This window comes from Battus philenor, unplaced genomic scaffold (assembly GCF_028537555.1).
Source record: "Battus philenor isolate CCGP_79_NKW_IND1 unplaced genomic scaffold, ilBatPhil1.0.hap1 SCAF_21, whole genome shotgun sequence".
Lineage (NCBI taxonomy): Eukaryota > Metazoa > Arthropoda > Insecta > Lepidoptera > Papilionidae > Battus > Battus philenor.
In genome coordinates this window covers 11329337-11458413 of record NW_027181684.1, presented here as the reverse complement: position 1 = coordinate 11458413, position 129077 = coordinate 11329337, and the positions used below count along the sequence as shown (strand labels likewise).

Below are 129077 nucleotides of genomic sequence, written 5' to 3'. Positions count from 1 at the left end.
CTCTTACCTCCCGCGATATTGAGTTGTTCGCCGATTAAATTATAATTTAATTGAATTATATATAGGCTTTATAAGGATATTCGTTATATGTAAGACCTTTTAAAGGATGAATGTGCTTTTACACTCAATACCGATCACCCTGTATATTCATGTAATCACTCTAAAATAAAAAACACATGTAATCATTCTAAAATAGCAAATATAGATTGTACACAATAATTAATTTTAATATGGACTAGCCTGAATTTGATTTATTTTACTTCTAATTAGAGCAAATGTTTTTTATACACCTATCCAAAACTTTCCTGTCTTTAACCAACTATATATGTGGATTTGAAATGAAAGTAAATTTCACATAGTAACAATATTTTAATGATATTAAAATCGCTCAATTCCCTGGTTAACAAATTCGAGCGTCTGACTTTCTCGGGACTTTAATTCATTCATCAATTGAATTTTGTAGGGATGCAATTTAGGTCTTTATGCAAAATGCGGTCTTAAATAATCTATGCGCATTTTAAGTACTTGTGCGCAATGAGAAACTTTCTGGAGACAACATAGGTACACATATATAATTGTATTTTGACGTATTTTATTTACTGCAATCACGGCTTGGTCCTTTAGTTAAATATATTATCTTTTACTGGATAATTGGGTGATGTATCAAGCAATCTCATTAAACCAATCGTATATGTGTGTTGAACTTGCTTTGTTGACTTGTTCACTTGGTTGATATGTATGTATACATCAAAAATTGTTAAATTTCATTTCAAAAGATCGGTTAGTTAGTTTCTAGTCGGCTCTTTCAGATCAACATTCCGAGTCGGTGATGGTTTACTGATGGACTAATATCTTTATAATGTTAAAAATAAATGACGTTTCAAGAGTGCCTGTAAATGCGGACTTGAACAAAGATATTTTAAATTTAAATAAGTATTGATATACTCTTTTAGCTTTATATGAAAGAATCTGCCTCTATTTTACAATAAAACAAACAGAAAGCACTATGGTAAGAAAACAATGTTAATAACATCTAACAATAAGCATAGTCAGTTCAGGTCTCTGATCACAAAGTTTTTGAAGATGCCTAGTAAATGATAATTTGAATTATGTCTGTAGCCTGATTGAATCTATTATTTATGTTATGACTTTATTTTTATTTTTCTATTTCTATTCTATTATTATTGATGTATGTCTATGACTTTGATGTTATTATTTGATCAATTGTTTGTTAATTTCTTTCGTTTAACCAAGATTCAACTAAGTACAGGTCGGTAGACGCTGCATGGGTATGCCTCCCACTAGATGGATTGACGACATAGTTAAGATCGAGGGAAGTCGTTTGATGCAGGCAGAGCAGGAACAATCATCGAGGCGATCTTTGGGGAAAGCCTTGCAGTGGGCGTCCATCGAATGAAAAGAAACAGAAGAACATTCGAGAAAAATTAATAAAAATCTTTGTTACAGTCATATATGGTTGTAATGACTTTTAGCAAAAAAGTAAGTCAATCTTCTGTCAATACATTATTAAAATTAACGATAACCGTAATACAACGCTTCTGTTGGTATAATGATTCATAAAATGGACAATAAAGATTTCAATTGCGAGTTATTTATAAACTATAATGCGATGTAAAGATAATATAATGACTTTTTTTTCAACGTAATCAGGATAACAGATGTACGGCGGTCGCTCAGCATCGGGCGGAGCTTTGCACCTGCATCCTCTCAACGCTTCCTTTCCAATCCTTAACAGTTACTCGAAAGTGTCACACAAACCGGCACCAAAAAGGTTCACATTTCGTTTCAACGAAGCTCAGTTTGTTATTTATTATGTTTTACATATAAATATATCACCAATTTTACGCAAGTTAAAATTTGAGCGCGTCTCGACTAATTCTTTTTGTGAATATAACTGCATGCCTGTTATATTTTCAAAAATGGAATAAAAATTTGAATTCCACACTTTTCTCTAACAAACCATAGAACAATATTCATCATACAATCAAACACATATTCCCATGTCATACATTTGACGTCAACCAAAACAAAAAATGGTTCAAGTTTTTTTTTTGGTGTTGTTTAATCAAATTGTTACTAGAGTCTTGCAGTGTGCAAAATAGAAAATTTATTTTTGTATGTAGCCATTGTTTTTAAGACATTAAAATAATTGTTAATTATTACTAGTAATTTTTATAAACTACTTATGTATATATCATATATATATTTTTATTCCCAAGATATGAAGTTAAATAATATTTTAATTTTAGCTTAGTTTAAGTAAAAGCAATGTAAACATTATTAAGTATTCAATTTTATGCTTGATTAGGAGTTCAAAAATTATTTAGCTAATATATGTTTAATTAGTTCAGAAAAATTCCAATTCACATCACAGTAAATACTTTTATTTCAATTTTAATACTCTTATCCATGGTTATCGAATGAGTGACCGAGCTCCCGACTCAATAATCAAAACGCTGTTTCAACCCCACCACTCCCAATCATTTTACTGGAAGTTGTCATAGAAGTGTGACGGGGTCTAGTAGTGTTGCCATTTAAGAAAAATAAAACTACCTTTTATGAAATTATTACACGTATATTCCATTCGAACCATTAAAAACCACTTTTTTCATTATTTTCGGAGATTATGTATGTAATGTAATGTGAATTGGTAATTATTGTTTACTATTTGTTACGCTAGTGTGTCATTTATATGTATCAAAATAAGATAGCCCGCAGAATATCTGCAGAGTCCGCGATACGGTCGGCGTGCACGGGATTCAAACAAATAGCGAATATGTGTCAACATCGTTCTGGGCCGCTGCGAGCACAAAACCCTGTTTTACAAACGAATTCCCATCAACTCCCCGGGAGTCGCAGGTGGGAGGAATCGAAAACGTGAAAGTTGACAAACGTAAAATCTGAACAGCATGAATAGAAACTTTTAACCAAGTTTTTTTTTATTTAGAGGAACAGGGCATTTTTACTTTATTAAAAATCTTTTTCACATACTTATTTTCATTTTTCTTTCTTTCTTTATATTGTTATTATTTTCATTCTCATTTATCTATTTTTCGTCACAATATCTTAGATTCTCCTGAATTACGTCGTCTTATCCGCACCACTTTCCTTTTTTTCTCTTATTATTACAGTAAGTTACTTATTTATATCATAGTATATTTTCTTTTTGTTTTGACTTTGGTATTTTCCTCCTTTTTCTTTCTAATTTCTTCAATTTTTATACTTTTACATCACTTAACCAAATTACTGGATAACAGTGTAATCTTCCCTCCCCCCCCCCTTTCCATTCATTTTTTAAGATAGAGGCTTATATTAGTTCACTTATTCTTTTTATTTCCACACTGTTCTTTCGTCCTTCACAATTTCTCGTATTCTGTTGCCTTCTTTAGTATTAGTAGTAGTTATACTAAAGAAGATAGTAAAAAGAGTGAATAAATAAACCTTATTACTAGCTGGAGAATATTTTGTTTATGTTTTTATATTTTTTGGCATAAGTAAAGATGAGAGGGAGATGTGAGCTTAAAAGATTAATATGTTCGTCTTCACGAGTTATATAAACTAATAAGCTAGTATAAATATCTATGGAAGTATATAGAAGTTCTTTGAGTCACCAGGACTAAATTCGTGAACTAATTGTTGAAGCTAATTATTATCAAGCACTCTTTGTAAAACTATATTTGTAAAGAGCAACTGTTGAGTTTCTCGCAGGCTGTACCCAGCAGAACTGGCTTATGAATCGGCGGTAGCTTCCTGTAAGGACAACAATGCCGACATTTTAGGTTCATTGAAGATTCGAAAGTATTTGTAATAGTCTATACGAATAAAGAATATTTGAATTTGATTTTAGAGCACTTATCATTTTTACCATTTTAAATAATAATTATAATTTTTATTTCTTTAACATCTCTAATCCCCAATTAAAGTAAAAGCCACAGCTTAAAAAAATACACTACACTGGATACAACAAGTTTCGTATGGTAAATATTATTTAAAATACACTTTAGACTTACTTTCAACGTTAGACAGTGCTGAAAGTTTTAGGGGCAAAAAAGAAATTATTGAACATATACACTGGAATTGTATAACCTTTTAAAAGTGAAACGTAATTTTGTAAGAAATGTGGCAACAAAACAAAACATGTTTTGATTGTATCGTGTACCAAACAGTTTCATCTCTTTAAGTAATAACTGTGTATTAATATTTAACTATCGTCTATTTATGTACAATTGAAAAAATGGGTCACGGTTTTAGCAATTTGTACTCACTAAACTTAGACTTAGTACAAAAAAGGACAAAGATGTTTACCTAGAAGATTCGTCCTTTTCATTGCAATTGTTTAAAGCCACACGTGAGATCTAGGGCAATGTGGCTACTCTACATTCCGACCTTCTCCGCTCTCCACACGCAAATGTAACAAGAAATATCACAGTCGCACTCTGTGAAACTTCTTCCCGCAGTTAAAATATCTGTTATTACTAGTATGCATGCAATAAGACGTTTCATTTAATTTCCAAGATATTTATCTAAAGTTTTTTTTTTAAAACGAAATATGCTTACTGTCGGAAGTTACCGCAGGATTTTCTAACTAAAAACATCTTTTTTCTACCTCAATTATCTTGCTGCTGAAAATAAGTGGGTTTTTAAACTTATTTTAACTTTTATAATAAATACGAGATACATAGTGTCTGGATGATTAGTTCAAAGAGAACCTTGTTTTTTTTTAGACTTAAGGCACGGTAAACTTTAACCGGTTAAGCATACAAGTGAAAATATATCGGATAAGTAATATATATCAATCAATTGTCGAGTTTGTAAAGAATCTGTCGCAAGTCCGTTCAGTTCCTGGGGTAAGTGTTCCGAATTTCGAAATTGATTTTTCTTATTATATTATCATTACGTTATCTATTATTTCTGAATCCATTGATTTTTTGGACAGGCCATACCATACATTAATTAATAACAAAGAGCTTTACATTTACTTCTTTAAAGCTTTTACACATAAAACTTTATCCAATATATCGATATTTTTGTCAACTATTTTTTTTCGAACATTATTATTAGTTGCGAAAGAACATCGTATACTTTCGATTGTTCTTTACATCCGTTCTTATTCTGATACATTTATAAGTCTTGCTTGTTACTGTACGATTTCCGCAATGATTGTAAAAAGTTTCACCTAAAAACCGACCAACCGGATGCAGTGCACCTGCTCCCTAAAATAGACTCGCGAGAAAAACGTGTGATCGTGTACAAGTATCCTCCAGCGCGACAGATGTGCTACTATCTAGAAGGTGCCTATTAATCGCGACAAAAACTATTTTTTCGCCCACAAACAACTATGCATTGAAATATAAACTTTATTTCTATAAACATACGGTTGTAAGACAGTTGAAATCAGTGGAAATAAAGTTAGCCGTAACATAATATCGAGTTACAGGGTACATCCTGTATGGAAGGATGCTGAGTTTGAACATACTTAGGTGTTCACATTATTGATAAATTATATAGGAACTACGTATACATTATGATATAAAGGGTAACTTGTGCAGGAAAGGGATTTGTACTTTAAGTACATGCGCACTAAATTGTTGTTAAATTATTAGTAAGGATTTCCTTCGCGACCGAAATTCTATTATTATAAAGTACTCTATATATAGGTTGGTTTAGTAATACGATTTATAGTAACCACACGTGTGCGTAATGAGAAGAATGGCATGGGAGGCCAATTTGAAAGAAACTAGAATCATATTGAACTTCCTTATCAGGCATTTGAATTGCGAGGGTTCCAAACGCGCTCAGATCTGAAACGAGCCTTAAAGAAACTCTAACGAGTTTTTTTGTGGTCACTTATACATAAGGGAAGAATTTCCCAAGCTTTATTATCACTTTGAAAATATTTCACACTGTAAAAGAATTTTTTTTCGTGTTTTTGTTTTGTGAAGTTTTTTTCGAATTTATAACAAGGAATTTAAAGACTGCATGATATATTGTATTACTGTACACAGTAATACAATAAATAGTTGACTATATTAGATTGGTGTTAGGCGCTGTTAGCTTTTCTATTTTTATAGCTTCTTTTTTATTTCTTTTATAGCTTCTTAGGATTTGTTAATTAATTGGTCAAAATCTACGACGCAATAAGAGTTTCTAGTTTAATTAAGCATAGAGAAAGATATAACAAGTTTTCTTTTTATTTGTTGCTAATCTTATGTACATAAATATTTTACTAAATTTATTAAGTTAAAAAAATGAAATGCCTTTATTCAACATTGGATGTTTTAAAAGAACTCTCATTGATCATCAACTTTTTTTTTTATTTATTTTATATTTTGGGTCTACTCTACTTCGCGTAGTAGCGTAGAAGAAGCAATAAGAAACGCTATTTATTATATACGAAGACTGGATAGTCGTTTTTATCGTCTATATACACTCATAATATTTGATTCACTAAATTTTCTCTAGATCTCTAGATTGAACGCCGAAGTAATTATTCAATCGATGCCAAGTCTTTGAAATACAAAATTATGCGCATTACTGTTTTAGCGACGTTTTGGAACATGCGTAGATTTTCTCCCATCGCATTCTATTTAATTACGCATACAGACGGGGTCAGGAAAGGGTATTGCAACTGCGTCAATGATTAAACAATAGTTAATACCTACGCAATAGCTTGCGCAGTTAATTCGTAATTTAGTTATCTTGGGGGTAAAAGTACGTACTAAATTATAAACTTGTAGTAATATAAATAATATTAAATATAAATTTTAACCCAATATTAATTAATTACATTACAATTTGATTAATTTAAGTTATTTAACTTAATTAGATTCCGTTCGGGTGAAAACCTAAGGCATGCTATGTTTCTCTCCCCTTAGCTGTACCCAAAAACTTTTGCTCACGCTCACTACAATTTCATGTACCCATTCTTTGGTCGACCTCGCGGTCTGGTACCTTTTGGCCCTGGCCACTTTACTGACCTTAGGGCCCATCTATTGTCCTTCTAACTAACTAATAGTCCCGCACACTTAAATTTAGCCTTCATTGGAAAAGTTAAGGCATCGCATACTTCAATCCTTTTTTGGTTTTCAACGTTTTTTACCTTTTCGTAGAAAGATGAAAGCTTACCTTATTTATCTATGCAATTAATAATTGATCTTTCTATAAGACCTTTACGGATGTTAAAAAGAGAAAAGTGATCACAAAAGAAACACGAATATTGTTGTGAGCTTTTCTTGGATTATTGTGCGTACGAAACTTTAGTAGTTGCATTTAACTTGAAGGATATTTGGTAGCTCAATTTGATTTTAGTTTCTGTTAAATTGGGCTCATCTAGCATTCATTTCTTCTAGTAAACAAGTTATCATTTCAAGTTAAAAATGTTTGTAACTTCGGGACTCACTGTGGTCAGTTGCCTTATGCCTGACAACCTGTGCTAGAAGCAACACGAATCCACCGTATTGATGTTTTCCCAGATGAAAAAGTGCCTACAAACCGGCCTATGAAAACAATTTACAATTAACATATTGCGACGAGAAAGAACCTTACGTCGTTATGTATAAACTAGTGTCGATAAATTAATCTCTGCCGGGTGCTTTGGAGCCGAACCAATGCTGTGTTAACTGATAATGAATTGACCATTAAATAGTGGATAATTAGCTTGAATCAATTTTACGGATCCTCAAAGTTTCATCATCTCCGGCGGAAAGTGAGCTTTATCTACAACTTTAGTGAACAAAGCTCCGATGTATTCACGCGTTACATACCATCAACATTGTAGATAATTCACACAGTACGTGTAATTAACAAACTTTGGTAAGACTGTAGTGTTTTCGTGACGGAAGGCGATTATTGCCACAGTGGATTTCACAGAATACGCGGGATGGGGCCAAAGTGCAAAAGATCTTAACCTAGACCTTGTTTCAAGTAGTAAGGCACGAAGGCTCCTGAGGGAGCCACGGCTTGGGCTACTGTAATTATGTACTGTTGCCAGGGGCGGCTCTAGCTCGTGTAGCGCCCGTGTGCAATGAAACCCTGGCGCCCCCTAGGTCTACTATGATGGTCCAAGATGATGCTCTTAGCTGTCTCAGGGAGCACCGTGGCGCCCGTGTGCATTGCACACCTTGCACTATAGTCCCCTAACTGTTGTAGGTTCTCATTTCCTAATAAACAAACAAATCGTATGTATACTCCTAGTTTGTATCTATAAGCAGTTTAGGCAGCGTTAGTTGGGATCGACACGCCTGTTAGAATAAAGGGCATTACACACTTGCGCATATTTGTCTTTAGAGATATTCTTTAAGGTCCTTATATTAATTTGGAAGTGTACGTTTTCGGACAAACCGTCTTTCGGACAAACACTCTGTGTTTGGCACTAATCGGTGTAACATAACTTGGCGGTGGCGGTTGTGTGATTCGCATTGTTTGCCGCATACGCATTTATCAGCGGGCTGGCGGGCGGTGCACTTTATTGCACGACTACCACTGCATGTGCAGAAGTGGCTAAATATTGGCCCTTTTCTTACTTCGGACAAACCGTAACAAGAACCTTGCGAAGTAAACATATCACTTGAAGAGGGTAGTAACCGCTAAATACTTTTACCTCGAGTATTGCGCATTCGCCAGTCGTGAGTTCGATCACATTGTAAACGCCTTTAACAGTTATTTATAACAAATATAAGTACTGAGCATATAGATCTAAATTTCGCGAATAACTATATCACATTATTGGATCTTTAACCAAGAACATTGTGATGAGAATATATGTGTCATAAAAGAAATTACACTACTTCAGACCTCATGCAAAAAAACTTTCCGTCCACCACGTGTTTATAGAAATATTTCTTGTCTTTTACATTTTTATAATTGGTTGCTATATATACTTCTATTAAGTCACATATCGCAGAGAATAGGTCGTCGCTGGGGTCCTAAGATTTTAGTGTTTTGCGTCGAAATTAAATGAATTAAATAAGAAAGGACCAATATCTAGCCACCTCCGCACATGCAGTGGTTGTCGTGCATTAGTGCTAAACACCGAGTGAGCACTAATCTGTGTAACAACTCCTGAAGATGCCCCGTGGAGGGGTGAAACACGTGTTGAGTGAATTTACGGTGGCGGTTGTGTAGTTGGCATTGTCTGTCGCATGCGCATTTACGAGCGGGCTGGCGGGCGGTGCACTTTCACGGACGTTCAATGGCTGAAATGGTAGCCAGGATGATCACCAGGATAAAGTAAACATACTGAATGTGTCCTTAATTTAATTTTTATATTTAAATGCGACAGACCAACAACTTCTGGCAGTGTCGCAAGGACAGATAGTAAATAATCTAATATATAAAATTCTCGTGTCACGGTGTTCGAACTTGATCTCCTCCGAAACGGCTTGACCGATTTTTACCAAATTTTACATGTGTATTCAGTATGTCTGAGAATCGGCTACTATCTATTTTCCATACCCCTAAGTGATAAGGGTGGTCCACCCCTAAATTTTATTTTTAATTTTTTAGACATTTTTTATGATTTTTATTTTATTATGATACAGCATACAAAAATACATACAAACCTAATTTTTCACCCCTCTACGATCAACCCTTATCTTACATTTGTTAATTAAAAAATTTATATTTTTTTGCAAAATAACGTTTGCGGGATCAGCTAGTAGTTTATATAAATGTGTAGTAGTCCAAATTCTGATAGTGCTTTCGTCTTACTATATCATAATTACGTTATTTATTATTATTGGAATCATTAAATTAAGGCGTTAACACCTGTGCATTCTGTTTGTACTTGCCGGAAGCCGGTTTAAGTTGGTTTTTTTTTATGTAGCCTATATTTTTGCAACCACAAATCATTTTCTGTAGAGAATGTCGGGTATAATTATTAGGATTATTATGTGGTTAGGGTTAATTGTGGTTTGCACTAATTATCTTTGTTTTAATTAAAATTCTTTTCAAAAAAAGGTTTTATGTTTGTGCTATTAATACTTCTCTTTTGTACACCATTGAACGCCTTACTTGTCTGCACTCTTACTGCGGTATTAAAGACATGCTATACCTATTTTTGTAGTAATGGTAACCCAGCAGTAAGGATTGAGACTTAGGGTCGTAGGTTGCGAGTTCGATTCTTACATAATTAACTCTCTGCATTAATTATATAGGGTTGCCACTGCTCACATGGCGATCAAGATCATGTGCTCTTATAGATATTAGGGATCTATGAAAAGCCTATCCCTTGCAATGGGCATCTATGGGCTGACACTTTGACCTATTTTTGTGTAATTGTACGTCTTAATATCGAATTGCATCGTTTAAATATAAATGTCGTAAGGATTAATTCTAATATAATTTTCCTCTATATATTATTATTAGTCTAAACTACCGGATTAATATTAGATATATAGTAAACGGATTGTTTTTTTAAACAATTTTTTTACATGAATTTCTGTCATTATATCTCTTGTTAACTTGCCTGTAAGATACTAATTCACTCAATAGAAGGTGAGATGATTTTCGTATCTTACAAACTTACACATTTGGTCTTTGTAGTAAAATAGAATTCTCGAATCCGGTAAAATAGCACCAAGTAGCGGCTCGAGCCGAGGCTCCTCCGGGAACCCTCGAGCCTTATTACTTGAAAAGAGGCCTTGGTTAGGCGCACTCTGCGCCCTGCCACCTTAAACCCGCAGAATCAACAAATGCCATTTGGACACCAGAATACAATCCAGAAAAAAAATGAAATTCATTTCCTAACCCCAAATTTTTGTAATTATTTTAAGATAATATAACAACACCTGTTAGTTTGTTTTAGTTCTTATACATCCACTGCAAGGTAATGGCGAGATCAATCCTAAAGATATATATGGGTGATATACCATAATCGCCTCATTTGGCAGGCGAGTTGACGATCAGTTTTATATTATGGTACGTAGTACCTGCCCATCCTTTGAAAACTTATTTGTGAGCAGAGTGTGAATTATATAAGATCGTATCTCGGGAATCAAACCCACGCCAGCATTCGCAAATCTCAGTCCTTTACCACTGGGCTAGTGTTCTATATCATATTTTAAATTTTAATTACTCAAAATTATTAGTGCATTCAGTCTTATTGGAAATCTATGGAAAAGCTCCATGTCTAGCAGTTCTCCTTATGTCGAAATTATAGTTAGTGTAACAGTTGTTTTTAATTCGTTATCGAAACTAAGTTGTACTGGTTAGTTTTTTAATTGGAGGCAGCCTAAGATAGCTTCATTATTGGACACGTGTTTAGCCATACGCCGCCCCCACCAAATAAAATGATAAGTCCGAAAATGCTACTTTTTAGGAGAGATGAAAAACTTAATATTGGTTATATTAAAAAATCGATAGACTTACAATTATAATCTTTATATAGTTTGAAAGTTAATTGTAATTATTCTAAGCATACCAAACAAGTCGTTTTGTCTACGTCTTATAAGCTTTTTATTCCTGTCTGTGCCTTACCTTTTTTTATTTATTTAGAGGAAAAAGGGAGCTTGGTTTGATAGCGGCTGTATATATGTTTTTTATTTCTTTATTCAGGTTACAATCATTAATATAACAATTGAATACTCTAATATTCTATGTGTGTATGAAACAATTTGTAATATTTTTGCATTAGCAAAAATATTACAAATTGTTTACACACGTACTAATTATTTATAATTAATTCAACTATTAAGTTGAATTAATTATAAATAATTAGTACGTGAGAATGTAAGTAACTCTAGTATTTTTTTGTAAGACGTCTCATCTTACGTGTAAATATATTAAATTCAGGAGTAGCGTTAGAGAACTCGGATAGCAGAAGTCTGTGGCAGAGCACTGCTATGGACGACCTCGTGTCATTGCTAGTGATAGTAGTGATGTAAAAGTTTTCGTGTGACTTTGTAGCTCGCGTTGAAGGCGGAGTGTGCGGGGACAGGTGAAAGAAATAAAAGAGTACATTCGAAAGTTATAGTTTATATTAGATTTATAATAAGATATGTAGTCTACAAAATTTCACAAATTTTCACAACGTTATTTGAACCTAAAGCGTCTACCCATTTCATTAAGAAAATAAACTTATAAAAATCACTGGATCTACGTACGTCGAGGGCCGATTTTACGCAACCATTATTTTTTAAAATATAATCTAATAGGCAGTTTTCACTCTCGCGCACACCTTAACATGAGTAAGTCGAAAACTAATAACGGTAAAAAAATAAAAAAATATCAATCCATAAAATCGGCCCCCCGCAAACGAAACAACAACGTCGTCGGTACATACACAATCATATCCATTATCGTTATATTTAACTAGAGTTATACAGAATAATGATTCCTATGAAATATAATTATGCATTCTTTAAATTTATTCAATATAATAATAATAATAATAATACTTAATAAGTATCAATAGGTAATGGTTAGTCAATGTCGTGCTACAGACTACTATAGTATAATAATAATGAATGAATCGTATTATTTCTTTATCATTTATTACTTTAATTTTATTACTCGATATCATAACCACTAAACAGCCCGCGGCAGCCTCGGCTAGCGCCCGCGCCCATCGCGCCCTCCGGCCTCTGCCTGCCGGCCCCGAAATTTCCTACTCCCTCCTCGTCATTAGCTACGTCCTCGTCAACTGCGAGCCGTCCAACGTCCACCGGCGGCCCCAGGGCGCCGGCACGGGCGCATCACAAAAAAACATCGTCAACACATAAAATAATAATCAATAATAATAATCATACAGATAAAAATCATTCATAAAAACATTACAATAAAAATCTAAACATTAAAACACACTTAAAACAAACATTATATTAATATTATCGTAATCATAGTGTGTACGTATGTATAATATCATTTAAGCGAATAGTCGTATAATCAAAATAATGTGAGCATGGCGCGGGGAGCGGCGCGGGCGGCACGGCGCGGCGCATGCGGCACGGGCGGCGTGCGGCACGGGCGCGTGCGGCACGGTGCGCGCAGCGCGGCGCGGTACGACGCGGGCGGCACGTCGCGGCGCGCACGGTGCGGCGCGCGTTTTCCTACAGACATTAGCTACTCGCGGATGCGCCCGCGCCGCCCGCCCCGCGCCTGTTATATTATTACGATACCTAAATACTTTACGCTACTACATTAGGTAAGCTTTATAAATTTCGATTTTTTTACGCTATCAATAATAATTATACAACTTTTTTTATTTAAATTTTATGCATTTTTTTCGAAATTCTATCGTAACGTACCTCGACTCTGCGTCGGCTCGACGACCCAATAAAAAACGTTCATAATAAGAAAATATATCGTGAGTAACTCTGCCGACTTACGTCAGGTGCGGCGCGGCGGACGGGCCGTGCCGGCGGGCGCCGACTTTTGGCACCAGGTTTCGATTACGCGACTTATACAATTTAAATTCCGTAACGAGTTAAGTAAAAAAGGAGCGGCGGCCGCTTACGACAGGATGCGGATAGCCTGGTGCGCGGGCGCAGCGCACGCGGGGCACGGCGCCGCCGCCGCCGCAAGCCGTTGCGCGCACTCCAGGCAGAACAGGTTGTGTCCGCACGGCACCAGCGCTGCCGCCACGCCGCGCTCGCCGCATACGCCGCACGCACGCGCCGGTGACGCGGCGGGCGACGGCCGCGGCGGGCCCCACGCCCACACGCCGCCAGACGCCGGTGACTCGAACGACGGCGACTCGCCCAGACCCTCGTCGCGCTCTGTCGATGACCAGATGCCCAGCAGGTCGCCCAGCCGTCCTGAAGAGCCGCCCGACGAGCATGAGCCGGCCGACGAGAAAGCCGCCTCCGGCTCGGGCCGCAGCAGCGACGCCAGCCCCGCAGCGCGGTACAGCTGCGCCAGCGGCTCCGTGTCGGCAGCGCCTGCGCCCGCACCGGCCGCGCCCGCCGTGCCCGCTGCGCCCGTACGCAGTGCGATGTGGGCCTCGATCTCCTTGCGCGCCGCCTCCACGCTCTCGGGCAGTCCTGTCACCTCAAACACAGGTTCGCGCTCGCGCGATGGCGTCACGATGTACGTGTGCGTGGTGTGCTGAATGCGCTTGATGGTTGCGCCCTTGGGCCCGACCACTAGCCCTACGACGCGGTAAGGCACGCGCACCTGCGCAGTCACATGGCCGGGCGCGCCGGCGGGCGGCGGCGGCGCGGCGCCGCATTTGCGCGACGCGCGGATCTGCGAGAAGTGCTCAGCGGCCGACAGGATCTCGCGCTTGGCGCGCGCTACGTCCTCCTTGCGGCCCGTCACCACGAACACGGGCTCCTCGCCGCGCACCGGCGTCTTGATGTACGTGTTGGTCTTGGCGCGCAAGGCCTTGATCTTGCAGCCTGGAATTCAAATTATAAATTCAAATTGATTGTTACTATCTGTTCCAGAATATTCAGCAAAAGGTCATGAATTTCCTAAATTGTCATGGAAGGCGATTGGTCCATACGCCATATAAATGAATCAATAAATAAATTATTATTTAAAGACAAATAAATTATTATACATAATTAAAAATGATTTTAATTTTAGATTTAAAACTAAGATAAGGAAGGCCAAAATTAAGTTCTTGAACTTTATCATATATGCGTACACCCAGTAGAGTCTACCGCTTGTTTGAATGAAATTACTCAGTTTGTGTGTATTGTTGATCCGGCTTACACTGCCGCTCAGGCGCCATTTGTTCCGCGGATTTTAGGCGGCAGGGTTCCTAACCTAAAACCTCTTTTTAAAGGTAAGCTAAGGGCAGCTCCCTGGGGAACCTCGGCTCGGGCCAATGTATGCTGCATATCTACCGGATTAGGAAGATACATGAATATAGACAAACTTACACGCATATTCATTAACTTATTAATTATAATAGTCTTGACTCATCATCATGTCAAGCGATTAATCTAAGGAGGGGGGGGGAGGGATCCCCTAATAATAATTGTCAGTTTAATAATATAAAATTGTATCAAAAGAAGTGAACATATGATAAATCCTTCTAAGTTTGTAATAATTCAGTGCTGTGTCCTTCAGACGTCAACATCTCCCATGATTTTCGACATATTAACTTAGCAGTTATTCCTTTTGCGTCCTCGTGAACAACACGGCGTAAATCAGTTTTTTACAAGTAATCTCTAACTAAAGTTAGGAAGTATCCATATGAAAATATACAAGACATTACACGTGTAAATGCTGACGTAAGCTCAAGGTCTCTTAAATATATTAGGGTCCGTGGCATTGTACGTCGCGTCGAAGGCCAGTAGGCTATGAGTACGTTAGACCGCGCAACTCCGAAATGGGGCCCGCTGAGACGCGCCGGGCGGTCTGCACCGCTGAATGTTTTATTTTCCCGCTAATCCTTTTGTTAACAAAATTATTATATTTCAGTTACACATAGATTATTGTAAGACATAGCGAACATGGAAATGTTTAACGTAATTACCAAATACGAATTTAATCAATGAACAGGTCTACGCCACGTGGCGGTCGCGTCTCCGCATTTGTCTCCCTCTAGTCCGCGGGGTGGTGATAAAGGCGTCCCGCTCGCGCAACCCCAATGCGGCAAAAACGTGGCGGTAGCGTGCACTCTCAGCGGAGTTACGCTCGGGTACTTACGACCCCTCAATCAATATCACGATTGTTTTCTTCAGTGAAAAGGCCTACACAAACAACACGGACTCCGGTGTTGGAATATTTGAAACGAATAAACGCGTATTATTTATTAATATCAAAATACGAGACACGAATTAAGCTAGTGCCTTTATTCTCGAACATTCCTTCCGTACAAAATGTATAAGGACATAGTATAAATAAAAAAGTTGGTGTCGTTATACATGATCCTGTACTTACCACTGTTTGACATAAGATGAATACATGCATAATTGATTATAGCTGTAAAAGCTTTAAAAGGATGAATGTATAGATTCATTTGCCTGCAAAAAGCTGTTAAACTTATTTCCAACCACTCTGTGTAAAGTGATTACTCTGATAAATATTAAATATTTAATTTTTTTAAATCGGAATGCGAGACGCAAAGCAGATAGTTAAAAAAAAATATTTTAATATGTAGTGAGTAATCTGAATTTTTAAGAAATTAACGTACATTATGAAAATATATAAATATAATAAAACTTTTCAACAATACGAATTATAGAATTTTCTATAATTCGTTTTGGTTAAAAAATCCTTATGAAACATACGCAAGTTAGATCCGCTAACATCTATACGCAAATAAATCATGTGAAAAACACATATAACACCGCTGGTAACGAACGAAATAAGCCCGTGCGTAATGGAGGGTGGTTTTCTGAATCACAGGTCGTCGATCCGTATCCGTATAATAGACGTAAAAACACAATGGAAGCCATTCTGAATCGTCGTGCCGAAGAATTAAAGTTCAAATTGGCATGTTGAAAAATAACGCCAATCAATATGCGGCATTGTAAAGTTGAAACATAATAGTTGAATGCTACATGGAAATTCGTAAAGAGAGAGAGGTACCATTATAAACATAACAATATAAAAAGCCTTTGGGAAGCCTTTTTGTTAATAAAGAGGGATATGTTAAAATACGAAATTAATAAATATATACAAATCATTCGTGCGGAATCCGGGCATTTCATGGAGTAAAATATATTTAAAGTATTCGAACTCTGTTATGTATTTTAAACGATAAAATTTATCAACGTGATTCTGATTACGTATTAACGCCATCTGTCGGAGAATTGCAACACTACTGGTATATTTTTATGCCTTTATATTGATTTCATATAGTTGTGCAATAAGACTTGTTGTAACAAGTCAATTTGTAAATTTAATTAATTAATTTCAGCCACTATAGGTGATGTTCACTGTTAAAGCAGCCTGCGTTGAGCGCCTCACGACGACATTAACACATACTGAATTGAAATTGAATATTGAATCAAACAAATACGTGACGGTTTTTGTGTACAGTTAAACGTTAAGGCTGTATAAATATGTCTAACGTACAACAACGCGTCGCTCACAATTTGAACGCTTTATACGTTTCCTTACTTTCCCGTACACAAAAGATAGTGTAGCAACATTTGATTCAGAACAGTCGCAGTGCCCATTCAGTATGGGAAAATTAGGACGACCGGATTGTCCCACAAAGTGCGCCGGGGGCTTAAGCACCGACTCTTGCTGTGTTGGCGCGCTGCCAGCCGCTGCAGGCGCGAACTCGCGCACTATAGCCTGCCTTTAAACGTTCATTACGTGAAACATTCATTTATCTGTATACATTTAACATCGTCAATTTAAATGACATCTGTAAATGCTCTTAATATTTGTATTTATAATAAGACTTTGGTGTACCAATTTTAAAGTCTTATTAAAAATAAAGATAAAGATATAAAATACTGAGCATAAAAAAGAGCGAAAAATTTTGTAATAAAGAAATTTCTTGTACCGATATGCAAGGATGCGTAGAACAAAAAGTTCTAGAAAATAGTATGCCTGCAACACCACAATACATAGGCGGAAAGCATAAAAGCGCCTAACTAGCAACACCTACATCCGCATGAAAACCGCCGCCGTAATCACCGAGCTACGTCGTCTACGCCGCTACGCGGGCAGTGCTCTCTACGCCGTAGCTAACCGGGTCACTGCGCCTCCCTCCTCTTACTGGGTTAGTGCTACGCAGACCTCGAGTACTTTTTATGATTAAAATATTCTTTTTATTCTATAGTTTTTTCCCCAGCATGGTTCCATAATTAGATACCTGGGCAGATTATAAAAAATATAATGAAAAAATATTTAACTTGTGAAATAACTTTTTGTGTACAAGACAATTAAAACTACGCATCTTGTAAAAAAAACAACGCTGGACCTTTTAAATACGTTAAATATTCTTCGCAGTAATCAATTTGCGCAATATAATTAAAGTTACCGGTAAATTCTTAGGTAGAAAAAGAAACGAAAAATATTTCCCACGCATAAGACGTAAATAAAAATTTCGTATAAGAAAAATAGACGCTAGTCACCAGGAAAACAGATCAGACGGGGTAACCAATAGCAACGGGTAGGGTTGGCCCAGGTCGTAGCTCCCGGTTTTCCCGCGCACCCTCGCGAACTCTACGGTCTACGGACAGGAAGAGCCTTGTTTCCTGTTTATATTTTATCTGTACATTAATTAATATATTATCTATTACACTAGCGCATCGTAACAATCTTTGGTGAAAGTCTGTGCTTTGGATAGGGCATCTAAAAGAAGATCATTTAAGGAGGTTATTATTATTCTATCAGGGATAACAGATTAATGTTTGTTATGGACTATTGTTCGACCTGTGTTAACAATATTAAATGATAAGTTTAAAATTTCACCATTGTATTAATGTGATAAATTGACATCATTTTAAAATAACAATATATCGATGAAGCTTTTCGTTTGACGTTAATAGTGACATATTTTTATAATTGTAATATAAATAATGAAGGGAAGAAAATTAATTATTTCATTCTCGCACTATGTTATTTTACCTTTCTTTGACTTTGTCGAACACAGAGTTCGCGAGTTGGGCCTATTTTTGAAAGAGTTCCTCTATGTATCATTGATATACAGCATTTGTCAAAAAGCTTGAAGTTCACAACAACGCATATTGTGGCTTGCATAGCATACTAAAACGCAGACCTGATTTTTCATACTAAGATACCCTAAGGTAGCAAAATTTGTATTTTTTACTTTCATATCTTCCGGTCGAATCGCCCCGCCGCATATGCAGTAAGTAAGTATCAAAAAAACTTTAGCCAACTATAAAACACAATATACAACCAGGAATACATAACCTGTTAACGATTATTCAAAATTAATTATCGAAAGTTGTTCCACTTTAATATTTATGAATATTTTAACAGTATAAGCGTAAGGTAAATCTATATTTAAACCAAACGATGTTTTCGAATTTCATTAATCTATATAAATCGTAACCTAAAATAAACCAAACGTAGAGTCACGTGTTCGCTCGGAAATAGTATCAAAAAGGTAAAAAATCGTAGTCTTAAGTAGAGCGAAATGTCGCATGCGGTAGTAGCGGAGTTTCCTCGTGTGTGCGGCGCGGGGGAATCGGGGGTAAAGGGGGAGAGGCAAAAGGTTGGGGGGATGAAAAGAGGGGGGCGGCGGCGCCGCAGGGGCGCAAACCCCCACGATCGATAGCGGTCAATGACCCAGCGGCGGGCCACGACCGGTGCATTGGCAGGCGTTGCTCGCGAATTTAACCCACATACCGACAACCCACCTCGCTAATTACGCACGGGATTGTACAATACGTTGATTTGTGCGCATCCCGATCCCATTTTATACGAGCAGATTTTTGGTCCCTACAGTTTTTTTTTTAAATATTGAAATAGTACAATATTATGCATAGTAGTACGTATTAAATATACAGGGTAATTGGTCATAGTAGTAAAAGCATTAAAGGGGTGAATGTATAGCTCATTTACAGTCAATGATATTCTCCCTATCCAAAAATCAACAGTTTCAGAAATAATAAATAACGTAATGTTTATGCATTACGTAAGCGTTTTCAAAATTGAGATGACTGCATAAATATAAAAATCAATTATTATTTACTATGTCTAATATCTCTGCAGACTTTTTACTTCTAGAAGTTACTGGCCTTTCACAATCAAATAAAAAAGCAATATTAACACTTACAGAAAATAATTAGTGTAATATCTTAAAACCTTTTTGCTGAAACATTAGCTATAGATACACCCCTTTTAGGCTTCTATATCTATAACCAATCACCCTGTATATAACAGGTGATTGTTATAAGCAAATTATTTTCGTCAATTCTTTCAAAACGTTAATTCTAATGTAAGTTATGTTAAGGGTAAGTTTGGCAAGGGAGGGAAAAGCAACCATATTTAACGTTGGACGGGGGAAACGGGGAAATAGCATCCGGGTTGCCCGGCTTTCCCGGCGTTTTCCGCGGCCATTGCACTCAGCTTACGTAATACCAGGGACCCAGAAGTTTCAAAAGGTAACGACCTATCTCACAATTGTTGTGCTCCTAAAAAGCAACCTTAAATGTAACGAGTTAAGGCTCTTATTTAAAGTAACTATAGATTACAATGTGCGTTATAAATGATTGATTGGAGGTTTTAGCTAGTGCGGGTGTTTAAAAGGGTTGATCGGTTTACGAACAAAAACAAGTAGAATCTTAGATAGGCTTGGGATTGAAATAAATTAACAAACGATAAACATTTATTATGCGTATAAAATACAAACTAATTTAGATTTTACGCCACAGACTTTAGAGTCACTTTTCAATAAATCTAAAATAGAACTTAAAGGGACATTAACACGTGATCGCAAAGAATACTCCAATTAGAGACCTTATGACAATGCCATAAATTTGAAATTCGTTGAAACTTTTAAAACTCGATACTTTATTCGTCAGGCGACTGACACGTGGCAGCTAGAGACACCGGCGTGAGTAGGATGGCGATATTGAGTACTATAAGAGTGATAGGGATAGCGGGTAATTCGTTTCAATTTCTCAAGATAGACATCTGAGCGATGAAAGAGGTTTGTAAGATGGGTCGCGGGTTATTTTGGTGTTTGTCATTTTCAATGTTTCTAATGGAAACCCTCCGATGCGAGAAAGGAGAGGAAGACCCGGAGATCAGGCTAAGGCAGTAGTCAAGAATAACATAGTATTTATAAACTTTTCAATACTAAATTATAAGAAATTAATGATCAATTTCTCATCATCAATTTCGATCGATCAATTTCATCAACGTGTTATTTAAGACAAAATTTAATAAATTCAAGTGACATTCTTGCATTAATCAAAAATAGTAATTAAGTTTATGTTAAGAAATATGAATAATTAAACCAAAATGTAGTTTTAACGTGTGACATTGGGCCTAGGAGACTGCAGACGACTTTAATACAAGTAGTGCCATCTGTGATGCAAAGAGAACAACAAAATTCATGCCATTCGCACATTTATTTTGTTCTTTATTTTATTTATATTAATTTAAGTAAATTAAGATATAAAATTAAATGTGAATAAAATATTTCAATAATTGCGTAATTTAAATAAACCGAATGAATTATTAGAAATATAACAGCAGTTCTAAATTTTGTATATACTTAGTCGAATTCATGTTTAAAATAGTTGACGGAAGTAAACTATTTTTAGATCTGACTCAATAGTAGTGACTAAAATAAATCGATACAAAATACATCCAGAGACCGTCAACGACTTGCTGATTTCACAATTTTACAGGAAGTCGAACCCGGTGCTTTTCGTACTGGACGCGATTGTGGGAACAATTATCACTATCTAGACACAACTTACTAAACTGCCTGATCCTTTCGTCACTCGATATTTACCTGCAATCAATAAAAAATTACGTCAGTTATGATATCTATTTTTATTTCTTAAATATCGTATAATTATATTCTCTAAGACAGATAATGGACCATATATTTTATTAATACTATATACGAGGTTTTATAATTCTTAAACAGGTTTCGACTGGCAATATGTACAAGACTGTACCAGAAATATAACAAAATAAAATACATACAAAGTTCCTTTTTTTATATTTATGCATAAAAATTAGGACGTCGACTTCAAGAAATAAATATTTTTATTTACAGGAATATTAATAATTGTGAAATATTCTAATGTCACTTTTAAATTCATTCATTAGGCACTAATTTGCTGTTGCAAATATCACCAGTTGAGTGAACTTTTTATAGACGATATCTTTGTTATATTGGAGAGAACGAGTTTTATGACAAGGAACACCGATTTTGTTTTTCAAAATACTGTTCAATATTGCTGCTTTCCTACTTTTGTAATAACTGCAAAAGACACCAAACATAAAATAATAATTCTAGTACCTGTGACCAAGTAGTAGTAGCAAAGCGGTAGGTCGGGATAAAGTCTCATATATAATACACATTTTATGTTTTGATTATATAGAATTAATTATATTGTCATAATTATATAGAATTGCCACTGCTCAAAACACATTACTAAAGGATGGGTACTTGTTTTCTTTCATTTGTCTTATGTTTAGCTCATTTGTACATGTTATATCAATTATTCTTTTTTCATTTAAAAAAAAAGGCCTGACAATTGGCGGGAAAGGTCGAACTATAACCAATCATCCTGTGTAAACTTACGTCGTCTCTACCTGTTCTTTTTACTATCAAATACAATTGTAACTCTCTGGAGCATATTAAAAAAAAATAAGAGGACCCAAATATTTTATTTCGTGTTCTCTTTTGGCATAAAAACTATGCAACATCTGTCCAAATTAGATTCGTAGGCGATGTATTAATAATTAATACAACATTAGAATGAAGATGTAGGTAGGTTGAGGCGAGGTCGGTCAAGCGAAAAGCTGTGCACGTATTCAATACTCGCTGCTCTCCGCGGAGACGTCGCGTCGAGTTAGAGCGGACGCGTTTACGAGGGTGCGGCAAAGTGTTGTTTCTTGCGGTGCTTTTCCGAGAAGCCTTTAGTAAGTTTGATTTAGTTCGGTGCATTTATTATATCCTAATACATGGTTAGAATACATCCAGATAAAAATAACATTATTTTTTTAATAACTTTTTTGTTCAGAATTAAGAGGACTCTCTGGTTAATTCTAAAGATTCTCCCTAAAATGGATGCCAAAGATGACGGGCCATTGGGTATGGTATATTGTTGGTATGTACCCATAAGCCAAATGACAATGTACCAGAGGTCACCAGGAAGCTATAAGTGACAAGGAGGTCACGTCATATTTTCCCTGTCGCGCCGTTTGTTAGATTTGTGACGAACTAAATTCCGGTTTGTATCCGAAAAATTTGCACAGAGAATATATTAAAAAAAATAATATTGAAACACGTACGTTCATTTATGTTAATAAACCTGCCAAAATAAATCGTAAATTAGCACTGTTCATGATATTTCTATACCTTTGTATAATCATCTATAATTTCGTTAATGAGTCTTAATCAATTAAGAAGGTTAATGATTATAATAATCGCGATACTGGTTTTAAATTATTATAGCAACTTAAAAATTTGTTTGTGTATTTCCGTATGTGTTGGATAATTTTTTACGTCAAGACACGTAGTCAATTCATTGATATTTGGAACAGCAAGTAATATACGGCAGTTAAATTTGAATGAATAAATAGGCATACATTATGCTGATACTCGATCAAGGTTAGAGGGTTGGTAGAATTATGTGTCGATACAAAATCAAGGTACAATAGATTTAATATCGAACTATGAGGAGATCTTCAAGCTTTACCAGTTATAAATCTGTATTTACTGGTAATATAGGATCAAATCTGGAGTTCCGTAGACGGGCAAAAATAACCGAAATAATCCAGAGAATTAGCTAACTTAAGTAGCAGTGGCCAGAAAATAGAGCAGATAGCAGCTGGACCTTTTAAGTTCTAGAGTAAAATCCACGGCAAGCCGAATCACAGTTAAATAGAAATCAGTCAAAACACTCCAATTATAGAACAAAAAAAGCGGTATGCATAATATACTGAATATACTGAACCAATAATATGTAAAAACCTGGCATCGTAATATGAAAAACAAAAAAATACATACGGTATTTGAAAAAAAAGGGTGTGTTACGCAGAGTATAAACTTCGCAATGATCAAAAAATACAAGGAAAGACCCCGAATGAATTATTAACATTTCTTAGCCGGGGATCGATTTCGGTATGCGATAAAAGCATTTTTAATGTTACATAAAAGTCGACGTAAACCTTGCGATCTTTTTTTACGAGCGGTCGGTTTAACAAGACGCAAGTGGCGGATTTACAAATGACGTTACTACAACATTGTATCGTAACACTAATTTTTTAATTATTGTTATAACAATAATTTTTAAAGCCTTGTATGTTCCCTTAGTTGGGAGAAGAGTCACCTCTCAAATAGTGGATACGGTTTGTAATCTCACACGCTTAGTACTTATTGTTAAATGTTACCGATTTTTTCGAAAATTTGCTTCTAGAACATGACGGTTTCCTTTCGTTGTGTTTTTTTTATAAATGGCTATTTTTAAATCTACAAATTGTTGAGAGTCGAACCCGCAACCCGATTATTATAAATCATTCTTCAACTCCTCGACTATCATTATTGCTCCGGTACTGTTTTGAGAAAGAAATTTTCGCACTTATCCTTAATTCGAAAATCCTCACACTGCGGTGTCGACTCTAAGCTTTGTCTTACACAACGCCATCTGTTGATATATTTTGACATTAGTTTATCCGTAATTTAATAATGTTTAATTAGGATTAACTGCGAAAAGTAATCAACATGTCCCAGTGTAATAGAGAAATGCTGCGGCTGGGGAGTTTTTTTATTTACTCTATTTTTAGGACATAGAGTAGTTTTTATTTCATTAAGAACCTACTCCAATAAAACTATAAAAAAAAAAACAAATTAGTCGTTAGTTCCTGGAGTTTTACGCTAAGAGACATTTAGCATTTCTTTCTAAGTATAGACGAGAGACTGGACGTCGGTCTCGTCTAGAGAACATCGCATACTCGGCAATATCTACGCAACGAGACCAGTACGATAATGAAGCGCCCGCGAAGCCATAAAGCGAAGCGAGACATTTTGTTACGTGCGATAAACATCTTTATTTTTCGTCACGACCGCCCAAACAAGTTGTTGTTATTGTTACATAAGCATTCGGGACACGTAGATGTCCTAGGCAGGCAGTTATGTCGAGCAGGCACGGCGATAGTGCCCATAGAACCCCATTGAATTATTATTACCAGCATTCCCTTTGATCGGGATCCGACAAATATTTTGCACGAGTTACTGATAGATAATGCAAGCGTATGATTTTCATTTATTTTACAAGGCGGTATTATTCGAGTTATATCTTTTTTTGGTATCTTGGTTATTGGCTAAGAAAAGTTATTGTACAAAGATTCAATGCATATGTTATTTGAATTAATAACATATAGTGCCACTGAACCATTTTTTTTCATCATCTATTTATTATCTAGCAACACATGGCAGTACATCAGGAGAATATCATGGGTATGAAAATTACGCAATATTTTAATTTGTTACGTACATAACGTACGACAAAATTCGATTTTTTTTTTAAATATATTGTCAGCTTATTATTTGGCATAATTGTTATATCCCTCGGAATGTGTTCGCGGCCAGTTTGTGAACTCCAGGCTGACGTGCAGATGAATCAGATATCCGGCTACACGTTAAGCAAATTTCACGAGAGCCCAATAAATTTGCAAGCATTTCACCGCGCTGCGTAACCTTTGATAAGCCACGCGCGCCCGGAGGGAATACGCGCCGCACTCTGTCAAAATATTTTCAAGTATCGCGAACGTAATGATAATTATATTTACGAGGTGTTCTGTGGGTGAACGCACCGGCGTGGCCCGCTTGGCACGGCGCCAGCTCTCACGGTAAACGCTCCTAATCACCGAGCTCCGCACTGTTAGTATGCTCCTGATAGCTTATAAACGCCTAGTACCTATTAAACAATTCTACAGGAGAGTGTCAAGTTGATGTTTATTTTATTTTACTTCCTTAACACATAAACAACGAAAACTAGCAGTTATGTGATAAAATGTACTACTTATATATAATGTCTATGAGTAAGTAGAGCTTACTTAGAACTTAAATCAATCGTTCAAAAAAGACAATTTTGATAGCGTTCATGAAACCCGTTAAAACTGTAGTTAGTGGAAAATTGTCGTTACATTATGCAATATTAGTGTAGATTTTGAGTTCCGGGCCAGATTTACATAACTGCGATATACGCGTTATCGGTTGATCAACCCGGACTATCTCGCCTGCACTGGCATAGACCTTACAGTGCGCCGACCCGCCACGAGGATGTGCAATAGGCGTTTGTGTCACCACACACTCAAATAAATTAGGTAGAATCTACGTTTTTAATACACACTACGCGGTTAACCGCCGGCGAAATATCAAAGCTATGTAGATATGTTTGGAATGTTAACCTTGTGTGTAAATAAATACCAAAGCTTGTACCGACGTTAAAATTATAAAGCGTAGAAATATAATCTCTATGCAAAGGTGTAACAAAGTTTTTAAACGTTTGCAAAAAAGCTATGCGCGGTGAACAATTGGCCCTAGGTACTAGGCCACCATAAACGCGTTAGATGCTGATAACGCGGAGTCATTGCCGAACATTGCTTGAATCCACGTTTCCGCCTAGACGATCGCGTGAGACGTGAGGTCACCAACTTTGCGAAGCTGTTATGTAACGTCTGCAGCTCATCGCGATTACATATTTATATCGCGGATACGTACGCGCTGAGATATTCGCCCGGCGAGCGGTGCGAGGGTTACGCATCCTATGGCGTTCACAATTAATGAAGCCGGGACGTACATGTGTACGTGCCGGGCTTGCAGACATGCGGCGCCGGGTCTCGTACCTTCACCGATGATTAGCTTTACTGGACTATTACGGGGAACCTAATTTCGCCGCTGTAAAAGTAGTAATTCCTTAAAGTTTGATCATAATCCAAAATGTACTTTAACCAAAGGTAATTGCCCTCTGACCGTTGATGAGTCAGAGAAGCAAAGAATCTAGACTTGAAATATTGGAAATATTCCTATCTTACCCGAACTTTTAAAGCACGTAAATTGAGTGTTTCCTTTATTTTACGATTATCTTTGTCGTTTTCCTACTATTAGTTATTATGAATTCATAATTTCATTATATTTAAATATTAGTTTTCATCAATAATTCATAAATTAATTTTTTTAGGAGGTAAAATGTGTTTGGTGGTTTTTAATTTTTCCCACGTATCTCAAAAAATTTAATGCCCTTGTAAATCAACTGACATTTGTCGAAAACCGTGTTTTCTAGGCGAGAAATGTTATAAGTAGTAAATTCATATACGTCTGTGAACATTGATTTCGATGTTTTCAAAAAAAATGTCCGTAAGTACCCTACACACAAGTACAATCAAGCCAATCTAAAAAATACAGGCAAAATTTTGAGATTCATTTCAAAAAAGAAAAATTATTAAAACCTGTTTTGTTAAAATTGAAATGTCTCTCACACCAGGGATGCATCAAAAGTCAGGAGCTACAGTCAACGTACCGAAAATGATTCTATTTCGGAGATCACCGCACGGTAGGTACTTGGGCGTCTGGGTTCGTGCCTCTCTCGAAAATTGTGTTTTATGAATTGGAAAAAGTCACTGTTCTCGATACAGCGGATTCTCGAGATGGCGGCATTTTGCGGGCGTTCGCATCACGTAACTTTTATTGTTATTGTGTGTAAAATGAATTTAACATTTAGGCGTGTTCGATGTACATTTAATATACACTATTACATATGAATCAATAGACAAGCTGATTTTATATGTACAGTATTTTTTATATTGTATAAAGCAAGTTACAACATGTCGATCTGATAGTAAATAAATACTGTTCAACATTTTAGTAAACATCTATGTGAATACATACACGTCGTCTCAATAAAGTATCTGTTAAGTTAAGACGTTATTTTGAATCTGGCCGACGTAACTCCCGTGGTCGACCTTGGCTCAGCAATGACCGCTCGGTGCCGTCTCGATATTAGTTCGAGCGGAGTAGACGGCTCGCGGCTTGAGTTTTACCAATTTCATACTCCACGGTAGTTATGTTTGCCTTGTATCTTGTAGGTTTATTTAATACAGCCTTCAAAAAAATAATAATTAACAACTGAATATTTTTTTATTTATTATTTTAAAATTCGTTATTTTTTCCTAGCTCTCAACCACAGAAGCTTAAAACTTAGGTAATAATGAAAAACAAGTTTTTATTGTCTGCCCAATTTCGAATTAAAAATATGGATTTATGCGTAGATTGTTTCTAATCTACGCGTACCAAGGTAACATAAGTTTTTGTAGGCGTGATTTACAAATAATCATTTTATTTATAGTGAACGGCTAAGGCGTAACAAAATCGATCCGCAATGGTTCAATCCGCGAGGGCCGCGTTGGGCGGCAAGCACGGTCTACAACGCCGCTTTATAAAACTTAAACAGAATAATGAAATAAGTGTTATGTGTATCGAATGATAAATAAAAACCGATTTGTACGAATATTATTATATCTGTCACATATTTAAACTATCGCTTTATAATTCAAGAAAATTGGTTTAAACTAAACGAAGCTGCGACTTATACTTGTGTACAGTAAAACTTGCTAATATCTGCCAGGCCGACTTCTTAACTTATTTAGCTCGAATTACTCACAACTATTATTATATTATCAAGTTGTCTATTCGACTCCCATCGTCCTTGGTGAGTTGAACATATTTCAAATTATAAATATTTTTAAGAAAAAATAGAAAGTATATTTAAATGTAGACATTGAAAAAAATTAATAGCAATCATTTAAAACACTTAAATGCGTAAGTTATTAAATTCACAAACTTGGACGAATAATTGAGAAATTATTCTGCTCTGTGCCAATTAAAACAATCGACTTGTTTGAGACCTACATTAGGGCTTTGAAATAGTAATTAATAAATCGGTTCTAAGGTAATTTTAATTGAGCTTACACCGATTTACTTAACTTGATATTTCTCACTATTGCTTGCTGACACTTAACCGCATGAAAAAGATGAATAGTAGATTCATCTTTTACTCATTAAGACGTATTTTCTTTCAACATAATATTTTCATTTAAAATATTGTTTGAATTGGTAAATAAATATATTTGATGAGTTATCAAAAAGGCAAACTCAGAGACACTCTACGAGCTATGGGGAGGGTAATGATTATGTACTATACGAGATCGAAACAGTAATGAGAAGAAGACAAACGAATGTAACCGACATGGCTTAGCAATTTGGCAAGTTAAAGGGGCAGTAGGAAGTGGAGATCACAAGCCGGTAAGCGCAGCGAAAGACGTCCAGCCACGAGGTGGACAGACAGATCTAGCTGAGATCGATACTGGGTGCAGACTGCTTTCAACTGGTTCTATTCAAAATCTGGGAGAGCGGCACATATCATACAAGTTAAGACTGTAGCACATAAGACATATAATCTAAGGCATCTAAATGTATAGAAGAACGAATCAGAGATTTTTTTTCAAAATTGGATTAGATATTTCACCATATTAAAGGGTAACTAGCCGACGTCCTGCGGCTGAAATAATGATGATCAAGGTGAAGGAACCGCTAAGATCTCGAACAATTCATGGAATGATTGCCGAAACATAGGTCGACTTTGTTGTATGTTACTGTGCAATGCAGGCTATAATTTTTTATATGAATGGAGATACTGCATTACAAAAGAAAGTTCAAAGTGTGAATACGCAGATATATCTACATATTTTATGACATGAAAATGAATCGTTTTATAGGATTGTCTGCAGAGGATTTTCGAAACAGCCAAGGTCAATGCCAGTCACCTTACGCTGAACTTGAACGAAGCCATTGTGACGATTTCTCTAGAATTTTGCAACATGAACCGTTTTCAAATATCAACTTGTTAATTTAATCTAGCAACACAATTATTTAAATGTATAGTATATACAGGGTGGTTGGTTATATGTGTAGGTGCATTAAAAGAATGAATTTAAAGCTCAAAGTTAATAAGCAAAAAGTTTGAAACCACCTATCCACCTATTTCCATATAACTTTGTACAAAATGATCACTCTGGAATATGTTATATTAACTTATAATTTCTATCGGAATGCAATAGGCCAATAACTTCTGGAGGTACGAAGTCTGCAGAGACATATTATAAACAATAAGTAATTTTAATGTGTAGTATTCCGAATTTTGTTAGCGCTTTTACGTACTATTTATTACGCAACGTTATTTACAATATCTGAAACCATTGATTTTTGGGATGGGGTGTAGTCTACTTCAATTGACAGTAAATCAGTACTAATATACATTCGCTTTTTTAAAGAGACATTATTATTTAAATAGGAAAACGGTCCAAAATATTTGAACTTAAAAACAATATAGTTTATTGGTTTAAGAGCATTCGTCTGGCTAAATTAATACCCTAAGATTCTAATTTGTACTCGACTAAAGTCATTATTTTTTTATAATTTAAATGTTTCAATAATACGTACATACGATTTCATAAATGGCCCTAATATTAGACGGCGTGCTTTTAATGAAAATAGCATTTTTTTTTATTTACCGAATGTAATAAATGTATCGGTTTCTAATTAACTGTGAAAGGGAAACCTAACCGTTGAGTGGTTTGTGACAAAAATATATTTCATGAATGGTCGACGATTTCAAATCGTGTGGGCAATGCGGGCGCGTCATAAATTGTGACAATTTCCGCATCTGTTTACAATAAAAACGAAATTAGATCATGTGAACGTTTTCGATTATATAAATTATCTTGTTACAATATCACTGTTTAATGCCTTCAGGAATATTTTTACGAATAGAACAGCATTAAAGATTAAAACATATCTAAAATTTATAAAAGAAAATTACAAATAATATTAAGCTATTGTTTATGTTTTAAAGTAATAAATTAAAGTAATGCTAAATTATTAATATTTAAATAGCTGAATCGTAAAAGTCTATAATGGAATTTTGAAATGCAATTTATTTACAAATAATACAAACTTTAATTTCAATATTTAAAACGTGTGCAAAGAAATTCAACTATTACAGTGCCTTTACTAGGTCAACAGAGTCTTGAGAAGTAGCAGCTGTGACGTCACGCGAACTTTATCATGCTAAAAATAAAAAGCAAAGCTATTTCGGTCTCGCAACAAACACGCTATTTCGCAAATATTTATCCAACGGGAACAATGTACGGTACGTATTTACAACATCGCCCGTAATAGGGATGGCTTTACATACTAATGGATACTAGCGTAAGAAACGGATTTTCTTTTAATCGCTATAAATATTGTTTAAAAATAGGAACGATATATTAGTTATAAGCTTTTTAATCTGTTGATTCTAAGAAGCATATTTTTAATCTATGAGCTATTTTGATTAGTTAGCAATAGTTAGCCTGAGAAAAGATTCAAAATACATTATCTATAAAACTAAAATAAAAGAATTAAAACAGTTTACAAAAAAACGATTCGAACGTTATAAGTTATTAATTAAATAACTTCTAGATACAATGCGCTATAAGCGCTAAAAGTATGCGCTATATCAGCTACATCGTTATTCCAAATAGCAGTTCCAAACACGTGGCGCTTCACGGCGCACCGGAACCGTTGGCGAACGCCGCCCGACGCTTCGCAACTGTACACTAAAATCGAGAAATAATGATCCTATTTCTACTTTCAGATGTTTGTTCTTAATAGAAGTGCTCTAATTTTTAAGCTGCAGGTCACGCTATGGGCTCCTAGTCCATCGTCTTAATATAACAAATAATATTTTATAGAATGAGGAGGAGGGCTTGCTATTTATTAATAATAAACAATTTGAAACCCTCTTCAACGGTAAATTTGTAAAGATTTATTTATGTATTCGTACTTAAGGGTTTTTTTTTAAAAAAAAACCTCTTTAGTTTAGCGATGAATTAGATTTTAGTTTTATGTTCTTTCATGGAAAATATTTTTCAACAGTACATTGAACGAATAAAAGTTAATCTGTCAGTAAATAAATTTAACCATTGGTAAAAATAGATATAAAAAGCACTTAATGAATATGTTAAATAAACAAACATATATACAAATAAAATTAAATATATAACTAACATATAAAGTATACCACGCAAAAGGGATATTTATTTACATTGCCCATGATCAATGGTGTATTTAAGTCGAGGTCAGTTCAAACAATTTTTTCCTGAAGCTAGTTAACAGGATAATGTTTTAGTGAGCGGGGATATGAAGTATAATATAGCATGCGCTTGCAGCTCAAAGGCGACCGCGATACAGTATTAACAAGAAACTAGACTGACCATTGCACCATACTTTCGACTTAATAAGTCCGTTGAAACGCTATGTTTATTAAGAAATAAGGTTTATAAAGATAGACTTAGATATTACATGTATTATTCGAAAATCAAAAACTTTTCTCGACGACTCCAATAAGTATATATATATATATATATATATATATATATATATATATATATCTATCAGTATACGATATGATATCTTGTATTAAAAATAGTTCATATGAAATGAATATTACTTTATTCTTAAATACATATTTTTACTAATTACCACGCTTAAATAATAGAAAATTCAAAATTTTTTTTCAATAACCTATGCGTAAAAGTTTTAGCTTGACAATATTTTTTTTAATTAATACGATAATGCATTAAAGGATTAAATATAGCTGCTACGATTAACATTAATTATGTGCATGAAATGTTTAATTAAGAACGTCAACTTTCGAAATAAGATATCTAATGTGTCGATTTCTTTTCTATGCGACAGTCAATAAGTTCTAGCAATACCATGTAAAAACGCTTTTCTAACCATATTTACATTACGTCATTTATTACTGCTAAAATCTTAAGTTTTTGAATAGGTTTTCCGTGAATTAATTGACATGATATTGGGCTATACATTCAACCTTTTAAAGATTTTACACCTGTATCCAATCATCCTGTATATTTCTTAGTTATAAAATAAATGTTTCGACCGTGTTTAACTACACTGTGGTTCATACACCCCGCCGGAGCGAAGCGGCCGTCTCACGCCGCGTTTACGAGCTAATCAAGGTGCCCGCGAAACACGAGCTAAGGAGTCTTCATTATCGCCCACGAAGCTCGTTACTTATCAGCCAAACGATATGAACAGGCTCAGATTTAAAATTAAAAGGAAATTTATACAATTACTTGCAAGTTCGCGTTTTAAATACATCATTTGATCCATTAGTTTACTGGTAAAGCATTATTCACTCACACAATAGGCACGGCAAACACTTTGTGTATTATTTATTATATCTAACATTTTAGTTTGAAATATTTACAAAAATGTATAAAATTTTCTGGTGACGAAATGAGATACTGCGAGATAAAATAATAAGTAAATAGTTGTTTTTTAAACCTGATTGAATCAACCCTGGCCTAGGACCTGGTCCTGAATGGAGGCTAAAGATAATAAGCTCCACAAATAACGCATGTGAATATAGATCCCGGCTACCAGTCTAAAGCTAGCTCTGGGTAGAGCTAGAAATAACACAACACGAAATGTCGATGTCCACCGCCGGGCGGACGATCTGTGGGAATGCACACACTGCGTAAACGCATCTAAACCTACGAACCCTAAGTTCGTAGGTCACTCAGTAATATAACGTTAACGATTATTAGGGCAGGATCATAAGCTCACTCGAGGTTATTAGACGATTTAAACTATTATGTTGCGTCTGAATTGGAAGTGTAGATTACCCTTAATATAGTCGTGGCATACCTTTTCATTTAGAAAAATAGACTTGATGACTTTGCCATGGATTCGAACCTGAAATATTCTCTAATTCGACTGAATAAACTTAGTAGTTCCAATTTATTAAAGTTATTTTTTACTTTAATAACCATTTTTATAAATGCTGTATAGAAAATATTTCAAAATATGATGAAACTTTTTAAACCGCGTTGTTTTTTCGTCACGTTCGTTGATCGGTTCCCATCGGAGGTAAAGAGAATAATAAAAAATAGTACGCAGTTAGTCATAACTACAAATTGCATGTACCAGGAAAACATAGGTTAGAACGAATAATATTATGTCATCCAGCCGACGCGCTCGGACGTTCTGTTTACACTGCACGCGCACTGACGTATTCCTTCGTTCTAGATAGCGTGGGCGCGATAAAAACGTTTCATATTGTGTAATAAAACGACAGCTATTTGGGGAGACGCGTAAATGTGCGGCGTACGGGAACTGTTTACAAACAAACCAGTTTTACGAACAATTGTATAGTTTTTGGGTCTGGGGGAGATAAGGAGACGACTTGTGGATAACTGTGTTATAATAGTTAACTTGTAAGTGTAGACACGAATTAATTTTAACTAAAAGCTATTTAAAGCGGTATATGCTATATAGCTTTTAAAATCTATAACAATTTATAGTTTGCGGATATTAAAATAGTACCGACATATGATAACTAAACGACTAAAGAATAGTAAAAAATAACATAGCAATCGAATCAATAACACTTAATTTAAATATGCGACGTTCGTTATTTATTTTTAATCTACACTAACAAACGTCAAAAACATTAATTATCAAATACACAGATTAAATAACTATTAACTATTTAATTAAAGGTATACGTTATTAAATATATTAATGAATTTTATAGATACAATACAGATTGCGAACAGTTGATATAAATAGTTAAGAGCCTATCGCGGCCTAAATTATTCGGTCAAGTATTAAATATAGATTACTTCTGTCTGCAAATGTCTATCATTAAGGCGTCTTACTGCGGGGTAGATAGCTAATTAGTGAGTTGGTTAAGTGTCATTACACAGGCCACAGGGTTGTATGATAATAAAAAGAATATGTGAAACATGTCCAACGGTAATACATACCAAAAATTACATACAGATTTTTGGAAACTTTTTAACCTAAAAATAAATGGTAATAAAATTACTATTATAAATGATAATAAGAGTATCACTTCACATTTTGATAAGTACATTCGCTTATCTACTTATGGATGTATGCTCGGGTTTTTGTTGAGATTGTTTCTGGGAAGACGAAAGGAAGTAAAGAATATATCGCTGCGAATTGGCAAGTCAAATTAGCAGTGGTTAGGTCCTAGCAGAGTGTAGCATGCCCACCCACATGATAGACAGACGACCTCGGTAAAGTCGTCAGAAGACGATGGATCCAACCGGTCATATAGGAAATCTATGCGAGAGGAACATGTCAAGCAATGGACGGTCGTACACCTGAAATTATGATGATGTACGATTTAAAAAAGACAAAACTATTTCGTCTTAAAAAAGTTATGGATGAAAGAAACAGAACTGTGTCCAATAACACATACAGGTATCGATAAGTTTTTCAATCGACAATAAATAATCGATAATAAATAATCGATTGTTATCGTTTCTTTTTTTTTCCACCGCGAGGTGTCAAAACTTTTTGCCGCGGCGTCACCGCGCGGCTGCGGTCGTGTTTCGGCGCTGTTCGCGAACGCTCAATTAATTTTAGATTCGATTTGACAGCGCTAAATTACCTTCGGATAATCGGTCTCGGCTTGATATTCGATACCGCAGGTTAACGACTATTCGGACGGTAGGCGTGGATAGGATGTAAAAGACAGGTAATTATGGTATCTGTGTTAGTGTGCTAGAGCTGACGCAAGCTCTCGTGTCTTTTTATCCGGACAGGGTCGACAGCAAGGGTATAGTTCATATCTCGCTCACACAGATTCATAAATACCAACTTTAACATAAGATTTATCAACAAATTTAACTAGTCTATTTTGGTTCCAATTGACTTGATTACGATATACGTTGATATTTTATTTATTTATTTGACACATCTAGGTAGACAACGGCACAGTCAAGGTCGCGAGACATCGACGCGGGCAGTGCAAGACCGGACATCGTGGCGATCTTTAAGGAAGACTTGCAATTCGTACCATAAAAATTTTACATCATTTTCTACACAAACATTTGACGGACACCATCATCATAATTTTAGCCGTAGAACGTCCACAGTTGGACATAAGCTTCCTCCGTTGATATAGTGTTTGAAGAACGTGCAAGAAATGCTGGTCAACAAGTCCAAGTACAATTGCTAGTGTATATCTTGTACAATTACATATTTTATTTTCTTATTTGTGATAGTTTCTAAAAGGCTTTCTTATGTTTATGTTGCCTTAATTTTACGAGTATTCAATCTAGCTGTTTTATTTTTTCAAATATTTATCATATTTAATTAAATATGCGTGCGTCAGGTACGATGTGAAAAACGTTAATATGTATTTATTTAATATAATAATATCAATTGGTCGTATTTTTACTTATATTTCGTATTTCCGTGGACCACGATACACATATCTTGAGATGATATTATAATAATTCGTTTGCCCACTACGCTGTCCATCGTTGGTCTCAATCAGACAACCATGAACCGGTGCAGGCGAAGCGTCAGTGTACAGCGCCCCGCGAGCTATACCGCAGCGAGGGGTTGATGAACGCGAGTCTATTTCGGATCGGCTAAATGCAGCGACGGCTCACCGACTGACATTTAGTCCGGGTAGGTGCATCCGACACTATCACGGACCTAGCTTCGCTCCAATTGTATCGCTGTCTTTACGTGGTACCAAATGTTAACCCACTTTAGTTAGATACCTATTAAAAAGAATCGAACTGTCACGCGGTCTAAAAGGCAATTCTAATTATAACTTTACAACATGATCTTCAATCCAAAATAACCTAAATATGTAAATTGCCAGTACGCACCTTTTTTATTAGTTTGACAAAGAATTCATAGTAAAAGCAAAATTAACTATCCATTATTAAAGCATGCATTAAATATCAAACATAAAGGTAATTATAACACTGTTAATTAGGTTTGTTTTTAGGAGGCGAGCGCGTTACATCAAAACGAAAGGTAATAGCATCACCATTTGATCCGCGTTAACTTGCATGCGACATGGTGTGAACCTGATAACGTATTGCGCGTACATTGACGAGCGGAGCGATTTTATAATTTACTGTAAGTTTCTAAAATTAAACAACGTATTAAAATATAGGTCGCTTCTAAAATAAGAGAGAGTCCCGGTTACAATGAGGCTTGTGGATCAAATTTAACAATGTTTTAGATCCACCATTGGCCATGGAAAACGGCAGTTAACGTAATAATAAGTCCAATATTTAATGTTGAGATATCATGATTTTTTAAGGACCACTACAAGTATTCAGGACATATTTACCATATCTGCCAAAAAATGAACCAAATTTAGGTCTTCGTGAATATCGAAAGATATTATCTTCTTACTTAGGACATAAAAATATCATGATTATAAAGGTCGATTATATGAAGGTCGATCTTTCCCACTTCAAGGCAATTATGTGCACCATTATCTGATCTGTGCATCGAAAAGCTACGATACCCACATCTCGTTCCATTCAATATATCTAAAAATCTAGTTTATGTTTTACGAAAAGGTTTTTTTGTAGTTAGAAAGTTTCGCGCCCGCATCCGCTTGTCACTAAGCGTCTACCTACCTCTATATTTGAGGAAGAGTAACATACGAGTTCTCGAACAAGAAAGCACAGCGCAGAAGATTCGCTCCGACCTGCTGCATGACTAATTATATTAAGCTGTGAAAAAATTGGTCTACCCGCAGTCAAAGCGCGCATGCGCATGTTTCGCTAGCTTCGCAACAGTTTTTCGGGCACATATAACTGCTCAGCGAGGATTTGTAAGATGAGAAATTTGTTTTAAAAATTTTAAATTACCATCTATATAATTAGATGTAGTAAAAAAAATTGTGTTAAAAAATTGCATTATGATTGACCTTTTTAAAAACATGTGATCTTGTATGAGTCACTTAGTGTTTAGTGATGTATATTATATAAAAGGCTATAAGGAGTACTTTTTAAAGATCATAATTTTTATTCAACTGTCCAAACCGTTTATATTATATTATCAAATAGATAGGCTACCATCACTTGAAAAGTTATATTTGAATAGTTTTAAAAATTGAAAATATTTCACACCGCTACATCCAAACTTACCAACCAGTAACATAGTATAGATATATAGTGATACTAATAAAAGTAACTGAGTAATGAAATCATTAGCAATAAATGCATTAAATAGGAGGCTCTCCGGAATATTCGTATATTCGCTATCATATATATTAGAAGACGGTACGCTATCATCATCATTGCAGCCAATAGACACAAACTATAAGGCATACGTATTCCTCTAAGACGGCCATATTGACCAGTCTTGCACTACCCCCATCTAGCAACTTCCCCACGACCTCGAATAAGCCATCGGTCTACCTAGTGATGAATCTCACGTCTATCAGCCCCTAGTACCAATCGAGAACTTTTCGTCCCAAACGTTAAGCTTAACTAGATTATAAAACGTAAATTCAATAAATAATTATGAGCTACAAAACTTCTACAAAGAGGAAACTTGTAATCGAAAGCTGATAACCTAATCACATTTGTAGCCCCCGCGCCAACTTTCCGGATTAAGTCGATGACTTCAGATGCTAACTCGCTAACACCATTAAACAAGTGTCAAAGCGACTCCACTTCAAAACGAACTCACCTTCAACAAGCTTTAAGTTCAATTTGCTATGGATATAATATAAGGCATATTGGTTGCGGCATTAGGACTGCAAAGTTCGATTATCAGTGGGCCGCGAACGGAACAGGCCATTAAACAAAAATGATACACATCGTGAACGCAAGATGGCGACGTTTTAATTAGGCTCCGCGACCACCTGATACCGACAGAAAAAGGCATCCGAAGCTCCCAGCGGTACGAGTTACAATCAACTTAATGCTCAGACTTTTGTCCGTAGAATGAATACCTGTAGAATGAATATGCTCCTTATTTAGAAGTCCACATATATATAGAGGATGATTACTTATAGGTGTAAAAGTTTAAGGGGGAGGGGAGGGGGAATGTATAGCTCACTTGTCGATTCCTAAATCCACCTATCCAAAAATAATAACTAACAAAATTTCAGAAATAATAAATAACATACTAAAGTTCATATGGTAAGAAGCATTTTCAGAATTGCCAGAAATTATTGGCCGGTCAGAGTAAAACAGATTTTTATTAAGGTAACATATTTCAAGATGATCGCGTTAAATAGGAAGAATGATTAGAAATAGCTGTAAAATCTGTAAGGTTTTTGCTGACATTTGAGCCTTTAAGAGTAGAGTGAATAGGTTTTTTTTGTATGGGCGTGTACCACCTTCGTCTCAACACTTTCCATCAGGTGAGATGGAAGACAATCGCCTATTCCTTTATATAAAGTTAAAAAAAAATCTATACATTCACCCTTTAAACAGCTTTTACACATAACCAATCACCCTGTGTACATCGACATGAAAATAACATTATAATACGTAGCATTAGATTTAATCAGATAATTGGTTAAATAAATTGACGTTATGTTTTTAATAACATAATTGCTAGCTTAGTTATTCCAATAGAAAAAGACTAAATGTATACAAAATATAATAATAAACTTTGTGAAACCGTCGAGTGTAACACAGGTGATTTATTTTTATTTTATAAATATAACCTGTGTTAATTCTAGAAATAAGTCGATCAACTAACGGTGTCTGAGGTGTATCATTATAAAGCATAATTTTGAAATCTTAAAGAGGTAAAAATATTTCTTATAAATAGCATTCGCTTAATACTCTAACCTTTATTTAAAGATGGACAAAAGGAATGTATTAAGAAATATTTCTTTATCTCGTCGATTTAAAATACACTTTAAATATATGTGTATAAGTGTTATTTCGCATTGCAAGCGAATGTGCACAATGCATGTGGACAGATGTACGAAATGAGGTAGGATCGGCCGACGTCTGCTGTTCGCAGAAATAAAACTTAACTTTTATTTTTTCTGTAACGAATGCCTTACGCCGCTGCGTCAATTAGTGCGTCCTTTTCTTTTATCAAATACTGAACTGAAATGTATGTTTTCTAATCGGAGGTTAAATTAATTAAATATTTACCATAAATGATAAACAAATTATTCCGAAGATTTTATTTATGTTGAAATATTTTCTACCTACAAAGAACCTCTGCTTCTTGATCGAGCCTTCCTAAGTAAATTATTACTTTGTGATGAAAATATTACGCAATAAATGTTTTTTTATATAGTCTGTTTGTTATAATAATAATAAATATTATTTATTGCACAATAATAAAATATTATAAATTGTTTATTAATCCAACTACCAGGATACCATAACCACGGAGTACTTTCATTAATTGTAACGGAATGTAAATAATAATTAATATATCTGAATTGAATTTCTTTATGATTTTGAAAAAAATCTTTAAAATGATATAAGTATAAAATAAGTAATATGTTCGTTGATTAATTATTGTTTCTTTAATTTAAGTGTAACGATGGTTCAATGCGACACATCGTTGTGCAGCTTTATTGAGCTTCGATGCTTTCGTTTTTATACGTCCTCGCATTCTATTCAGGTTTGGGCTGTCACTTTTTCTTTCGCTAGCGCCCGCTAGGACCGATCAGCCTTGACCTTCGGCGGCGAGCGCGGCCGTCGACCCCCGAGCCGCTCTTCCGCAAATACTGCGCCGGCCGGAGCTCCGCTCCCCCCTCGCCCCGCGAGGTAGACCACTACCACTAGTGTACCATCTTAAATAACAATTAATTAGTTACATTATAAACCTTATAAAGGCAGGCCTTGTTGACCTTTAATTTAAGTACGTGTTTTGTACATAAAAATGTTAATAAATGTGTTAAACGAAGGTGGATCTCCGTATTTATTGTGTATTTATTATAATAAGATTCGGAAATATTCCGCAAAGTTATACTTAATATATAAGTATAACTTAAAATGTTTGGTTTAGTGTGTCAATTTAATTTTCTCTTCTTCAATACCAAAATGGCGACATTGTAATCTCATATAGTGCTAGGCTCTCAGCACAGTGCAAGGGCTATCTGGGCAGGGCAGATCACCGGGCGGAGGAAATGGCCGCAAATGAGACGGAACAGTGTTTGCCCCGGCACCAAGTCGTGGAGTGTCTCACAAGGGGCGCCTTGCGGCCGTGACGAGGCGCTTCGTTTCCGTCCGGACACACGTACGTCACGAATGTCAAGCGGTTTTTGTAAAGTATACATTAAAGTTTTTTTAAATAAAAGTCTCTACTACAAATTACTTATCCCTATGTACCTATTCCAATCAACTTTTTTATACTAAAAGGTCATTTCAAAAATCATTCCCCCATAATTTTACAAAAAAATGAAAATAATTGTGAATACAATTTTTATCACACATTACATATTTTATTTATATTATTTATATGATTTATTTTAAATAGAATTATTATAATGGTTTACTTGTAATTCGTAACGACCGTGTGTATCGCGTTAGTGAAACATTCGAGCAGTTGAATTATCGTGCGTTAACGGCGCACATATGAATGGTACATCCACACGTGAGTTCATTCAATTTGTTTACGAGGCGACGCGTCGCGACGCCACCGCGTCCATCGCGCGTTTAAATCGCAATTGAATTAACATGCCCATTGTAAAGCAGCGTTAAATTCGCGTTAACTTTTAAATTACGCTCATATAAATATGCGTGTTTCGAAAAATACAATATTTAAAAAGTAATGTTTTGACGTTAACAGAAAAACAGATTTAAAGTGACATATATTTAAAAGTTACACATTTTGATTTTTTTATTAAGTAAATACTTGTCAAAGTAACGACGAGAACAGTACGAGAATAATAATAAAAGCATTTTAAATTTGTCGGATATGTTTAAAACATCGCTTCGGAGTAAAAGATAAAATCTAAGGACGCTCGTGACCAGACACCGGATTGAATTAAATTTTAAGACGTAATAACATACATATACCACTAAAATAATAGTGTGGTGTTATTAAATCATTTCAGCAAACATGCGTTACGGATTAGATTGTTTTTATTGTCAGCATATATAAACAAAATAATTGAAAATATTATTTATAAATTGTATTAGTGACCAATTACCTCATTTCATGGTAACCCTAACAAGGAAATAATGAAATCGTAAAAAAAATTACGAAACCAATTTAACAAGTGATTTAATTTGATCGTCGCACGATAATTACATTTAAATTACACGCAGGTGTTATTAATTCCAATTCAATCAGAATTTTATTTAGTTTTGGTAAAATCCCTCTTAATCCTCAATATACTAGGATAACAAAAACAAAAGTATCAAAATATTCAATTTTCTATTAGATACCAGGTGAACATAACTCGTGTACAGTTTAAATCAACCTGCAAGAACATTCGCGGCTGACTAATCCTAACAGGCGAAACGAACGTGAGAAGCTGTGAACATTGCTCGGCATATTGTGACCACGTGGTCGGAAGACCTTCGAGCAGGCCACCAATTCCCAGGTCGTTTACTCCAGTTACGCAACAGTCGTGCATGCCTGGTATATAATCGACGGAATTTTTATTGACTAATTATTCGCCAAATTTTTTATTCGGTGAACTCAGCGGATATTGCTAAATATTCAAGCTGTGTATCATTCCACTTTAACAATGGCGAACAAAAAATCATTCGATATCTCTACAGACGTTAGATATTGCGTTTCGATAGATCACGGCGAGTCGAGCACATTACGATACAGCTGGCTTTAAATTCAGTTTCGTTCTAAATTCACGGAAGGCAGATTCATATTAATAACACACTTTTGTTCATTAATATATAACCTATTTTACTCAATATTAGTCTTTTATAAGTCTTTAGTAATATACACGCTTTATAAAATTATAATCCAGATATTTTTTTAAATCAAATAATGTTCTGAAAGGCATCAATCCGGGAATGTGTCGGACGCTGGCAACCCTAATTGCCGGGATGGTGAGGCTCGTATCGGAGGCTGCGAGCGTTACATTCCAAAGCCATGAGTGGACCCGGTGTGACCCGCAAGTGTTTCCACGAACACTCTCCCTAGCCTAGACATTGTACTTATTTGTTTTAAAATTGTATGCAAAAACAAATCAATCCAAATTGATTAAGTTGTTCTTATATAACGTCACCTTTAAATCAATCTAATTTATTTATTCATTTACAAGGTCCAATTTGTAACGGTCAATGTTAACATAATGTTTATATAATAAACATAATTATATAAAACTAAATCATACATTTAATTTCAAAATTAATAATATCATCTTTTATGTATTGAGTATATAAAATTTATTTAGAAAAATAAATACTCTCTAAATGTGAACGAGAAGTAAAAATATTTCTTTTTAATTTCATGTACTATTATTTCAATGAGATTTATGTATTTTCCAGAAAAATATCTTTTTTTACTACATTTCATTAGTTCACAATAACATCCATTTATAAGATTTCATAAAAATGCGGACAAAATATCAGCGGATATTATTTGCTCAGTGATAAGAAATTAATCATTTAGAATTTTTAATTAACATTATTAAACTCGCGAGGACAAACCAAACAATTGAGAATGTATAAATAAACTTTACAACACCTTGAAGAGAATTTATGTTACATATTAAAATTTTATTATGCAGTTACTAAATTAATTATAAATTAGCATTATTATCTTTTTCATTTATACAAAATACTGTACCAAGTGATAACTCGGCTATTATTATTATTATATATTTATGACATTAAATATTTTTTCTATCAGAATATGACCGGCTTATGACTTTTGGAAGTACTAAGACAGACAATAATTATTTTTAATATGTAGTAATCCGAATTTTGAAAACATTTTTTCTTACACTGCGGTGTTTATTTTCTGGACCCGTTGATTTTAATCGAGTGTAATATACATTAATTGACAGTAAATGAGCTATACATTCACCCATTTCAATATTTTATACCTATAACATTTATATTATTATTTGTAATATGTTTTATATAGATGTATTCTGTGACAGGTAAATGGTAGTAAAGATGATAGTATGTCGGGTTGTACAATAATGTGTTAATGTTGTATTGGAGCGTCCAACCATTAAGTGTTTGGAGGCGTCCGTCCACGTTAGGTACGCGCGTACGAGCCCGGCGACGGAGTCAACGGCCAGACGGATTAAAGGGCCGATTAACGAACGCGGTTCAATTTATAACCGGAATAATAAGCGCTCGCGGAAGAACCGTCGCGCCGGCACCGAACCCGTGCATCATAACCTAAAATGTCAACAACGTATATCTCCATTTTTAACTTAGTTTTATTAACAAATAATCACGTGCGATTATAAACTCTAACCGCCTAAGAACAAAAACGAATCTACCGTACAAGACCGCTTAACAGTGCCAGACTTTCGGTTTCGCGCAAACGGCTAACATTGATTTACTGCGCGGTAAAAATCACAAAAGATTTCGCGTCCGAAACCAGTCTCACGGATATTAACTTAGTAATTATGTTAACGAGACGGCGACCCACGTGGCCGTGATCAACGCATACTATATATACCATATATAACATACACCGGGACATTTGCGTATCGATAAATGTTATCGATATGTTACATCGATAAGCCAAATATCAAGACCGGAAAACTCGAGTTTCCAGCGAGGTACCAGAGTAGCATGACTGATAAGGAGGTTACACAACGGGCTCGGAAGCCAAGGTCGCGGCAGATGTGGGAAGCACAAGCGGCTCGTTCACGGCTTATCGATGTTTGCCGAGCATAAATAAGCAACACTGGGCTACGGCCCGGCCCGGAGTCTTGGGTGTGAATGCACTCCTCCGTGAGAAGAGTGTGTACTGGGCGATAACTTGTGTAATATTTGAAACGAATTTCCATTTCCTCGTGAACTATTTGTATATCTTTTATAATTTTATTCTAATACAATATCTTTATATATAGAATTTTCGAACAACAATAAAAATATAATACAGTGTCTAATATGCGAACAGTTTAAGACGCATGTCCCGGCAGCTAAATGTCTTTATTAACAAAAGCGCAAGTCGAGCAGTGTCGCGGGATAAACAACGAAACTGAAAGCAGCGATGAAAAACACGAGAGCAGACGACCTATGCGTCAGCGCAATGCACCTCTCCCGTCTCTGTCTGCGCACTTGTCTCCGCCGCCCGTCCCTCTCGCGCGTCCGGCGTCGCTAATAAGGTGTCCCGTTTCCGCGGCGTTTTGTTTAAGGAAGTGCGCATACGCTTACGGGACCGATTTGACGGTTAGCTCGTATCGCATACCAAGTGGATTATGAGACGAGGCTGATGAGAGCCGCACGGAATACTCCTCCAGAAACAATGTTGTGAAGCAGCCGTCTCTGTCGGCCGCGTCCAGGTTCAATACACCAGGCCTTGGACTCGGTCGCGCGGCTGCTAGCCGTGTGTACCTGCGGTGATCTCGCTATTTTTAGCGTCGTAGGAGTTATTGAGACATTTTCGGAAACGTAGTAACGTTCTCGTGCAACAACTTATGGATGGGCCTTTGTCGGCAAACGGTGTGTTCTAGTCGCGGCCCCGACATATACGAGCGCCATAAAAAGACGAATAGTTTTATGATTTGTATACCAGGAAAACATGAAGCGTCGGTGGTCCGGCGCGGAGCGGCCGGCGCGGCGCGGCGCCAATTAGATGTCGGGCGCATCGCGAAAATATAAATATTAGTAGATCCGACAAAGGTTTTTAATCACCGATCTCGGTGCGTCTTGCTCGTTTTGCGGTCCCAAATTACTGGCTGCGAGGTCGATCACCCCGGCACGCCGTGCTTAGGGCGACTATGCCCTCGTGGATCGTGTGAAAAATTACCGCTGATTTTGCTCTTGTTTCGTATTATAAATGGTTTAAGATATATGTAATTTCAACATCCGGCCGAATGCGCTCCGAGGCGGCGCACGCACACAGCGATTAGACCGATTCCATTTTCAAATTCGATCTGGACGATCGGAGATCAACGGGCCTGTAAACCGTCGAAACTAAATATTCAAATTTTTTTACGTAAAAAGTAAGGATATAGAAATCGATTGTTACGGATAAGAATTCACGAGTGTTAACTTAAGTAATAAATCAATTTACTAATATAATTGAATGCGGCAACTATATAATAAAAGATGGCGGTGTAGAGTTTTTCGATTTTAAAAACGAAAGCGAAGTCGCGCGGGCGTCGCATCTCGCCAAGGTTACGTAGTAGGGGCGGCGACCGGCGAGACTTGCGTGACGTCACAGGCGGCGGAAGCGACGCCCGCTTCATAGTTACGGTTACATTTTGAGTTTAGAAGAAAGTGCCGGTGCGCTTGAGCTAGGTCAGTTCGTTGTTACACTATTTGTAACACTTGTAACATTTGTTATTACATTATCACTTTAGTAACTTTAGCTACTAATGTCATTAAGGCATATTTTTGGTAATCTTTTGTTACATTACATTCCTCGATGTAAAAGAAGTGAGTCAATCAAAATGCTGTTTGCATATGGAGCGACTCAAGTGTGAATAGGTTCAATACACCTCAACGGACTTTTACCTGTTATAGGCCAAGTATCGCCTCTGACAAGATTTATATAAGATTGTCTGTCCATTAAAACAGTTTTTATTTTATTTCTTTCGCGGTTTTGTAGTAGGTAAAATACTTAACATGTATTATATTCTAATTTTAACGAGTTCCGTTTTTTGTAAGTAAATGTAAATATAAAATTAGCTATTTATTAATATAATATTATAATTTTTTTCGGATGGCCTCTAATCAAAAGTGGCTGTCCTCGCTCTGCGGAATCCTGATAATACGTAACGAATACGTGGAATAAACTTTTTTATGTTTCAACTTGTTTTGTTAAACAGGATGATGACGAAATAAGTTGAAACAGTATGTGTGAAAGCTTTAAAGGGGTGAATGTTTGGCGGGTTTTTAAGCAATTACACCTATATCCAATCACCCTGTATAAAATGATCAATGATCATTCAGAATTAATTAAAGAATTTAAAAAATCTTGCAATCCGAATTATAAAAACGCTTTCTAAGAATGTTATCCAAACGTTATCTATTATTACTGAAAATGATCCACCCTGTATATTTAAGGAGTAAAAACTGTTAAAATTACTTTTTTTGGATATTTAAACGCCTGTTGGCTTCAAAAACATTTAAAGCCTCTTATTTAGTAACACAAGGAATCCTTCGGGAAACGGGCTCTACCAAAACATAGATGTTTCGTCTCTTGAGGAGGCTTTATACAGGAACCAAAAGTAGTGTAGCCTTCGAGAGGGGACCACAACTTGGACTTTCATTTTAAATACGTTTCGCTATTCTTGAATTAGGATTAAATTACCATTATTGTATTAATACTATGAACAGAATAGAGCGTCCTATCCTATATATATACGTGACGTATATACACGTGAAACAGGATCTGCTAACGATAGTTCTTGCTGTGGAATATTGGCTTTTGGCCACTGAAAGAGTAGGACGTATTACGTCGTTTTAAGACGCTCGATGCAGGCCACTACCTAAATCGATAGGTCTATGCCCAGCGGTGGGTGTCCTTCCTAAACGATGATGATGATAATATAAAATTCTCACCAAACTTCGTTTGTAATTAACGTGTATTACCAAGTGCTCGCCAGTCCGCACCGATATTTACCTGTAAAGGACAAAATAAACATCTTAATATAAATTATTGCAGCAATAAAGTCATTCAAGCGATGCACTTAGCATATAAAAATTTAAATAAAACTTAAAACCGGTGTCGGTGTGCGCTTACAAGCTTGACGATTTAGACTCAAAACGCGACATGATTTGATGTTAATATTTTATATGAAACATGTCGCAGTGAGTATTCTTTTTTTAATTTTCTATAATATTAAAACAACGTAAATATTAGGGGGACCGGAAAGTGAAGTCGTGTGAGTTTAACTTTTAACGGAGAATTTAACGGAGCGTTCTTAAGTTAAATTTACACGACTACATATTTAAAAACTTTTTATTTCTAATTAACAGCATATTCACCTTCGTTATCAACAACCTTTTGCCATCTAGTATACGATTGCGGTAAAAATCAATCGGTCTTTCTGTAAAATATATCGACAGAAACGACATTACTGTACGTTCCCAGTAATACAAACATTTATGAATGACAACCAAATCTGAACACCAGTACACACATTAATGCCAGTGCGTAATATTTTTATTTAATTTGGTGCCGTTATCCCAATTGAATATATAAGAAAAACAGAAAATGAAACATATCTCCAATGTAACGCAAAATTATATCAAAACTAAGATTTTTTTTTTTGTAATCTGATGTGAACCAAGAAATCATAACAATAAAGAGTCAGTTCAAAGTACACTAACGCTTTAAAGAATGATCAGTAAAGAGCCCACTGACGGAGTTTCTATATGATCGCAAATTTTACTTCCATTTCATAAGCCAACATCAAATCGTTCTCTACAATGTTTTCAAAGCTATTTACATCACTGAGGTCGAAAAAAGTGATTAATTCTATATAAAAAAAAAATGTCGAGTACAATCGATCCCTACGCATGCGAAAAATGTAAAAACACCGACAAAGTAAACACAACAACGGAGCTTGCGTCCGGTACATCTCCGCGGCGGACAATCGAATGATTGCAGTTTCGCGTCAACAACTGTCATCGGAAAAATTCGATTCGATTTGTTTAGAAGGCGAGGCGCGGACGACGTTTGAGGCCCAACACACCCGCCAGATTACCGGGACCCGTCTTCCAGCCCAGCTAGGGGCACGCAGAGGGCTGCCAGCGGCTAACAATGGCTCAAGGAGCAATGGTCACATATTTAAATACGTCCCAGCCGTTAGCGTTTCCGATAGGCGCGACCCACGGCGAATACGAAATGACTCACACGCCCCGCCGGCACACAAAAGCTTAGCCGTAGACAGGCTTTAAACTCGTCTAGAATGTTCTATTCCCCGGCCGATCATTCTTTTTCCCCTTTTATAACGAAGCGGTGAATACTTTGAATGGAATCGAATAAACTTGGAGACTCCAAGGCCGCCGGGCTCTTGGCAACAAAGTCGTGAAATGTAATTTTAACATTACATCTGCGCGCAAACGAGTCATTAAACAAGAGCCTATTTGAGAGGGCAGCAAATTAAGTTCAATTGATCATAATTATCAGCTTTTAATATGCCAATAAGTTGTTCGACTGCGCGGTCGACAAGTCGCTCTAAGTAAAAAGTAGGAAGAGTGGGCAGCCTCCAAAACGGGTCTGGAAGCTCCAAGTTAATCGAAACAAATAGACATAGGCACGCGAACTCCATTCGTGCGCTCGGAGGCCTTATTGCTGGGGGGCAAGGTATATTTTCTCTTACACGATATGAAAATAATTGTTGAAAAAGAGTCCAATAAGAGCGAGCCGCAGTGCAGTGCGAGGCGACTCCGCGGGCTTTGTGTTCCGAAGCGCCGTTTTAATGCGCGATAAAGTCTGACGAACTTATCGTCTCCGGGGCTCAGCTCCGCGCACCGGAGACGTTGAAATTAAAAACGCGTAAAGGGCGCGGCGCGGCGGGCCGTGCTCTGTCCACTTCAATTAGATTTCGCGAGCGGCGAACAATAAGAAATAAAATCTGGTCTTTTACGAGCGCCCTGTCAGGAGGCGGTCGGCCGGGGTCGTTAAATCGGAAACGCAACGGGTTCCGCGTTAAAATTCCAAAAGCCGGCGCGGCCGGAGACGTTTAATGGTGAGATTTATCGACACAGAAGTGGGTCGGCTGTGGGTGACGTCACAAAGACGTCGAGACGGAGACGTCGCGACGCCTGCTCGAGATGCAACCGTCCAGCCTCCGCGAATGCAGTGCGAATTTCGATTCGGAAGCGGCGAACAAGAATACCCGCGGAATGCAAAAGGGAATCCGGACCATTCGCCGCGGATTCCCAGACGTCGGCGCCTGGCAAAAAGCGGTCGCGCGGAGCGCTTTAAATTATAAACGGGTCGCTCGCGGCCCAAACGCGGTGACGCTGTACCGTTACAAAACCTAAGTCCTCTAGCGCGGCAAAACCGAAGGGCGGCCGGGTCGAATATCCAGTTCAGCGAGTTCGCTTTCTTGTAGCCCGCGTTTTGCCGAAACCGTCGCCGGGAGCCACGCTCGACCTTCGGAATCATCGAGTGCCGCCAGCGATTCGATCGAGAATAATCGATCTATAGAATTAAAAACACTCGGAGCTGGAACGGAGCGCCCTGGAACCGTAATGACTTTGTTATCGATTGACTTAACCCCGCGGAGCAATAAGTCAACGACTCGCGACACGCATACAAGGGGCCGCAGCACCCCGGCATGTGTCTGCGCGTTACAACAATCCGAGTGATACAAACATAATTATTTCATTACTCGGTCGTCATGTATCCAACTGCGGGTATTTCCTCTGGCGCGCAGGCCGGCGGCACGATACCGGGGAGATTCGTTATTGAATAGTTGACAGCTCTATAAATACAGATCGATGTAAACGCCGGGGCACGAGATAAAGTTATTTATAATTGCATAAATAAGATATAAGGTCGCCGTCGACGTCGGGGTAGGTCCGGGACGTATCGGACTACCGATTCCTAATTAACCGTTACGAACGCTTCAAAATGAAATGATCGATGATGCAGGTCGCGGACTTTGCTCCATTAGTGGTCTAGAACTTTAGAGGTCATAATTGTGTGCAGGTTAGTCGAGACTTTAACGAGATGCTTGGGCGACGGTTAAAAAAGTAAGCTTAATTTTGACCTTTAGATGCTTTGGTTATAAATAAGGAACCTTGATGAGATTTGCCTTGCGCCTCGCGTTGAGGCGCGAAGCATTACTCACGCAGTATCGTCGCTGCAAACTTATTGCGACTGCGACGAATCGCCCCGTTGGGAAATAAATGATTGTCAATTAAGGAATAAATACACGCATCTCTTCGGATGCAAATGCGATTCTTCAATTTATCATGGAATTGTATTTTGTTTATTGATCAATTGCGACCACCCAATAAATTTCGTAATTGATTGGTTCGAAACTACGGGGGAATTAATTTCATGTACAAACCAGTATTGTTAGTTAGTAAACGAGGAAATTGTGAGTTAAAGGGATTTATTTATGCTCATTAAAATATCTTTACATTACAAGTAATTAATGTACCTGTGTGCATTGTGTGCGCGCGCGCATGTGGGTCCAGTTTCATTTTAAGAAAGTATTTCGTTAATACCTACTGGGGCGCCATGGGAGTACAGAAGTTGTGAAATTGCGCGCAACCACAAGACATCCGGCGGACAATGGCGCCTGCGCAAACGTAAGCCCGCCGGATGCACGTAATGTGTTGTTTTATATATACGTCCAGTAGTCAGGTAAAAAGATTGCAACACCACGTGTGATGAATGTCATGGTACTGTAGAAAAAACCATACCGAAGAAATTTTAAAGTTCCCTTTGCATGACACTAGGACATCATAAAGCCAGGGTGAAGTATCAAATCAATACGAGAAGGTATCGAATGAAGCGGTTTATTAGACGAGCCGTCACCGCAATCACGGCATAGAGAAGCCATGGGTGTGTGGGAAGCGCATCATGTGTAACTGGTTTGTCTATCTAATGTCCACAAAAGCGATCTAGTGCTCTTCTATTTTTTGTTACCCTAGTACTGGGGCAATAGCCTCACTATTGATTTATTGCAGATTAAACGTTCGAGTTTCCTGACTTTCCCGTACTTGCCTTTTGTTTTAAAATAACAATAAAATTGTTTGAATGGTACGGAGAGATTGTTCGTTGGTGTATAATATGTATATAGTTTTATGTAACCTTTGTGAACGAAAATAACAGAAAATTGCAAACTGTTATTTGCCAATTTGTTTCTTATGAAAAGACATTACGTATCACGCAGGGCTTATTAAGCTCAAAAAGGCTTTTGTGTATAACCGCGTCGGTCGGAGCTCGTCCGCAACCACGCTTTGCAACCAAATTGCACTCGTAATAAAAGAAATATATGTCAAAACAGCGTCCATTTCTTGCGTCGTAAAAGTACGTTAAACAACCTCTTTGTTTCGCGGGCAATTTAAAAAAAATAAATCTCTTTTATTGAAATTCTAAAGAAACGTTCGACGTTCGAATTACAAATTCGATCACGGAACGTGTTCGGGTCACTTTACCGGCATTTGTGAAACGTACGGGGAGTATCGAAAGGCAACAAGTACGCGGGCGAGACTACAATCCGAACCCGCTGGACCGCCGCGGCGCAGCTCTGCTCATTACCAGCGACCTTCGTCGTCAAATAGTAACTGATAGGTTAATTGCTGTGAACAGATTAGCTTTTGGCAGTTTTTTCTGCGCGCCGACCCAAAGCTCTTTGTTTATGATTCATAATTACAATACGATGGAGAGGCAATCACCAAACCCGTCATTATACTGTACAAATAACTACTTATTTATACATTCTCAAATGAAGCGAGTTAATACGATATCTCTGACGGATAGTCGGGCGTCCGTATTTAGGTATTTATTGATCGATAGGCGAATTAGCGCTGAAATAAAAATGACGGGTCGTTTCGTTATTACAATCGGTTCCCACAGTTTGAAATAAAATTCGGCTAATATTATTTGCGGTAGAGAAAATTAAGATTAATATCGATATTTTTTGCGAGGTCCGCGGAGCTGGCGATTATGATTTCGGATCATTAAGAACCTCCATCAAACGGTTCGCGTGACGCCCGAGTGCAGTGGTGCAGCGTGACGCAATGCGCGGTAAAAACTTGCGAACAACGCTGCGAATGGTAAATTTAAATATGGCTAATTATGGCATTATAGGTAACCTATCCTCGAGCCGTGAGCGGAGCATTCAATTTGTATTTCAAAATTAATAGTCTGTTCATAAATATTAAATAAATTATGAACCTTAATATTAAATAATATTATACAGATAAGTTTATCTTTTGAATATTTTTATACATGAAACATAAATATATATAAAGATAGATAAATATAAATAAAACCAATATGTATCGTACATGTTTAAGATTTACAATTAAATGTAATATACATTTACTCAAAGAAAAGTTTTAGAAGAAATGTTACATAGTATATATACAAGAGTTCTACAACCTTATCTTGATGGATGCCAGGACGAGTTCTGCAATGGTATACGCTTGCCTAAAAAAAACCTACTCAATCTTGAAAACTCCTGAGTTATAATTGGCTGGAAACAACGAGACTGGTCAAGTTGTTCCACTCCTTGCCTGATCCCATTATAAAAGTAGTAGCCAAAGCTTAGTGCGATTGAAAGAGATTTCTGGTGGTTTAACCGATTCCCTAGTAAATCCCACTAAAGTTAAATTAAATAAGTGATCTATTTGAAAGAACACGTTTCCTTAGTCTATCAAAAACTTCATCTTTAAGTTTTTAACTCAATACCTTATAGTTATGTGCAAAAACTATATTTATAAAAAGAGAGAAAAAAAAACTAGGTCCCATAAAGTACATTCTTAGCTAACACAGATACTTAGTCTCGAAGCCGCATTTTTTGGAAAATTTCCTTTATTATAATAATCAAAATAAAAAAAACTGGTTCGACAACTACAGTATAGGAGTTACAACTAATTTACTTCAGAGAACTATCGCCAAATTAAACGTCGCAATGTACAAAATTAAATATATCGAAATATAAAATTAAGACAGACGCCGCCGCGGGGCACGACTAGCGAGAAATATAATAATAGGATAATAACATGTCTGGTCTAAGCGGTACTAAATTCGAAGGGGTTTTTTTTTTCTCTCCGGTGTTGCCATGTCTGTCTCAGAGATTTACTCCCGCCCAGTTAAACTAGTTCAAGGATATGCGGTGCGATCGTGAATGGGCCGCCTTATTTTTGTTTGCGATAGGTCGTGCACGGGTCACTGGGGTCGTCGGGTGTCTACGGGCGCAGGAGTCCTTATGCGCCGAATATTAAATAACGATAATTCAAACTACTAAAAAAAATGTTTTTACTGGAACGAGTACTTACGAGCAGAAGGGATGTTAGAAGCAAATCCTTGTGTTCTTAAAGGACATAAGTTATTTTTTATTATAATTAGCGATCTTGAGTATTATTAGTTCCGGTTAAGAGATTATTTTATAATATCCTCATCATTTAAGCTATTGGTTCATTGCTGAACAGTGGCCTTCCCATCGATTTCCAACAGGACCGGTAGGAAGCTGTCTGCATCCAGCGTCTCCCAAGTCTGGCCTCCGCTTCAGTACCTCGAAGTCTCTGCGGTTATCTGTTCGGCGATTAATGGCCACTTCTAACTTTTATATTTACAATTTAAATTGATAACGATTGTATACGGTGAAAGTATGTTGTTAAATAAACGCATTTCTTGCTCATGTCTGGGATATTTTATTCGCACATAAAATATAACTAGGATATTAAAATATTTTAGAGTTACGTTGGTAATCCTGTTTAAAAATTAAAGACAAAACATAAGAAATAAGGACATTGTGAGGCGACTATAGGATCTGATATTAGCACTGTGCTTACCCTGTATGAGAAGCGGACGTGAACATATGCATGCGTCTAGCCGGAGTCGGTACGGTGACACGACGACCTTTTTTGTCGCCAAACAGAACGACCAATTAGTTTTGCGGACGAAAAAAAAATGGAGTACGATCACTCGTTTGGACATTTATTTAAATAACAACACAACACGGCCAATAAAATAACCTGTTTGCAAAATTAATTATATGCTCATGATAATAACATTGGGGACGAACGGAAAAAGCTCATCTGATTGTTTGGAATAAATATAATTTTTTATTTGTTGAGGTCACCACCGCGGTGCAACGATCTGAATATTGACCTCGCCTACGGAACGACCTAAGCAGGATGTGCAGGTGATAACGCCCTACGATAACACCTAAAGATGACGATTGATCTCGTCAAAACGAATAAGCTTGTTGTGAGAGACGATGGACTTTTAACGTTCCATGATGCCCAATCATATTATAAACAATGGCTTTAGTATAAGTCAAATATATCATAACTCTTTTATCTAGGATTCTATATTTATATCGTAGATTGAGAAAAGAACATTGCACTGAAGATATTTTGGAAAGCTGTATATAGCGTGGTTAGTTAGAAATTTAAAAAGATGTCAAAAATCAACGGTTTTAGTAATAATTAATAAAGTAACGGTTAATATAAACGTAGAGAAGTAAAGAATAAAGACGCTAGTACTGAATGTACAAGGTGATAGGTTATTCTTCAATTACCAATCTAAATGCAATTAACTCGGAGCTTAAAGTTTTCACTAAAATTTCTTTACGAAACTGATTCGTGTAGAATGCACTGCGCCGAGGCGGCAGACAGTCCGCCGGTCGACATTATGCTTGACTGGGCGTATATCAAACGATTAGTCGTTTAATCGTCTACGAGTGGAAATAATTTTTTTTATCGCGCTGACATTTTGGCGGACCTCACGCGAGCCGGCCGACTTCGTCCGACCCAATGTGACTTACAAGTAACATTGTTGAATAAAGGCCACCGGCGCACAGTAAGTCATCCATGTGCATACATTAAGATAATCTGCACGCGAAATATCAAAATATCTGTCAACCGGCGGCGCGGCTTTGATCTATGGCCCGAGCCGCTGACGAGACGGGCCCGGTCAAAAAAACCTCCAATCACGAATGGCCCGCCTTAATTAAATATATCATTAAATTATTATATTTTGATTTATCGCGTACATAAATCGGTGCATCTATTGATTTAATACGCGTTTAACCAAAGATAGATGTTACAATGAAGATATAATTTTAATTTCGCATAAATATAGTCACGGTAAACTTAATTAAAATCTGATCGTTTACGTTTGTTATGAAATTAGAAAAAAAAACAATGTCAACGTACGATAATTGTTTGGGTATTTTTAAATTTATAATAAATTTTATTCTTTAATACGTATTTACATTAGAAGCAGCGGCTAAAGAGTCTCAATTAAATTTTATTACATACAAAACGTCTTTTATAGCCGTCCGCCATAACTTATCGGCGACGAGAAAACGTCGTCTTTAACGTACAAATATATTTTTTTTTCCGAAAAGTCAAAGGCATGACACTATTAGCGTTTCTCGAAATCGATACACATCTAAATTCGGGAGATGTATTATGTGAAATAAATAATTTGTTGGCCAACCGGCGTACATCAAAAGCGCGTCCGTTCGGACCACCAAACTACGTTGACCTCTAAATTAGCATACCGCCCGGTGTTAGAAATTGAAAAACGCGAGTAACGGAAGGTCACCAAGAATCGGCTTAGCGACCGATCGGTCCAATGCCGTGCGTCTAGAATATGGAATCGCGAGCTCCGCCACCCCGCGCCGAGAGATACGCCACCGGCGTTTCATTGTAGCGGACATTCCTCAAATATAGATACATTTTATTTATTGCCTTTGTTCAACACGTTGATGATTAAATCGATCGATATTTCGCTTAATTTGTAATCGTTTTGTTCTTAATATCGATATTATAGGAAGTAACATAGTATATCATTTTAAAGTTCTGACAATATAAAAAACAACCTTTAAGAAAAAAAAATCAATTATTGTTTTTAAATATCTCATTTCTAATACATTTAAAAAAAGAATCTTGTCGGAAAAGATTCTCATATACAAAAATCCATAAAACTAAAGGTGCTTTTAAATAGACTAATTATCGCTTATAAGAAATATTCTTATTGGAAAGCTTTATGCACAAAACGCCTTTACAACTATTTCAAATCCACCAAGTATTGATAATCATTGTCAATTATGTAACGGACTTATTTTCCTATTGGAATTAGACAGGCCAATAACTGATGGCACTGCAAAGTCTGGTGGGACAGATAGTAAGTTAAATTCTAACAAGTATTTTTACAACGCTTTCTTGCTATATCATCATTATTTTCACTCCATTAAAGCTGTTACACCTGTATATTTGTTTTTCACCTTATATAATTAAGATTTTTTGTTTCAAGCTTTTATATCTATAAATGATCACTCTGTATATTTTATACGGATAGTTTAGCTATCGAATCAACATTTAATAAAGTTAAGCGTAACTTAAAATTAACTCGGCTACCATTGAGGCAAGCGGCGGAGGCTGAACGTTAAAAACAATATGACGGAGAACAAAGGCGGGCGAATCGATTCCGAAGAAAAAACGAGATCAACTAAATGTTGGTAATAAAGAGAGAAAAAACCAATTTCCGAGAAGTGTTGACCGCGTTGCCAATTATAATAAAATTGCTGCTCAATACCGCCAGCGGAAAGGTTAGCTTTTTAGCATACTGCGTATGGGAGGTGCGCGAGGAAATTAGGCAGTGCATTTTCTTTGGTACACGATCAAACCAGTTCGTTTGGCACGCGATGGAACAACGAGTTCAAGGTTTAAAGTAATACTCCTATGTTCTGTCAAAACATGATTCTTCTCAGAGAAATAGTATGACCTATCGTATTAATAATCTATCAGTTTAGATTATTGGGCGTTAAATAAATGGTTCCGGTAAGTACCAGTTTTTTCATGTTGTCTTCATCGTTTTGAATCTGTGACAATATTATACATATGTACGATGAACAAGATTTAAACAAGTCGATACATATCATCTTAGTAAGCAAAAATCTTTAAAGCTTATACAAATATTTCATCATCCTGTTCGAAGTGACGCGAAATTTATTTTTCTATTAGAATAACATATAAGGATTCATTTAAATACATACTTTCGTTTAGCTGCTTCAAATATTTGTTGATTTAAAAGATTACAATCGAGGGTAGTTCGAAAAGTAAGAAAAAACAAATGAGCGATAGGAATCGAGTGTCGCGGGAGCGATGTTCCGATGCGCCGAGCTTTCGATGCTAAGGGTTATTATACCGGAATGCCGCCGCGCCGCTCTCGCTTTCAGGGCTTGCGCGTCCTGATATAATCGTTTTATAGTTTATTTAATACGCTCGTTATTACCGAATGGACTTGTATTCGATTTTAAAACAATCGATACCGACCGTGGCCCGATACGGTGTATTAATAAATTCATGCCGATGAAAGCAGACGATTATTCGAAATTCAAAATCTTGAGTGGGAGCATTGAATTTTAATTGTTAGGATAATTTTTTGTAACCTGCAATTGTTCTTCAGAAAAGTTTTCTTTTACAAGCTTTTCCATTCATGAAATATTGGATTACAGATGTAAAGGTGTGAATGTGTAGTGCATTTGTTGGCAAAAAGATTTAAAGCTTTTAGACTTATTTTCAATCACCCCGTATAAAGTGAAAACTGAAAAAAGTGATGTTTAATTTTTCTATTTGAATGCAACTAGCTAAAAACTTTTAACAATACAATCTGCGGGGACAGAAAAAATTATATTTCATTATTATATAGTAAATCCTTAATATTGGAAACGCTTTTTACGATTTTTATCGTCTTACATTAATTCTGAAACCATTGATTTTTGGATAGGATGTACCATACAATACACAGCAAATGCTGTGTACACCTGTAACTAATCATCAATCATAAATCAGGCTGATAGATAGGATGAATAGTAAAGTAGTTCAATAAATTTAATTTAAACAAAATATTTCCTAATAATGTCTTTGCAAATGTAATTACCGGGGTAGCATAACTTATCAGGCAATCGCACCGACGCCTGGCCGTGTGTGGCGGAGTGGTAAAAACCCGGGCAGGTGCAACGGGCAGATGTTGACGCAGTGTGATGGCGTTTCATAAACTCGATACATACATTTCAAACATATCACATTTTATGTTAACCCAGTAACTTAAGGCCCGTGGATAATTGAAATTATGTGTTTAACCGTTACTCAATTTAATTATTCGATCGATTTATTTCTCTACTTACACAAAACCATTTAAGGTGACAATATCGTTATAAACCAAAAAACCTAATTAAAGAGACCATTAAAGAAATGTTTCTTGGATACTAAGACATGCCTGGACAGGAAATAACTTTAATTCAATAAAACTATGTTTTACAACAAAATATTTTAAGTAAACAATAGTTTATTTGGCTTACGGGTTATATAGATAAAAATAGATGAAATCTAGCGATGTTTCTAATGTACCCCACCATTGGGATACGGAACAGTCCGCTGGTGCCTGGTGACGGACCCCCGACCGTTTTGAGTGCAACAGTCTCGAACAATCGAAAACAAAACAAATTGCGTTTCCGGGGCGCCGCTTAACAGATGGCGTCTTTCCGCCAGCTGTTCCGTCTCCCAATCCAGTGAAACCGCGAGCTCAAGTTAAGCCTGTATCTTACTGACGGAGCATTTCGACCTGCGACAGACACTACACGAACATTTTAGTAGTATCACTACTGTCTAGTCTAAATTTTTCATACTAATAAAACGTTGGGTAGAACAAAAATTCCCAGTGCTTTTTTCATGTCACTGTTTTGTCTGGTTTATTAATAATTATTTATTTTATTTTGTCTCGGATAAAAGTAAATAAAACATAGTTATTTCCCAAATTATCTACAAGGAGTACATGATTAATAAAGAAGTATTCCGTCGGATTAACATGGGCACTTGAGAACATGCGAGGACTATTTGTTTTTAATAAATCAGTCTATAAATAAGTGCGTTCGCGTCGGACCGCCTCGCCGAAGGTTAACCTGTAGGCAGGCGGCGACCGGAGATGCCTTTTGTTGGACCTATGCTCAATCTTTAATTACACCGGCCGGTGGCAGGTGGCTTATGAGAGCTTTTCAGCAAAAAAAAAACAAACCCGTATAAAATAATTAACGACGCGTAATAATGTACCAGCATGCGAGGCGAAAATCCTAAAGACTCACGCACCGCTCTCGCAATCTGACACCGACCATTGAACATTTTCACGAGGGAAATATCGGCTTACAGCAATCGCTCGCCACCCACTACGCGCTGGGCTAGCTCCGCGCGACGTATGCGCGCCTGGTACTCGCAAAAACTTTACGAAAAAAAATCGAAAGTTTAAAAAATAGGTACGAACGTGCAGATAAAGTAAAGTAACCCGACGCAATGGCGAGACAGTAAACAATAATATTCTGTTACCGGTTCCAAAGGGTTCACCAACCTCCGCGCAAATGTAAGAATAATGAAGTGACACATAAATCCTCAAGACACGATCGTTTAATTTATCGCTAATAGAATAAGGCTGATAAGCTCACAGGTATGCTTCGGTGCTTCAGGTAGACTCTTTCTCGAGAATTCAGACCCACGGGCTAACAACGGACCCGAGCTTTTGACGCGGCCGACTTTTTTTCGGTGGTCATTTGGGTGCCTACAAGTTACGTTTTTTGACGGTGCGCACCTTTTGTTCCCGGGCGTTAAGGAATTTCACAATTGTAGATAAAAATATTATTGTTGCTTTTGTTTGATTTTTTAACTTGCTAACACTTTTTGACGGCACGATACAATTTTGATGTTTAATAAATCAGTAATGACAGTATCGTAAAATAAGGTCTATAGAAATACTTTTGTTCAAAACAGATACAGCTTACACCTTAATACAGTGATCTTTTCAGTCCATAGACGCCCATCGCAAGGCAAAGGGTCTGGACTGCCCGCATCCAGAGATTGCCCGCCACCTTAACCATGTCATCGATCCAGCATCAGGAGGTCCTAACCACGCCGCGTCTACCGGCTCTTGTTCATCACACGAAAACCTTTCAGCCCCAATAGCCAACTGTCGCACAAGTGATGTGCTTCTTTCAGGGCCACTTGAGACAAGCAATTCTTCGAGCTAAAAACTCCGATCAAGGGCCTCTCCAGCCCCTCTGGGTGACCTTGAGTTTTCTTATAAAGCTCTTGTAAGCGACCAGCGATGAAATACTCGTATTACATTAATTTATTTTTTCTATTGAAATACAACTAGTCGATAACTTCTAGCAGTACAAAGTATGCAGACAGATAGTAAACAATAATAGATTTGTTATATTTAGTAATCCGAATTTGAATTATCTCTTTGGTTGCCTTTTTGGTTAGATTATCAAATTCACACTTTTAAAGCTTTAACACCTATTAACAATGAAAGAGGTAATGATTTTTACCGGTTTTTAGGTGGCGGTAAATCATTTTACCTATACGATGAAAAAATAGTACGGGTTGGTGGGCGACGTCTGGCCGCGCTTGACCGTGCGTTATAAATTTCCGCTTATTGTGATAGAGACGATAACCCCGGCGTCCGCAAACGATTACTTGTACGCAATAAGTCACTAATGTAATGAATCATACGCAGTCCCGCGACGAGATCCCGAACGGCTTCAATCGACCACTTATAATAACTAATTCTATAAAACATAATCAAATTGCTTATTAATTTGAATAAAGAAATATGAAGTAAAATTCTATTATAAAGTACGTTACTTTGTAAAACATTGCAATAATTGATACAAATGAAAAAAAATAAACACAAAACTAAAGATTAGCCGACATATTAATAGAGTTTTTGAATAAATATAAAAAAAATTAATAGTTTCAAAAACGATAAATAACGTATTGATAACATAGTGAAAAAAAGCGTTTTTAAAAATTCGAATGACATATTAAAATTATTTATTATTTACTGTCAAGTTATTTGTTTGTCGCATTCGAACATAAGGAATAAATTATTGTATAATTATATATATTTCAGAGAGACCATTCTATACAAATTGATTGGAAATATGTTTAAAGAGGGATGAATGTATAGCTCATTTGCTATATGATCTATACATCCTTAAAGGCTTTTACTACCTTTTTTCATATCACTATATATAATTTAAAATGCTGGATGTGACAAACTTACCTATGTAGAGTTTCTAATAACGATCCATGTTTAACATATAAATATATATTTTATAATGCATATACGTTGAGAAAATTGAATGAGTATCATTATGTGCTTTTTTAAATTAATAATAAAGTTATGATTAAAAGTTGCTAGGAATAACAATTAGGGTATAATAACAATTAGGGTAGGTAATAGAGGGTATGAACTATGCCATTGCATTTTACTATTCCAAGACAAAAAAATCACGACTGTTCTCGAAGCAATTGAAGACATGCTACTGTTGATTTCTAAGTGCATTGCTTATAATTCGAGTGCCTCTATAAATAGAGTGTTGTTCCCTTTTGCTCACTGCCATAATTTAATTTAATTTTTAATTATTTTATAAGTGGACCAATGATTTAGTCAAGGTCGGAAGTCGTTGTATGCGGGCAGCGTTTGACCGCTCATTGTGGTGATCTTTAAGGCAGCCCTATGCGTTGTAGGCTGCGACTACCGGCACACATGATGATATAAAAACATCATCATATTCTGTTGACTCATCATAAACTTTTAAAATCTTTTTCATAATGATAAATAGATTAAAAATAATTATATATTTATTGGACTTGAATCGTGTTCTTAGATATTGCTCTATAAGTCTGACGATATATTCAAGGTGGGTAGTCGCTAAATGCAAGCAGCGGCTTGTGTACCTTAACAATTTTATGTAAGAAATAAATTTGCAAAGATTTAACTAATTTTTAACTTGATCGGTAAGTGCAGAAATGATAATTTAAATGCATGTAGGTAAGTTTAAAAGTTTATAGAGTTGGTCTAATGTCGAGGTAGAAAAATTACAGTCCCCGTGCGTCAGTCGCCGCGATCGTTGCGAGGCGGCCGACCGTTGCGGCGGCTCTCACGGGCCACAACGGAAAACGCAGCTGCCGCTCGCCCTTTTTAATGAAATTTCATTGAATAACGACGCGAGACGTTTTAAACGGACTAGCACAAGTTTTAGTACGTTAAACTCTGTTGACTAACCTCGCCAGAGGGCTATGGGTACAGGCGGCAAACTTGTATTGTTTCCCGCCAAATTTTTGACAAGACATGTTTTTAATCTTTATTCGTCTATTATATTTAATGTGTATTTAAGATGATATACATTTTGCAGACGTAAAAGCTTAAAAGGGGTGAATGGATAGCTTGTCAGAAAAAAAATTACATCTATTTTACTGAGAAATATGTTACATTAATTAAATTTTTTTTTAGGAATTTGACAGACGAATAATTCCTGTCAGTACGAAGTCTTCAAGTACGAATAGTAAACAATGTCAATCATAATTTTTAAAACGATTTTTCATGCTATATTATATCGTCAAGTTATTTATTATTGATTATTGAATATGGTGTACGTTTAATTGACCCTCGCAAGCATTTACACCTATAACCAATCATCCTGTATAACGAGAGGATTAATAAATAAAAATGTCCGCCTTATACAGTTGACATATAAAATGAATCATTATCGTAATAAGATACGCATGCGCACGATACACAACGAAAAAACATATTTAAACGAAAGCACAATGCGATCGTATAATTTAACACTCGAATATAGGAAGTTATTAAGAACGTAATAATTTAAAATTTGCTTGCTCTATGTTATAGCAGTAATCAACTTTAAAATGTTCACAGCGTTTTTTAAACCACGATAATTTTGTATTTAAATATATTGTTAAAACAGTGAGTAGTTCTTTACGATTCTTACTGTTCTATATATATATATATATATATATATATATATATATATATATATATATATATATATATATATATGTGTGTGTGTGTGTGTGTATGTGTGTGTGTGTGTTAGGGGGACCGGAAAGTAATGTCGCTTTTTTTAAGTTAAATTAACACAACTACCTCTTTAACAATTTTTTATTTCTGATCAACAATATATTAAGCTTCATTATCAACAACATTTTGCGATCTATTATACAAATTTTCAAAACCGGAGCGGTAAAAATCAATCGGTTTTTCTGCGAAATATATCGACAGAAAAGACATTACCTTCCGGTCCCTCTAACATATATATTTATACATCTTTAAACTTCATACAATTATTTTCTCTTCTTCGAGTACCTTCTCGTCCAACGAGGTTTCGCAATGAAATATTATATCTTTTAATTAATACTCGATATAATTACACCGGGTAATCAATGTTAATATAGGTTCAATTTTATTTAATTACTGAACTAATTTTTCTGCATAAGGATGTTTAATTTTGATCGCGTTATGCAAGTTAATGATTAAAAATATAAAACCTTTTTTAAATATTACAGTATTACTTACATGGAAATGTAAAAAATAGTTTTGTTTTATTATCGGAATTATTTAATAAAGTAAAGTAAATTTTAGTATTCCTTCGTTTTACTTTTGTATTTAAAAGATCTTTAATTATAAGTTATTACCTTTTAATATAAATATACTTTTTGTTTGTTAAAACGCAACGAAGAAATGATTGAAGTCGCGCGCAAAGAATGTATTCTATTATGGAATTCAAACATTGATATTTATTAAAGTGCAAAACTGTTTTACATACGTTATTTAAAATAATAAGTTTTACATTTTATTTCTGTTACAACGAAATAGAATGTAACTAATTTTAACACTTATTAGTTATTATTATTGCATCACTAGTAATACTTCACCAAACCATCACTAAAGTCGGATAATACCAACTTTGTATTCTGATGACTAATTGGAAAGCATCTTTAGAGCTTTCATCATAAACACAGTCATTTTGTCTGTCTAAATATTTCTGAATTGTATTTCTTTTAATACGTAAACAAAATATTTAGTTGACCTCCCTTTACGTACCGCCTAAGTAATTGTGTTGATATTACCAACATATTCTTTTTTTTAAATTATCAGTTGAGAATTGACCAGTGCGTCTCTTATAGGCTGCAAGTCCTAAGTCATCTTTAAACATACGCGACATGGTTCTGGGTGCTATTTTCATCTCACGAGATTAAATCTTTTGTTTCGGAGAGGATTTCTTCGAGATCTTTCTTTCTCTCACTACTTTGAACTGCTTTTTCGTACGAACACTACATGGATGATCGGATCTTTTCGTGTTACAAACAGAAGAGGTTTCATTGTACCTGTCAATAGTCTGGTACACAAGCATTCAACTAATACCGAGCGTATGGAGGATATTAGAAATTGTATTTGGCTCCGTACCTACTTTATGTAGTGTACTCACAGCAATTCAGTTTTGTTTATCACCCTAATTCATTTTTATGTCACGAAATGTTTTATTATATTTTTATTACATTCGAGCGAAAGTAAGAAAACAAAATGAACAATCATATAAAAATGACAGATTCCAAATTCAAAACTAACATTTTCTTTATTTTTAATTAAAACAGTATTTAATGGTCCGGCTAAGTATAAGCGACTAATCAAAATGAATCGCAATCTTTTTTCTTTATTGACAACTCCCTGTAGCTATTTGTCAAATAAACGTCTAAAAGAATCAAACGGAACATAATGTTCAATTCATCACATATATGTTATATGTATAAGGTAACATACTTCGAAAGTTACTTTTAATCAGTAGTGCTGTTACAATTGATTGGGCGACACAGGGCGAAGACGGTTGGGCCACTTGGCAGGTGCGACGTGCGACGGTTAGTGGCAGATGTGGGCACGGCCGACGACATGTCTTATTATTTTTACCATTGTATCGAAATAGTTAAGAACCGTTAATACCTTCTCGTACCGTGTAAGCGCACGTTGTATTACCGAAACCGGTTTCAAATGATACGTTCATTTTGGACGCTAATGTGACGAGAACGGTTACCGCGTTCATTTTCGTATTCATTAGCAAATTATCTAAGATGACACATTCGCGTCGAACCAAACGACGACGCGATGTTTACAAGGAAACAGTCCAGTAATTTCTTCAATATATGTTACGTAAACATTTATAAGAATGTTTTATAAGAATCTGGGACGTTTGACAAATGAGCGAATAGATTAATGGAGGTAATTAAAACATTGTCTCGTCGCCGTACAATGACTTGTTTATTTTTGCAATAAATCGAATGTTCTCGATTAAGATCCGAGAGCACCTTTACGGGCTGATTGAAGGTTTGACATTAAGCGGAGAACGCTGGAGTTGTAGACGGCCGGCGTGGCCCGGCAACGTCCACCCGAGGCGACACATGTGGCGCGACTAGAACGGCCGCATTCTTGTGTCGACGACATTTCGCACATCTGCGCGCCCGGGACTTTGACTCCGTCACATCAGCACCACATCCCGTCATTAAACCTTCGCAAGAAAAACGAACTCGACCTCTTTTTATCGCACAATAATGTAGTCCGCAACAAATAAATTAATCTCGCGAATGGAATCGCGCCATCTCAAGCGTTCGCGCTCAGACGTCGTAATGAAAGTGGCCGGGGACAGCGGATGATGAGTAAATCGTAATGGGAGTGAGTCTAATTCGCGGCGCCGGCTGACAGCGCGAGATGGATTGTTGTCAACATTAGTGCGGGAGCGTCGACTCGTCGCCCGCCGCACGCCGCCGCCTACCGTCGCCACTCCAAACTGCACCACAGCGCGACAACGCACAACTCTATTTCACGTCGCCGCAGCCGGCGCATGTGGCTCTACTGCCGGCGTCGCACGACCGCGCGGCCGCGGGCGCTCGTCACCAGACGCCGGCAATCGATTTGCAGCCCAGAAACGAAAGGGCTCAAGGTCCACAATTAAATGGCGGCCACGGTTCACGCCGGATTGCGGCCTTATTTGTGCTGGAGCGGCAATTAGGAAGTCATTCATTAGGATCCCTAAGTTTTGCAGACGTGGGGGTGCCGGCACGCATGACGTCACGCAGCTCCTTTCGCGAGGCGTCTAAACTACGAGAGTATTGTTCGTCGCAGCCGGCTAGCTGCAGTCGTTACAAAACAAAAAGTAGCCGTGTTTAAGAATGCTGCTACACCGTACAATATAAACAGGAGCGAGCGAGCGGACCTTTCCCAGGCGTTGGCGCCACGGCGAGCGACAGAGACGGGTTGATGCACCTTTAAATAACCCACAATTTCGTCGTAGTAGACGCAACCATAGATCTCATTTCCGAGAGCACGATAAGGATGCAAGATGCGGTTAGCGGCGTCCCAGAATGCATCTGTCAAGTCACAAAAAAACGGGGCCCAGGAATTTCGGGACGTCTCCGCGCCGGGACCATATGCTCGTTTATTTTTTCCCGTCCGAGTAGTTTCATTCAAAAATTGTCAACGAATAGAGGAGATTTGTGTAATCTTGTTAAAGTAACAGCAGTTGCCCGCTCAACAACCAATTTAGCGATTATTGAGGGAGGTTTAAATCCACTGTTGACGTTTACGGTCCCCCGACACAAACAGTGCCCCCGTGTGCAACGGCCGCGCGTCTTGTGCGGTTATATCGTAATTTATTGCCGCGATATCTAGACAAAAGTAGCCACAAGTTAAACTCAATTACAGACAATGTTTGCAACACAGAAGTCGTGGGAAAAATGCAATAAGTATGGTGCAGATTCCCTTTTAGCGCTCCATTTCCGCTCGACGCGGAGAGAGCAGGACGGAGGGCGCTCCCCGCGTGTACCAGGCGTGCAGAAGTGTGCAGGAGCCGAAGCCTTGACCCTGACTGCGGTGGCGTCGACCGGAACGCACGCCGAGCCGCACTGCGAATCTCGCCGATTCCCTCTCACCGCCTAGCCGGTGTTGCGATCTTAGTACATTCCACTCGCACGTGTGCCTTACTAGAATTATTTTCTCTTTCGTTCGATGTTTATTTACCAAAGTACCCTCTCTAGTAGTAATAAAATAAATATATTCATTAATTTTACGTCTTACTTTACAAACATGACCAAAAAACATGTACAAAACAACTACTACTCACGATTACCAATTAAACTTCTGCAACGTTTAAGAAAGATTAAGTCGCACGAATTCGAAGCGTCAAAATCGAGAGTTACTTTTTGTTAAAAAAAACGTGTATATCAAGATGATGAGAGGTACGGAGAGAGGGGTTGGCAGTCAATGATGTGGAACCGGTCTTGGCGGTCGTCAGCGGAACCGGCTTTTGACTGACGGGGATGAATTACTCACTGCGACGCTTTGGTAACTTTGTTATGGCCTACTTCGTATTTCAATGAGAGCGCAAGTTGTGATGTCAAATCTATCAACAATATGAAACCATCGAGACAATGGGTCCCCGAATTTGTCTAATTTTATTATATCAATGTAATAATAGGCTTAAGAAATGTAATTATTATTTTTAAATCGCATAGAAACACTCGCGAGAAGCAAATATTTTTAATCTCACACTGCTGCCCGAGTAGATTTTGCGGGTCCGTGGGGGCAGGACACAGGAGGCACTTAGCCTAACTCATTTAAGACAGCGAAGCTCGTGGAAACCTAAGGAACCTCGGCTCGGGCAACATACTAAAATTCTGCCGGATCGAAGGCACGACGCAACAAGGTTGTCAGGCGCCGAATTTACAAGATGCACGACACTGCAGCACGCTACTACAAATCAAAACATGAAAGGCGCCGACAGGAGGTCCGATCGGCATCGAAACAATCGTACATCGATATCAAGCACCGCGACACGAGCCGTCGCCGGCCGGATGTGACGTCACCGCGTGTCCGCGCGTAAACTCGAGAATTTTAAACAACCTCCTTTTGGTATATTGCGTTGTCTCAAACACATGTCATTCCGTACAAACAAAGGTTCGATCTTGCCACGCGCGGCCTCCTTATTACAACTGCGCTAAAGACTATATCGAGGGCGATTTGCTTTTAGCAAAAAGGATGTGCTCACTTTACATTCATGTCATTGAAAGTGCGTAGTTATAAGGTCGTAATTATGTTTTGAGAGGAATTTAAAATGTACGTTGTATTGAAATACGTTCTTTGTCCCTCGAAAGCACCTGCCCCGAGCTTTGGTCGCTCTCGTTTTACTATTTTTTTAAATAATTCTCCGACCTACAATTACATTGTAAGGTACTTGTTCAATTTTAATGCAGTCAATACGGATATAATTTCTTGAGTATCCGCAATTATCCTGCGAAAATAATATTAAAAGAATATAAATAATGATTCCATTGAAACTGTATTTATGAATAAGTCGAGCTTCGATATATTAACTCACAATTTTAAATTTGTAAGCATCAAAATGTCACAACTAAAAATTTGAATAAAATTTAATGCTTCGATAAAAATAAAGATTTCTCATTTTTACTTTACGTAAGTACTGAAAGAAAATAGATTTTTTTTAATATCGCTATGGGCAGAGTTTACGCCGAATGACACTTAACATATGTTACGTCATATACTATTGGCAACGATCTATTTATAATTTAAACGATAAACTATGCTAGTAGTCTTAATGAAGTTATTTCCGGCAGGCAACAGATAAAAATCTTTTAACCCATCTCGCAAAAACCTTCATCTTAAGAGCACAAAGGCAGATAATCTAAAAAAAATCTATACCAACTTCCAAAGGTACACAGAACAAAAGTTAACATAAAAAATTTCCAGAGCAAAAATAAAACGAGTGGACACACAGGGGAACTCGAGAAATTCATATTTGTGATTACGTACAAGCGCAAGGGTCTCCTGTAAAGTGTGTATTGAATTTCTACCATTCTACTGTACCATTGTAAACTGGTTAGGCAGAGAATACAAAAAAGAAGCCCCAAGAAACATCGGGAAGCTTCGGTATGTTTTTTTGCGACTGGCGAAATAGAGATTCCGGACGAAAGAATCGGTCGCTCGATGCGTCGCTTTATTACTTCACCCTCGTTACGGTTCGGAGACTAGAGAATAAGTTTGGTGCGTAAATATAACTGCTGTAGGTAGCTTGTACCGCACAGCTTGAAGGGCGAGTTTGTACATTTTTTTTATTAAGGCCGACACAAATCGCCTCTACAGAAAGCATGAGGAAAATATTAGACAGGAATTTTCTCGGCGATAAAGTGAAATATGGGTCGAATGCATATCTTGTGTATAAAGGAAAAATATCTGGAAGCAATATAAGCCAAGCCGCAGCGAAGTCGCGGATGGCATCTAAATAACACGCGTGTGTTTGCTTGATACGAGAGCAAACACATACATATACAGGGATGACTGTTTATAGGTGTAGAAGCTGTGAATTATCGGCTTATTTCTCAGCAAAAAGTTTTAAAGCCTTTATACCCAATTACAATGTTTTTTTTTTCTATTGAAAGATAGTAAACAATAATATATATTTAATATATTGTAATTATAATTTTAGAAACACTATTACATTATCATTACGTTATATTTTTGTTTGTTTGTTTGTCTTTGGATAGGCGGTACCATCAATTAATTGATTGTAAATGGGCTAGCTATACATTCGCAAGCTTTTACACCAATAACGAAATACATGTACCACTAAGTAGATTAATTTCGCTCGACTCTAATCATATTAGAAAATAGTGTTCAGATTGACCGGCAAGTTCTACTATCGTCTAATTGTAAAAGGTGTGAGACTCACTTAACTGTCAAAGAAAAATAAACTTTATTTAAAGTGAATAGACTATAATTTAAAACTGCGATTACATCTTAAGCCACTGAAATCACTAAAATATTTAATATTAATTTAAAAACGTCTTAACAATGATACATCTCGAAAATTACAAAGTTATAGGCGAGCAAAGCCTCGTGTATGTACTATATAGCTCATTTTTTTCACGAGCAAGTCGATTCTCTGGGAACATTTCAGACAGTGTTGCCCATTACTCGAGACGAAGGTCGCGTTTATCGAAACATCTTGTTATTAAAAATATAATTTGAATATTAACGTTTCCTTGATAATGTAAGTATTCGTAATGTTATACGTTACAGAAAAGAAAATAAACTTTTTATAGGAGTCATTACATATAATTCGATGTAATGCGACTTTGGCCTTTCTCACCGACGTGGTGATAGCAGTTGTAATTGGCCGGACAGCATCTTATTTATGTGTAATTTTGCAACATTTATTGTAAATGTTTGACTGGAACATACAAGCGTTTAAAACTTCGATTTGTGTAATGGATGGGTAATGCTTACAAGGATTTCGAGTTCGTATGTTTATACCCAATGTAGTGTACAACCATGATACGAATTCGTTGGATATATTTTCATATTGATAGTTAATTTTTTGTCAAGAATTAAATAAAATAAAAATTCTTTGACCGATAAAGACTACTTAATAAATAAGATTTATATTCATAAACAGGTAAAAGAGCTCCACTTTTGGACATAGTTTTCCCTCATAGATTTTCTATATTTTTTTATCTTTAACACGGTTCAGGAGATTTTATAGCCTAGTTGAATATTTACGCGAAAGTTTTGTACATTTAAATAAATCTTTAGTCTTTAAATAATACGTCTATCTAATTTTTATTTATTTATGAAGAACAGAGACAGGCCAGCATTGGACTGCCAACATTACAAACGCACTGTACTGGCATCCAGCTACGCGAGGAGTACCAACACGAAATAAATTGAAAAGCCAAACCACAGTTAATTCCCGCCGACGAACGAAAAAACAAAGAGCACGCCGTCGCAGAACTAAAACATTGGAACGAACGCCGATGCACCAACGAAACGACCTAAATATAACGACGTAACCCACATAATACAAAATGCACGCCTTACCACCTTGTCACATTAAGCGTCTGCGAGGTGCGGCAGAGTTCTTTAACCGAAAGCGGCTCGCGGTACTGAGACAAGGTTGCAAGTGCGGGTGGATTTTTTTGCTCAGCCTTTACGAGCTTCGACTGGAAACGCTACGGAATGTACCACGATATAGTCCACTATAATTGTGTATTATTGTTCTTAGCTATGGGAAAGGTTTTCAACGGAATGCACCGCTGTTGTGCGGACTGTTTGAACAACATCTCGAACGTCGCTTCTCATAATACCTACCTGATTAATCCGTCGTTGCTCTTTCGACTACGAAACGACTACACTTTTGACATTTAAAAAAAAACTTTTTGCATTGCTTACATACTTTTCTATTCACGACTAGCTATATGATATACCAAAACAGTTTCTCTTACACGTACAAATTTCAGCTAACAATTTTCAATTAACCCACACTCTCTATATCAATGTGAACGGAAACAAGTGGATGGGTAGTCCTTATAATTACATCTCAATTATGCAATCCTGGTATCTGACAAAATAGAAGATATAGTCTTTAAAGTTTTTATTTTGTTATTTCGATTCGATTAATAATAATGTAATTTAAAAAGAAGTTTACAATAAACTTTTTATGAGAGAGAATAAAACTAAACCCAAACTGAACATAATATTTTAAATTTTACTTTGATGTATGAACTTCGTCGGACATTTTATATAATTCTTTTCATATGATAGTACAATAAATTCGCATCTTTCTGCCTGCGAAGGTGTCCAACAACGTACTTATTACGTTAAGAATGTAAAACGAAGAGCGTAGTTACTCTCATGAGTGGTCTGTGACAGTGTTACTCTGTATATTGACCCCGTACGTCCCGCCCTCTTCAGTACGCTACAACACGTAATGGAGCATGTGTGAAGTGTAAGAACAGATATATATATCATAGACAATTTATGCGAGTTTTTAGTTGTTTACACATTTTATTCTATTTATGAATATTAGCCGAACAACTTTTAAATATGAATCATGAGATAACTACTCGAAAGCATGCAACACTGATGAAAGTATACAAGAGTGTAACAAAAAAAATTATTTAGAAAGCAATATAATTTAACTATTATTATCTACTTATTTACATGCAATGTATTTATTATCTGTTTTAATTAATCGAGTGTGGCGCCATTTTAGATAGATGATTTTACGTTCGTTTATTTGTTTTAAAATAAATATTTTTAATGGAATATTTTGTAGCAAGCTTTTGGATATTTTTTTACGGTGTGTGTACATGGAAATTCGAATTTTTAAAAAATGGAAGTCGCACCCGGCAATGCGTGACGTACAGACAGTTCAATTCAAAGATACCCCAAAATGTATTCACGGCGCCTACTAAACTAATTACCTATTTCGTATATTTTATATGAGACAACCATTCGTAACGGCAACACCGGCTGGCCCTATCTCTAATTGATAGGGTTGCAACTAATAAAAAATATATCTTTATGGGAATTTAACACAAGAAAATTGAACTAGGAAAAGTTACACAAATTCTATTTTCATTCATTTTAAGCATATTATTCTATTTAAAATGGAACCATTGTCACATTTAGAAAAAAAAATCATAAAAACATATGCAAAACAAGGAGACTGTGGGCCACGCGGCAGCCCTGGATTTAAATTAACTATGCGTGGCCTTCATTATTTTGATACTGTTGGTCGTTCTAAGGCGCATTGTTGTGGGGGCTGACGTCAAAACCCGATAAGCGAATTAAAAAATTAATTACCAACAATTACATTAAAACATTCTCTTAGTAATCTAATTCTTAAAAGTACATTCCTGTGATAAAATTATGCTTCGTTAGTAACACACATTTCTGGAGAAAGTAAAAATCTTACTGGCAAATACACTAATAGTAAATTTACTCGTTAGGATATGTGGAGACAATTACACAGTTTAATATGAGTTGAACATAACATCACAGAACGTACTCGTTTTCTTTAACTACACGACATGACAAAAAAAAGTGGATACGAAAAATGAGGTAAAAATATAAAAAAATATCTACCTACATTTTATATACATAAAAACGAATCTAAAAAGATAACACAACATGGAATTAGGGCATCCTCGGAGCGAAACATTACAGATCTTTTCAAACAGTATCCGTCCGTTTTTTTGCAAATCCGATGCACATCTCGAGAAATTAGTTTCAGATAAGCTTCGTTTCGTAGACCGCTTTGTCGGAATTTTTTACGCAACCCTCGCTCGAAAACTAAACATCCCTTGGGATAGCATTTTTTGTCGAATTCTACCTCTTAATTAGATCGAATGCTTTTTTACTTTAGACGATTTGAAACGCTGCGTCTCAAAGCGATTATTTAGATCGAACGTCAAGATTTTCTATAATTTACTAGAATGGTACGGGGTATTTTTTGTGAGATTTATACTGTAACCGTTTACAATTCGAATATGAAACGTAAAGTACGAGCGGTCGCTGGGATCCGACACGTATTTTACAACGAGGGTAAACAAACAAAAAGTAATTGCGGCTCGTAATTAAGGCAGAGTCGCTCCGAGGGTGTCGTGCCGACATAACCTAAGCGAGCCGGCACGGCGACACGTGCGCCCTTATGTAAGGGTGGCGAGGGCGAAACTCGGCCGGCACCGCTTCCTAACCTCAAAGAAGCGGACGCTACAGTACCTTGTCTGCCGACGATCTCGGCGACGTGCTCCGAGGACGGCACCGGCACGCACTCGGTCATGTTCTGCGACTTCTTGGCGCGGTCGTCGGGCGGCGGCGCGAACCCGATGGGGCTGGCCAGCGGGTTCGCGGTCGTCAGCGGCTCGCTCAGACTCAGCATGCTGAGCTCTAGAGCCAGCTGGAAGGCACGCTGGTCCTCCACGAGGCCGCCACCTCCTCCCAGCTCGCCGAAGAGGCTCGAAGGCATTTCCACTTGTGAAGCAATCTTGTCGGCTGCGAGAGGTTACCCTCTCGTGACACTCGTTAAAATATCGGTTGAGACGCGTTCGATCGTTCAAACGCCGCGTTTTGTCATGTACGCACGTGCGGTGTCGTCGCGGCGCGGCGGTGAACTGAGTCGCCGGCCGGCGGGCGCACGCGCCCCGCTCCGCGTGGGGTGGAGGGGGCAGCGGCGCCGGGCGGGGGCGACGCGACTGCAACGAGGCGGGATGCGACGCAGCTTCCGCCCGCCCTCACTCTAACGCGCCGCAGGTACGCACGAGACCAACGACTCCGACGTGCCGCTATACCTACACCAACACCTACCGACAAACCATGCACCACCATCGAGCCTCGTCATGTGCACATTACGCTAGATCAGTACACTAGCCAGCTTTTCTCAGCAGAACAACTGGACCTATTAAAATTTATTGGGGAAGCCTATGTCCAGCTGTGGACAGCAGTTGTGTGGCTGGTAGTACTGCATTCAAATAAGAATCTGGGAATTAAACCGTTTTTAGAAATAGTTGTTTTATATACAAGATATATCAGACTTTTTTTTTAATTTTAAACTTAAAATTAAAGTATAATATTAAGTAAACCTAATCGCAGCATTCAGAAATATATGGAACTTTGATAGTTAACTCATTGTTGATATCATAATATGTAGATGCGTATATTATAATATCTATCTTTGATCTACATAAATGACAATTATTTTTCCGAAATGAAATAAAATGAAATGAAATATTTTTATTTGCGTAAACATGGTTAAAAGCTTGTTACAATTTTATAAACATAAGTATCGCATGTTTAGCCAGTATCGGCATGCAAAAGTAACTATGTATTATACCTGTTTTAAAACCATTCTACTTATAACTATTAACTTATATTAGGTATTCATTCTATTCAATATCATCTAAAAAATCCTTAACAGTATAGTAGCAATTATCTACTAACCATATCTTTAAATTATGTTAAAATAGCCTTTGTGATAGTTTCCTTATATGCAATGGTATTTTATTATATATATATAATAATGGACACATACAGCAGTTTTTCTTATATTGCGATGTTCTACCAGATGGATCCACTAAAGCTGTAATATCTTTTTCTTTCTCAGCCTGGGAATTTTTAATTTGTTTAGATTTAAAATTAAAATAATTCGAAATTAGAATTGAGTTAATTTATGACCTACTTTGTTTTAAAAAAAAGTTCAAAGTTAGGAGATAACACACATTAGTTAAAGAAAAAAAAGTTTTATGCTACTAAAATTTATCTAAAGTTGTAACGGTTTTCAGAATTCGTACAGAAGTTATACTGAACAGGTTCATGCATAGGGCAACGGGTGCGTTGTGGTACTTACGCAGTAAAGTCCTGCATAACATGGAACTATCAACAATCGCCTAGTTCCTTCAACTTCCGTGGAATAAGCATGCCATTTGGGTAGCCGTGATAATCCAGTACACAAAGTGAAATCGTAGAAATAAATTCATTTCAGTATAAATATAATCTTCATATGCCTTCAATTTTATTATTCTGTAATATAAATATTTGATATATGACAATTAATCGGTTTGGTAAGGTTCCCTTGATATATAGTTAAGTATAGAACAGACTAATGATCTATGGGAAAACCTATGTTAAATGGACGTCCTATAGTTGAAATAATAATGTTGGTGGGTGAATTATGGGTGAAATAAATCTCTTTGCATAGTTCTTATAATTTTTATGTAACAGTTAATTTTATGAACGGATTTTTGCGTATTCTTGACTCATTAATCGTGGAAAGGGGAGAATTTTATTTTGAATTGACATTAAACTATTGTAACACTTCGAGAGGTTCAGGTGATTTGAATTAAACATGTCTCACTCGTTCAGAATAGTTTATTTGAATGCCACCAAAAGTTATTAAAAGAAAAATCAATAATTAATCTGATTGATGACGAATGAGGAGGACAAACGATGCGAAATTCTAACGCGTGAGTTTTAAGTTTTCGCTAAAAAAATTTATAATGTCAGATTACATTACATTACACTGTTTATTGTAATTTAACAAGATAACAACTTATCAATATTTGTTGTAAAAGTGCTACCGAAACCGCTGTACCGCTGTACACTTTAGGGAAAACGTAGTGGGGGCTGAGAGCGTTGACAGCAGTCTAATGGAACGGTGCAACCAATACTCCCCCTTGTTTCGCCGCGTGCATACCTACTGCGCTTTCAGTAGCGCTATAGCTTATTGTTTTTCTTATACAGTTATATATTAGTTTGTATATTTAAAGCATATGACATACACGTAACACTTGAGCTTATTATGAAATTAAGAAATATGGTCATATTTGCGCAGAACAAATATGAACCTTATACAAAAATTCTGAAATCTCTCGAGCTTATTGAGTTATTATTCAATAATATTAATATAGCCGGCATAAGCATAATCAAGGATAGGAAGAGGAAGGGATTGTACCAGTGAAATCTTGGTAGCCAGGTGCATGGAGTTCCGTAATCTTCGCAAGGGCGCTGCAGACTTGAAAACCTTAAGACTAATATGTTTAAACTGAGGTCCCCAAATGAATGCATTTTAATTACAGGTACTAAGATAACTATAGTTGAAGGCACGGTACTGCGGTTTCGGTAGCACAATAACGAAGAGTTTTTATTATAAAGTTAATAGGTAATAATTTACGCATTTAGAGCATTTACATTTGACGTGCGTGTAATATAAATTTTGTACTAACTAACAACGACCGCTCATAAGAGTGGTTGGTATAAACCAAAGGGAATTAATTATTCTTGTACTAATCCTGTAGTTTGTACGAAAACCCTTTGATAATCAGTTTAACGGTTCTCGGGATTAGCTAGGACGAACAAACATACAGACGTAGAAGGAGCGGGACAATAATAATGTTCAAAGAAAAATTATTAAATGTATAAAAAGTCCTTGCTTTACCATGGTAAGGGACGAGAGGTCTCTAAAAACAAGAGCCACGAAAAAATTTACGTGTTTTCAAATTCGTATTATTAACGTACATAAGTGACATAAAGTTCAAATACCGTTAAATTGATTCTACAGAATTAACTTAGAGACGAGTTAAAAAATTAATTATATGTAAAATAGTGACAGATATATGCAGTTAAAAAGACCATTATATTAATCCCATAGACAAACACTCCAATTTAAATTACACACATACGTTTAGAAATTTGTTTCTGTACAAAATAAATGTCAAAAAAAATTACTCTCATTTATTTATTTAAATTGTATACACCTATTACTGCATTATTAAAAAAACGGCATTACTTAACAATTTCACTAATAAAAATGTTTTTGTTTCCGTTAGTGGTAATAATCACTATTAGTGAACTAAATTAAAATATATCCCATACGTCCGTATTTAAAGCCGATTTCGCATTCCGCGGTAATAGATACTTCCATTCATATTAGCAGCTTACTCGTGATTAGTACAAACTGATGGTGTCTTGCTTGAGGTACCGAATTTGAAAGCCGAGCACAAATGCGAGCCTTCGAAAAAAGGGACTGTGGCTTGGTCTGGTACTCAAAACGCGCCTAATATTCCGATTCAAGGCTGAGAGGGATTATTATTACTAAAAGCCTGCGCTAGGTGAATATATTTCATCCTGTGATACGTGATTCATTATAAGACAAACGCCCATCTTCTTTCTTTAAAATATAAATTATTTATTTAACATACGATGGACTAAATCTATTTTTGCATCTACCAACTGTTCCTATTATAAATGCGTTGGTCCTGAGAAGAACAAGCTAAAGAAACTCAGCTGAACTATGTATATAAGTAGTATAATAATATATATTTTATAAATATTAGATAGCTTGGAAACGAACACACTAGTCCTGAAGTTTACAGTGCAGTAATGACGGGCCTCATAAGAAAGCTTAAGATGAGAGAGCAATGGAAAGTGATGTGTTCGGAATTTCGCTACGAGATAGGATCAGAAATGACGGAATCTGAAGAAGAATCAAGATAATCGACGTAGCTCGAAGATTTGCTCGTCTCAGTGGCAGTGGAACGTGCACATCGCTCGTGCAATCGATGACCGAAAAGTTCTCGAGTGGCGACCACTAGGCGGTAGCTGCACGCAGTTTGGCTCCAAGCTAGGTGGACTGAGGATATTAAAGGTCGCGGGAAGTAGCTGGATGCTGACAATGCAGGACCAGTCATCGTCACGATCTTTGGGGAAGGCATATGTCTTGCAGTGAGCGTCTATGGATGAAAAGAAGAAGAAGAAACAGTAGAACACATACGTAGACTTTTTTTAAATTAAAGTCCATAGTAAAAAGTTTACTCCCACAAAATATTAACTTTAAAATATGATAACATTTTGATCTAAAGAGATTGACTTATTCATAGAATATTTCTACTAATTAAACACATAAGAGATTGCAACATACAATTTTTAAGAAAGCGTACAGTATACAAGTGAGTAGTCACCTTAAGGGAAAATACTAAACGAGTGCGTACCTCTGAGGGCAATGAATAGGTGTCTAGACTTTTTGTGTGGTCTAGTATTCACGTTTGCAAAGAAAGGACCTTTTCACTCTCGCATTGAAGAGGCCTAAATTATAATGGTCACGATAAATAGAAGCAGGCGCAGGAACCTCACTGTCGGCTGCTGCAGAGTGGGGGTAAATCAAAACGTTTAATGCCGGATGACGGATATGAGTTATAAAACGTCTCATTCATGGCCATATAAGTCATTCATATTCACATGAGCTGAAAAATTAAAAGCAAATATCATTGCTCATAATATTTTAAATCTCTCACTAAAAGTTATGCATCTTATATATAAGTATAAAGATGTAAAAACTTTATAGGCATAGCTCATTTGTCAGCAAATAGTTGTAAAGCTTTTACACCTATTTCCAGTTATCATGCTTCAAGCGATCACTCAGAAATATGTTGCATTAATTTATTTTTTCTATTGAAACATGTCAGGCCAATAACTTCTGATAGTATACACCCTATAGCATGGATGCACAGACCGCGGCCCGCTGGTCGAAGACTGTTGGCCTGCCAACAGCAAAAATAATACTCTCGTACATTCGAAAAATATTAAATTCTATTCCAGAATAAAACCAAAAAATATTAATTACTTATACTTCTGGCGGCCGGCCCGCCATCAGTTCATGATTTGCCCGAGTGGCCCCTAGTCTTAGTAAGTCTGTGTAACCATGCCCTATTGAGACAAGTACTTTCTGTTCCAGATAGAAAATAATAATAAATATTAATATGTACAAATCCTAATTTTGAAAATGCTTTTTCAAACATTATTATCATATAATATATTAATCACAGACGCACCATACATTAACCTACAACAAATAAGTTGGGTATTGACTCCTTTAAAGCTTTTGCACCTATTTTTTGTCACCCTGTATAAAGTGATCACTCTGAAAAAAGTATTTTTTGTAATGGAAATGCGACAGGCCAAAAACTTCTTGTAGTACAAAGTTTGCAGCGTTTCAAACAATAATTAATTTTAAAATGTACTAAATTATTGTTATGAAGTTTATTGTTTTAACACCATTGATTTCTGGTTAGGGTGAACCATATTTTAACTGACAGAAAATGATGAACCACATTTTAACTGAAAATATTTACTCCTTTAAAGATTTTAGCCCATATACAAATAATATTTAGAAATTATCTTCATAGTTTATAGAACATATAAAACAAAAGAAAACAAAGTTTATTCCGTCCCGATATAACGTTTGTTTAGCGGTATAATTCTAGACAAAATTCTAAAAATACATTTCATACGTTTAAATTTCTATTCCAAAGACACAATATTCCAGTAATCTGGTGAAAATTTAAGAATTACGATCGTAGGTTGGGAGTTCGATTCTCGAGGGGCACCCATTTAACATTGCTATTACTTATGACATATAAGGAACTATCGTTAGAAATTCGACATATTAACTAGAAATTTTTGTACTAATCAAAATCATAAATATAAAATCATCTGTTATTTACTAAGCCGTGTAGTGGACTCAGCCTGTACTGTTTGCTTTCTATCTCCTTGCAATATTATAAACTACAATATAAAACTACTTCCTATATAAAAATAGAATACTTACATACTTTTTTGTCAATTTCCTGGTTGCCTTTTTCAGTTCATAGACGCCCACTGCAAGGCATAAGGCTCTCCGAAAGATAATTATAGAGGACTTTACCATAATCGTCAAGCTTCGCAGGATGATTGAAGATTGCAGTGTCGTATTATGGAACGCAGAGGACGCTGCTGCCCATCCTCAGGAAAATTGTCTGTAAGAAGTGCAATCCTATATGATTACTGCACTAAGCGTAAAGATTGTATCACGGGACTTGAACCTACGACCTACGATCGCAAGTCACAGTGCTCCACCGCTGGGCTACTTGTACTGTTTGATTAAATTAACAATCCGCTAATTTAAATTACCCACTTGTGATATTACTTTTATTTTGATATGTATGATATTAGTTTTAAATTAAGATCCTTTAAAACGACATCCATTAAATAAAACTGCAAGGGTTCCAAGCGCGCCCTGATCTAAGAAGAGTCCATAACAAACTTTATAGAATTTTTTTTATTTGTGATAATGTCACTAAAAAAGGTACAGAAATTTATTACCAAACGTTACTCTCACTTAAAAATTCGTTGCACCGCACAGCGGGGTTATAGGTATAAAGTTTTAAAAGGGTGAATGTATAGCTCATTGCTGTCAATTAAGGTAAAGTACACCCCATTGAAAAATCAATGGTTTCAGAAAAATTAAGTAAAATAATGATTATATAGAAATAAAAACCTTTTTACAAATGGAACTACTGCATGACAAAGTCGAAAATGGTTTATTATCTGTCCCTTCAGACTTTGTGTTTCCAGAAGTTATTGTTCTAGCACATTTCAATAGAGCTTCACATTGTTAAGTTTATACAGTTTGATTGGAAAAAGGTATAAAAATGTTAAAGATTTTTGTTGACAAATGAGTTATACAGACATTCTATTAAAAAAATTTAAACTAATATTTAGTATTTGATTGATAAACTTTAAAATTTTTTAATGATTGTAAAAATATCGCGAACCCAACCCAGTTAAAGTTAACATACAACCTTGCGACAAATATTTATGCCAAGGTGTTCACACATCTCCATACCTAGCACACACCACTTGTGCCGAAGCTAAATTTATTCTAATAACAAAAATAATTTCCCTTTGTCTGTCTTCACAAGGTCGCTATGTGACCTAAAAAGCTTTTATAGTATAAGCTGGCATCTTCAGTATGGTCTGAATGTCTACGCGAATTTACGCTCATGTTTAATAAAGGAAAACTATTGTTTCGTTCTCTTTGAAATGATATTAACGTCCTTAAATGTTTATTGCTGGGTTTGCTCTTACAACGACGTAAAGGGTTTAGACTCGTTAACATACAGAATGCTCCGCTTAGTTAAATCTCAATAATTTAATTCATGACTTCTTTCATGGATCGATAGCTTTGATGAGAAAAAAAAAGTGAATTCAAATGCAAATGCTCCTTATCGTGGTTCATGCCAATAAATTTGAACTTATTTTAAGTACTTTTAAGGAAAAAAATAATAATATGTAAGATACATCAAGTAGATGGCAATAGTTGTGAGAATGAGTTGAGAAATGTCTGCTATCTCATTTTTACCTTGTGCGTCAACTTTGATAATCGAAGTAAATAAATAGAAACTTAGGTCAGCAACGTAGCTCAAAGAATTGCTCGTCTAAAATAGCAGTGGACAACGCTCTGCAACCGCATCTGCAACAGTTGGGGCCGAACGATTCTCAAGTATTTAATGGGATCAGGCGTTACCTTGCGGAAGTCCATCCTAAGTAAGAAAAGGACCAATATTTAGCCACTTCCGCACATGCAGTGGTAGTCGTGCAACAAAGTGCATCGCCCGCCAGCCCGCTGATAAATGCGCATGCGGCAAACAATGCGAATTACACAACTGCCACCGTTAATTTACTCAACACGTGTTTCACCCTTCCACGGGGCATCTTCAGTTATGTTACACTGATTAGTGCCAAACACAGAGTGATAATCAAGTAGCAGCCACGAGCCAGTAGACGCGGCGTGGGTATGCCCACACTAGGTAGACTTACATTTGCGTACTAGTTGGACATAGTTAAAGCCTCGGTATATCGCTGGATGCGCGCAAAGCATCAAGGCAATCTTTGGGGAATCTATGCCTTGCAGTAGGCGTCCATCAGCTAAAAAAAAATAAAAAAGGTAAAAATCATATGATATTAGCGATTTGCATAAATACCACACAACATTCGTTCTTTTAAATGAACATTAGTTTTACCGGTTGGATGTCTTGCCACTGTAAATTATATGCACATCTACGCAACTTAAGTTATAACTTACACCACAGAAACGTGGACTTTAACAAACAAAAGTAACCGAACACACAAACCACAGGGAATGCAAATCCAATAGATGAACTTGTTAGGAAGATGCTTCCAATGGGGGACTCTTATGTCCAGAAATGGACGTCCTAAATATTAATGATTTTGTCAATGACACCAGTCAATATATTAGTTTAAGAAAACATTTTTACTTTGATTATAGTGTGCTGGTATTAACTAAAATAGTAACTCGATAAAGTTGATCTAATAAACCTTAGTAAATTAAATGCATCCGTACATTTTGAAACTTTGACTTTAGCAGATCAATGTGAACGTGGCTTTCCTTTTTCGTCGATCAAGGAATAGGGATACGCTATCTCACAAAGACAGGACAAAATTTGTATTGAAAAACTAAAACAGCTCGAAATACGTTGCAGGCCGTGGGTTAACGACCTCTTATTAACATATATACATATTTACATATGTATTTATATATATATATATGTGTGTGTGTATGTGTATATACACATATAATATAAACAACATACAAAAAGGTGATTATATTAAACGGTAAAAATATTGTGGTAAAGTAAGAAAATTTAAAAATAAAGATTATGCATGTACGCTTAATATTAAATATTTATTAATTACGTCGCAGTTGATTTGCTCCCGTCTACCATATGCTCGCACCAGGTGACAGCTTTCACTTGTTTTGCGACATCAAGCACCTCTACTTCGGAGGCGCTGGGCAATTTTAATAATTGTAAAATGCATCACGTATATAATTATTGAGTTGTATGTATGTTTGCTCTAACTATATATAAAAAAATAATATTATTTGTTTTTCTCACCTACTAATTAAATTTCCTATGAAATCCAATGAATTCCCTGTACATGTATATACTCGTATATATATATATATATATATATATATATATATATATATATACATATCTTTGTCTTTTTGAACAATTGATTTAAGTTCTAAGTAGGCTTTACCCATAGTATACATTATATATATATATATATATATATATATATATATATATATATATATACGTGTGTCAGATATTGATAGTAAACAATAGACAATTTTAATATGCGGTTGTTCGAAATTTGATGGAATTGATTTTTACATAGGATGTTACCATACCATATGTTAATAATTAACAGCGAAACACCTGTACATTCACTCCCTTAAATCTTTAACACCTATAACCAATCACCCTGTATAATTATGTTTGGTCTTCTAGGAAGTACTGGAGACGTCATTGGAAACTCACTGGGGGTAGGATCGTATATTACAGAGGATGCCAACCCCCGATAATACTAGATAGAAACGATGCTAGAGTTTCTTCTACTACTTTTTCTCCCAGCGCTAATGCTTTTCGAAATGGTAGTACTGATATTAGCCAGGCCAAGCCGAATTCCCCTCGTGGGGACCCTTGAGCTTCCTCACAATAATTCACGAAAGGGGTCGAGTTCTTGAGTTTCGCTACTTTTAAAAAAGGTTTCAGGTTAGGCGCACTCTACGCCCTGCCACTTCATACCCACAAAATTTGCAAATGCCATTTGGGCAGCAGTGAGAATTCTACTAAGTATAAATGTTTATAAGTACTTTGTGATTTTATTTTATGTTAAAAAAACAATATAACAAAAACAACATAGAACGGTAACGTTACTAGCGGCGTCCGAAATTCAAATCCATGTTCGGATTTTAAATTCGAATGCGCAGGAATTATTAATAACAAAGTTTTCGATTGTAGTGGCCAGCATTATGAAGGGTTCTTAAATGAACCACATACAATATTAAAAATATACAATACCATATGTATGATGCAACATAGTGCGTCAGTTACACTCACAAATAAAGATTAATTTTTACGTATTTAAATTTAAAAAAAATGGTAAAAGTAGTTAGTAGTAGTCTGTGCTCGATAGATTGAAAAACCATACATCCAATCGCCTTACAAACCTGTTAAATTATTAAGTATATCCCCTAGAAGGTTTGACGTACTATAACTGCCTTTTTGTTAAGATTTTTAATTAGATGCAACAATGTGTGAACAGGGCACACTAAGTATTAAATAAAATTAGGCTGAAATGCAAGTTCGCGGACCACTCTGTTTCTGAAGCTGTAACAGCTCTAGTCTTTTAGCATTAACTTCAACATAAAGAGAGAACTAAGAAGAGTTTAACTTATTCAATACTTCGTATTTTTTAATGTTATTTTTGATTTACATAACCACAACTACTTTTTTTATTTATTTATTTTTAATCACCTTTATCAACATATATTTTTAATTCTTATCACGTCCTTTTTCGTTATTATAGAAAGGTTTTGATTCGCTCATGTTATTTAAGTAATAAACTATATTAATGTAATATGTATTTAATCTGTGGCAATAGCTTTTAGTTTGCTAGGTATTAGGTGTAGCTATTTAATAGGGACGCAAGATGCTCCGAGGCTTGATTGGATTTCAGCGTCGTATTACCTTTCATAGCGCACATCCTTTTCAACGGAGTCTGGGCTGTTAAGGGCGTCGTGTACACTTTTGTATTCTCTTATAATGTAGTAGAAAAAATTCAAAAACTTTTTTTTAGCTGTGTAAAAAGGCAGTAACGCGTTATACACAGTACAACAGAGAATGTAAAGGTTTGGGTACATCGAAAGCTTCGTGTTTAATATTTTGAAAAGTTCACAAAATGTAGCATTTATGCCTTTTGAAGATCATTTAAAATTATGAAAAGATTAGGTTATTTATATTCATTTACACTATAATATTAAAGGTTCAATTCAAATTCAAAATATCTTTATTCAAGTAAAACCTTTTGAATCGCAAACTATTTTAAAATAAAGTATTGAACTTCCACCGAACACCGAACACTTCCACGAAATGCTAATCTGCTGAGAAGATCCTGCTAGAAACAAAACAAAAGTTGGTCATAATAAATGAAATTTAATAATATTTTATGTATACATTTTAATATAAACCATGTACCATTAATCATCAAACTAAGGTTCACAAATTTCAATCAAGTAAATAAAAAAAATACTATAATAAATTATTTAAACTAGTATACAGAAAATGGGCAGTGGTAGCGCAGCAAAAGAGGAATGACATTTCCAATCGTATGTCGCGGGTTTGATTTTCGAAGGACATCTTATATAATTCACACAGGGTTGCCACTGTTCAAAAACAATTTTCTAGAGAATGAGCTGCAGCGTCCTCTGCATTCCATAATACCACACTGCGATCGCCGCTTGCCCAGCATGGTGATTATGGTATTTACAGATATGGGCTAAAACGACAAGACACAAAATATTTATTCATTCATATCATCAACAACATTGCATTATATATAATGTTCGTATATGTACATCATAATTATGTTAGAAGAGCTTAATTTAAAACTAGAATCTAAATTAACCACCCTATGTCATAATTGAAATTAAAACACGTGTCTATGTACGAGTGTTCTAAACGTCCCCGTCTGAGAAGAGGCTACAACAGACACAGCGGATTTTTTTGTTTTTTATGATCACTTTTATAAATAATCTTGATGCAAATGTTAAAGCAATTAGTTCAAAAGCTATATAATTACAAAAAAATTATTAGAATAAACTTAAAATTCCTATAAAAATATACGGATATGATTATAGTGTCAAAATTATAACAGAGTTTCGTTAAAGCTTTTTTGTTAAGTCGTCAAGTGCCAAGGCTCTGGAGTCCACGTGTTTCGCTACTTAATAGGTCTTAATCTAGGCGCCCTCTGCGCCCTGCCATCTTAAAACTGCGTAATCTGCAAATGTCATTTGGACAGCAGTGACAGTACGGTCCAAATAAAAAAGTAAAAAAGTAAAATACAAGTAAAAAACTCCGAAATAATCGTTATAATTAAGGTGAACACGAACACAATATCAATCAAACGCAATAAGTAAAGCACAGAGCAAGAACTGTTCACATTGTGGTTAGTAACCTACGCTCCAGTCAGTCGGCTTAAAATCATACCTATTTGTGCTTTATTTAAAATGGATGATCGTCGATGTCGCGCAACTTTAATTTTTGTAAATGTACAACATATGTATTATCTATAACATTTATTTAGTGCTAATATTATAATACAAATACAAATAACTTGTACGCTTGTTAGAGATGATTCTCAGACATGCGATCGTAAGCCATTGTCATTAACCAACAATTAGGAATGATAGTTAAACATTACTCACTTTCTGGTCTCATTATTTTCTCACTTTCTCTCTCTCTCTCTCTTCGCTCTTCCTTAACGTTAAGGGTCGTGATCATTTCGTCAAGAAAGTTTATTCTAATAAATTCTTTGCCATTTGTTTACGTAACTTAGAGAGGATCACGAATTGTAGTATTCTTGAGAATATTTTAATGTTGTATATGTATATATATATGTACATATATATATAACTAACATATATATATAGATGTATGTATAAATATATATATATGTTAGTTATATATATTTTTTTTCCAGGAAATTTCTGCTTTGCAAAACTTACCACATATGTGGATTGAAAAGCCAACCCTGAACTTCTTATTTAGTATCTAAAGTCAAGGGTTTCCACAGTAATCTCAGCTCAGGGTCATCTTTGATACATCAGATAGGGATTCCGCCTTACGTTACCTCACTGGGTCACTAGCTTGGACTGTCACTCATAACATGGTCAGCATTCCTATTAAACGCGACTTGCGGAAACAAAATCTTGGCTCCGTGGTGTTTAAGAGTAACAACTCTGTGACCTCTATCAACGACGTTGCAAAGGTAAAATGGTATGAAAAAATACATTTCAAGGGGTTAAGTTATAAAGGCTATGAATGTAAGCGACTTAGCTCAGCGGATTGGCAATTGGCAAAGGCCGCTGGGGCTTTAAGTTTCTGGAGGGAAGACTATTAACCGGCAAGTGCAGGGCAAGACGCCTGCCCGCCAAGGTAAACAGAGTACCTTGTTGAGCTCAGAAGACGCTAGATATATGCCACTTCCGGTCTTATTGTAAATCTATAAAGGAAGCTCGTGAGCAGTTATCGACTTATGTCTGAAATAAAAATTACAGTTATATCTTACAATTCCGTCCGAATCGAATCGAAAATAAACAGATAATAAAAAATCCCTTTTGTCCTATATTACGCAGACGTAAGAAGATAGATATTATTTCTTTGTTGTTATTGCATCTTCACGTTGTCACGCTTTGTTTACGTTTCTATTGAACAATTGGTATTGGGGAAAAAAATCAAGGTTGCAAGGGTGCCGTGTTCACGTTCGAATAAGTAACTGAATTACCAGCTCTATGTTGTCAAAGGAAAAATATAAGAATGGCCGTGTATGGAAACCGTAGATTTCTCTTTTATTTGGAAGACAAAGTAGAATGAGGGTGACTATGTTTTTATCAGGATACGCTCACTATTCTTATCGGGATTTTTCTTTATTGCCTATTTTAGTGGACGATCATCTTACAAAATATATGCTGGTCATTGACCTCACGTAGACCAAGTGATGCAAACGAAACTTACTATTTCTTATCTACGTTGTATCTGAATTTGTTATACGCACGGTATATTTATTACCGCCATGTACTAATAGCCAGTTCATTCATCACCCAAGATTTTTCTCAATCGTGCACTTTTGTTGGAGTGGTCGCAGTGATGTTCCGGTCGGTCCAGGTGTAGTGCAGAAAGGCTGTAGAAATAAAGTCACTAAAGATACAGCTGTGCCTAAATTATTTCTTTATAACAAAAATCTCATTTTTAAATTTTCTTAACTAACTTTTATTAATTTTCACTTTCACATATATTATATAAGGATTTCCAAAATCTTATTATCTATTTTTTTATAAAAGCCACTGCCTTATGATGGCCTGAAGTTTCAAATGTCAAAAGAGTCCCCAAAACTATATGTATACGCATATACGCAACATACTTTTGTTGTTAAATATAATAAATTGTCATAATGCCTTAAAAGAATAGACTTTTAAAACTTAATAAAAACCTCTCGTAAATTGTCTAAAATACAAAACCTAGTTGTTGTATACTCGTACAGACAACCACAGCATGGAAACAGTGTAAATATTGGTTAGTTAACGGATATAAGACATACATACATACATACAAACATATTAATGATAAAGTACATAACGCTGAAAATGTTATATCATCTTGGGATCACTGTGATGGAATTAAAAAAACTACTAAATTATTATTAATTAAAAATATGTCTTCATCTACTGAGGTCTGTGCGTAGCGTCCTTGAAAAACAGAACATGGTAATGTTAGTCGGACACCATGGTCACCCTACGCTCAAGTCTCAAGTTCAAGCAAGTACGACAATGAGTGCACGCAGGTAGTGATTTTTTTACTTGGGCCCTTTAAGAACATCTGCTTATAAAACGCCGGATAGCAGATGCGAGGCGCTCTATTGTGAGCGACGCGTTTTTTTTTTGTGTACAGTCACACACCTACATAACTATACTTACTAATAAATTGACAACACGGTTGGTAGATACATATATATTAAATATTTAGGCTAGTTATTACAATATAAAATTACAACCAAATATTCTCTATATCGTTTTCTTCAAGCCAATACCTATGTGCACATTTTGGTAAGATTCCAAATTTTCATGAAAAATTATTGCAATGTGCTATACCAGAGGTGCCCAACTCGTGGTACGCGAGCCACATGCGGCACGTAGAACGATTATTTGTGTCTCTCGTTATATGTATCAGAGTTCTCTATTCATTTTTGTTTAATTATATTTTTCGCAGCGACCACTAGCCTATAGCCGCGGTTTAGTTAGGTCCTGTACTAGGGGGATCGACGACAAGGTCGCCGGAAGCTGCCGAATGCGACCATCGCATGTACGGTGATCATATCGCTTTGTGGAAGATCTATGTTTTCAAGTGTGCATCTGTAAGCAAACATGATGATATTAAAAATTATCGTTCAATATATGTTACAAAATGTCTTTTAAATTACTTGCATCAAATATAAAAGACTAAATGCAAATTGAACACCCATATTTTGTGCTATTATTTATATGTTCTCTATAAATATAATTTCTATCAAAGAACTTTGCTACCCCTGTACAATACAGTTAACGCAAAAAAACATATGCATCTGCATTTTTTTTATTAGAAACCGCTGTTAATTTATCATTTATGTATTTACATAATTTCAATTAATAATCAGCATTACTGAGTGGGGGTAAAAATAAAATAAAAACAAAAACTATATAAAAATTGACCACTTAAACTGTGAAATTAAAATAATTTCGTAATGTTATATTAGTTACTAATTTTTACAATATGTTATAAAATACCATTGTATATTATTATTACATGGAGTTTTGTCTAGTATATAAAATAGGTCTACCCTGTGTTACGATACTAGAATAGTATAGGAGAACGTTTGTGTTCCATATTTAAAAGTTGTACTCTTTATATTACATACATTGGTTTAACTCAATTGAAATAAATGCTGCTAAATTGTATGTCCTACTTGTATTTTATTAGTGAGGAGCTATGTACATAAATATATTTTTTTATGTAGTTTATTAACATCGGTATTATAATCTTAAATATCTATGTTACTTATAATTCTATGAAACTAGTCTTTTTTATAAAGAAAGAATACGCATTTGTTAGCAGGTAAACGCCTGAACAAAACATAGACGTAATAAAATTTCTTTGCTATAAATAATAACGGTATAAATTTAACAAGTTTTCATTGGGTATTCCTTCCAAGAAATATTATTATTTAGTCTTGTATTAGATATGGCAAAAAATATTGAACTAATTACTCGTACATATAATAGTGTATTTTAATAGCCAGTATCTACTTCACGTTGTTATGGTCTAATAGATATTTCTTAACGCTTCTCTCTTTATTTTAGATAGGAGATATCAAACACGATTAAGTAAATACTGTCACGCTATTACCTAAGCGAACCTTCTTCTTTTTTCCATTTGCTAAATAATGGCAGTTAGTTTTTCGCATGTATTTTTTCGTAGGAAGATGAAATAGTTCGGCTGAATGGCCCAAAGCACATACAACTTGGTCTTGACTCAACAAGTTTTACCAGTAGCATTACCTTGTATTACTAAACAGACTTTCACCAATCATCATCATCATATCAACCGATAAACATACGCATAGACCTCCACCAAAGATCTCAATGAACATCCAATCCATACACCAATCACTTCCATCAGATCCAAACACTTCCAGCGGCCATAAATAACCACGTCGTCGATCCACCTGGGGGGACGCCACTTGAGAATCTTTCAGCGTCAACGACAGTCGGTTGCACGAGATTACTTTTTTCAAAGCCATAGATGAATTTCAACATGTGAGATCCAAAACTACCTTCAGTCAGCGTCTGATATTTAATTTTCAATTAGTCATTACTACATAATTTTGACACTGTCTCAATTTTATTTTCATCGTAAAATTTTTGTATAACTCGACAGTTATGCGGCCGAGTGTACCGCGTGGTCGCGAACGCCGCGCTCTCGCTCGAGATCGGCCGGATGTGTTGTTTCCTTTACGGGGAATCAATTTTTAAACTATCAAACAGCTTTCCGGCCGTACACTGAGCTGGTTCCGGTTTTTTCACCGAGCTGTTCTATATCGCAACAATACGTCAACGAAGAATGATCACTTTGAAAAGCATTTATTCATTATAAAACGCATGGGCACAGAGGGAAGCTACGGGCTTTATTCTACCAGGTATTTATTCTTGCACGGTATTCATTAAAAAAAATTTAAATTTATGGATTGGTACTTACGAATTAGTACACCTATAAAAACCTAACCTGTTATTGAAACAGCAAAATAAATGAGGTCATATAAGGGCGTGAAAGAAAGATCGGTGGCAGCCACGAACTTACGACACGAGGATGACGAGATATAAGTAAACTTGAAAAGTCGATGTTATAAAACAAAACTTAAGTACGTTTATAACATAGTAGAAGCGACAAAGACGCCCACACATCGCGCTGGGTAAGTAGCTCATTGTTCTTGTAATACAGCTGTCATCTCATGTCCTGTCCGGAGACGTCCGAGCCTGTCCGCCATTTGTCTAGCGAGACAAACTGGCAGAGCACGACACGTGAGTGCCCGCTACTTACAGAATGCACTCACAGTCAAGGGTCGGGTTACTACTCGTGTTTTTTAATGTAGCAGCTACAAAGGTGTCTGTCATTCCTGTCAACTAGGATATCTATTTTTAAGAACGTAGTGTAGAAAAAATTGCGAGATTGTTTACCAAGATTCATATCATATATGTCACCCTTTTATTATTATATTAGATAATACATTTTGACATGTACAGAGTGACTGATATAAAAGCTTTATAGGGATGAAGGTATAGCTTAATTAAATGAATGTATGGTACATTTTATCCAAAAAGGGCTACAGAAATAATAAATAACGTCATAGTAATATACAAAGAAAAAAGCTTTCAAAATTCAAATTATTAAATTGACTTATTTACTCACTCTTACATTTAAATAGAGTTTCTGAATGATCACTTTAAACCGAGTGATTTGAAATAGGTGTAAAAACTTTTTCATCTATTTTTAATAACCAATCAGCTTATGTAATATGAAATTGTTATTTAATTTATTTAAACCTTTTTTTATAAATAACAATATCAAGTTTGTAAATACATTATTAGCGTGTTATTGATTGTCAATTGTAAAAATTAAACAATATTTTAATAATCTTATTGAAGTCAACAATAAATCAAGAATCAAGAGATCCGTAGACAATCGAAAATAACCGACGTAGTTCTGCGGATGCGACTGTAAACCACATAGGCGCAGAACACAAAACTGTGGAGCTTTATGGTTCTGGAAGGCAGATTAAGAGCGGCTTAGGACTTCCACTTATTAAAGTCAGATACCTCGGTTCCGTTCGTTACATTAATGTTCCACCAGGTGGGCAGGCCCCTAAACTTGAACATCCCTAAGGCGGACTCTTCATTGAGTAAGGCAAAGCCCCCGAGAGTTGATTTAAAAGAGATACACTATACATTTTTTTCAGATTGAGAAACCTTCTCCCAGTTATATTAAATTTTATAGCATAGTTAATTATGTGTTAATATAGTATGTACACTTGTAGGCTTTACCAGTTTTCAAAGCCACGAGTCAAAAATTCTCTTCCAATTCCAGAAAGAAAGTCATAAGTAATTGTTGTAGTACCACTTAATGATATGGAAAACCAACACCTCAGTACTGATACAGGGATTCTCATCGTAGGTTTAATATAACTATAATATAATATATAAAATGGTATCGTATAAAGAAAAGGCATGATTGTGGACGATATCTGCCATTGACGTACATTTCATTTTAAAATAAGAAAAAATAACAATGTTTATTTATACTGCATCTGTATTCTTACTAGATTATTAAATAAAAGAACATGCTTTTACAAGTAACCGCCATGCCTTGTTCAGAAATTATATTGTTGTCTTAAAAACATAACGTTCATAAATATGTCGATCTGAGAAATGAAAATAACAATATAAAAATCCTAATCGGTTTTTAAATTACATTATAAACAAAAAAGCCCGAAGGAAGCATACGATCAAAATTGGACTTCCTGTCTACCTGGAAATTGAAAGTCTGCGGTTTAGCTTGGGATTTAAACGTAAAAAGCGGTAAAAAAACAAAGGCCTATGCAGGTCCTTTTGTTAAGTACAGGCCTCTTTATTGCAGATATTGGAGCGCAGTAAATTAACTAGCCAAGCAAGTTAACTTTTATGAATTATTTTGTTTTTAGTTGTCATTCATTCGCTTATATTTAGTCTCTTTGGATATTCCTCAACTTTGCATTTTTTATAATTTAACGTTATATCAATGTAAGATGTTTCATTATTAAGTTATAAGTGACTATATGAGAAAACTATGTGAGTAGTAATAAGTTGCAATGATAATATATATATTTAAGATTAGTTTGTAATATATTAAGCAACATTATTTTTAATTTTGACAACCCTATAATTTTTATGCTGTCATAATATTTTGATCTTTAAAACAATTGCAAATCATGATTGTAACAAAAAGTTTATATCATGAAATCGTATGATGTCCTTTATATTAAACCTCACTTTATCGATAGAAACCTTTCGTTTCAGAGGAAGAAGTATATATAATTAATGAGTGGTTTTGATGATTGGATAAATAAATTAGATAAATAGTTAGATATACGGAAGTCTGGTGGCAGATTGGTATTTATAAACTTAAAAAATGTAAATATTTAGTATACAGTTGTGACAAAAGCACTATATGATAGAATAAGAATGCGGATTTAATTTTTATAGAGTATATTATTATCTAAATTTCTCCTATCGAGTTTCACGTAATTTTTAAAACGGAGCTTTGTGTTCTGCGCTTCAGGCTATAGCAAACTTGTTTCAATTCAGCTGATTTTATTATTTTCTTTTAAATTCACAAGAATTTGTATATAATGATTATAAACTCTCTCTTTAAGGAAGCCCTATAAAAAAATGTCAGAGTTACTTGGTGACCTCGGTGGCCAACGAATATCCTCAAAGCGACTGACCAGTTTTTGGGGGAAAGCTCGATTTGAATAATTTAGGTATATATATTTGTTGTTACGTCACTCTACATGCTTTATTTATATTAAATGTTAGTATGTTCAATACAAGTAAAAAACCACTATTTCATTGCACATCTCACAGACTATGGCGTTGTTACGTCAAAAGATTTCAACGCGCGTGTATTTTGTTATTACAGATTACAAATGAAAATATTTTCTTTTACATTTTCTCTTTTGAGTGTTAGTTAATAACTATCTTCCTTACTCATTTCCCTTCATAGTACGTATATTGTAGACTTTTAGTGGTACAATCCGTAACTACAACAGATGTAATAAATAGTAATGGAACTTTACATCTGAAATCCTTATAAATTTGGATACATTTCGACACGAAGACGTTCGCACGTAGAAATAATGTTGTGTACATTACTCAAAAGGAATTAATAAAAAGGGCGTTAATTTTGCCATAATTACAGCCTTCAAAAAAGCCCGAATTATTCCGGGTTAAGTTCGTTGACCCACCTAATTATTCGAGAGGCGAAATATGCGGGGTCGGCAGGAAGTCGAAGTTTGCGAGGGATTTGAATGGTAATTGTTATGTTAAGTACGCGTGTCGGGGAGGTTCGAGGCGTCTTGGGGAATGACAGATGTTGGCCGGGTTTGTTCACACGGGCCGCAGCGTGCGTGAAGGCATATTGCTCCAGTATTGTGTGAACAGGATCTCATTTTCCGATCTATTCTTCGAACATCGCGCAGATCAGATTATACATCTGTCACTCTGTAAGACTTCAAAAATATTGTGTTTTTACTGGTATCGGTGGTTTCATATTTTTGTCATTGACTAATGCTGTTTGCTATCGGAGTCTGATGTTTTCAGTCTGGGCCTCTTTACATTAAACTCATGGGTTCGCTGGTAAACCTCAACTCTAGTTATCACATTACTATTAGATTGGGAGGTCTTAAGAGATAACTCTTAGGTCGTTTATGCTGTTTATAGAGAAACTGTAAAGGCTTTTTTTAATACATATGAACTGGGATTCGTAATAGTTTCGACGGCTTCTGATGGATCTGAACCTCGAACTCGATCAGTTGTTACTATAGAATTATTAAGAGAATTTCTATATCTAACATTACTATCACTACTAAAAACTTTAGCGCTGAAAGTGTTGGAAGAAACTGGTTAAAGAAATTACGAAACAAGTTCTCGTCTAACATCCCTCAGTGTCTAAATACAAAGGTCCATCAATGTGTGTTCCTGATGACTGAAAGGGCTGAAACATGCTTTCTCTTTCTAGACCTCATTGGTAAACCCACGGTCGTTCAATGAGTCGTAGAGTAGACCAGGATTTCTCTAAGAGATTGAACAAAATTAACCATAGGATAGGACATAACCTAGCAAATTAACTAGTTATGGTAACAATGGGCACGCCAAAAAACATAAAAAATATGGCTGCTGAGACCTTAAGCTTTTAAAGTGGAGATCACGAACAGGCGAGCGCAATGTAGAACAGACGACTTTATGAAGGTCGTTGGAAGACAATGGATGCATTCCGCTTTAACTGCTCCTGTTAGAAACTGGCCTATGGCCAGCTGTGAAAAATCTTACGGATGAAATAATAATAAAATATTAAATAAAAATAATAATTCAGTGATAAATTAAAACTACCCGATGATCAACGACAATACAAATTCTCCGCGCGTGTAATATCAAACGCGCGATTTTCTCACATCTCTCCAGTTTCTTCGTAACTTTTTTTTTGTTAAGAACCATGTACGAAATTATTCTCGAGTTATTAGACCGACATTCAATGAAATTATTAAAATTGAGTTATTATTTTCCGATATAACCGTAGATTTTTTTTTGATCAATTATATTAAAATAAACTAATAAACGATTTGCTTCTAGCTCAAGTGAGTTTATTACCGAAGTGTTCTGAGTGCTTCGAGTTTTACGACCTATTTCAAGGACCATAAAATGTATTCACTTTTGTTATTTAGACTAGCTTTTTAGACAGAATTGAACGAGGAGGCACGAGGAATATTGTATTATGAGAACAGCCATAACGAGGTAGTTCTCGACCCAGGCGTCCTGCCCCGCAAGTTGTTAAGTTTAGGGGAAAGCGTCAATGAATAATTACTATTAATAAACAACCATGACAACCATATACATATATATATATATATATATATATATATATACACACATATATATATATATTTATATATATATGTATGTATTTATATATATATGTGTGTGTGTATATATATATAAAAGTATGTGTGTGTATGTATTTATTTACATATACATATACACATATGTATATATAAGTATTTACATATCGTCGTATTAGCATAAACCTAGGCCAAACATATCTAAGGGGATATATGGATGCCTTGATGATTGGCATATATTATAAGATGATCACCACGCTTTGCAGTCGGGTTTGCGATCGCAGTGTGGTATTTTGGTACGCAGTGGACGCTGCTGTCTATTTTCTGGAAACTTGTTTCTGAGCAGTGATAATCTCATAATATTCACACATAATTAATGCACAAAGTAATAATTATACAAGATTGTATCGGAAGGAATTGAACCCGCGACATATAATCGCAATTCTCAGTACTCTATCGATGGGTTGCCACTACTCGAAAAATAGGTATAGATATGATGTCATTTTTCAACTTAATATAATTTTAATTATTATATCTGTAGAACCGGGGGCATCCCCGTGACTCTTAACATATTTTTTTAATCGCAAACCCGCCATTATTTTTACTGGTAATAATGAACTGCGCTACCTATACCGTGAGTAAGTCAATAAATAAAACAGTTAATATAAGGGCGAATAAATACAGGACAACAATTTGACATTGAACTTGTGATTCTTTGTCTAAAATATATTCCGGCGCGATAGCATCAACTATGTTCATAGTTAGGGATTCCCCAGGAACGCGTAACTGCTTACGATCACGCTACGTGCGCGAAAGTGCTCGAACAAAGCACGAGGTGGGCGCGGGTTGAGTCAGCCGGCCTGCTCCGGACACGAACACGACACGAACACACTTTGTACCGAGTTAATTAGCGCTGCCTTTACAAATAATATATCTTACAAAGAAGCCCACGGTATAGTAGATAATAATTTTGATATTAAACGAAAAAACGTAATAGATATGAAATACGTTCCAAAATTAAAATCATAATTAAAATTTAGGTATGTCCAACTTCGAAAAAGATATAACTCGCCGAATTCAACTTGGATAGTCAGCGCTCAGGCAGCTATAAAACATTTTGTTGTTCAACATATCGCAATGTATGAAAACAAAGATCTTTCACTAGTGTGTATTACCAATAATTGCTTATGACTGAGAAGTCGTCTTTTACGACGGACATATAAGAAGACTCAAGGTCATCCAGGGAGCAATGGAGAGGGCTATGCTCAGAGCTTCGTTGCGAGATCGAATTAGAAGATCCACAGCCGGATAAATTACTCATCTGAAATGGCAGTGAACGGGATACGTAACTCTTGCAATCGACATCTTTTGGACGCTAAGGTTTTCGATTGGCGACCGCGAGCTGTTTAACGCGACGTGTGTAGACGATAGATATCTTTGGAGGCCTATGACTTGCAGTGGGCATCTGTGGGCTGAAACGACGACTATGATTCTATAAAGGCTGCCTAAGTCACCTTAGACCATGATGACCTGTCGATCTGATGAAACTTTTAATGTAACCAACCGAGCCTAGGTTCCTGAGGGTAGCCGATGAGTTTGATCACCGTCATCATTCATCTTTAGCTTATAATAATCATCGTCATCATTTCCAGCACTAGATGTCCTACATCTGAAATGATGGGCCATCCGTATAAAAGTGTTAGCACGTCCTTAGGCCTCCCTTTGAATTTTCAATGCATCCAATATCTTCCTTCTACTGTAACCTGTGATATCGTCTGTCCACGTTATTACCTTCTCCATGGCTGGTAAAGCATCTGTGAGTTTGCCAGTGAGGCACGAAGTGAGAGGCCATGTTTATGTACCGTAAGTCATTATTAGTAACACATTCGTCGCAGAACTACGTATAAAATTGAGAAAATGTTAGTCATATCCTTAATTTCTAATAAATTAAATAAATTCTGGAATTACCGCACCGGAAATCTCTAAATCTAATTTTGCGTCCCGATTTTCGTATAATATAATATTCTTATTCGAAATCTTGCATTGTATATTTTAATAATAAAAAAACGATTCATTATCGGCAAATAACGAGGTAAACAGGAACAGCGCGCCGACCCGCGATCTATTACTGAGAAAAGATCAAACGCGGAGGAAGTATTGACATATTTAATTTATTTCTGTTAAAAATACAATGTGAGTCATTTGCCCGAGTTTGAGATAACGTGTTTTTTATTTCTTATAACCTAAAGTTGCGAACAAGAATCTTTCGATGACGGGATCCGATTTAAATTAAAGAAAGGATTTTGAATTGTTATATCACATATATAACTTCGTCTTCGTCTGCAATTACCTGCTTTACGAAAGTTGTTAAACAAAAGAATTTAATTGAATAAATTCATTACAGCCTTAGGACATCCAAAGCTGGATATAGGCCTCCCCGTAGATTTCAAATAGAACCTTTTGGAATCGGCCCTTATCCAGCGTCTTCCGACTACCTTAAGGTTGTCTCTCCAGCTTGTTGGTAGCTATTCTACGCCCAAATCATGCTGACACGAAAATGTAGATTACCACAGTTAGTATATGTTGCCTTAATTTAGAATATGCAGTATAAATCGCTTCGAAATTAATAAACAACATAGAACAGTTTATTGTGATCGGAAAGCTAAACGGAGGAGATCTGGAGACAGCAGTAGTATACGCATGTTTGGTACGAATCTGTTTTAACCAGTCGAATGTGATTGATGCTCTTCCGCTTTTTGTAATAGGTAGACCAAAGTATATAGGATAGATGGAAATGAAAAAAAAACTCAACCGTATAAAGTCACAGCATTAGTTATTTAGTAACTGTCTTGACCTACTCTAGGAGTGGAACCTAAATTATAATTTTAATACGCCCCTACACAAAACAGGTAAATAGGTTTAAGTTCAATAGTTACGTAAAATAATAAATAAAATAAAATTAGAAAACAAATTGTTTTATATGAAATATAAGAATTAGAACACAATAACAAAAACGCGAGCGGCGGATAATCACGTGGATTAAAAGAAGACGTATAAAGTAAAATACAAAAAAAAGCTAAAGCAATTCTGGTTTGGGTCTGGTTTAGCACGAAAAGCACGAAGAACACATGACAGGACCAGCAAGATGTTCACCTAATTGATGACTTGATAACATGAAATAGTGTCCAATATATTACTTTAAATAACTAATGCCGCTAAAAATTATTGTTAAGTTGTATTCGAAAAGTTTGCTCTATGTACCATATGTTGTATTTGTATATATGCGTTATATTGGTACGCTATATTTGAATAAATTACTTGATTTTTAGCCTTAGTATGTTCTCCTGGAACCTCCTCCCCCATAGATTGCTTTTAGGACCGGTTGTAAGCAGCCTGCAGCCAGAGTCTTCTGACCACTGTAAAATGATCTCAGCAGTCATCTGTTCTGCTCGCTGGGTGGGCTGCCCTAAATATATATATCTGATGATTAAAGAGTTTAAAAAAACGTCTTCCGAATTCAGACGTTCACTGGGGTAAATTAAAGCAAAGGCACCGCAAAATTGTTTGCCTTTTAATTGACACAGCGAGGAGAAATGAATAAGACGCTCCGACATGAGGATTAATAATATAAAATTCCGCAATAAGTTGATATTTCGCACGAATAATTTCACATTGCGTTTACAAAGGGCATTCGAACTGCAGAACTGAGGAGTTTTTCCCACCGCCGCAAAAGTCCCCCAACATCGAACTTCCGACCCGAATTCGCCTTGCAAAAACCTCATTCACTTTGCCATTGACCCCAAGGTGGTATTGTGCCGGTCCCTTTCTCAGGGGTCTCGCATCTGCCGTTGCACCGGCCCCTCGTAACGCAAGCTGGTTATTTTCTTGGCGGTTGCATTTTAATGATTTATGTATAAAGATTTATGTAGGGCACTTCGAGAACGTTCCGAGTTTGAGCTCGATATGTTTTTATTTTCCTTACGAATTGTATTTGAATTGTTTTAACTTTAATGTTTTGTAAATGTTTTAAGAGACTTCTTTATTTATTAACATTTAAGTTACAAATTAATAGCACTTGTTTTAATGTAGTCTCCCTATTTCATGTACAGCATTTACTTGGACTTAATGCTTTTTAACCGCTGTTTACCAGGCACCGTGGCATGATGCAGAAATAACAAAAATATATATAATTAAATCGAATTATGAGGATATTATATACACAGCAGTTACACGTACAAACATACATATAAACCTATACAGTATAATATACAATAAGTGTGAAGTTACGTCGATACTTTTAAGACATATCTCGAAAGTTCCTTTTATACAATATACGGTTCGCACTCTCTAATTCTGAGGGGGGGTTATTTAGAACAGAATAATGAACTAAGTCTGATTTGTTAAAAGAACAGCGGTAAAAGATTAATTGACGATCGTAGATTTCTCTCATAGTTCGAGTCAAGAAAACTCAAGTACGAGGTTAAGAGGAAAGGCCAATTGTAAGTTAAGTATTATTAGTTAAGTGTTTAGCGTAATCAATAAGCTAATGTCACCATATCAGTCCCAAGATACTTGCACAAATTTGTTACGCAGGTTTTGTGTCAATAAATCCTTTATTCCACTGCGAGCAGATCGTATGTGCTATAAATTGGAAGCAATATCCTCTTAACATGTTCTAGAATATACAAAAAATATCACACATGGACGAGTAGCATACGGCATACAATTATATTTTTTAAAATAACTTAAACACCATTTATTGTTATTATTTTAAAATCTAATTATTTAAATATATGTAAAACTAGTAGGAATCTTCGTCCCATACCCGACAGACAGGGTCAGGGCATGAATAGCTCAGAGACGATTACCACGTAACTGTATTGCAGTTTCGATTTGCCCCTTTCAAGGCAAACTTTAAGCTACCACAACTTTTGTCTCTAAGGTATCTTTTGTTATCTTATAACAGTTACAGTATCTTTATTCCTAATATTACAACATCGCGTACAATATGTTACATAAAAGCAACAAAATTATTTTTTATTGAAAATTATGTCTGTAATAATAACTATACTTATTGTACACAATAAACACAAAAAACTTAGAGTTACGATACATTTAAAATATAACCTAACGAATTAAAGTACTAATTAAATAAACATAGTGTAGTGTGTATAATTATAATATTAAAACCAATTCTATTAAAATAACAAAATAATAACTATACTAATAAAATACACCATTTTTATGTTTATGAGTATTTCTTTGGACTCATTTCACGTGTTCATATGATTATATGGAAAGCACCTCAATTTACGTATAAGAATTCATTCATTCATTCGTTCATTCATTCATTCACGTCAGTCGATTTACTGGGTAAGTCTCCCAAACATCGCTACAATAACCGGTCTTGCGGTACCCGCATCCAGCGACTTCCTGCAACCTTGATTATGTGGTCTTTCAACCTAATAGAGGACCTATCCACGCCGCGTTTACCAGCTCCTGGTTTCCGTTTGAAAACCTTTCAGACCCAACCGCTGTCGGTTGCACGAGCGGTTTGTACCACTCACTGCCACTTCAGAAGAGCAATTACTACGTTGGTGAGTTTAGCACATCTGCCGATATACTCATGAATCTGAGAATAAATAACTTTTCGTAACTACAAGGCTTTGTCTCTGGAACCAAATATCCATAGACCAAAGGAATTGCTCAACACATTTAACTATTTAATTCTTTATGTATTCATTCAGTAAACTCTAAATTTAAAACACCAAATGTCAAAATTGGAACTAAAGAAGTATAAGTTCGTTAATAAATTTATGGTTAATCAGTATTTTTTTTAATTTTCTATGTTTAAAGCTACAATGGATGTAAAAATAACTTAAGGCATTCAACAGGAGAAAGGTAGACAGTTAGGCACCAGGCGTATTTCTCGTGGTACAAACAGCTGTAAAACAATTACTTAATTGCTACAAATATCGACAAACAAACGTATCGGCAATAACAATAATAATTCCCCTAATTTCCCTCGTAAATATCCAACCGGCTTTGGACACCTTTTTGTACTTTCGTACCTTTGTAATTTGGAGAACGCTAAGAGAACAGGTGCTAATAAATTATGGTTCCCTGGTAACTTTTATTCTTTAGTTAAGAGTTCCAAGAAAAGATAAAATAAAGATAAAGTTGTTTTCTTATCATACAATCTTTTCAAAGGATAATTACATCCAACGGTTTAGTTGCCGTTTATAAGAATCAGGATTTAATTATAAAAATGTTTAGTCAAGTCTTTTACCTATGTTTACTTTTATGATTCTTTATCTGTACAGGGAAATTGATTATAGATGCTAAAACATTGGAGGAGTGAATGTCTCAATAATAATAATCCAAAAATCAGTGGTTTCAAAAATAATAACTTAATGATAATATAGCAAAAAAAACCGTTTTCATAATTTGGATTAGTACCTAATAATATTTATTACTTTTTACTATCTGTTCTTGCAGACTTTGTACTGCTAAAAGTTACTACTTGCTTTTCGCATTCCAAAACAAGTAAGAAATAGGTATAAAAGCTTTTAAGATTTTTTCTGATAAATTAGTTATGCTATATTCTACCTTTACAGTTATTGAAATATGCACATGACACATGTGTTATTTTTGACACAAGTAAACGTTTCGATGGAACACGGTACTCAAGTAGATTGTCTTCGTTGGTAAGTCAAAAAATATATTCAATTACTGTATAGAATATACTAAAGTAGCATTAAGATTCCGAGATTGTGAATGTTTTTTTATTTTATTTTATTGTTATTCTTTAATAAAATAATGATAATTAACGTAATTATATAAAATATGTAATAACACCAATAAATACGTATTACCAAACGCATTTTTCTCAAATTTATGAGCGACATTACAGATTAAAAAACTATATTTAAATTTTTACTGTCATGTCATTCTATACACATTTGATATAATAGTTGCCAGATGAAACAAATGATGTTCCATGTTGTAGTGTGGTCCTTTTTAACACAGAAAATCAAACGCGAAAGGATTTGCCGCATCAATGATGCTTCAATAAAGATTCTTTCAATATATCTCCAAACTTTTACTTACGTTTACCTGGCTATCTACCTGGGTATACGCAGTATTCCTTGTCTCTTTTCAATTTTGAATCATTGTTCACAATTCTTTGTGTACTGAGACTTTACTATATACGATATTCGAAGTAGTTTCTAAAGTACAAATGTATTCACAAAAGAAATCGATTGCTTTACCTGCCTGAATTATTATTCACATTTTTCTTTGAAGATTTCCTAATATTATTATAGTTCAAAGTAGTTTAAAAATTATACCTGTTATATTTTATGTCAATCGAACCGTATCACCTTGAAAGTACTAACCTTCAACTTTTTACAAGTAAAATTATAAAATGAATAAATATCCTCGACAAAAATCCGGCATTTCTATAAATCGAAAATCATATAGTATTTTATTTAAAAGACGGCTTCAAAAATTTATTTTCAAGAGTAACGTAGTCATGATTATGTTACTGATTTTAGAAACTGTTATATTTATTTTTTATAAAAGTATACTTCAAACTATTTAATTAGTCATCGTGATGAATATTTTATTTATTCATAGAAACTAAACGCGAAATATAAAGATAAGTTATAATTATAAATAGAATATTTTGTACTACAATTAAAAAATAGATTTTAACTATGTTATAATCTGTAATTTAAATTAAAACACACAATAGTAATCTGGTAAATATAAATAATAATATAATGGAAATAAAAGACGTTACTAAAATTAAGCTTTTATTAAAAGCTGAAATAGAGCAAGCTTAATAAAGTTTATATCTTAAAAGTGTCTATAATAAGTTAGAAGCAGAAACAATTTTTGTGCAATAGCCATAAGAAAGTTATTTATAATTACTAATAGATTTTGGAAACATTTTTTTAATAAATTAGTCATACTTTTTTTAATTTTAAACATCAATGGTAAAAATTATTTTATCGATTGACATTTTATGTTACTTGGTTATCTCTAACTGCTGTCAGTATATGTCAAAATGGCACGTCAGCAGCAAGATGTTGATGAATTATTCGATGTTAAAAATGCTTTTTACGTTGGAAATTATCAGCAGGCAATTAATGAGGCGCAAAGTGTTAGCGTAAGTCTAGTTGTTACTTTTTTGTCTCACTATTTATAATGGTAAATCTCCTGCAATTTGGTTGTAAGACCAAAGTTTTATGACGTGTTCGGCTGTTGTTATAACTTGTATTTTGCTTTAAGTAGGTAAATAAGATTAAGTTTTGATGAAGAAAGTAAAATATTTGGTTAAATATTATCCAAATCTTAACATAATAATTCTGTTGAAAACAATATTGACGTTGGCCTCTCCGTAATAGTCACATCAATATCTATAAAGTACACTCAACATTATACAGTAAACTTCAAATGTTAAACAAGAAAGCTTTTATTTGATATTTTAGAATTCTCCTGTTACCAATTGTGAAGTTTAGCAGAGTTGTATTGGTTTCACATGCATATATTTGGATGAACAGAAACCGTAATGAAGTAGTTTTTTTATAATTTGGCCTATCACGTGAAACCCGAGTTACCTATCCTTTGACACATTTATATTTTTTTTAACATTTTTCAGGCCTCAACACCTCTAGTGTCACTTCAGCGAGATGCCTTTTTGTACCGATCCTACATTGCTCAGGGCAATTACAGGATAGTTGTGCAAGAGTTGAAGAATGCAGATCCTATGCTGCAACCATTGAAGACTCTTGTAGATTATTTGTCACCAGGAGCAAATAAGCCTGCAATTGTAGCTGACATTGATGCTAGGGTAAATACATATATTAAAGATTTGTACATTGAGAAGAGTTTATTCTATGTAATTTGAAGTTATCACATAAAATAAATATAAACAAGATTGAAAATAATAATTGTTTTGTTGGGCAATATCAATGAGACTCATAAGGTCTCTATAAGATAAAGAGACTGATTATAGCATGTAACACATATCTCTTTCATCAGCCTTCCTACCTTTTCCACTCTAGGTTTAATCGGCAAATGTCAGATTAATGTGTGCCCAACTGTCATTGCCTTTCTTTATTTTATTATTGGTGTAAAGTCTCTGGTTATTAAATTAATCTAATTTAATAAAAATAAGATTGAAGTTCATAACATATTAATATTTTTTAATGAAAGGAATATTTTATCATAAATATTAATGAATTTTGATATTTAATATGACTGCTGTTAAAATTTTTATTTGTAAATTAATACTCATCATAAAACATTTGTGATAATTCTGGCTAATTATGTTATTATTCACAAGTCAAAATGTGGATAGTCATAAAATCTCATAAGCAGTTTTTGTCCTTTTTCTCTGGGGAGTGGATATTATATATATGTAGTTTAGAACTACAATTGTGTGAACTTTCAGGTAGCAAAGGGTACAGAATTGGCAAATGACATTTTCCTGCTTGTTGCTGCCACTATATACTACCATGAAGAAAATTATGAAGCGGCACTGAAGTAAGACATTTAAATATCTTGTGAGCATAGGGTACATTGCTCTTAATGAATAATTTATTATATTTGATGTCACAGGACTATTCACTAGTCTTTTTAAAATTTGCATGTACCCACATAGCAAGATATGCATGAACATTGATTTACTTCATAGGTTTAGACAGTTATAAAAAACAGCAGTTAACTTATCACTGAATAATGCACACTGCAAAGTAGGCAAAAATTTATCTTGATTTCCTATACTTTACTTTGCAAAATTAACCAGTCTAGTAGCAAAACAAGTAGTCTAGTCTGCAAAACAATGTAAACATTCAACATTCTTTCTAAGAAACTCATCTAAAGTATGTGAGGGACATTGAATGATCATAGTACTAGCTCACTCTCACAGAGCCCCCATATTGGCTCTTAGGTAAGTTAAACAATAGAATAAGACATATATTCTTGTATTAATTTTTTAAATTGAAGTCCCATTGAATTTCTGAAACTTGACAAGATATTTATTTAAATATAAACATGATTTAAACATCATTAATGGGTACCAAACCTCTTATTATAGGTCATAAGCTATAGATGCTGTGTGAGATGCTTCTACTAGGTGGACCAATGACATGGTCAAGGTTGAATAGTGATCTTGTGAGGATCTGGGCCTACACCCTGTAGTGGGTATATATTGGCTGGCATCATCACAATGAAACTTTATTTTGTGTACATACGAGACTTTCTGAGAAGGATGTATTGATTCTAAGTTTAGTAATGGAAAAGAAAGCAACAAATGTGCCTGACTCATATGGCTTAGTAACAATTTTGAATAGTATTTAATGAATCAAAAGTGAGTCTAGTTAGGAATCCACTCTTTTTGTAAGCAATAATATTTTTTTTTCTTTAAGTGCAACACAAGTGTACATAGCATATGTATTATGTCACTTTTATGCACTTCTTAATATGGATTTGTTTTAAAAAAATTAAGTTTTTGTTATATATTCTAACACTTGGGACTTACTTTAGAAAGGATTTGTTATGACTGTGACTATATATTTTTCAACAATCGTAAATAAAAACTTTTTCAGCCATTCTTCATGTACATATTAAATAATTAATACATTCATGTTAATATTTGCAGGATCTTACATGGAGCAGATTCATTGGAACTACGCGCCTTTACTCTGCAATGCTTGCTAGCAATGAACCGTCCCGACTTGGCTCGAAAGCAGCTGAAGCTGTTGCAGGATATTGAAGACGATGGCACCCTCACCCAGCTGGCTCAGGCTTGGCTCAATCTTTCACAGGTAACATTAAACAATTGGTAAACTAAAATATGAGATTATTTACTGAGCTCTACATATGTAAATCATAAAAGATACATGAGGAAAAACCAATAATTTAAGTATTTCAAACCATGTTTGGCAAAAGTCGGGTATGTATGTTAAGGAAAAAGTATTACGTCAAATGTTGCTGGATTGGTTGTCGGAAGTTACTGGTCCCATTGAAAATATATGAAGAGCTAATGGTCCAGGTTGTTGTATTAGTCAAATTAAATTAAAAATCCAGTGAATATTTATTCAAATTGTACCAATTATCTCTTATATTTAAAAGTATACTTTTGCAAGCTTATTGATTTTTCTGCCTTTTTATAAAAAGTATTATTTGAAAGTTTCCAATGCTTTAGGTATGTATATATGTTTACAATAATGAATTATTATATTGTAATATTGTAACAATTATAAATAAAGTAATAGGAAACAAAAAATATGTGTTATGATGGTCAATGTGAACTTGGCTTTACATTAATGTAAGAGAACAATTTAGTTGGATACAATATCTAGCTAGACTGGTAGACAATAATGATTTACTGCATTCTTAATTTTAACTGATTGTGGATGTTCTTGGTTGGCAAAGATCATTTGGCCAAAAACTACCTCTCGCTTTATCCTCGCACACACTTATTTTATTTAGTTCCGAAGTTTAAAGGATATGGTCAAGAAGCAGTGTATGTATATTTTAGTAGAACACCTTAGACTTAATCTTAACTAGACACTTAGACTTAATTTCAACATGAAAAATAACTAAATGACTATATGGATTATAAATTTATAATTAAATTATGTTTATAATCACTCTATTGGTGCATAGTGATCTCAATAACTGTTTCTTGCAGGGTGGACCGGGAGTACAGGATGCGCATTACAGCATCATGGAACTATCAGAGCGTCTGGGAACTCTGGGAGCTGGTCCAGCTGCAGTAGGAGCTGTGGCTGCTGCATCCCGAGGTCTGGTCACACCCAACTTCTTAAAATTCACTGTTAATTAACAGAGGTTTTTTTAAGGTTAATTATACAGGAGGATTGGTTACAAGTGAAAAAGTTGTTAGCTCACCTTCTATTAATTAACGAATTATCTTAATCAAAAATCAATTGCTTCAGAAATAAAAAAATTTGTAATAATAAAATAGTAAAGGAAAGTGTTTCCAAAATTTAGATTATTGGATATTTAAATTATTTTTGTCCCTGTAGACTTTGTACTGCTAGAAATTACTTTTATTGTTACATTCCAATAAAAAAAAATATTTGCACCAAATTTCAGAGTGATTGCTTTATGCAGGATGATTGAAAATAGGTGTAAAAGATTTTTGATGACTAATGAGCTATATAACATTCAAACCTTTAAAGCTTTTACGCATATAATGCATCATCCTGTCGATTAATTTAGGCTCTTCTGTGTCCATATTGCTATTTGGAGGATTTGAGAATAGCAAATTTAACACAAAATTGATTTTACTTTTTTTATTTAACAAGGTTTTACATGTCTAAAATCCTTTATATGTGATTATTTCGTGACTGTGTAACAATTTTTTATATAAATAATCAGGGATGTGGGAGGAGGCGGAGCAGATGCTGACGGAAGCGCAAGCGCGCGCGCCGCAGCAACCTGACCTGCTGCTTGGGCTGGCAGTTACCGCAGCACACAGTGGGAAGGCCCCAGAGGTATGATTGCACAAATCCTACCAAATCATGTTAGGATTTATGGTAGAAATAGTAACAAATGGCATTGGCTGCAGAAACATTAGTAAAACCAGTAGTAGGTCTTAAACCTAAATTTGAAGTAGCGGGGCACCCTCTAATTACAATGCTAAATGCATTTGGACAGTCCAAGTGGAGGTCCCTCCTTAAGGGTCTATATGACGTGGATTCCTTATCTTAGCCGTAAGAGATTGTCAGCCCCCAATCAGCAATCATAGATTCAGAGTGAACTCTGGGGCTTGTTGTAATTTACAGCCAATGACTAAAATGTATTTATCAATGACTAAAAAAAAGAATTGCATTATTGTTACACAACAATCTGTTTTTGTGCAAAGAAAGTAGATCAAGAATCACATATAGATCTGAAATTAGTTTTAGTAACAATTATTTTTGTCGAAAAGCCAAAGAGAAACTTATTTTAATTACTGGTTCATTGATTCCACTTTTGCGCCGACTCTTTTTTGTTATTTCCGTAGAAGTGCAGGTAGTCAAATCTTTTATTATTACTTAATACTTTATAAATTAATTGTAAATTTCATACGCGCCACATAAAAAATTCACAAAAAGATATTGTTGGTAGGTATATTTTCAGTTTCAAAATAACAATTAGTAAAAAAAAAGTGATACGATCGTGTAGTGACCGGCATTTGATTTGTCACGTCAAGCAGAATAGTGAGATTTATAATTCTGTTTTGCACAAATTTGTCTCTATGGTACAGTGCTGCAATAGCTTTGTAATTGCCATATAAGATGACAAGCTTTACAACACCGAACCTTTTCGAATATCTTGCTCTCTTACCGACGTGCCTTACCAAATGCATAAAACATTTTAATAATATTTATTAACGATTTTCATTCAATTTCTCACCGTCCAAACTTTTTTAATAAAAAAAAAAATCGCAGGTGTCCGCGCGTTACCTGGCGCAGTTGCTAGACTCGCACCCTGACCATCCCTTCACTAAGGAGTACAACGCAAAGTCGAATGAGTTCAAGCGCCTTGCTGCGCAGTACGAGCCGTTGGTGTCGACTTAAAATATACCTTGTCACTAGTGACGTTAATTCTAATTTTCAATATATATGTTAAGAGAAGTCTATTAAAAATATTGTACACTCATATATTGTTGTTTTATTTTAATATTCCATTACAAAGTTGTAGTACAAAATGTCATTTATATCTACAGGAAAAAAAATGAATATTTGTTGAAAAAAATGAATAACCTTTTTAAATAATTTATATATCTTAAAGTAATGAGACGAGCAAAGCCATAACTTGATAATAGTACTCCTTTTATTATTAGTATGGTAGTAGTATATTTAAGGAAACCAGCCTAAACTTTATTTTGGTCAAACTCGATTTCCAAAATGATCCTAGATGCCAATAGATAATTCTCTTTGAAAATCTTTTCGTTCCTGATACAAAATACTAACCAATTTAAAAATCTTATGGTTGGTTAAGTGAGTTAACAAACTTCATATTCTCATCGAAATAATTAGAGATTAATTTAAGTAAATATTAGTCGTTATTATTAATAATAATTATGTGCAACTATTTAAGTAGGTTACATGATTTTTACGATACAGTGAAAGTTTCAATTAAGAATTTGACTTCGTCGACCCCAATATCAGTTTTACTGGGTAGACTAAGGTTTGTGTGTAAGGCTATATTTTTAATTGCAGGCCTCTGAACAGCACAATTTTATACAGGAAATGTATTTCATTATCCCTTATATTTCAATATTTTTTAAATCTTTCAAGTTTTCAAAACCTTCGCTTCATAATAAACAATATTACGTGTGATTTTAATCAATTGTTAATAGATGTCGCTAGTAGTATTTATATTCGACACATTCCGTAAGTTATTCGTTGATGTAAAAAAGTTCAACCGAACATAAAATTTTACAATTTTTTGGGAAAATGATAATTCTTTTTAACGTTCAACAAAACGTTAAAAGAGAATTATTATTTTCCCAGTGATATATTAAATTGAAGGTAAACCTCCAACAACATAAGGAATTGGATTTACCTCGAAACGCAGTGTGCGAACTGATCAAGTAAGAAAGCAGAAAAAACAGAAATGTTCAACATTTTCAAAGTATAACCCTTTGTTACTGGTGACGAGCTACTTTATCTTTTCACACAACAATAAACGAATTATCTACATTTATTTATTTTTTGACGCATTGGGTGTCTGCCCTTGGAAAATGTACATACTTCTACTGCATATATTGCTTACTTATTTCACACACATTGTGTTAACTTTTATTTCTTTTTTATTTTTAAATACGTTTTAGCTTTTTATATTTTTATTACGTATTTTTTAAAATCTAAGGTTGATAGGACAAATAGATGTTAAGTCCAACTGCCACATATATTTTTTTGTAAACATTAAATCAATAAAAATAAATAAACGTTTTGCAACTATGAAACATCTATTGCAGTAGAGAACATTGTTATCTGCGGCGCAGTACTAATTCATTTATGTTTTTATACCGAAAAAAGATTATTATAGTAATATAATGTGCCTGGTCGATAGACATTTTATTATGAGTTGTGTTTGTGAAAAAATGAAAAGACATTATCGTTTGTACTATGTAATCTTAGTATATATTATAATCATAATCGGGGTCCGGCTCCTCCTCGCCGGGGCTGGTGGTGTTCACGAGAATGTGGAACTGGCGAAGTTTTTCATCCATCTCCGCGAGACTGGAGGAAGGGTCCAGGGGATCACGGTCGCCTTTCACCAGATTCCAGTCCGTAGTAGTCTCCAACTGGTGTGGGATCTCTCCGTTTAAACCTGCCCGTTAATATAATTTATATTTCGAACTGCAAAAATATGAGTTTATATTTTTTAAATTAAACATATAAAATCAAAACGAGATGAGTTGAGCATGCGATTCCGAAACATTTAGTGGTTTATGGCACGCAACTCCAAACTGTCAATCGACAATAAACTTGAACTATAGTGTACCTCACAATTACGTCATATGGTTGAAATGGTGATGACGATGAACTACTTATAGGGCCGCTGAGAGCCTAAGAGCTCTGAGGTTCAGCAATAAAGTTAACTAATATTTGATTACGTAAGCTAACCGTTTGGGGATATGTCGACGCTGCCCGCGGGTGCGTGCACAGGCGGCGCCGTGTAGGCCTCCAACTCCTGCTCGGTCTGACTCTCCTTTTCGAGTTTCTCTAGCTTGTTCTGTCTGCGCCACGCCTTCTGGAGGTTGAATCGCTCAGGTCTGGAACACATAATAAATAATACATTAAACACAAACTTAAGTATTACTACTTCAATAATTAAAGAAACGAACAAATTTAATGCATGTATTCATACTCCTAGTGTTACTACAAACAGGAACTTGTCTTCTTTTACTGATTCGTCGTCGTCGTATTAGCCTATAAACGCCCACTGCCGTGATGCAGCAAGGACGATGATCGACGAAAGTTTTGGTACTTTTTGATAGAGCACAAGGACCCTTCCGCGTTTATACCTCAGTAAAAGTCAAGGCCAAGCGGTAGACAAATGAAATTTACAATCGTAGGTCGCGGGTTGAATTCCCGGGATACAATGTTATGTAATTCATACTTTATGTATTAATTATATAGCATTGTTACTGTACACTGCACAAAGAAATTTCCAAGATATTTCCAAGAAATTTCCAGATAACATATAATATTTAAAATGTTAACTTACTGTTCACCCTCTTTATACACGCGTGCCTCCAAGTTACGTATGTCGTGTCTGATGTCAGCAATAAGTAACAGCATCAAGTCGAGAGAGCCTTTGGGCCCCCGAGGTCCTCTAGGACCCCTCGGTCCGGTATCGCCTTTTGGTCCATCCATACCAGGAGCACCGGGCGGACCCTAAAAGTATCCGGTGTTTTGTTATCTTTTATTTTAAACAGGATGATCGTGTACAAAGAGATCTAATTGTATAACTTGTCAGCAAAAATCTTTATAGCTTTTACACTTATTTCTAATCATTCTTTATATTGTGATCACTCTGAATTACGTAACATTAATTTATATTTTCTATAAGAATGCATAGATAATAAATAATAATTTTAATATGTAGTAATGCGACGTTATTTATTATCTCTGAAACCTTTCATTTTCGATATGGTGTACCATACATCGACAGTGAAAATGTTTACATTGCATTTATTTCTTACGCTTTTATATCTGTAATCAATTATCCTGTAAAAAATCCTTGTCCGCATTAAAACTAAGTAAACTATGAAAAGAAAAATTCAACGATTACCTTAATTTTATTTTATTGTCAATTTTTTCACAGTTAGTATTATCTATTTGTGGTACTTCATCATTGTCATCATTTCAGCCGTAGAACATCCAGAGCTGGACATAGGGCACTCCGTAGATCTCCGACAGTACTGGCAGGAAGCCCCTGCTACCTGTATCTTTCCACCACTCGAATAAGATCCTCTGTCCACGTTGTGGGTGGATCTCCTACGCTCTATCACTTAAGACTAAAACAGTTTTATAGGTTTCGCATATATTTATAAACTCTCTTTTAAAAATACTAAATATTGAAATAAACACACCCTAGGTCCTCTCTCGCAGCGGCAGTACCCGCCCTCCAAGGGCGCAGTGGAATCTAGCACCCTGTAGGTTAATGTGCCCTCCGCAAATCTGTCACTATCTGTAATTATCACAGATAAAAAACAAAAGAAATTAATTAAATGTTCCAGATAAAGTCTATTTATAAATTGCATATAGGGCCCAACAGTTTATAAATTTAAACATAATCTTTGTAAGGATAGATAAACGTTACTAAACATGATATAATACTTTCCCAAAATAGAATAAGAAATAGAACAGCCTGGGGAAGCGACGAAGAGGAAATCTCTCTACAATATGGTACCAGATAGAGCAGTGTATTCCAACGTGAGGATTGTGCTCTACAGGGGGGCATTTTTACTGTTAAGTTGGGCAATTTGAAAATGGATTCGACACGAGTTTAAAACCTTCCGCTTTATTGTAAAAATTGTGTATGTTACATGGGGTGGGTGGAGGTAGAAAGAAGAAAAAAAAATTAAGGTGGAGCATGGCACAATAAAGGTTGAAAAACTCTAAAATAGAGACAGAAACAGAGACAAGTTCTAAGTCGTTTTGGCCACATCGCCCTTAAACAGTAGGAGAAGGTTGTAGGGAATGCAGAAGTTTAGAAACTACATAGATGCTCTTCTACCTGCTGGTTTGACCTAGTAAAGTTATAAACTAGACTTCTTTATTACTTATGCCTTTAGGAAAGACAAGGATAGGATGATATGGAAATATCTGTCATAGTTTCCGTCAAGGCATTTCGACGATTCAGAAAAAAAGTTACTAGGGGAGCATCATTAATGGCAAAATGCGCGTTTTCAAATTAACCATTAAACTCAAGGTAGTTACTTAAAGTTACCTTTCCCTTTGAGCAAGGGGTTTTCCAACAACTTCTTGAGCGCCAATTGAGTTGTGTGCAGCTGGTCGCCGAGCTGCTTCACTTTACGGGTCAGCCACGACACAGTGTCGCACGGCGCATAGCACCGTGACGATGCGCGCACCAGCGGCAGGGGCTCCTGAGAAACATTAGACCTTAACAACATTTGGGATACAAAAATATGCGCACTAAATAAATAAAAGAGATACAGGAATTGGTAGCCTGGTGGTGTACTGTCACTCAAGAACGTAGATCACACTGTACAATTTATGACATCACCACTCTTGGATCGGCAAAGGTTAGGTTAGATAAGTAACTTGGTATGACAGCGAAGTAAGGAGGAGTTAAAAAAACTTATATTTTAGGTGGTAACCTAAGATTGGGACACATCGCCTTTGCCGACAGCTGTTGAGGCTGGAAGATTCTCGAATGGCGACCATGGTATACGCGCATAGGCCTTCCACTAGGTGGACCGGGGACATAGTCAAGGTCGCGAGAAGTCGTTGGATGCGGGCAACAGAAAACTGGCCATCGCGGCGATCTTTGGAGGAGGCCTATTCCTTGCATGTCCACCGGCTAGTATGATGATGATGTAATGAATGACTCCTAGTAAGTTACCCACAGGTATGGCGAGGGCGAGACGTTGGATGCACTTTCGTCCGTCAGGCGCCAGGGTGAGTGGCGGTGTGCACTCGCAGTGGAAGCTGCCCGGGTCGTTCACGCAGCGCTGTTCGCAGCCACCGTTGTTCGCTGCACACTCGTCCACGTCTGATCAACAACAAATACATTAATATTATATCACCAGAACATGAGCTCCCTTTCATTAAAAGACAGACAAACATTAATAAAAAATGTAAAGTAAGCTGTCATTTTTAATGGTTCCCTGGAAAGAATTTTCTGGATATACAAGGAATACTGCCTCTGAAGAGGGGATAGGTTTATGCAGAGTTCCTACTTACTCCTAAGTCGCCATCCTCTACGCGGTGTGATACTCTATTAATTCCGCTAAGAACTTATTTATTCTTGCCACAGTCGTGCTATGCTATTCTGAATAGCAGAAACAAAATATTATCCGAGTCGTTTTAGTCATATATTCCCGGCAAGACAATTGTTGTCAAGGGAGTAAAAAAGACCTGGCCATTTTTCATTCACCTTGGCATTACACACGCAAAAATTTAGGAATGATTCCGGAATATCTTTCTTTTGATCTGTTCATAGCAAAGCTACGTGACATCATGAGCCATTCACTTTAACCTGAACAACAAATGTCTCCATAATTTCGACTTTCTTTTACGTAGCTTATTTAAGACTTTCAAAATTCGAGGCGCTACTTGATCTTGAGTTCATAGATAATAGAAATTTTAATGCGACACCCAGTTACAGAGTTATACACACATAAGACAATGCCCATTTGAAAACTGCTAATGTTTAAGGTAGTAACGAAGATCTCACCAACGCAAAACGGCTGGAGTTTCCGACGGTAGTTGTCCTCGTGGAAGCTGAAGCCCGGGTGGCAAGTGCACCACACGCGGCCGCCGCGCAAGTTGCAGGCCTGCTCGCACAGCTTCAGGCTGCACGGGTCCACCGTCTTCGGAATGCATCTGGAAACAAACAACAATCCGATTTGTTTCCAAGTGAAAATCCACGGAATTTATTAAGCTATATTGTCAGTCATAGTATTTATTTAATGATATTTTAGAGTCGAGCGAGAGCAAAAAAGTGCTACTCTTAATTTTCTAGCCAGCTCTTCCCAATAGATTAGCATTCCGAGCTGATGTTTGCTTACAATGTTAAAATAATCGGTGATTCAAAAATGCGTGACTCAGAAAAATATTTTAGGTGAATTCTTACTAACCTTCCAGCTATGTAGTTATGCGTGTCGCAACAGAGAAACCGGATGCACTGAGCAGGTGCTCCCTCCACTTCGCAGGTCTCGCGCGACCGCAGCAGCCGGTCCGTGGGGCACATCAACTTCTTGTCAGCTCTGAGGAGCAACACTTTATTACATTTTTCACTGTTTTTTAGCAGAACCTTCGTAAGGCTACACAAATACATCTCTAATTATCATTTTAAAAGTTTATGTATACATGAACATAAATATTTCTGTTTATTAATGAACATATGTTCTTAATGTATGGTAAAGTGTAATTTACGTACTATAAGTAATCTAAAAATATTTCAACTGTCTGACGTCCACTTCTGGTCATAGGCAGTGGCGTAGCTAGGGGGTGGCGAGCGGGGCGGCCGCACCAGGCACCACAAGCAGGGGGGGGCACCAAAGTTGAAAATAATTTTTTTTTGAATGATTAATAATGAAATGTTAAAAGAAAAATGAAAACCATAATTTAAAGTAAATAACATAAAAAGAATATCGAATTTTACTATTTTTGTGCTAAAAAAGTTGTTAAATAATATGAACATTAAAAAAAATAAACGGTTACAAAAATATAATATACAGTGTTTAATAAGCCTTTCATTCCCAAAACACATAGAGTGTTTTTTAAAATGGCCCTAAATGACAAAATAATAAATTATTACATTATTTCAAGATTATTTAATAATAAATAGATTAAATAATCTTGCAATAATGTCAATAGAACATGAACTAGTCGACACTATTGATTTTGAAAATGTGATTAATGACTTTGCAGGCCAAAAAGCGAGGATTGTTCGTTTTTAAATTTTCCTAATAAATTTTATTAAGATTTAATGTTATTTTCTATATATTTATTTAGAATTTTGAAATTATTTAGACTCTTTAGGAGGGGGGGGGGGCACCAAGCCCCAATCTGCCCCGGGCCCCAAATACCATAGCTACGCCACTGGTCATAGGCCTATTCAATACATTTCTAATAAGACTTTCCGCGATCTTATTAAGATAGTCTATCTCGTGCTACGCTGCTGTTACTGGGCAGTTTTTTCCACACCAGAATCAAGAGGCCCCAGCGATCATCTGTTCTGCACGCTAAGTAGCCTTACCATTGCTACTTCATCTTGTCAATCTGCTGGACTGTGATGGTTCCTTTTATTTGTCTACGAATTCATTCCTAATTAGATCTCAAGGAGAGATTTCTAGCATAGCCCTCTCTATGGTTAGTTGAGTGTCAAAAAGCTCGCCAATGGCGACATTCATATTGAACATTTCAGAGAAATCACTCTGTAAATGATGAATGGAAGTAAATAAAAAAATTTAAAACAGTTGATAAATATCATTCACCTCTGAAAAGCTTGTACACCTATAACCGATCACTACAATTTAGTTTCATTCATTTGATTGATCATTCAATTCGATCTTCATTCGGGAACGAGATTTTCGTGAACGTTAATATAATTGGCTTATAAACTCAAGCCTCTTCCTTATTAGTTTAATACATACGACATTGAATTTTCTAGAATATTAATATAAGTGAACTAAAGTTTAATACGTTTAATTTACCATTTTGCAAATTTCAACTCGCTTTTCTGTCTATATGCAGGATAACTGATTATATGTGTAAAATTATATGTGTAAATATATATATGTATAAAATATGTGTAAAATATATAGCTCATTTGTCAGCAAATTATTTTACACCTATTCCTAATAACTATGTATAAAGTGATCTCTCTAAAATATAACACATTAAAAGTTTTTTTTGGAATGCAATCAAACAGTACAACTTAGCTTAGCAATACAAAGTCTGCAGAAACAATTAAGAAGTCATTAATTTTAATACGTAGTAATCCGAATTTTGAAAATGATTTTTCTTAGTATATTATCGTTACGTTATTTAATATCTCTGAAACCATTGATTTTTAGATAAACAATACCATACAATAAATTCTAGTTAGACCTTTTAAAACTTGCAAAAACACTAGTAGCTTCATTGCGGTGTATTGAAAAAGCGTATGGAATATGCAATTGTATGTATAAATTGTGTCTAAAATATGTAGTGAATAGGCGATTTATGAGCTTCTGTCAAACTGACAACTAATGTCATACGGTATCGCAATCAAGCCGTGATCTAATAAAATATAAAAATGTCTGATATTCACACAAAAAACCGAACATGTGTTCTTGATAACCTTAATGTGATATGAAAAGATGACTTCATTGTGATGACGTCATCACAGTCCGCGAGGCAGATAAGCTGATAGTTTTTTCGGTAAAGTTTATCGAGCCTATCCGCATTGTTTACAATCGCAATCATTTTATCCATAAAAATGACACAATGTTGTCACAGTTAAAACATCACAAGCAAACAGACGCTTCATCATTTTACAGCAGTAATTATTTTATATCATATACCATAAATACATAATGTTTATTGTAGTTTAAGATGTATGATCTTGTAAATTTTTGGTTTTTATTTAATGTTAATAATATTATATGCATAGAGGAGGATGCGTAAAACTTATATATATATTTATATATATATATATATGTGTGTGAGTGTGTGTTTTGTGTGTGAGAGAGACATATTTCCCAAAATGTGTTCACTTCTTTCCCTTTAGCAAGCACAGTCACTTAACGAACCATGAAGTCACGTAGGCAGTCCACATAGTTGCCGGAGCCTTAAGGTTCTGGAGTGAAGACTACAGAAGTCAAGCGCTGTGTACAACAACCATCCATCATCCATGCATCATGCATCCCACTTCTAACCGTTCCTATTGGAAACCTATAGAGGAGGCCAAAGTCCAGCAGTGGGCATCCTACGGCTGAAAAGATAATGATTATGAATACTTAACAAAGTATATATCAAACTTTGAAACAAGATATTTTTATAAAAGTTAAGCTACTGAATACTAACGACTAAGTTACTGAATAAATGACATTTGAAACATACTTGATGATTGTATAGCGCGAGCATTTACTAGGCCTGCATAGGTCTACTAACCTTGGAACGCAATCCATATATGATCTTTCAATAATAATTCAGTATTTTATTTTAATTGAGAGCCCAGCGGTAACTTGCGATCGTAGATCCCGGGTTTGATTGCCGGGATAACATTTTAAATAGTTGACACTTAGTGCTTTAATTATGTGGGATAGCTACTGCTCGTTAGTTTCGAGAGTATGGACAACAGCATCCTCTAGAAACTAGTTTGCACAGCGATCGCTAACCCCCGTCCAAGTGTTGTAATTATGGTACATCTCCCCAACACAACAACAATTTCGATTCGACGACGACAATTTTATCTTAAAATCGAGATCTATGTCTGACAAGAGTCAGACTACCCTTGCTTTTAGTGAAAATTACCACACTAGAGGTGGCCATGAATTTTTGTATAGACCCCGCCTTAGATATTTTGAAATAAATGTAATATTTATTCTCCTTGAAAATATGTACTTAAATTCTAAAATAGTTTCAATAAAATATTTACTCTTTCAGATAGGCTTTCGAAAGGTCAAAATGTTGATATTACGTACATTTACAGGTAGACTACTGCCAGCTTCGGAATGCTTGGTATGTTTTATTTGTATGATAGTTAACTCTTTCGGATGACAAGTTTGCCGACCCCTGGACTAGGCGGTCAGTTCCAGGAATCGGCTCCTCAAAGCCCGTTCACACTATTTATAGCTCGCGGGCGCCTCTAGCGCCCTACCCCGCAATTGTTCTGCGACCCATTCATCAACGGTGCATTGAACCCGCTGCATTTCAACCGGCCTCAAAGCTGTCCGAGTTAATGCAATAAATGTACACTGTATTCGCCTGGCAGAATTAATACTGGGCAATAAATATCTAATCGGTTAGTGATAAGTAGGTAAAGATGAGTTCACATTGGAGGTAAAATCTTATAAATATCTTTTGGAGAAAATGTTTAATGTCGTTTCACCAACTACAAAGAATAAACTATTATTTATTTATGTAAGAATCCTGGAAACTAAATCAGGTATTCATGATGATTGATGATTTGTGGATTGTATTTAAAAGATGCATATTGTTATTTTCACATCTGTTATAAATGTACGCGTGTGTAAAAAAATCTTTAGATTTCTTTACACTTGTCGATGTTCACTACAATTATCTGTCACTTTCACTTGCATACAAAAAAGCGGTTAAAATAACGTTTTATTCTGTTCTACAACCGAGTTGAAATCACATAATTTTTTAAAGGCGTCTGGGGTTACGGCGAACGTAATTTTTTTTATTGAATTAAATTTTGACGAAGCTGTAAAAGCTAGAAAGGCTAACAGCACCCACAACCAATCGAATATAGCTATATTCATTTCTAACTGGTCGTGTTTTGTAATTTACTCGAGAATGATCATTCCTTGGACTTAGATAAGGAAGAGACCACCTAAACTACGTACCTGACGAAACAAATAATTTTAACCAAGAAGATCCTGAAAGAGTCCTTGAACTAAGCAAAGCGTAATTAACGAGAACATTGACGAGACAAAGTTAAATAATAGCATGTCTAAATTAATGTTTAACTGCTATTTTACAATAGCGTTCTGTTAAACATAATTATTTTCGAAGGAGAGCTATAAAATTTTTTAAACGGAAGCTACATCACGACATCGTAATACAGTCATTATATTTTAAATGCATGATATCGACATCTTTCACTTTGCATCAGAATTGCATGTCACGGCTTTTGGTTAGGTCATTACAGAAGCCGTCTTAATAAAGTTTTACTAATTGGAGGTTTACATGATGAATGTATTATAAAAAAAAACAAAAAAGCTTGAAATTATAAGGAGGTATGGTTTCGAGAATTTGGACTATACAAATTATTATTATATATAGTAATTGGTTACAGTTGGAAATGCTTTAAAAAGTTAAATGTATACCTCAATTGTAAGCAAAAAATGTCAAAGGTTTTACACCTATTTCCAATTACTCTGAAAAATATATAAAATATATATTAAATACATAATTTTTTAGCTACTATATTCTAACATTACAGTTTGCAGGATCAGAGAGTAATCAATAATTAATTTTTATATATAATAATTCGAATTTTAAAAACACTTTTTATTACTCATTATGTAATTTATTTTTTTCTGAAACCATCGATTTTGAATAGTGTGTAATATACATTAATTGATAACAAATGAGCTATGCATACGCCCCTTTAAATATTTTACATCTTACCCATCACCCTGTATATGTATGCTCAACGCGCAAACGGAAGAATGGTTTCGCGACTTATGATAACGCAAATTATTATGTAAAAAAATAAGTCAATCGATGAATGAAAAAGGCAGTCAATCTGCAGAGGTTAAAGGCCTAAATTTAGAATTTTAATGGTTAAATTTTTTTTGCGGACTGTCACTGCTGCCCAAATAGCATTTACAAATTCAACTGGTTCATCGTGGCAAGGCGCAGAGGGTACCAAATTTAAGACCCATTTTAAAGTAGCGAAGCCCGAGGGCTCCATACTACTGTTTTACCGGGTTGAGAGGCCACTAAATTGTCAGATTGGTTCAGTGAAACCTTCATGGAGGGACTAAACTCAAGGACCCCATGAGGGGACCTCAGCTTGGGCTGTCATTCATCGATAATACTAGCTTAGCATTTCGGACAGACGGGCGCTGGAGAGAGCCGAATCTCGGCTTGGCTGGTTGCTATTAATATTGTCTTAAAATAAATATAGTATATAAAATAATGTATGTAAATTAATGTAGTATATAAAATAGTATAAAAAATAATAAATAGTTATAAAACAAAATATATGTACGTATCAACATTGTTCACAATAATATGAACATTGTTGAGTAGTTTTAATAAATCAATATAATGGAAAATTAAAAAAATTTAAAATTCGTTAAGGTAAGCCAAAACATTTAAATTTTTTTGTATTGCTCGGAATTCTCAGATACGGAGACTGGCTTGAGTAAATATAGTTAATCTTAATAAAAAGCATATTTCACTTTTGACTGATATAAAATTGCCTAACTTGTATAGCGATATCTAGCTTTGCGAATGCTACTAATATATAGCACATACTTTTTAATAATATTAAATACCGATATGAATTTTCATAACTTTCGTTCAGTATCGTTTTCATAACATTCAGACTAAAAACTTTATGTTGATTATTGTATAGCGTATTCATTGTTAATTAATTTATGATAAACGCTATTTAAAATCATTGGTTTCAGAAGTAAAAACATTATGTTACCGTTGAGTGTAACATAAATAAAAATAGCATTTATAATATTTGGATAACTATACATTAAAAATAATTATTGTTAATTATAGATTAATGCAGACTTTTTGCTAACAAAATTATGGCCTGAAGCATACAATACAAAAAAAAAATATTTTCCAGAATCAGACTGTGATCTTAGGTCGCGAGCTCGATTCCCGGAATACAATCTCATATAATTCACACTGTGCGTCAATTATATAGGATTGCCACTGCTCAAAAACAAGTTTCCAGAGGACGGGCAGTTGCGTACTCCGCGTACTACAATACCACACTGCGATCGCACCCCCCATCCTTAGCGTGGCGATTATGGTATATCCCCTATAGATATCTTTGGGGGAGGCTTATATTTTGCAGTGGGCGTGAAAATAGATGAAACAGCTTTCAAGCATTTGCTGACAAATAAGCTAAACTTTTACCCGATTAATACTTTTTACAACTATTGCCAGTCTTTTCGTATAATAGTCAAATTTAAGCTATTTATCACAACTAGATTTTGTTTACAATTAAAGTAAATAATAAGATGTTAATATATGTCTTTGAACACGAATTCAACAGACCTACATCAATTTTTAAGGCTTGTAGGTTTTGACTATTTCTCCTAACGTACAAACTAATGTTTTGAACAAGTTTTTGTGATATTTAACAGTTTCAATTAGCGATATAGCATAGTCCAATAACTTAAAAATATGCTATTTATACGTTAGAGCTATATCCTCAAAAATCGTATTTGAGATACGCGCGAGAATTCGAAAATAATACAAAAATACAAAACCGTTCTTTTTGTTAGTTATATAATACTTATGTATTACCAACCATAGCTACTTCTCCAGCTGAATAATGTATGTAATTGACGCTTTGTGTACGATAACGATGTGGTCAGACGGGATGCCACAAAGGAACCATTCTTCAAGTAACCGTTTCACTTGCTGACTTAAATATGTTCGCAGAACCGTTGATAGTTAATAAAGAAATTAAGTCTTCATTTTAAAATGTAAAACATAAACTATAAACTGTGACGTGTAGGATCTGTGTATACAGTTTAAAGGGAAAAATTGCTTTAGACAATATTCTGAACACCTAAATAAATTATTGTAACATATTTCAGCGTCATCACTTACAGGGTAATTAGTAACAGGTGTAAAAGCTGTTGTTATACGTTCATCACTTTAAGCTTTTAAACTACTACTTTTAAATTACTATTATCACCAATAACCCTGTATGAGATTTATCGACTGACGGTTATGAATCTTACGTCTTTGTGGTTTTATCACTTGATGATGGATTGTTAAAATATGTAAAATTACACAATCTTCACTGAAATCCATCACTCACTCGTCAATCGCGTCCTCGTGACTGTAGCCATCTTCCGCATGGTACCCATTTTCAGCGTGGTATCCTCTATCGTCTTGGTGACAGAGTACCAGGGCGGCAGCACAAAACAGGAGTCCGGCGGCGCGGACCGCGGGGTCGAGCGGCGCGCGCATCGCGACTGCGACTGTGCGCCCGCGCGGATATGCGTTTGGACAGAGCTACTCAAACTTTTTATTTTTAGATTTTTTCATTTACAAAAAAATTCTCATTGAAGAGAGGTATTTCGGTCCAGGGTTTCGTTGCATAATTCAAAAACTTTGCACAATTCTTCTATTACTATCATAGTGTGCAAAAGCTTACAGCTATTTTTAATAGATTTTTTTTACTAATACATTATGTATGCGTGTATTGCATAGATTCTATGTTAATTAGAAAAATTCTGACTTTTTATAGAAATTGTAAACATATATATTAAACTAGTTATTTACTGCCCGCTTTGCGAACTTAATGAACGCCGCCTGTACCTCTTTGCTTGTGGAATAGCATAAAATTCTCAACAGACGTCTACTCGGCGAAAAGAATATTCTTACAAAAGTTTCTGAGCTTTTCAAGAATGCTTTCTATCGGTCTTATTGGAAATTTATAGAGAAGGCCCATGTCCAGTAGTCGTGATGATCCTTCCAAATATACACCTAGTTTTACATACGAATATATAGACAAAAACGGTACTGGTTTTCCAAATATGAATAATATTTTTGAAATGTACATTAAATACGCAAATAATTATCATTTGGTTGATATTTCCTACAAAAGTACTTTGTGGTCGCAGCGCTAGAGACGAACGAAGCAATGTAACGATAAATACAAGGAGTGCTTAGGTGTAACTCTACCCTTTAAATGTAAAAGGCACGCGTTCATGAACAGTACAAGGTATCATTCATGAAGTAATTACAGAGTCCCTTTTCGCAAAACGTTAGCCGCTGCATTTGCAAACCGACCGTGGTATTACATTACCACTTCTTATCTCAATACTACATACACTTGTTACTAACGTTGTAAAGAATCTATTATCTTCTTGTTTGAAGAGTATAAATTGCCCTCCGTTTCATGTCTCTCATCTCCATCCAAAGATTGTATGGTAGAGATCGCTTCGAGCGATAAGACCGCCTAGAGGAAAAAAAAACACAATTCATATGATACAAGATACCATATGAATTGTGACTTTTTATCCCCTATTATTTACTACCTATAGTCTATATATATATATATATATATATATATATATATATATATATAAAATGTACTTTACACCTTTAATTTATTTATTCACACTTTTTGTACACCATAGACTCATAGATATATATATATATATATATATATATATATATATACATTTTTATCATATTAATAACAACACTCTCTGTTAGGGTCTCGCACAGTTCTTTATTTATTTATTGTTTTAATGACTCGAAAATATTTTGACTTATTGGAAAGTCTATAACGTATATACGGAGGCATACATTTACATAAGTGCAACAATCTCTTACATACTAGTTCAATATCCACAGAATACAGATAACAGAAAAAGCGAATAGATAAAGCAACAATAGACGCAATTTATTTCACTTAACAAAACTTAAATTATCTAAATTAAAATCATTTTTCTGAAAACTGCTCCAAAGAATTTAACTTAATTTGGCAATGTTGTCAAAACAGTCCTCTACATCGCTAACACTGTTTATAATTCGGTGTAGAATCTTAATATTGGCTGCAATAGCTTAATAGTGCTCATTTCTCTTACGCCGTGGCCGCGCACAAGCCTGGCCACAACGTATACTCAGCATACATCCTGAACATTTCGATATGCTTGATATTGAACGCCAGTTTACTCTGTTACACGTTATCAACTCAATACGCTTAGTAACATCATCACTGTCATTTTAGCAGTAATATTTCCACAACTGGACATTAGCCTGTCCTATAGTTACTAATCAGACCAATGTCAAGTTAATTTACAAATATTTATAAATTGTACTAATAAATTCGCAATTTTTTTTTAATTATTCGGCGGATTTCTCAGGCTGTTCCTCAGGATTCTCCGTGTCGCCATGCGGGTAAATGGATAAGAGTTATTAGCCTTGACTTAGACCTTGACCTAGAAAGAGCATGCCTGGCAGTCGTTCTGATTAAACTTGCAAGTAGCTAGTAAGGGAGTTAAAAGGTCTGTAATTGTGACAACGAGACGATAGATGCAGCATAGGTAGACCCCCTCCTGGTGGATCGATGATATAGTCAAAGCGGAAAGTCACAGAATGCGCAATCGCAAGTTCGATCATCGTTCAGCTGCTATCAGCTGGTATAATGATGATGATGCTGTTAATATAACTTTAATAAAAATAGTTTTAAAAGATTTCTTTTATGTAAGGTACGTAAAAAATATCAATGAAAAACACTTTGGAAATCGCTGTCCGCCTAGAGCCATTCTCAAAATAGACTTCGGTGCGTGCCGTTGATGGATTAAGCGTTACTGTATCCAGGGACGACCGTGTGTGTTCCGCATGCGGTGACCATGCGACGGAGGGAAGACGGTAGTTTGGTATAATATAAAACTGTCTCACTTACTAACTAGCTGATAGGCGTCCACTAGGTAGACCGACGACTTTATCAAGGTCCCGGGCATTTGCCAGATGCAGCAGCCTATAACCGGTCAACAGGCCGATCTTAAGGAGATCTATGAGTTGGAGTAGCTTGACATGATGATGACTGGTCGAACCGAAGTTCGGACCTATCGAACACCCACGAAATAACACGTTACGCGTTTTAAGCGTCTCTTTGGGGCTTAAAATGTGTTTAATATTCCCTTTTAGAAACCTTTTACCATTAACTTACCCTTACTGCTTTCTAATTCGGTAAGTAATGGCCCCAAGTATAGTTATTGTAGAGATCTTTTAATTATATGTAGAGCAAATGCCTTCTTAAACCTGCGCTTGCGGGACCAACCACTACATGTCGAATTTGCATCACCTGAAACAATCATGATGTGAATATCATGATTGTTTGAACGCCGCTCTGAGGCCCTGATAACGTTTTCGCACAACTGCTGATCCTTCTCTTCAATTTGAATATCTTCCTTCTTCTTACTTCTTACTTCTTAGCCTCTCCGCAAACTCATGTAACGGAATCTCTCGAGTAAATCAATCAGAAGCCAAGGGGACCAAGAGAATGGGTACGCACAGGTAAATTCTCTTTTCAGGTCACTGAGGCAAATCTGAAGTCACAGCTTCACCGCCAATAATACTTCCGCCGCAGAGACCCTTTATAACAATCCAAATGAAATGTGTCCGTTGGTCTTGTATGAAAAAAGAAGTGTAATGGGTGTAAAACGGCTCTTTCAAAGCGCACAGGCCAACGGAGTAAAGCTTGCCTCGTTCATTTCCTTGTACCATGGTATCACTATAGTGCGTTTCAAACAATGTAAAGCATGTACACTCGGAAATTACTTTGTTTCGATTTAGATATTTCTATGCTAATGAGGCACACTAAATTTAAAGCCACAAGGTTACTCGGACAATATAATTTTACACTATTACAGTTTAATACAATTTTTTGTGTAGTACCGCGTAAAAAAAAAGTGAATTATGTCGCCTATTAATCATAAGCTAAATTAAATTAGGGCAACTAATAGTAGTTCGAAGCCTGAAGAAGAATTAGATACGAGGAACCTTATCTACCGTAAAAAGTCAATACCGAGTTTTTGGGGAGAAGGAAATAACCTAACACTATGGGTACCGTGCGCACTTGTAGCGTTACCCAGTGACCAAGAGGTCTAAATTCCTTCATTTGATCCGGGAGGTCGTAGGAGAATTTTAAAAAAACAACGACTAATATTTAGCTAAAAATATTTAGCTTGTGTATTCAGTTTACTTTAACAATTAAAACTAGACCTACAACAGTGTTAAGGTAGCCCATGTGTTATCGTTTAAAATATGCATAGAAGCGAGTGGGATGTAGATAAACTAGGTAATGTTCAAGGTACGCGGGGTCAAATCGAACAGGCAATCGAATGCAGCCAGGTACGAGACTGACCTTCTTAACGGCCCTTAAACAATCGTAACCAGACTTTTGTTAGCCTTTTTTGGTACCCGGAAAGAAATCTTATGGATGGTAACAACATATCCTGTCCTGGGAAGGTTAGGGTTATGTAGGATTTCTACCCACTAAAACCCCCTCGGTGGTCATCTTCGGTACCTTTGTGGAGGGCGCTGGATTCCTACGAAACTCGCAGCTGCCCCTTAGCATGTATGCCAAGACACATTCCGGAGAAACTGGGCCTCCCTCGGCGACTTCAGTTGGCTTTAAAAATAAATGATTAAAAAACAGTATAAACAATAGTTCAATTTATTAAATGCACTACACTGCTTTGTAATTTCTTCACTATAATAGGCTGCAGTAAACAGGCTGGCAAAAGGAACATAATTCACAACGCGTGCTATTATAAATATTTGGAAAATATGGTATGTATGAATTCCTTTTTTAAACATTTAACAACAATTGGAGATTTAAAATTAGAATTGATTTAATGTCATTTAAAAATTGTAACTTTGGCCATCGAAAGAAATTATCAAAATATAATAGGAATTTATACTGACTAGGTACACTCAAAGCCAAATAAACGAGATTTTGATAATTTTTAATTATATGCTCATATCATCATCAATGAAGACGCAGGAAGTCTAATACAGAATATAGATCGCCCACAAAAATTTCCAACAAGACCGATTAGAAGCGCTCTACAACCAATGTCTTCTGACAACTTTAACAAGGTCATCTGTCTCCTCTCCAGAACCTTAAGGACCCAACTGCCATATGTTCTGCACACAAACCGGCATGCCCACAGCTACTTCAACTTGCCCGTCCACTGCGCTATGTCGGTTACACGTTCTTCTACGATTCTTCTAATTACTGATGCTATTCCGTAGAGATATCCCGAGAATAGCCCTTTCCATGACTCAATGAGCGACTGTAAGCTTGCCAATTATACACGAAATGTCTTTATCTATATATCTTGCAATCATTTCCCATTATTAATTATCAAGGCAAAGTGTAAGAATAAAATTTAATTATACGTTGTCGCCTATTTTTCCTGAAATATTTAAAAAGATGCTACCGTTTATTATTAATAAAAATAAAAGATACTAAGGTCGGGTAAGAAAAACTGTAATGTAATCTAATTGTAAATCTAATATGATAAAAGTATTTTTTATAACAAAATTATAGAAATTGAAAATGAGGAGAAATGTAAAATAAAATGTAATTAACTCTGATATTTTAAGAAATATAATGAAGGATGGGAGGTGATGTGTATAAGGAATATTCAAAATCAAAATAGTAACAAAAATTGTGATAGACGAAAGAATAAAGAGTGGAATAAATTATGAAGTATGGCAGAAGGAGAGCGAAATAAAGCAAA

The 129077-nt window shown here is 35.6% G+C and overlaps 3 protein-coding genes across 3 annotated transcripts; 1 reads left to right on the top strand and 2 right to left on the bottom strand.

Annotated features, from left to right (window-relative positions):
• Window positions 1–11978: 11978 nt before the first annotated feature.
• On the bottom strand, window positions 11979–74116 carry LOC137923228 (RNA-binding protein MEX3B). Its single transcript, XM_068766416.1, has 2 exons — window positions 73730–74116; window positions 11979–14357 (listed from the first exon to the last, which is right to left on the bottom strand). The coding sequence occupies exons 1-2, from the start codon at window positions 73974–73976 to the stop codon at window positions 13471–13473; spliced, it is 1134 nt and encodes a 377-aa protein (XP_068622517.1). The 5' UTR covers window positions 73977–74116; the 3' UTR covers window positions 11979–13470.
• Window positions 74117–104213: 30097 nt separating this feature from the next.
• Window positions 104214–109830, top strand: epsilonCOP (coatomer subunit epsilon). The gene is made up of 7 exons (XM_068766576.1): window positions 104214–104321; window positions 104814–105005; window positions 105609–105700; window positions 106818–106983; window positions 107853–107964; window positions 108563–108678; window positions 109618–109830. Exons 1-7 carry the CDS (start codon window positions 104220–104222, stop codon window positions 109744–109746), a joined length of 909 nt encoding a protein of 302 aa, XP_068622677.1. The 5' UTR covers window positions 104214–104219; the 3' UTR covers window positions 109747–109830.
• Window positions 109831–111299: 1469 nt separating this feature from the next.
• LOC137923390 (collagen and calcium-binding EGF domain-containing protein 1-like) lies at window positions 111300–123780 on the bottom strand. The gene is made up of 9 exons (XM_068766634.1): window positions 123629–123780; window positions 116010–116138; window positions 115607–115755; window positions 114777–114922; window positions 114137–114293; window positions 113277–113374; window positions 112409–112578; window positions 111805–111953; window positions 111300–111508 (listed from the first exon to the last, which is right to left on the bottom strand). The coding sequence occupies exons 1-9, from the start codon at window positions 123778–123780 to the stop codon at window positions 111312–111314; spliced, it is 1347 nt and encodes a 448-aa protein (XP_068622735.1). The 3' UTR covers window positions 111300–111311.
• Between the last annotated feature and the right edge of the window lie 5297 nt (window positions 123781–129077).

Coding starts and splice junctions, on each gene's coding strand:
- LOC137923228 (XM_068766416.1), bottom strand. CDS start 73,976: ATGCCTTCGAGCCTCTTCGGCGAGCTGGGAGGAGGTGGCGGCCTCGTG. Junction 14,358..73,729: donor CGAGATCGTCGGCAGACAAG/GTACTGTAGCGT, acceptor TTTGAATTCCAG/GCTGCAAGATCAAGGCCTTG.
- epsilonCOP (XM_068766576.1), top strand. CDS start 104,220: ATGGCACGTCAGCAGCAAGATGTTGATGAATTATTCGATGTTAAAAAT. Junction 105,006..105,608: donor TAGCTGACATTGATGCTAGG/GTAAATACATAT, acceptor GTGAACTTTCAG/GTAGCAAAGGGTACAGAATT. Junction 107,965..108,562: donor TGTGGCTGCTGCATCCCGAG/GTCTGGTCACAC, acceptor ATAAATAATCAG/GGATGTGGGAGGAGGCGGAG.
- LOC137923390 (XM_068766634.1), bottom strand. CDS start 123,780: ATGCGCGCGCCGCTCGACCCCGCGGTCCGCGCCGCCGGACTCCTGTTT. Junction 114,923..115,606: donor ACTCCAGCCGTTTTGCGTTG/GTGAGATCTTCG, acceptor GTTGTTGATCAG/ACGTGGACGAGTGTGCAGCG. Junction 113,375..114,136: donor CCCCTTGCTCAAAGGGAAAG/GTAACTTTAAGT, acceptor TGATAATTACAG/ATAGTGACAGATTTGCGGAG.